Here is a 115949-nt window from a genome sequence, read left to right as displayed (position 1 = left end):
AAACAGCTTTGTTTGTCTGCATTGAGCAAACGCAATGGAGCGGAGAAAAAGCATTTCTTCGCCTCCCCACCACCACAGCGTGGTCCCTAAAATGGGCTCTAGCCCGTGTTCGGTCGGATTTGAGACGACTCTTCCTCCAGCATCGTTCCAGCCGTCACCCGAGTTGCTTCATCGCCCTAAGCTCTGAGGAAAACCAAGGAGCAGATCGGGCTCCACCAAGCCGGAGAGGGCGTTTAGGAGCAACTGTGTCAACAGCCCGGGCCACCTCTCCATTCCAGAGATCAGCCAGGGCCTCGACAGGGCACCAGCTCTGAACTCCAGAAACTCCCTGAGGGCCATCTGAAATCCAAGCGGATCCATAAGCCTCCGGGAGCGGACCATCCTAATTGGCCCACCACCCCTGCAGAGGGCAGATGGAGCAGTCAAACTAAACCCCACCAGATGATGATCTGTCCATGACAAGGGAGTGGTCTCAAATTCCCCCACCTCCAGATCATTTATTTCCCGGTCGGCAAAAACCAGATCCAGAGTGTGTCCCGCCACGTGGGTAGGGCCCAATACCAGTTGAGACAGGCCCATGGTTGCCATGGAGGCCATGAAATCCTGAGCCGCACCCACTAGGGCGGCCTCAGCGTGGACATTGAAATCCCCCAAAACAATAAGCCTGGGGGAACCCAAAGCCACCTCCGAGACCACCCCCGCCAGCTCAGGTAGGGAGACTGAAGTGCAGCGGGGTGGTCGGTACACCAGCAGAATCCCCAGCCTATCTCGGAGGCCCACCCTCAAGGACAAACACTCAAAATTCTGAGATTGCCTGACCGGGCACCTGGAAACGGGGAGAGTCTCTCGAAAGATGACTGCAACGCCTCCTCCCCAACCCTCGCGGTGGGGCTGCTGCACGATCTGGAAACCTGGAGGACAAATCTGAGAGAGACCAACCCCGCCCAGCGCATCCAACCAGGTCTCCGTCACACATACCAGGTCAGCACGCTCATCCACAATCAGATCGTGGATGAGAGATGTTTTTGTGTTAACTGACCTGGCATTCAGCAGCAGCACCCTAATCCTTGAGAGAGCGTCTTCAGAGCTCCCTGGGGTCAGAGGGTTGGGAGAAGGGCCGGAAAAAGGAACAGGCCTCAATTGCCTGGACCGTTTTCCCCTGTAACGGCCTGCCCAACTCCCACTGCCATACCTCCCTCTGCCCGCTGCCTGTGATATTGCTGCCCCCACTCCATGCCCACTTTTTCGCTCTCCCAGACACATGTCCCCAGACTAACCCACCATGGCTTCTTGGCTTAATAAAAACCAGAACCAGACTTGTGCAATCTCTTGCTGACTTCTTGATTTCAGGATGAAGGATCTTCAGGGCAGAAGGAGAAAGATCTTCTGGGCCCCAGGCAGCTCGCCCCACGGCTGAGAGCCACAAGGACGAGAGCCCTTGGGCCATCCTGCCCTAGAAAAGCTCCAGCCACAGCAACAGCCCAAGGAGATGTTACACACCTGAGGAAAGGTGGGGCAGAAGCAAAGCACAGTCAGTGCCCCACCCAAGCTGTTCCTTCTGTCTTCCCCATGAGGTATACATGAAGATACCAGCTGCTACTTTTCAGAAGCTTAACCTAGTTTCTTTTATCAGACTATGCTTATTTATCAGACTATGTTTGCTTTGCTTAATAAAGTTTTGTGAATTTTCTGGGTTTTAAAAAAGCATGGTTTATATAGTGTCTCAACTGAAACAAGAGGAACAACAGAAACTCAAAGTATTTTACACAGTAATAGGAATGAAATGCGGTTCCAGTTGTGGATGAGGAGGAGAGCTGGTCTTGTGGTAGCAAGCATGAATTGTCCCCTTTGGCAAGCAGGGTGTGCCCTGGCTTGCATTTGAATCTTAATATGTGAGCACTGTAAGATATTCCTGTTTGTTTGTATGTTTAACATTTATATCTCTTCATCCAAGGAGCCCAGAGCGGTGTACTACATACTTAAGTTTCTCCTCACAACAACCCTGTGAAGTAGGTTAGGCTGAGAGAGAGGTGACTGGCCCAGAGTGACCCAGCAAGTCTCATGGCTGAATGGGGATTTGAACTTGGGACTCCCCAGTCCTAGTCCAGCACTCTAACCCTTAGGGGGTACTTTGGGAAGAGAATCTTCCTGCTTGCATGCAGAAAGTTCCAAGTTCCCTCCCTGGCATCTCCAGCTGGGCTGAGAGAGATTGTCAGTTCTCTTCCTCAGCTAAAAAGCAAGATGTTTTATTTACCTGTAGATATGCTACACTAAGCAGTAGGTTGTAGTAGGTATCTGAAGGTCTCTTCAAAGACTGTCAGTCTGTGTGGATGATACTAGTTGCCAATTGTGTGTTTGTAATGGTAGCTTTAGTGGCCTAGAATCCCATGTGTCTGTTCCAGTGTACAGACAAATCTTGGACATAGGTTGACCATGCTGCTACTCTGGCCATCTGGCACCACACTCGTGGTCAAGCTGAAACTAACTGTAGAATGGGATGCCACGCTAAATCTATATTGCCCAAATAATACATTTGTTAAGGGTGTGGCTCTTAGCATCCATCATTTTCTGCCATTTTGGAGCTTAGCTGAACATGGCAACGCCATAAGCTGAAAGGCTTTTTGTTAAACAGATTTGAGTACATTTTTGGAAGGCTCTGTCTACAACTCTCAATGGAAATTCAAATTGTGTTACTCAAAGGAGAGAGAAAAAAGAAGAAATATGATGATCCATAATCACTTACTCTAGTCCAGGCCTGCTCAACTTAGGCTCCCCAGCTGTTTTTGGACTACAACTCCCCTAATCCCCAGCTACATTGGCCAATAGCTAGGGCTTATGGGAGTTGTAGGCCAACATCTGCAGTAGGGCCCAAGTTGAGCAGCCTTGCTCTAGTCCTTAGTTAAAAAATGGATCAAATCTGAAAACCAGAATTTAAAAGGCCTGGGTGAACAAAAAGGTCTTTACCTGGTGTCTGAAAGAACAAAGTGATGAAGCCAGGGGAAACTCACTGGGGAGGCTAGTCCATAAACGGGGTGCAACCACTGAAAAGGGCCTCTCCCTGGTAGCCACCCGCTTCACCTCATCTGGCAGGGGCACCAGGAGGAGGGCCTCCGAAGAAGACCTTAAGGTTTGGGTAGGGACATATGGGAAAGGTGCTCTTTCAGGCAACCCAGTCCCAATCCATTTAGGGTTTTAAAGGTTAAAGCTAGCACTTTGAATTGGGCCCAGAAATGGACTGATGAAGCACGGGCATATGATCAAAACGTCCACTCCCAGTTCATACTCTTGCAGCCCTGTTTTTTTTTACCAGCTGCAGTCTCTGGATTGTTTTCAAAGGCAGCCCCACATACAAGACATTGCAGTAATCTAAGCAAGAGGTTACCGGAGCATGAGTAACTGTGGCCAAGCTCTCTCTTGTCGAGGCAAGGTCGCAATTGGTGTAGCAGCCGAAGCTGTTAAAAGGTGCTCCGAGCCACAGAAGCCACACGAGCCTCTAGTGCCAGTGCTGGATCACTGAGCACCCAAAGACTGCGAACCTGGTCCTTCAGCAGGAGTGCAACCTCCTCTAGAACAGGCTGAACATCATTCACCTGGGGAGAGGAACTACCAACGAGCAGTACATCTGTCTTGCCTGGATTGAGTCTCAGGATTGAGTCTCGATTTATTCACCCTCATCCAGTCAGGGGCGTAGCAAGGTTGGAGTGGGCCCAGAGACAAGATTTTAAAATGGGCCACCCCTCAATAGTTTTTATAACACCTATGTGCCACAATAGAACATCATCCTAAATTACTAGAGAAAGACGTGCTGTTCTGGTAGCTCCAGGTCTTAACACTCACATCAGTTTCAGAGGATGAGTACAACGGAAGGAAGCTCAGGCAGGTGCAGGGCTGGGGGAGTCAGTCATGTGACTTGCCTCGGGGGGAGGCAAGGCAGTGGGTCCCCAGACAACGGTCTCCCCTTGCCCTATTATAGTTATGCCCCTGCATCCAGTCCATTTCTGCATCCAAGTGCCGATTCAGGACAGTCACTGCTTCGCCTGCGTCTGATGGCGACTTACTGTTGTGCAAGCCAGCTGGCAAGCGGCAAGAAGACAGTGGGGCAGCAGGAGGCCCAGGCGGGCAGCAGACAGAACAATTGGCCAGTGAGCAACAGGAGTGGCCAGAGCAGTGGCAGTGCGCTGCATGTGAGTAGGGGACATTTGGGGGGAGTGCTTGACGGTGGCAGTGGCAGTCAAACCAACCAGCCACAACCTTACAAACCATTCAGACAGTGACACAGACCCGAGATTGGCTGTTAAATTATTTTGTATTCAGAGAGTAACTGGCCCTCCATGCAGCCATGCTTTCCCTAGTTCTTTGAGGCCCAAATCAAGATGGGGAGCTAATAGACCAAGTCCAAGGCTGGGTACATGGAGCCTCACTTGGGAAGTCTAATTCAGGCATCCATAAACCTTCTGGTTTAAAGGGAGAGTTAAGATGCTTTCAGTTTTCACCCATGTTCTAGAAGTGCAGAAGTTGCAAATTAAGGGGGCCAGCAGAACTGCCACGCCATATAAGCTGTCAAGGTTTTGTAAAGGTAAGGTGTGCCGTCAAGTTGGTGTTGACTCCTGGCGACCGTTTTTCTTTGGTGGAATACAGGAGGGGTTTACCATGGCCACCTCCCGCGCAGTATGAGATGATGCCTTTCAGCACCTTCCTATATCGCTGCTGCCCAATATAGGTGTTTCCCATAGTCTGGGAAACATACCAGCGGGGATTCGAACCGGCAACTTTCTGCTTGTTAGTCAAGCATTTCCCTGCTGCGCCACTTAAGGTGGTCAAGGTTTTGTACCGTCTCCTATATTATGCTGCTTTAAAATTGAGGCTCTATGCAGCCACACCTTGACTCATGAGGAGCTCTCACCCTTACATATTCACCCCATGCCTTTACTTATGAGTAGACCCACAATTTCCCTCCTGAGAAAAACTTGCATTCTTGGTTGTGAGTAGACCTGCCGTTCCTATTCACCAGGGGACTGCCAACCTTACTCATGAGTAGATTCATACTTGTGGGGAAGATTGAGCGTCTACTCATGAATGACGTCAACTGTCTACTCGTGAACAGGGACACACCCTTAAGTGTGACTGAAGCCCCATGTTCACTTATGAGCAGACCACACCCTTATTTGTGAGCAGACTTGCAACTTTATTCAGAATTAAGCCTTGTATTCTGTCTCAAGAGTAGACCTGCTCACAAGAAAGGTGAGGGCTACTCATAAGGCTGAATGACTACTCACAAATTAGGCTGCACTAGGGGTGTGCCCGAACCGGTTCGGAGGCCATTCTGGAGGCCTCCGAAGCGGTCTGGTTCCGAGCCGGTCCGGCGGCTCGGCACGGAGGGGGGTTGTAGCTTTAAGGGTGGGGGGGTAGTACTCCCCCCCCCCCGCCGCTCTTCCCCCTCCAGCGCTGTGATATTTGCAAAAGTTTCTGGGGCGGCAGTGTTCCTCCCTGCCGCCCCTGGCCCCGTCGTTAGCTGGCTAGAGCTCAAATACGCTCCACGCATGCGCCCGTTGTGGCGCGCGTGCGCACTTTTCGCCGCCGTGCGCGCGCTCTGCAGACGTCACACAGACGTCACACAACCCCCCCTCCCCGTGCCCATCCGGACCAGTTCTGGGGCATGCACATCACTAGGCTGCACTGTCTATTTGCAAGCAGGGGTGCAGCTAGGTAATTTTGGACCCTGAACCTAATGTGCTTACAGGGGCCCCCTGCAAAATAAGCATAATCTCCATATAAGAAAAACCCTGCTGGATCAGGCCCAAGGCCTATCTCGTCTGGCATTCTGTTTCACATAGTGGCCCACCAGATGCCTCTGGAAAGCCACAGGCAGGGGTGAGGGCTTTCCCTCTCTCCTGCAACTGGTATTTAGCAGCGTCTTGCCTCTGAGGCTGGAGGTGGCCTATAGCCACCAGACTAGTATCCATTGATAGACCCCGTCTTCCATGACTTTGTCCAAGCCCCTTTTAAAGCCATCCGAGCTAGTGGCCATTATCACATCCTGTGTTAGAGGAGTCCATAGGTTAATTATGCACTGTGTGAAAAAGTACTTCCTTTTGTCAGTCCTGAATTTCCTGACCTTCAGTTTCATGGGATGACTGCTGGTTCTAGTGTTGCGGGAGAGGGTGAAAAAATTATTTCTATTCTTTCTGCTCCATGCATAATCTTATACACTTCTATCAATGTAAATATATAAATATAAAATAAATATTATATGTATGTATGTATGTATGTATATACACACACCCACAGGTCCGCCAGAGTGCATTTGGAGAGGTCGGAGGGAAGACTACACAACACCCAAAGGATCCATACTTTTTAAAAACCATTCACCATAAACCCACAGATCTGGGCAAAAGTGTATCCCCCCCGCCCCCCACTATGCAAGCCACAAACACATTTCAAACTGGCTTTCATGTGGGCTATGGAGTTGAGACTACTTTGGTCGGCCTGATGATCTCCAGCAATCTACCGACAGAGGGAGTGTGACTCTGCTGATCCTTTTGGATCTCTCTGTGGCTTTTGATACCATAGTCCATGGTATCCTTCTGGACCTCCTGTGGGAGTTGGGATTGGGTGGCACTGTTTTAAAATGTACAGTAGTTCCGCTTCTACCTCTCTGGTAAATTCCAGATGGTGTAGCTTGGAGACTGTTGCTCTGCAAAGCGATGACTGAAGTATGGAGTTCCACAAGGTTCCATACTGTCGCCAATGCTCTTTAACATCACATGAAATCGTTGGGAGAGATCATCAGGAGGTTTGGTGCAGGATGTTATTAATATGCTGATGACACCCAGATCTACTTCTCCATGTCACCCTCATCAGGAAATGGCATATCTCCCCTAAATACCTGCTTGGAGGAGGTAATGGGCTGGATGAGGGATAACAAACTGAAGTTGAATCCAAATAAGACAGAGGTACTGACTGTGGGGGGTTGGGACCCGGGAGATGGTTTAGAGCAGGGATTCTAAACATTAGGACTCCAGATGTTATTGGATTTCAACTCCCATAATCCCCAGGCCCAGTGGCCTTTGGCTGGGGATTATGGGAGTTGAAGTCCAATAACATATGGGGACCCAACATTGAGAATCCCTGGTTTAGATCTGCTTGTTCTGAAAGATCAGGTATGTAGCTTGAGAGTGCTCCTAGACCCCAAGCTCTCCCTGGTTTCTCAGGTTGAGGCAGTGGCCAGGAGCGCTTTTTATCCACTTTGGCTGATATGTCAGCTACATCCATTTCTAGAGGTAAATGAGCTTAAAACTGTGGTACATATGCTGGTAACCTCCAGACCTGACCACTGTAATGTGCTCTACATGGGGCTGCCTTTGTACATAGTCCGAAAACTACAATTGATACAGAATGCAGCAGCCAGATTGATCTCTGGGACAATACAAAGGGACCATATAACTCCGATTTTGAAAGAATTGCACTGGCTGCCAATATGTTTCTGGGTGAAATACAAAGTGCTGGTTATCACCTATAAAGCCCTTAACGGCTTGGGTCCAGGCTATTTAAGACAGTGCCTCCTTTGTCATGAACGCTACTGCCTGTTATGATCTTCTGGAGAGGTCCGGTTACGATTGCCACCAGCCTGTTTGGTGGCGACCCAGGACTAGGCTCTCTCTGTGGCTGCCTCAGGGCTTTGGAATATGTTCCCTGCTGAAATAAGAGCATCTCCTTCTCTGTTTTCAGGAAGACCCTCAAGACCCTCCTGTTCTCACAAGCTTTTAATCAGAATTAATTTTAACAATTTTAATTTGTTTTACACTATTGTTTTTATTGTGTTTCATGTATTTTAATCTGTAATTTTTTTAAATATCTTAAATTTTGCACACCACCTAGAGATGTACATATCAGGCAGTATAAAAATATGACAAATAAGAATATATAAACAGATGCACACAGCTTCTTGACCATTCACAAACTAACTGGGATACAACACGTGTCCCAGAGGTATCTCCCAGCTGCCTCTGTGTGCCAGCGGCACACAAGGGCAGCTGGGAGATGCCACAATGGGGTACAATCATAGCTGTGGGGAGCACCATGATAACAGAAGAGGCAGCGAGTGGAGGAGGAGCAGGTATGGACCTGCTCTCCCCCATGTTGAAGGGCTGTGGAAGCCCTCAATTTTAAAGGGATTGTGCTGTGATTCGGACCCCGAATCGTGTTTTGAACACATCCCTCGTCTTTTCCAGCCCTGCTAGCAGATGCCAGGGACTGAACCTAGAACTTTCTTCATGCAAAGCCAATGTTCTACCCTGAGCTATGGCCCCATCCTAATGAGAAACCCAGCAGGCCTAATCTCAGGGCAACTGCAGGCCTTTCCTCATCACCACCCAAATAGCTATTCCACTACTACATAGTCACTCTTATTTTGTAAAACCCTATTTAAAGTGCATCATGTGGAAAGCTTCCCCCCACTTTAGAACATCCCACAGATTCCTAAAAGGGCTCTTTTCTCACCAGAAAGCTGCAAAGACATATAGCAACAACAAGATCTAACTGGATATGGAAGAAATGTTTATTTTAATGTTGTTAGCATAATGTGACTACTCCCAAACAAATCTATGAAAAACAGTCAATTCCATCCCGGCTTACTTTTTAATTGATTTGTAGGGAAACAACAGAAGCTTTCCCCAAGATTTCTTGCACTCCTCAGTAGTTGTTCTGCTCCTCTTCAAATTCTTCAACAGCCCCTGATGAATTCCCCAATGTACAAGTAAGCCAGATTTATAACAAAAGGTTTTACTACAGTCTGGGCACTTATACTGTTTCCCTTCCATGAGAATGTGTGATAAGGTGGCAGCTGTGATTGTTCTGTGTCTGGGAGAAATTTCTTGTCCGTTATTTCTCTCCTGTTTGGATTCTTTGGTGTGAAGTTAGGAGTTGTGTTCTTACTAAAACTCTTTCCACACTCCAAACATCAACAGTATTCCTTTATGCAGCTTTTCCATGATGTGAAGTTTCGATTCTATGCTTTCTCTCCAGTGTGGATTCTCTGATGTGAAATTAGATTTGTGTTTTTACTATAGCTCTTTCCACACTCAGAACACTTGTATGGTTTCTCGCCTGTGTGGATTCTCTTATGTGCAGTAAGACTTGAGCTTTGGCTGAAGCTTTTTCCACACACAAAGCATTTATATGGTTTCTCGCCTGTGTGGATTCTCAAATGCTTAATAAGGGTTGAGTGATTACAAAAGCTCTTGCTGCAATTGGAGCATTTAAAAGGTTTTTCCCCTGTGTGCGTCCTTTGATGTGAAGTAAGGTTTGAATTCCATGTGAAGCTCTTGCCACACTCCAAGCACTGATACGGTTTCTCTCCGGTGTGGATTCTCTGATGCAAAGTAAGGTTTGTGTTCTTACTGAAGCTCTTTCCACATTCCAAGCACTTATATGGTTTCTCTCCAGTGTGGATTCTTTGATGGGAAGTAAGGTGGCCACCTTGACTGAAGTTCTTTCCACACACATAGCACTTGTACGGTTTCTCTCCTCTGTGAATTCTTTTATGCTTAATAAGATCAGACTGGCTGGAAAATCTCTTGGCACAATCTGGGCAACTATATGGTTTCTCCCCTGTGTGGATTCTTTGATGCGAAATAAGGTTTGTGCTCCGTGTGAAGCACTTTCCACACACAAAGCATTTATAAGGTTTCTCCTCTTCATGGAGAGTTTCACAGTCAGTCAGATCTCTGCCCCGACTGAAGCTCTTTCCAAACTTGAAACTTTTATTTGGTTTCCCCACTGTGTGAATTCTCCAGTGAGGATCAAGGTTTCTGTTCCTCCGCTTTCCGGCTTCAATATTTTCCTGGATTGGGGTTTCCAGGATGTCCCCACCCTGACAAATATCAGAGAGATCTCTCCTCTCCTCTGTGTGGTTTCCCTCTTGCCTCAGTGATCCATCTTGACTCCAAAAGTTCTCTTCTAGATCTTTATGTTCAGCTCTTCCTGCCACTATCCCACATGGATTCTCCACATTCTCACTTCCCCACCCATCATCTGCTGGAATAAAGAGAGAAATAAGTGCACAAAGCCTCAAATCCCTCACCCCTAAATGTTCATCTTTCCATTCTTGTGTGTGACCTAGTTTCCGATTACACATTTTTCCTAGGTCCTCTTCAGAATCCAATTGCACAGGTGGAATCCATGACCAAAGTGTTGTGTAAAATCTAAAAACTCATATTGGTAAGCAGGGGACAAACTAGGGCATTAATGAGCAAAAGGGAGGTGAAATCTAGGGATGTGCACAAAGCATTTGGGCGCCTTTAATCTGAGGCGCTGAAAGGCTTTGAGCTGCCCCAGCCAAATTATGTTGGCAGGTGGTGAGTGGGTGCTTTAAAATGAGGAGGGCAGGTCTTACCTGTCTTTCTGCCATGGTACTGTCGGTATTAAATGCCACACTGTGCAGGTGCAGTGCTGCTTCTAGAAGCCCATGGGTGTTGTTTGCACGTAAATGGCATCTGCACATGCGCGGATGCCATTTGCGTGGTCACTGACCATGTGTTGCTGACCACATAAATGGCGTCCGTGCATGCACAGATGCCATTTATGTGCCAACACCACCCACAGGCTGCTGGGAAGAGCACTGCAGCCATGCAGCATGGTGTTCAATACCGATAGCACCACAGTGAAGTGGTAGAGGAGCAACAGAGGCACAGGTAAGACCTGCCTGCTTCCTTTTAAAGGAAGAAGAAGGAGAGTAGATGCTCTCTCTCTCTCTCTCTACACACACACACACACACACACACACACACACACACACACACACACACACACTTTGTGCACATCCCTAGTGAAATGCAAATCTGGGAGAACCAATTTCTTTGTTTTCTTCTTTGGTATAGTTTATTGCTTTCACTATTTCCCCCCTTCCTTTCTTTTTGTTAGGGTTTTCTTTCTTTGCGTTATCAGAAGATCCTCTCTTTGTTTCTGTGCTTAGTATTTTCCTTTTTATAGCTTACATGTATGTAACTCACCAAGCATCAAAATTGTTTGTAAAGAAATAGCATTTGCAGACTAACTGAAAACATGATAAGATTGCTTAATATTGCATAAACTTTCATGGGTGACCGACAATCCATATTGATGGTTTTCCTTGCTCCCTCCCTTCCTCGCCCCATTCTCCCCATTTTTTTCCTCATCCTCTTCCCCCCAAACTCTGCATTTTATTGACTGTGCCCTGTTGATTGACAGGAAAAGAACAACTTCCTTCTGTGGCTGCTAGGCATATGTGCTCTCTGCTTATTACTACTACTACTACTACAACGATAAAGAATAATAAGAATATTTATATACCATTCCTCAACCAAAGTTCTCAAAGCAGTGTACATAAATAAATCAATAATAAATAAAGATGGATCCCTGTCCCCAAAGTGTTCACAATCTAAAAGGAAACATAAGGTAGATTTCAGCCACTGCAGGGATGCTGTGCTGGGGCTGGATAGGGCCAGGTGCTCTTCCCCATAAAAGAATCACCACTTTAAAAGGTGTCCCTTTGCTCCGTTAGCAGGAGTAACTGGGGTTCCTTGGGAGTGGTTTCTGGTTCTGGGGGATTGGGCAGAGGTCCCCGCTTCTCTTACAAAAACTAACATTTGGGGGCATGCCTTATCGTCTCTCCCAGCACCCCCAACTAGTGGTCCCTCTAATTTTTTTCATCTCTGTGTGGAATGCGTTTTGTTCTGGGCGGCAGTATCAAGGCACTGTATGCACAGATGCATTCAGAGTGGGGCCTTCCTCATTCAACCTGAGCGGGATCTAGAATAAACTGAGCGGACATCAAAAAACTTGTGAGCGCGCACATATGCGCACGCCTTAGAGGGAACAGTGCCCCCAACACCCTTAACAGGAACTTGCAGAGGCTCTGTGCCTACCCACATACTGCTGCCGTCAGAGTAGATCATACCAAGATGGACCAATGGTCTGACTTAGTATAAGGCAGCTTCCCATGTACCTATAACCTTAGGATTCTGGTTTTCAAAAGAAGAGAAAAAACCCAAGTAGATCCTCCAGTTCCATACTCTGCCCACATCTGAGTGCCCACAACTCTGCCTACAGCTGTGGTGTTTCTTGTACAATATGTCCATATCCTGGTTTGTTACAGGAATCAACAAACCAGGATATGGACAGCTTTTGCAAGAAACATCACAGAAGAGAGACTGCAACAAATGGCTCTCACCAGAGATGTCCTCAAACACTAAACAGCTTACCAAGATACCTTGAAGATCACCTCCTCCCGTATGAACCTGCCTGGACACAGATTCTTAACTGGGTATCAACTATGTGTCTTCTCCCATACAGATCTGCCTGGTGGGGACCTGGCATGGGGGCCTTTTTGGTGGTGGCCCCTAGCTGTGGAACTCCATCCCATAAGATCTGGCAGGCCTCTTCATTAGCCTCCTTCCACTGCCTGACTAAGACTTTCCCGTTTAGGCAAGATTTGTCTGCTGAGATTTTTAAGACCCTGGAGCCTGGTTGCTTTAAACCTGTAGATTGACCACAACTGTTCTGCCCTCTCAGACTATTGTTACGGTCAATTTTATTAATTTTAAATTGTATTTTTAGCTTGCTTTTTTCTTTTTAAACTACTTTTACAGTGCTTGGAGCACTGCAGTGAAAAATGGTATAAGCGCTGAATAAAATTAATAAATTTATGAATAAACATTTGCTAAGTGATGAAGGGCCAGAGAGTCCTCATGAACATAAGAATATAAGAACAGCCCTGCTGCATCAGGCCCAAGGCCCATCTAGTCTAGCATCCTGTTTCACACAGTGACCCACCAGATACCACTGGGAGCCTACAGGCAGGAGTTGAGGGCATGCCCTCTCTCCTGCCGTTACTCCCCTGCAACTGGTACTCAGAGGCATCCTGCCTTTGAGGCTGGAGGTGGCCTTTAACCCTCCAACTAGTAGCCATTGATAGACGTCTCCTCCATGAAGTTATCGAAACCCCTTTTCAAGCCATCCACATTGTTGGCTGTCACCACATCTTGTTGCAGGGAATTCCACAAGTGGATTATGTGTTGTATGAAAAAGTACTTCTGTTTGCTGGTCCTAAATTTCCTGGCAATCAATTTCATGGGATGACCCCTGGTTCTAGTGTTATGGGAGAGGGAGATGAATTTCTCTCTATCCTTTCCACTCCATGCATGATTTTATAGACCTCTATCATGTCTCCCTGGACAAGGAAAGGGCTTCTCCCAGTGTGGAGGTTTCTGGTGCAGAACAAGATATGAATTGGAAATGAATTTCCTCCCACAGGCATCTATACCAGAGGATAGTCAAGGTAGGGCTCTCCAGCTATTGATGAACTGAAACCCCCATTATGGCCACTGCAGCTGGGGACGATGTGAGTTGTAGTCCAACAAGAACACTGGACAATGGGAACTGTAGTCCAACAACAACCAGAGAGCATCAGGTTGGCCATCTCTGATCTGTACAGCTTCTCCCCCATTTGACTTCTCTGATAGAAAATGAACTTGGTTTATCAATGACAATGCTAGAAATAAAGGACTTCCCACAGATTAAAAGAGATGAGTGATTTTCTTCCTGCACTAGTTCATTTAAGGATTCTGAATGGCCAAAAGGAGTAGTGGCGGGTAAGTACCACTCTGGGGATGGTGATGAGAGCAGAGGAATACAGCTTTAAACGTCAGCAAACCTATCCATCATGTTCTACAGGGGCAGGTCACCCGCCCCAGCAGCTTGCATGGAGGGTGCCATGTCCCCATAGAGCATACAGGAGGACCACATTATCTGCGGGGGTCCCATTCCCACAGCAAAACTGTGGATAATGAGGCATTGAGTCTATGGAACTGCGGGGTTTAGGTTCCCAGACTTCAGAAATATTGCTTAAAACGTCAAAAAAAACCCACTAAAACAGGTCAAATAAAATGCCCTACCAAGCTCAGGAATCCAGTGTTGCCCCTCCTCCCAAGTCACCGAATTTTGAGTAAAATAGCTGAGTTTTTAAAAAAACAAAAATGAGGCACAAAATGTCTCTTCTCTACAAAATGGTGGCCACAAATGACCTCCAAGGTCATTGCTGGTCACCCCCGCCCCACGGATACACAAATTTAACCCCTTATGATTTGGTGTTTTCCTGCATATGCCAAGGTCAGGTGTCTATTACCCAACCACGGATACGCAAAACTGCCAATGGCAAGTCCATGGATAGTGAGGTTCACCTGAATTGGGAAGTGGCAGTGGGTAGGTTCACCACCATTTAAAGCTGTATTTCACACCCACACCCACACCCTGTAGCGGCACTTACCAGCCGCTACTTCCCAGAAGCACAGCTGGTCTTTTGTTTCTTACCAGCATAAATTCCTGCTTGGACTGTAATTTCATAGGGAGCTTTTTGACCTCTCCCACATGTAACGGATTCCTCTGCTTTCTCCGCTGGGTAGGACTCCTTCCAACACACTGTTTTTTCCAGACTCACTGGAGAACTGTCCTGCTCACAGCATGGGGAAAGACTCTCTTCTTCTTTCCACACTGATGCCCTGTAGGGTCCCATCGATTGGGAATCTTCCAGCACATATTTCCCCACATCATCTGTAGTTATCCCCTTTTTATCTGCTGGAGACAATAAAAGAATCCCAAACAATTCAGTCCCTGGACTAGAGACAAATAGGACCTAGAAACAGAGCTAAAGACAATGAAGATGCAGAGCAGAACAGAACATTGCTCTTCTGAAAGACCTTAAGGCAGTCCGCACCATTATAATTAGGATAGGACAAATGTCCTACAGCAAGGATGGAGGGGGAGGAAGTGATCGTCTGGGAGAAAGGAGGTGGGTCAGATGGCAATTCCTCCTACCTCGGTAAAGGGCTGGGTCAGAGAGCTGGGTAGGACAGTGCTGTCCAAGGAGGAGAGGAGAGCTGGTCTTGTGGTAGCAAGCATGATTTGTCCCCTTTGCTAAGCACGTTCCACCTTGGTTTGCATTTGAATGGGAGACTACATGAGTGAGCACTGTAAGATATTCCCCTTAGGGGATGGGGCTGCTCTGAGAAGAGCACCTGCATGCTTGAGTGCTGAAGGTTCCAAGTTCTCCCCCTGGCATTTCCAAGATGGGGCTGAGAGAGACTCCTGCCTGCAACGTTGGAGAAGCTGCTGCCAGTCTGTGTAGACTATACTGAGCTAGATGGGCCAATGCTCTCACTCAGAAGAAGGCAGCTTCCTATGTTCCTAGATGATCATTTCCTCTTCTTCCTCCTCCAACCTTGCTGTTTCCCTCGCACACAATCACAAAGCGGGAGCGTGCACAGTTCCCAAACTAGGGTAGGGCACTTGTCCTGTCCTAATTATGATTGTGCAAACTGCCTTTGTGTAAGAATTTACAAAGGTTACATTTGAAGCTGCCCTATCCAGAGTCAGTAACCCAACAGGAGCCACGTGATAGATAAACAAATAGGTAAATAGCACAACGTGACTAAATGAACTGGAATTGGAATGCTCAAAAAGTCAATCCATCAACCCCAGTTTTATATGGTACACTTATCTGAACAGAAATAACACACCAATTTAATAAAACAAAGTATATACAAATGTTGCAAAGGATCTTCCACAACATATATAGTCCATTTTAACACTTAGGTGTGATCAAAACAGTTCTTATCTTGTAATCCAGATAGTCCACAAGCAGGGTTCTACACCAATTGAGTAGAATAAAGAGAACTCTTCTCATCCTTGTACAGCAATGCATTCCCATTCACAGTTACATAGGAATGGAGGTGATAATTGTAATCCAACCATGTATTTCAAGGAATGACAGATTTTCCAGATAATTTCCTTGTGCTACCAATTTTATACACGGATTTTCTGTTTCATAACAAACTGTTATTTCATCAGATTACAACCACTGTAAATACAAACATAGCATTGTTAGCTTTTTAAGCTGAAATGCCTTGTCCTCCCACGGTTTCTTATGTACAACGCCTGTGGAGACAAGTGCCCTACCCTAGTTTGGGAACTGTGCACGCTCCCGCTTTGTGATTGTGTGCGAGGGAAACAGCAATGGTTGTAATCTGATTTGTGTACCTGCTAGCAGGGCAGGGAGTGGTTCCCTTTAAAAGCAGGTAAGGGGCTCCTTATCTGCTTGTCCCCACCCCACCACCTTTCCACCGCCGGTGCCCGCTTTCCAAACGGCCACACAGGGCTGTGGCGCTGTTCCCTGCAGCCTCCGCACAGCATCAGCATGCACATGGCCGGCTGACCGCGCAAAGGGCCAGCGCACGTGCCGACGCTGCACAGAGGCTGCAGGGAACAGTGCTGCAGCCCCGTGCGGCCGTTTGGAGAGCAGGCGCTGCCGGCAGAAAAGTGGTGGTGCAGGGACGAGCAGGTTAGCAGCAACTTATCTGCTTTTTAAGGGAACTGCTTCCCACCCTGTTGAGCCAGTTCGAACGCCGGTTCGAACGCCGGTTTGAAGGCCGCCCCCTGAGCTGGTTCGGCGCTTCCCAGAGGAGGTGCCAAACTGGCTCGTGCACATCCCTAGCAAGTGCTTTACCGCTGAGCTACAGCTCCTCCCTTTCAGAGCATCCCTGCACTCAGCCTCAAAATGGCACCCCTCCTTACCCAAGAGGCCGGTATCCCCATCCTGCTTGGCTTCCATCTGCAGCTGCCTGTGCTCTCTGGCCAGCGGAGGCTGGCCTGTCTCTGAGAAACTTGCAGCCTCTTCCTCAAATGCCATCTGCAACAGTAGAGAAGAGTTAATTCAGGGTAAAGAGATGGGGCAGGGTGGGGGGCTGCACGGAAAGGCCTGATTCTTCCCCTCCCAGTGCTTCACAGTCCCATTGCCACAAATGCAGGAGAAATCAGGACTGAGATTCTTTAAGAAATACATGAATTTTTGAGGACCTTCCTTTGGGAACCAGAAATCAACAACAACAAATATTTATATACCGCTTTTCAACAAAAGTTCCCAAAGTAGTTTACATATAGAGAAATAACCACAAATAAATAAATAAAGATGGCTCCCTGTCCCCAAAGGGCTCACAATCTAAAAAGAAACATGATAGACCCCAGCAACAGCCACTGGAGGGATGCTGTGCTGGGGATGGAGAGGGCCAGTTGCTCTCCCCCTGCTCAATAAAGAAAATCACCATGTTAAAAAGGTGCCTCTTTGCTCATCAGGGGTGAAATAAAATACATACATACATACTCCTAGCTGTCTCGTTGCATGACTTGCCACCTCATCTAACCCATTTTCAGTCATTAGTATTTATACCAGGCCTAGCCAATCCAGAGGCTTCTTACTGTCTACCAATCAGAAAGGGCCAATCTTGCATAGCGTCATCCTTTTCTGCACCCAAAGAGGGTTCTGAGACCTGAGCACATGCAACCCCAGGCAGCTCCCTGGTCTTAGCCCCACTGTAGAAGGCTCATGGTTCAAGCCATGAAAACAAAGAGTCAGACTTCAAGAGATGCTGAAGAGAGCTGTGTAGTTTTATTTACAAACACATTTTTTAAAAAACGAGCATGCCCAATGTGTTTTGAATTTGACAGTGCTTTGTCAGAGGCAGCAAAAAAAAATTTTTAAGACAATAATGTATAATATATTTAACCCTTATGATTAAATTCAGCCATATAATTAGTCTTTTCTTTTTTAAACACCTCTGAAGTTTGTTCTTAGAAAATTTTACAATGCAGAATTTTCAGTTGATACCCTAAACAGATAGTGATCTGATCTGGCATGTTATTTGACCTATATATTTAGTTAAAAAACAAAAACTCAAAAATAAAAAGCCTACAAACCACCATATTAATTTCCTATGCAGTCACTCAAAAATTTTCAAGTCGCCAAGCAGCTGAACAGAAATATTAGCTAGGAGGCAGGGCAGGAATCAATCCAGATCCTGAATGTGGTTTAAATGTCATACTGAAGTAACTTCAAAGCTTTATTTATTTGATTGATTAATTAATTCATTCATTCCTATACCACCTTTCCAAAATGGCTCAGGGCGGTTTATGTTAAAACAAAACTATTACAATCAATTAGCAGTTAAAAACAGAGAAGCGATTCTCACGATCAGTGGAAAGTAGGCTAAGGGTGCTTCACCCGCTTCCCACTGATCGTGAGACTCACTGGGCTTGCAGCCGAGCCCGGTTTAGTCAAAGCAGGTAACTCGCTTAATTGCCCCTGCCTTAAGCCCAGGTTAGCGGAGCAAGCGCTCCACTAACCTGGGGTTTCCAATTGTGAGTTGCCGTGGCGCGGCTCCGCACCTCGGCAACTTACAAGTAGACCCCTGACCGGGAGGCTGAAAAGCAGCCTCCCAGCTCAGGGGTCTCTCCAGCATGCCCTGCGCGCTCGTGGGAATCGCCTCAGAGGTTGTAAAACACCATAAAACAGTAACAGTTAAAACGTTCAAAACAGTTTTTAAAAACCCTGAAAAACCGGGTTACAACATTAAAACCATTTACAATTTGAAAAACCCTGGAAGGCCAGGCCAAATAGATAGGTTTTGAAGGCTCTCCTGAAGGCCAATAAAGAATTCAGATTACGGATTTCTGCCGGGAGCGCATTCCACAGCCCAGGAGCAGCTACAGAGAAGGCTCGCCTCTGTCTCTCCACCAGAAGTACTGGTGGTAACTGGAGACGGATCTCCTCAGATGACCTTAATGTGAGGTGGGGATCACGCAGAAGAAGGCGCTCTCTAAGGTAACTCGGGCCTAAGCCGTTCAGGGATTTAAAGGTAATAACCAGCACTTTGTATTTTGCCTGGAAACATATCGGCAGCCAGTGCAACTGTTTCAAAACAGGCATAATATGGTCTCTCCGGGTTGCCCCAGAGACCAATCTGGCTGCTGCTTTATGTGGAAAGCCATTTAGAAATGCAAACTTTCCATGGAAAAATGGTCAGCCCCACATCTCTGCATGTGAACCAAGTTGGCCTCCTCTACCAAAAGGATTTGTTTTTGGATTTGTTTGTGCAAAAATGAGGGAGAGCAAGGGGGCCAGGTGCCCCCTCAGAAAAGCAGTTGCCACCCCTCCCCCATTTCTGTTTCAGAAATCTAACATGTGGGTCACAGCTTGCCCATCCCAAAATCCACTTTGCCCTTTCTGTGCTCCCACAGTTTTCTTTTCCGGTGCTGCCACTGCTCAACTGTACAGTTCTACACTGATATTGCACAGGACTTTAAAACAGACCTTTAAAATGTTGATACTTGACACGTATGAAAAATGATGGGTGCAGAGAGCTGCTTTAGGGGACAAAAAGAATGGCTGTGTGATCTGAGAGAGAAATACCCCACCCTATACTGAACACCGACCCCACGTGAAATCGGTCTCACCTGGCTTTCTGTTCTCTCAGGCTCAAGCTGCAGGAACTCCTCCGCCAGGGCCACCGCCTGGGAGCAGGTCTCGGGGCCGTGTTCCCTCACCCAGTTCTGGATCTCCGGGGGCAGGACAGTCAGGAACTGCTCCAGGATCAGCAGCTCCAGAATCTGCTCCTTGGAGTGTCTCTCGACTTTCAGCCACTGAGAGCAAAGTTCCTGGAGTCGGCCGTAAACCCCTCTGGGCCCCTCGGCCTCCTGGTAGCGGAAGTGCCTGAAGTGCTGCCGCCACCTCTCCCTGGCCAGGGCATCCCATCGCAAGATGATGGCCTTCACTTTCCCATAATCCTCTCTGTCTCCGGCCTCCAGGCTGCTAAAGGCCCGCTCGGCCTCTCCGCTGAGGGCCGGCAGGAGTCGGGCCACCCACTCTTCCCTGGGCCAGTGGCAGGCTTCGGCCACCTGCTCGAAGGAAGCCAAGAAGGCCTTCGCATTATCCCACGGTGTGGGTTCCTCCAGCAACTGTGGGGTTCCCCAACCTGAGTGTGGGGACTCTACTGTCTTCAGGAACTCCTGCCATTGGACTTCCCAGCGTTGGGCCAAACCCTCTTCTGGTTCCTCTTTCACCTGGTGCTGAGTTGGCCTTCTGAGTGATCCATCAATACTCCCAGAATGCATTGCTTCAGATGGCCCTCCCTCCAAAATCCTCCTGCTTTTGTGACCTAGCATGTCGAAGAGGACATGAGGAGCTTTCCCGCTTCCTTCTGATGCCTCCCCTTGTATACAGCCTGTGGGCTCTCGTGCTTCCATTTTCATCCTTGAATGAGGTCACAAAGATAGCAGCACACTACAGAAAATTCTAGAATAACCTATTGTGATCTAGGCAGGTATGCTGAACTTCTGCCTGTGGAGGAAAGACGAAAATAAGATTGAGAGAGGAATTAACCCAGATAAACATTCAACCTCTGGTAGATGTGGTCCAGCATCATGTTGGAAATAATGGTCATGCAGTAACTTATGTTCCAAATATATGTACATATCAATAACTCCTGCTAACTGGACAAAGAAGCATCTTTTAATTTTTTAAATTAAAAAAAAAAACATTTTTATCCTGCTTTTCCTCCAAAGAGCCAGAGCAATGTACATGGTTATGTTTATCCTCACAACAACCCTGTGAGGTAGATTAGGCTGAGACATATGTTTATGTTTATCCTTATGTTTATTATGTTTATGACCAAGAGTTGCCCAGTAAGTTCCCTGGCTGAATGGGGATTTGAACTCAGGTCTCCCTGGTCCTAGTCCAACACTCTAACCACTACACCACATATCTTTTAAAGTGATAGCTCTCTTCTATTTAGCAGTTAGCAGCCATTCATATTGATAACTGATCTGGGATGTTGCCATATTAAAAAACAAGAGGAGTCATGCAGACACAAACTTTACTTTTTTGCGTTAAATCTACAGACAGCCTCAATTCTTGGCATGAGCCCTCTGTAAGGACACAGATAAGGAAGCAAGCCATTCCAACACTCCGCTTTCTGTAAACAAACAAAACAGGCATGTTGGAGAAAGGTGCCCTGTTTTTGAAACTCAGAGCAAGCCCCAAAGAAATAGCAACGGAAGGGCCCCGTCTCCCCTCCTCCAAATTAGAGCAACAGTGACCAATATAATATGGAAGGAACAGCCAACCTGCAACTCTTCAGCTGTTGGACTACAACTCCCATCATCCACAGCCACAATGTCCTGCAGTGGGAGTGATGGGAGTTGTAGTCCAACAACGGCTGAAGAGGCTCAGGTTGGCTACCCCTATGATATGGAAAGGGAATATGGCCTCCAGTCTCTGTGGGGCTTATTTTACATCCAGGGAATCTGTTTTGAAATTCTGGTCTCTGTTTTTCATACCTATTCTCAACTCAGGAATACAGGAAATGGGACTGAGGGGGAGGTGCTCCTGAGCAAGTGCAGAACGCAGCTCCTTTACTCCTGAATAAACACAGGGGAGCTGGTCTTGTGGTAGCAAGCATGAATTGTCACCTTTGCTAAGCAGGCTCTGCCCTGGTTTACATTTGAATGGGAGACTGCATATGAGCACTATAAGATATTCCCTGTAGGGGATGGGGCCGCTCTGTGAAGAACATCTGCATGCTTGCAAGCAGGAGGTCCCAAGTCCCCTCCCTGGCATCTCTAGATGGGGGCTGAGAGAGACTCCTGTGCCTGTAACCTTGGAGAAGCTGCTGCCTGTCTGTGTAGACAATGGACCAGTGGTCTGACTCAGTGGAAGGCAGCTTCCTTTGTTCTTATGTTTAAAGGTTAGGGGGAAGGCTTTTCAACTCAGAGGGTGGCATTTCCAGAGAGAGGGAACATAGAGCAATGAAAATCTCCAGATCATCTGAATGGGATCAGGGAAGCCAGTTTCCCTACAATTCTATATATCGCAGATTAACTAAACTTTAGAGCTCTAATCACACATTATGCTATAGGAATGTATAGAGGTCTGTGCACCTTTACATGTTTTTGTGTGTGAATGTAGTGAGTGAAAGGTAAAGTAAAGTAAAGTGTGCTGTTGAGTCGTTGTCGACTACAGAGCCATGTCTGGTTTACCATTGCCATCTCCCATGCAGTATGAGATGATGCCTTTCAGCATCTTCCTATATCGCTGCTGCCCGATATAGGTGTTTCCCATAGTCTGGGAAACATACCAGCAGGGATTCGAACTGGCAACCTCTGGCTTGCTAGTCAAGTCATTTCCCCACTGTGCCATTAGGTGGCTTGTGAGTGAAAGGTACCAGAGACAAATATTCCTGGTCAAACAAACTGAAAAGTTCTGGTTAAACATGCCAAGCACCACAAACAAGGGTAAAACTCATCTGTCACAAATTATTTACCATCCCTAAAAGCTACATTTGGAAAGGCGGTTAAGACACCCTGAGAAAGTTCAACAGCTGACTTATTTAGCAACATTGTAGTGAAGATGATGTGCCCTGCTTTGCAGAGATCTTTATTTCAATCTTTTGTAAATAATAAACTTGCTCTTATTTATTTCTACACTTTAAGCTTTGTTTCTTTTTATGCACTGAACATAAACACCTGTCCTGTGCTCACGAGGCTACATGACCGAGGGGTTAATTACTGAGAGCAGGGTAATAACAACCACATGGTGGCAGCGAAAGAAAGTAATATCTTATTGATTTAAAAACTTCTTATAAAACAAGTCACCTTCCTGGTCATGGGAGGGGCATCAGGGTGGGTTCTTGACAATGACAAAGAGCTTTAAAAATAAAAACTAGCATTTAAAAAAACAAACATTTATATCCCGCACTTCCTCCAAGGAGCCCAGAGTGGTGTACTACATACTTAAGTTTATCCTCACAACAACCCTGTGAAGTAGTTTAGGCTGAGAGATACATGACTGGCCGAGAGTCACCCAGTGAGTTTCATGGCTGAATGGGGGAATTTGAACTCATGTCTCTTCTCCCCGGTTCTTAGTCCAACTCTCTAACCACTACACCACACTACATTGTACCTGGAAACAGGTCAGAAGCCTGGGCAATGCCTTCAAAGCTGGTATAATATGTGCATTTGTGAGCAGCCCCAGATATTAATCTGGGCACCTTATTCTGCATCATCTGAAGTTTCCAAATACTTTTAAAAAGCAGCCCCTTGTAGAGTGCAAAGCAATAATTCAAACACAACCTAAGGCATCGGTGACAGAGGCCGGATCAGTCTTCTTGAGGAAGGGCTGCAGGTTTGAGCCGAAAAGACCACTAGCTCTGGTTGGCTGGGGTGGAAGGGATAGCTACCCATCTACCTGTTTATCTCCTTCTTCCCAGTCAGAGATCTTCCTGTTTCTGCCTCTATTCTGACCTTTCTGAATTGAATGTCCTGTTCAGAGATGCCTGGCTTCAGCATCCTCGTGGTTTCTTCACTAATGGGTCAGGACTCCACCTCCCCATACAATTTCTTTATTAAATAAACCCAGGAGTGTGTGCCACTTGCTTTTTAAAAAAGAAACTACCTAGTGCCACTTTAGCACTGTAGATCAGTCTGTGTGCTTGAGGGGGGTAATCCCTAAAGGGGGCCAATTCTCCAAAGCCCAGCCGATAGCCCTGCAAAGATCCCCCTTCCCCCCTCAACAATCTTTACCTGCAAAAGACCCCCAAGTCTCACCTTTGCTCCCCCTGATCTGTGTGGGCTTGAAAGGAGGTCTCTCTCAGTTTGTCCACGCTTCGTCCGTCCGTCCGTCCTTCCAAGCGGAGAGCGAACCTCTCTCTGCTTCTGTTCTGACGTGCAAAATCTTCCTTGGGGGTCGCCCAGATCCCCTCAAAGCCGCGTGTGCCCCAAAGCAGCCGGCCCCGGGGTGAGCTACCTCCATCCATTCAAAGGAAGCCGGAAAGGGCTTAACCTAAATTTGCAAAGGTGGGTCTCCTCGCGAAGACTCCAGGCTTTCTCTGCCCCCGCCCCTCTTACACTGAAAGCCGCCAGCGCTGTCTGGGCCCAGGTCCCCCCTGCCCACTTCCCCCCACCCCTGCTTTCTGCCTCCCTGGCCCGATCTCTAATGTTTTTTTGGGGGGGTGGGCTCCTTCCGGACTGTGCATTTGCTAAACAGCCTTCCTCCCGTTGCACAGAAGAACTAGGGGGCCGGTCAACCTGAGGGAATCCTGGGAGTTGTATTTTCCTCCTGCTTTGAACTACAGTTCCCAAGAAACCTTTTGCAAGGGCAGGAGAGGAGAGACGTTATTAAGGGCTTTTCTTGGTTCATGCATGCTTTGTTTTGTGATCGTTGCTATCATCACAAAAAGAAATGGCAAGGCGGGGAAGGGAAGGGCGGGCGGGCAGCTAGCTGAAGAGGCAGAATCTCCCTTGCGCAACGATGCAGGTTGATTTGAGAGGCAGCCCCTTTGAATGGAGTGGGGCTAGAGGCACCGGATGGGACGCTGAGTCTGCTTCCTTCGCTGCCTGGGTGTAGAGACCGCTGCTCTCCTCTTGCGGGGAGGAAGAAATCTCTCCCGGGTTAGTAGAAGAAAAGAGTTCCTCAACGGGGGAAGATCAGAGGTGCTCTTACCCCTGGACTTCGGGGCCAAAGTCCAGGGCCGCCACACCCCCTGGGGGCCCACAAATCCTCTTTGGTCTGTCCTGGTTGGTGTGGTTTGTGCCCTCAAGAACCTACATGTTAAAAAAAATGATGTTTAACTTACAACGGGGGGGGGGTGTCAAAAGGCCCTTAGGTTCAGGCTCCAAAATCACCTAGGTGTGCCTCCGCCGGGGAAGATTCCTAACAGGGTTTAGTTGTGCAGGCAGTGGTGCTCTTACCCCTGGACTTTGGGGCCAAAGTCCACGGCCTCCACACCCCCTGTGGGCCCCCAAATCTGCTTTAGTCTGTCCCGGGTAGTGTGGTCGACGCAGCCTGCGCTGGGCAGCCGACTCGAGCGTGACCTCTGCTTTAGAGACAAGCGTGGGGAAAGAAATATGTGGGATGGGGATACGTTAAGTCCTGTTGGAATGTTCCTGCTGCCCGTGCATATTTGCATAAAGATTCCTGTTTTCTATCCTTACATTCTTGTGAGTCCAGTTGCTGTTTGTGCCCTCGAGAACCCGCGTGTTAAAAATACTGCATGTGTCGAGGAGCTTCGCTTGCAAGCTTCCACTTCTTGGGGGAACTGTTGAGTGAAGCCACTTTGAATTCCACTCAGGGCAGCCCCACCCCTCTGCTCTCGGGTTTTCCTTTTTGTGCAGGTTCACATTGCATGCCTCCGTGTTTTCCTTCTAGCCAATGAGGAGAGGGAAAGAGAGAGAGAGAGAGAGAGAGAGAGAAAGTGTTTGGGAGCTCCATAGGGAGGAACACAATGTTGCCTTCAAAACCTCATGTCCTAGACTGGGAGCATTTGTATATACTAACACAGGCGCGGAGCCAGCCAAACAGTGGCCTGGGTCCAGCCCCACCTGGCAGCCCCTCTACCAACGCCCCGTGCGAGTGACATCACGTGCACAGGGCATGGCTCAGGCTCTGGAAGTGCCCTAAGCGAACTCCCGCTGCCCACGCCCAGGTTCCGGAGAGCCCCGAGCAAGCTCTCCCCTGTTCTTTTCACTGCCTGGCAGCCTTTATTTCTCTTTCTCTCCCTGAGAGAGATTCCTGCCTGCAACGAGGAGAAGCCACTGCCGGTCTGTGTAGACAATGCTGAGCTAGATGGACCAAGGGTCTGACTCTTGTCTAAGGCAGCTCCTCTGTTCCTGTCTTCTAGTCCAGCCTCCTGCTCAGAGCAGGGAACTGCTACAGCATCCCTGACAAATGGCCGCCCAGCCTCTGTTCGAAAATCTCCAGCAAAGGACTAGACAGAAGGTCCCAAGATTGATCCCTGGCATCTCCAGGTAAAGCTGGGAAAGTACCATTCTCGGCTGGTGTAGGAGGTCACCCAAGCTTGGGATTACATCCCCCCCACATGCTCCAAAAGGCAGGAAGTAGTCATACTTGAAGAGCCTTAACCCAGTGCATGTGGGCGGATCTCCTTAGTTCTACTTCCTGCCTTTGCTCCAGAAGGCTCTCATTACAGCTCACTGGCTTTGGCCTAGTTAACTAGGCCTCTTCTTTTCTTCTGCTTATATTCCTATTATTTTTGACTGTTTCCAATCTATTCTTCACCTGGTATTCTACTACTATTAGTTTTCTGTAGTTACTAAAGAAAAATAATAATAATAATTCTAAATTAAAAAAAATAAAATTATTTCATGTCTTTTCTTCTACTGTCCGTTCTGTTATTCGTTACCTCTCCTCACCTCTTGCCGACCTTTTGGCCGATGTCCGCTAAGAAGACCTTCGGACTCCTGGCCATTAGGGAGAGATCCGCCCATCAGCGCCTGTTCCCGCCAAAAACTCGGGACTGCGCAAATCCTGTAAGGAAAATGGCGGATGTATCAGATGACCTCGCTGGCGCCTGTAGGCCACAGCGGTCCTCTCTGTTGCCAGATACCGGTGAGGAGACTGGGCGCAATCCATGCCACCAGCAATCCACCGTAGCAGGACGCAGGTGGCGGCACCAGAATCGGAGGCTTCCCTACAAGGAGGCCCCGTTGGTGAGAGAGCTTTCGCCCGGCAGCGCGAGCAAGGTAAGCCTGTGATATTTGGCCTCGCCCCCCCCAACTCCTTTCCCTAGCAGTTGGGCGTGCAGGAGGAGGACTGCCTCAGCGAGTATTGGGGCCGCGCTGAAAGGAACGTCAGCAGGAGTGGCCGCCCCAGAGCCTGTCGGAATCAGGCGGGGAAGACGTGCAGGATGATGAGGCAGGCGGTGCTGAGCCTGTGGACGGAGCGTCGGAGCACCCAGAAGGCCATGAACAGCTCGCCCCGGTAAGATCGGGACTTGCTCATGGGGGGAGGAGGTGAGTGCAGATGCCCCCTATGTGGCCCCTCCCTCAGGGCCTACTCCTACAGGGAATGTGGGGGTTCCCCCTGATGCTGCCACTGTAAAGGGCTGGATTCAGGAGGCCGTTCAGGTCTCACTGGCAGCGGTGCTTAAAGCGCGGAAGCCTGCAAGGTATTGCAAGGCAGGCTGTGATCCATGTGTCGCCCTCAGACTCTCAGGAGGAGATGGTGCCCGCTAAGCAGCCCAGGGTGGCTATACGCCAGGACTCTGTGCCCTTGTGTAGGGGGAGGTCTTCAGACGAGTCAGGAGAGGACTCCCCAGATTTATTGTGACCCAGGGTCAGGGGGTCGGAGACATTGCTGGGCAACCCAGACAAGGGGCCCTCCTCCTCGGAAGAGGGGGAGGTTATTGAGGACTCTGCAGCAAACTTACACAGTCAGAGGCTCTCTCTTATGGTGGATTTTCAGCCACTAATTAACCAGGCTATTGCTGCACTTGATCTGTAGCCAGTTACAGAGGAACAGATCTCTCCTGTGTCCGCAGATTAAATCAGTGATACCTGAGGGCTTTACTAAGACCATCAAGGAGGAATGGGCAGCTATTGCGACTCCCAAAGCGTATGTTGGCATTGGCTAGCAAATTGTACAACTTTGAGGAGGAGACTCTAGACTTGCTGAAGGTGCCACTTACGGTTGCTCACTTCGGGGCCCTACTTAGTAGCACAGTGGTACCCAAGGATGGGGACTCCTCTTCTAAGGAGCCAGGAAACAGAAAAGCAGAATCTGCACTGCGCAAGGCTCACGAGGCTTGAGCAGTGGCCATCAGGGCTGGCACCACTGCGTCCTTGGTGTCTAGAGCATCGGTCTTGTGGATTGGCGAGTTACCCAATGACCCTCCCACTGATCAATCTAAGATGTGGCATAAGCTACTTCGTCTACAGAGGGCGGCTGTCTTTTCAGCGGATGCTACTCTGGACAGTGTTCAGTTCTCGGCACGTGCGGTCAGTGCAGGTGTCCTGGCAAAACGCAACATATGGCTAAAATTTTGGATGTTGATAATACGTCTAGGGCTAAATTAGCTGCTGTTCCCTATGCTGGGGGGGAAGCTAATTGGGAATGAGGCCCTGAAAGAGGTCCTCATTGAAACTAAGGATAACCGCAGGGCTCTGCCATCAGCCCCTAGGAAGAAGGACAAGAGTTTTAATCATAGACCGATGCAAACCTTCAGGGCGTTTAGACCTCAGTTTGTCAGAGGGAGCCTTTTAGGCCTTTTCGATCGCAGTGGAACAGATCCAGAGGCCAAGGCAGGCAAGGGTTCACTCAGCAGAACCATCAGTCTTTCGGAAACCAGCAGCGGGGCTCCAAGCAGCAGTCCTGACTCCCACTCAGACAAAGTGGGGGTCCGCCATTTGGCCTGTTTGGAAAGAATCCATTGACAGGTGGGTTCTTTCCATTATCCTACACGAGTACAAAGTGGAGCTGGCCAGCCCCCCAGGAAACAGATTCCTCCTTACCCCTAGATCCGGGAAACCGGAAAAGCACAAGGGGTTGTCCATGGCCATGGCTATAGGGGCCATAGAGGAGGTCCCACCTCTTCAGAGAGGCAAGGGCATCTATTCTGTGATTTTTACGGTGCCAAAAAAGGACGGATCAGCCAGGGCAGTTCTCAACCTACACCCAGTCAACCGCTTTGTGATAAAAAGGAGGTTCAGGATGGAAACCCTTTGTACCATCTCAGAGGCATTGCAGATGGGGGACTACATGGCTTCAGTGGATCTCCAGGAGGCCTATTTACATATCCCCATTCATCCACTCAGTCGACATATACTCCGCTTCTGCTACATGGGGAGGCATTATCAGTACAGAGCCCTTCCTTTTGGTCTCTCATCAGCCACCCGAGTTTTTACGAAGGTTCTAGTCTGCTAGTGGCCACTTTATGCACTAAGGGGGTCCACCTGTATTGTTACCTCGACAGCTTGCTCAAGAAGGGGCAGTTCAGTCGGCTCTGTCCAGAACAATGTCTGTGTTATGTGCCCATGGGCTTCTGATAAATGTGGGCAAGAGTCACCTGATGCCCACACACAGCCTTCGTCATTTGGGCATGGTAATGGACACCTCAGTATGCAAACTGTTTCTGCCACAGGATCGGATGGAGGTCTTATCATCACTGGCTCGTGTGATTGCTTCGAGACTGTGGGCCAGCCTTCTCAATCTAGCAAGTTGTTGGGTCTCATGGTGGTGGCTATGGACTCAGTGCCTTGGGCGAGGTTTTCATCTACGCCAGTTACAGTGGGCTTTCTTCCCTTACCAGCACAGGATTGCCCTCAAACGTGACAAGAACATTCCTCTCTAGGTGTCTCTTCGCGAGTTGATTCGTTGGATGGCCCAGGGAACCTAGACAAGGGCAAGCTGTTCATAGAACCCGAGAGAGTGATGGTCACGACGGACGCCAGCCTATCGGGCTGGGGGGCTCACTGTTGGAACAGTTCTGCCCAGGGGCTTTGGTCGGTGGAGGAGTCGCTCCATAGCATAAACTGGCTCGAGCTGCGGGCTGTCTTTCTGGCCCTAAGAGCCTTCACGCCCTTGGTGAAGGGAAGGAACATCTTAATGTGTACAGAACAACTTAATATCCATTCTGGGCCATCATGTAAATGGAATTTCCAGTGTTCAGGCAGATTGGCTAAGACGGCAGCAGATCCAGCCGGCAGAATGGGGCCTGCACCCTCAAGTATTTAGGTGGCTGACAGAGCGGCTGGGGTGTCCCCAGTTAGACTTGTCTGCATACCCTCAGAATGCCAAGATTCAGAGGTTTTACTCACGTTTCCCGATGTTGGGGGCAGAAGAGACGGATGCAGTGTCGGTGCCATGGCCTCCGTGTCTGCTGTATGCATTTCCTCCAGTGCCGCTACTCTCCCGTTGCCTCAGGCAGCTGCGGGGTTCCCAGGCATCCCTGATATTGATTGCGTCTTTTTGGCCCAGAGGGCCTTGGTTTTCCGAGATCGTCGACTTGACCGTAGGTCATATACTCAGTTTGCCAGACCATCCAGTTCTGCTGTGTCAAGGTCCGATTTACCATCCTTGTGTCTAGAAAGTGTTCAGCCAACAAGATTTACCAATCGACTTGGCGTAGTTTTCTACGCTGGACAGCAAAGCGCTCCCTGCAGCTGGACAAGTGCAGGTCGAGGGGATTACTAGGTTTTCTTCAGGATGGCCTTGCGCTTGGTCTGAAACCCAACACGCTTAAACGCCGGGCGGCGTGCTTGATCCAGATGTTGTTTCTTCATCAGCGTTTGTTCAGGCGTGGCACCCTCTTCTACGCAAGTTCTTGAGGGGGGCAGCTTTGCTGTCTCCTCTGGTCTGCCATCGTTTTCCATCATGGGATTTGCATATTGTGTTGTGGGGTCTGCAGTTTCCGCCATTTGAACCACTTTGATCTGTATCATTGCAGATTCTGTCCTGGAAGGTGGTCTTTTTAGTAGCTGTAACATCGGCCAGGAGGGTTTCTGAATCTCAGGCTCTGTCAGTTAAGAGTAATTTGTGTATTTTCTCTAAGGACTCTGTGAGACTTATCCCGGATCCTTCGTTTATCCCTAAGGTAAAGTCTCAGTTTAATCGTGAGGCGGACATTTAATTACCTTCTTTTTGTCCGGATGCTCGTCACCCTGCAGAGAAGGAGTGGCACCGGATGCTGGCTTTTCATAAGTCAGATGCTCTTTTTGTGGCCTTTAAGGCTTCTAAGATGGGATGCAAGGTCTCTTCAGCCATTATTGCTCGATGGGTCCGTTCATGCATTACGATGTTGTCTGAAGCCCAGAAACTTTCGGTGCCTGGTCAGATTACGGTGCACTCAACTACATCGGCAGCCACTTCCACTGTGTTATCTTCTCCAGCGTCCCATGAAGAGATTTGCAAGGCGGCTACTTGGTCGTTGCCTTTTACATTTTCAAGGCATTACAAGTTGGATGAACATGAAGCTGCCAGAGCGGCATTTGGTCGGAGGGTCCTGCAACAGGTCCTTCCGGGTCAGTAGCTCCAGCTTGGGTATTTTTCCCTCCCGTGGTTGGTGCTGTGGTATGTCCCAAGCTTGGGTGACCTCCTACACCAGCCGAGAAAGGTACATTGGCACTCACTGTGAAGGTGTCTTCTGGCTGGTGTAGAAGAGGTCACCCAAGGCCCACCTGGGTTGTGTTAGGCTGGAGCTGATGATCTGGTTGTAGGGGGGCAGTTTTTTCTGTCTTTCTCTGCATTATTGTTTGTATATTGTTGTATATTCTCTGTTGTGTTTCTGTGGTTTTCATTCCGTAGCTTGAGCTGTTTTAAGCACTGAGGAGATCCGCCCACATGCACTGGGTTAAGGATCTTCAAGTATTACTTCCTGCCTTTTGGAGCATGTGGGAGGGGATGTAATCCCAAGCTTGGGTGACCTCTTCTACACCAGCCAGAAGACACCTTCACGGTGAGTACCAATGTACCTGTCTGACCTCCTGGAAAGCCTCCGCCAGTCAGTGTAGTTATTCAGTGACATGGTCCAGTGGTGTGATTCTGTATAAAGGAGCTTCATATGTTCATCAAAAGCGTCCTGTGGCAGAGCACTGCTTTGCATGCACAAGGTCATAGGAACATAGGAAGCTGCCATATACTGAGTCAGACCATTGGCCCATCTAGCTCAGTATTGTCTGCACAGACTGGCAGCAGCTTCTCCAAGGTTGCAGGCAGGAGTCTCTCTCAGCCCTTTCTTGGAGATGCCAGGGAAGGAACTTGGAACCTAGATGCTCTTCCCAGAGTGGCTCCATCCCCTGAGGGGAATATCTTACAGTGTTCGCACTTCTAGTCTCTCATGCATATGCAGCCAGAGCAGACCCTGCTTAGCTAAGAGGACTAGTGATGCTTGCTACCATAAGACCAGGTTCATCTCTGGCTCCTCCAGGTATGGCTAGAAAAGACCTTGCCTGAACCCCTGTGAAGCTGCTGCCAGTCAGTGTAGACAGTACTGAGCTAGATGGACAGAAGGTCTGACTAGGCATAAGGCAGCTCCATCTGTCCTTTAGGGATTAGACAAAGCCCCTGCTTTGCATGCAGAAGGTCGCAGGTTCAACCCCTGGCATCTCCAGGCAGGGCTGGGCAAGACCGCGGCCTGAAACTCTGGACAGCTGTTGCAGCCAGTCAGTGTGGGTAACACTGAGTTAGATGAATCAGTAATAGGATGTAAACAGGCCTACTCAATGTAGGCCCCCCCCAACTGTTGTTGGACAACAACTCCCATCATCCCCAGCCACAGTAGCCAATAGCCAGGGATTATGGGAGTTGGAGGCCAACATCTGCAGGAGGGCCAAAGTTGAGCAGGCCTGATAGAAGAACAACATGTACTGTGCATGCCAAAGTTCTAAGAACAGAGTAACAGCCCTGCTGGATTACTCCCAAGGCCCATCCAGTCCAGCCTCCTGTTTTCCACAGTGGCCCACCAGATGCCTCTGAGAAGCCCACAGGTGAGGCATGCCCTCTCTCCTGCTGTTACTCCCCTGCAACTGGGATTTAGAGGCATCTTGCCTCTGAGGCCAGAGGTCCCTGGTATCTCCAGGTCAGGCTGCGAAAGACCACTGCCTGGAACTCAGGAGAGCTGCTAACCAGTCGAAGTAGACAATTCTGAGCTAGATGGACCACTGGTCTGACTCGGTAGAAGGCGGCTTCATATGTGATAAGCCTGGAAAAGATCTTGATGTGCTGCTACCAATCTGAATAGGCTCCACTGATCTGCTTCAGCACAGACAGTGCGCTACATTCACATACGATTACAGAAGGTGTTGCAACTGGACACTGATAGAGGAAAGGGTTATAGTACTTTTCTTTTAAAAAAAAGACTTGTTTGATGGCTGTATGTCTGTATGCAGATGTGCTTTTTATTTGTAAGTGGCTGACCCTTGTGTATAACTACAAGCTTATATATATATATATTTTAAAACAGAGAAAAATACATGTATACATATACACGTACACGTGCAGAAGAAACACAACCACAATCCAATTCTTACCAAACAAAATGTGTCTGAAAAACAGCAAGACTTCCCATCCAAGTTGACATTTCCATTAAACTTTTGCAGTTTTCTCTTTCCTCAGTGTCTCTTCTGCACGGATTCGCTCCACAGGTCACCTGTATGGTTGCCCTCCTATATAATCCAGCCTGATTATCAGGGGCAGCCCTTTCATGAGGCAAGCTGAGGTGGACTCGCCTCAGGCAGCAGATCATTGGATGACCACCAGCAGGGTGGCAACGTACCCCTATCACTGCCATTGGAGCAGCTCTTCGGGACTGATCTGAACAAGGAGAGAGGAGGCGGCTGTTGGCAACCTTCCCTCCTTCCTGCACCACTGTAAAAAATCTGCAGAGCCCCGTTTTGAACGGAGGCTGGTCCCAGTGGCGTAGTAATGTGGAGTGTGGCTCCGGGCAAAATTGGGGGCAGGCTCCATTGTTGTTACCAGCTGTGCCACAGGCCAGCCACTCCCATTCTACCTGACTGCTCGTATTGCTTCCCTTTTTGTTGCATTGCCGTTTAATGTCACTGCACTGGCGTGAGTTGGCACCATCATGTTACTAGACCACATTGCACAGCCAGCAAAGGGAGGCAGACTGGCAGTGAGTGGGTGGGCAGCCAGATGGCCTGCAGGAGTCACAAAGGTAGGCGGACCCCATGCCTCATGGCAGGAGGAGGCAGCAGGTAGCTCAGTGATCTTGGGGGTCCAGTTTCCGGATACCCTAAAAGGCAGAATGGGGGGAGGGCATGGGGGGGCAGGCTATTGGTGTCCCCCAAAGACCAACGGCCCCAGGACATTTGTTCTCTCCCCACCGGCTCAATTATACCTACAGGCCTGGCTGGCCCCGATTTGTTGTGGGGCAAAGCAGCATTTGGGGCCTTGCCTCAGGCACTGGAATACCTGGAGCTGCTCCTGCTTTTCGTCAACCCTTTTGCTCCAGTCTAAGCATTTCTGTCACTTCTCGGTCACAAGAACACCCTTCCGTTTAATAAGGAGGCAGAAGCCTCGTCGGTGGGTAAAGCTTCATTTACTCATACGTGCCCTTGAGCACTTACTGAGCCGAACTGAGAGGTAAAAATAACTAAATCACAATGGCCCTTGCTGAAAACATTCAGGCTTGTACCTACAGACAGCTCTCAGTTGGGGCTACAGCAAGTCCATCACTAATGAAGCCTTTGCATTCCCCTTCAGCTGCATTTTCAGTGGAGGAAATAACTGGCCCACCATCTGGTGGGCCACTGTGTGAAACAGGATGCTGGACTAGATGGGCCTTGGGCCTGATCCAGCAGGGCTGTTCTTATGTAACTGTCCAAACCTCTTCCGTGACTTAGGCCTTGCTAGTGGTTTATTTTCATTTATATGCAAAATCACAAAGGGTCTAACCAACACATGGTTTTTCCTATGCAGAGTCTTCCATGGCAATTTAGCGAGGAGTCAAACTGAACATGAGCTCAGACCCCGCCCAAAGCCCTGCTAACAGGGCAAGAGGCACATTTTATGGTGTCAGCAAATGTATCAGACAGAGCAAAACTGTCCCCATAGTGGCTGTTGCTGGTGTCTGTGGCCCTTGTGTTTCTTTTTACGTTTGTAAGCCTTTTTGGAACCCCTCTTATTCCTTCTTCCATATAAACAGCTTTGAGAACCCTTTTTGTTGAAAAGTGGTATGCAAAACAAAAAGAAGTCAGTTCAGAGAGGGATTTTCTCCCCAGTGAAAATCCCTAAAAACTCTTAGCTGTTTTGAACATGAACCGAATCCCTAAACACAAAAAGGGTTAACCTGTACAAAAGAAGCAGTTCAGTACATCAGACATTCAGCTTGCAACAGTAAGATAAATGAATGTTTTTCAGGTTTTGAGCCTGCTGTATATGTTTTGTTAAATACAATCTTTTAAAAATTTAAAAGTAAACTGCTTGAAAATTAATAATTTTCTCTCACGTTAACTAGTTGCTATTGTATTTGCTTCACAGAATTACTATTGTGCATACTGCAAGTAAGTATCACGTGCATACTTGCAATGCATGATATTATACTGAATGAACTGTGTCTGAACTAGTTGCCAAATCATTATGTAAAGTCTATTTATTTAAAATAGTTACATTCTGCCCCTCTGGCGCAATACTGCTCAAGGCGGCTCACAGCAACCATAAAAATCAGTATAAAATTAAAACCAGAACAGTAAGGCAGAGAAAACCAGTAGCAAATAAATAAATAACCAAATTGCAAATGAAAAGGTTAGTGACTGAACTGGCAAGTCTAAAAATATATATATAGCGATGAACCTGAAGGGCAGGATCTAAAACCAACAGGTTGAACTGGCAAGGAAGCAGATCTAGGCTAGACAGTAGGAAATGCTTCCTAACTGTAAGCCACTGGGACAGTGAAACAGTCTGCCTCGTTTAGGGATGTGCTTGAATCATTTTGGTGCCTCTTTGGAGAGGTACCAAAACAATTCGTCCTCCTGCTACTGAATCGGGGCAAGGGGTACTTTTAAAAAGGAGGTCCCTCCTTTTAAAAAAAGGTTTCCCTCCCCACTAGTGTTCCCTCTAACAGGGATTTCCAGATGTTGTTCACTACAACTCCCAGAACCCCCAGCTCCAATGGCCTTTGGCTGAGCATTATGGGAGTTGTAGTCAATAACATCTGGGAATTCCTGTTAGAGGGAACACTGCTCCCCACCCCCTGGGATATGCACAAAGCATGTTGTGCACATCCCTAGCCTCGTGCAGTGGTGGGCTCTCCTTTGCTGGAGATTTCAAAGAAAGGTTGGGCAGGCATCTGTTAGTAATGCTGTAGCAGTTTCTTCCACTGAGCACAGAGCTGGATTAGGTCCCTTCCAGTTCTAGCATTCAATGAGGTTATGAACTGAGCTTAATGACTGACATTCTGCATAGTGCAAAGCAGGCGGTTCTGAACCACCCATGCAGCTGCAGGCATGTAAACTGCAATGCCCGAGGTGTTGCACAAGAGTGCTCTTTCACCGAAACTTAAAGCTGCACAATTGCACTTGTGCAATCCTTCCATCAGAGAGAATGGTTCAAACTGCCCGTGTTGCATCGCACAGAACATCGACTGTTGGCTTTAAAGGAGGACAGAGAAATTCTCAACAGCTGCTCATCTTGATGGCTTATATGCTATCTCCAGGTTGAGTATGGCTCTGAGGACAAGCTGCAGGGAAGCAGAGGCAGGAGAGGTGGTCTGCCTTCATCTCCTGCTGATGGGCTGCCCAGAGGGATCCTGTGGGCCATTCTGAGAAACAGGATGCTGGACTAGATACATGGGCAAGGCTCTTCTAATGAGAACAAGACACAACATTTGTAATGGTTTCACTCCCTGGAACTTACAGATACTGGAGCACTTGCCACACTCCAGGAATATCTGCAGTTATATGAATTATTTTACATAATTTTCTCCACACGTGTTCCCTCCTGGGCACATGTATTTTATATTTTTTTCTTTTCTTTTGCTTTGGAGTGTGATTTCATGTGTTGTGTGTTTTACTTGATTTTTTAATGTGTTGTGAGCCACCCAGAGAACAATTTGTTATGGGGCAGCTAACAAATAACTATGATGATGATGATGATCAGGGCTGCAGAAATCCACTAGTCTACTAGTCTGTGACGAGTGAAAAATGATGCCTGACGAGTGAAAAAGGTCCTGATGAGTAATCTACCAATATAGCTTGACGAGTAAAATATTTTGTCTGGCTGATCAACTGAGCCAACATTTCTTCACCCCTGATGATGATGATTATTTAACAAGCCCCGATAGATCACAGAAGGTCTTGCTACAGTCCGAGCATTTATACATTCCCGGCCCCATGTGCGATCTCTGATGTGAAGTCAGGTGCGCGCTCTGCCCAAAGGTCTTGCCACACTCTGTGCATTTATAGGGCTTCTCCCCCGTGTGGATCCTCTTGTGCTTAAGAAGGCTCGACTGAGCCCGGAAGCTCTTGCTGCAGTCCGGGCACGTGTACGGTCTCTCCCCTGTGTGGATCCTTATGTGGGCACTCAGGCTTCCCCTGTGACTGAAGCTCTTTCCACATTCCAAGCATTTAAAGGGCTTCTCCCCAGTGTGGACCCGTCGATGCTGGATGAGGCTGGCTTTGTCGTAGAAGCTCTTGCTGCAGTCTGAGCAGCTGTGGGGTTTCTCCCCTGTGTGTATCCTCTGGTGCCTAATGAAGTTGGTGCTTTTGTTGAAGCTCTTTCCGCACACCAGGCATGCATATGGCTTCTCCCCCGTGTGGATCCTCTGGTGCTGGATCAAGCTCGACTTGTCGCACAAGCCCTTGCCACACTGGGAGCAACTGTACGCCTTGTCTCCCGTATGTAGCCGTTGGTGCCTGACAAAATTTGTGCTCTTGTTGAAGCTCCTCCCACAGTCCAGGCACTTGTACGGTTTCTCCCCTGTGTGGATTCTCTGGTGTTGAATAAAGCTCGATTTGTCGCAGAAGCTCTTGCCGCAGTACGAGCAGCTGTGTGCTTTCTCCCCTGAGTGCATTCGCTGGTGCCTAATGAAGTTGGCACTCTGGCTGAAGCTGCTTCCGCACTCCAGGCACTGGTGTGGTTTCTCCCCGGTGTGGATTCTCTGGTGCGACACCAGGGTCGTGCTGCGGTTGAAGCTTTTCCCACACTCCAAGCACTTATAAGGCTTATCCTCTTCCGGGAGAGTTCCACACACTGTAAGGTCTGTGTAGATGTGCCATTGGGCATTGAGATACTCACTCCTCTCCTTTTCTGTTTGTTTTCTTTGTTGGACTGAAAGTTCAGAGAAGTCCCCAGCCTGACAATCAACAGATTTCTCTCTCTTCTCTGCGTTGTTTCCCTCCTGCCTCTTTGGTCCATCTCGACCCTGGAAGTTCTCTTTCAGTTCTGCACATTTGAGTCTTTCTGATGCTATCCCTGGTGGTTCTCGCTTGGTCTCACTTTCCTGAACACCTGATAGAAGGAAGAGAAATCTGTTAAGAACCCAAGGGAGAAACAAAGCTTCTGATCATTATTTTCTATAAGGTGGGGAAGCAGAGCATCTGCTTTGCATGCAGAAGGCCCCAGGGTCAATTCCTGGCAGCATCTTCAGCTACTGCCAGTCAGTATAGACCACCGCTGCTCAACTTCGGACCTCCTGAAGATGTTGGCTTATAGATCCCATAATCCCTGGTTATTGGCCACTGTGGCTGGGGATTATGGGAGTTGTAGTCCGAAAACAGCTGGCGGGGGGGCCTAAGTGGAGCAGGCCTCATATAGACAATATTGAACCAGATGGACCAACAGTCTGACGCAGTGGAGCCCAGTTTTGTATATCCATCAGGCTTATTCATAGCTCAGTGACAGAGTCCCTGTTTTGTATGGAGAAGGTCCCAGGTTCAATCCTTGGCAGCATCTCAGGCAGGGCTGGGAAAGACCCCTGCCTGAAGCCCTGGAGAGCTGCTGCCGATCAGTGCAGACCAGGCCTGCTCAACTTAGGCCCCCCAGCTGCTTTTGAACTACAACTCCCATAATCAGCAGCCACAGTGGCCAATAGCCAGGGATTGTGGGAGTTGTAGGCCAACATCTGCAGGAGGGCTGAAGTTGAGCAGCCCTGGTGTCAGGGCCGGATTAAGGGCAACTGATGCCCTAAGCACAGCCCAACAATGGTGCCCCCACTCCATTGCTTAACTGACAAGACATTAAGACTCAAGCAAATTATTTACTTATACCTTAATATTTATTTAAATTTTAAAAAGTTTTCTTCTAGATTTTTTAAGGTAAAACAAAACAGTTCCACTGCCTATAATTTCTTATAAATAGCCGCAACAGAAGGAATGATTGAGAAAAATATTTCATCTTCAAGGTCAAACATCAGAACATATGACCATCTTTTACATGAAGTTCTATCAATATTTTGTACTGCTCTTTACAGTAATCTTTCGCAAATCAATGACTTTTTACTTCAGTCGCTCACCGAGCCAAAGAAATTTTTTTTTTAACAATGCAGAGTAAAGTCGAACACAGCAGATAAAAACAATTACAAAAAATCGACTAAAGTTGAGTGTGGCAGTGAAATTTAAGGTGGCAAAAGAAATGCAAGGTGACAATAAGGGAGGCAAAAAGAGAGTTTGAGGAACATTTATCTAAAAGTATCAAAGGGAATAACAAGAACTTCTTTAAATACATCAGAAGCAGGAAACCTGCCAGGGAGGCAGCTGGACCATTAGCCAATGAGGGAGTGAAAGAGATTATTAAGGAGGATATGGAGGTGGCAGAAAAGTTCAATGATTCTTTGTGTCAATCTTCATGGCAGAGGATGCAGAACATATACCTGTTCCTGAACCAGACTTCAGGGATGGAGGCCAAAGAACTGAGTCAGATAGAAGTGACAAGAGATGATGTTCAAAACTGTCTGGAAAAACTGAAAACTAACAAATCACCAGGGCTGGATGGCATCCATCCAAGAGTCCTCAAAGAAATCAAATGTGAAATTGCCAACCTCCTTGCCAAAATATATAATTTATCCCTGCAATCAGGCTCTGTACCAGAGGACTGGAAGGTAGCAAATGTAACACCGATTTTCAAAAAGGGATCCAGGGGTGATCCAGGAAATTACAGGCCACTAAGCTTAATGTCCGTTCCAGGCAAATTGATGGAAAGCATCCTCAAGGATAAAATTGTAAAGCACCTAGAAGAACAGGCCCTGCTGGGAGAGAACCAGCATGGCTTCTGCAAAGGTAGATCTTGCCTCACCAACCTTTTGGAGTTCTTTGAGAGTGTCAACAAGTATGTGGATCAAGGTGATCCAGTTGACATAGTATACCTGGACTTCCAAAAAGCTTTTGACAAAGTTCCTCATCAAAGTCTCCTGAGAAAACTTAGCAGTCATGGGATAAGGGGACAAGTACATTTGTGGATTGCAAACTGGTTGAAAGACAGAAAACAGAGGGTAGGTATAAATGGAGAGTTTTCACAATGGAGGGAAGTAAGAAGTGGGGTCCCCCAGGGATCTGTACTGGGACCGGTGCTTATTAATTTATTCATAAATGATCTAGAAGTAGGGGTAAGCAGCGAGGTGGCCAAATTTGCAGATGATACCAAACTCTTTCGGGTAGTGAAATCCAAAATGGATTGTGAGGAGCTCCAAAAGGATCTCTCCAAACTAAGGGTGTGGGTGACAAAATGGCAAATGCAGTTCAATGTTGGCAAGTGTAAAGTGATGCACATGGGACAAAAAACCCCAACTTCAAGTATACGCTGATGGGATCTGAGCTGTCGGTGACTGACCAAGAGAGGGATCATGGGGCCGTGGTGGACAGCTCATTGAAAGTGTTGACTCAATGTGTGGCACCTGTGAAAAAGGCCAATTCTATGCTAGCGATCATTAAGGGGGTTGAAAATAAAACTGCTAATATGATAATGCCCTTATACAAAATGATGATGTGGCCACACCTGGAGTACTGCGTACAATTCTGGTCACCACATCTAAAAAAGGACATTGTAGAACTGGGAAAGGTGCAGATGAGGGCAACCAAGATGATCAGGGGCCTAGAGCACCTTTCTTATGAGGCAAAGCTACAACACCTGGGGATATTTAGTTTAGAAAAAAGATGACTGCGGGGAGACATGATAGAGGTCTATAAAATTATGCATGGAGTGGACAAAGTGGATAGAGAGAAATTCTTCTCCCTCTCACATAACACTAGAAACAGGGGTCATCCCATGAAATTGATTGCCAGGAAATCTAGGACCAACAAACGGAAGTACTTTCTCACACAATGCATAATCAACATAATCAACAAGATGTGGTGACAGCCAACAATGTGGATGGCTTGAAAAGGGGTTTCGATAACTTCATGGAGGAGACGTCTATCAATGGCTACTAGTTGGAGGGTTAAAGGCCACCTCCAGCCTCAAAGCCAGGATGCCTCTGAGTACCAGTTGCAGGGGGATAACAGCAGGAGAGAGGGCATGCCCTCAACTCCTGCCTGTGGCTTCCAGCGGCATCTGGTGGGCCACTGTGTGAAACAGGATGCTGGACTAGATGGGCCTTGGGCCTGATCCAGTTCTTAAATTCACCCCTGGGTTGCACATTTTAAAAAGACCTCCTGAGACCGATGAGCATAGGTTTCTCCTTATTAGGAGGGAGATCTGATTGCACAACTCAAATGCCCTGGTGGGGCACTCATGCCTCTGAGTTCCAGTTGCAGGGGAGTAACAGCAGGAGAGGGGGAATGCCCTCACCTGTAGGCTTCCAGTGGCATCTAGTGGGCCACTGTGTCAAACAGGATGCTGGACTAGATGGGCCTTGGGCCTGATCCAGCAGGGCTGTTGTTATGTTCTTATATTCAGTGAAAGAGTTAAGGGCATGATAGTTAGGGGGGAAACTCTGTGGTGCCCGCCTTCCCTTGATGCCCTAAGCAAGTGCTTGTTTTGCCTTATGGTTAATACAGGGCTGCCTGATGCAGACAATACTGAACCAGACCAAACTTCTGACTCAGTAAAAGGCAGCTTCATGTATATGTGGATTTCATTTCCTTTGTCTGTACCTGTTTCCCACCCACCACTCTTTTCCCTGGACAGACCACCCTAGGGAGAAAGTGGTATATTCTGTCTGTCTATCTGTCCTTCCTGTCTTCACTGAGACTCTCAATTATAAATGTTTATAGTCTTTGTTCCCTGGAGAGGTACTGTTACCCATCTATGGTGTTTTTTTTAGTCTCAAAAATCTTGATTCTCATCACTGATTGGCAGCAAATGGCCAAGAGGTGGCGTTGTGAAACTGTGCGACAGCCAAGGATGTCATCTGGAGGATGCTGAAAGGAAAAGTGGGAAGAACTTCTATTTTAAATCCAAGTATTTCTCCATCTGGAAACACCCATACTCTCAAGACTCTGCTTGGAGTGTGCAGGTCTGATTTACTTATCCTTGAGGGACATTTTAAAGTTAAGAAAAAGAGGTAGGACCAACTGCGGGAGATCTCCCCTGTGGTGTCTTCCATATGGGAGGAGTGCTGGTCTTGTAGTAGCAAGCATGAACTGTCCCCTTTGCGAAGCAGGGTCTGCCCTGGTTTGCATTTGAATGGGAGACATGTGTGAGAACTGTAAGATATTCCCCTCAGGGGATGGGGTCACTCTGGGAAGAGTACCTTCATGCTTGCATGCAGAAGGTTCTAAGTTCCCTCCCTGGCGGCATCTCCAAGGTAGGGCTGAGAGAGATTCCTGCCTGCAACCTTGGAGAAGCCGCTGCCAGTCTGTGTAGACAGTACTGAGCTGGATAGACCAATGGTCTGACTCAGTATATGGCAGTTTCCTATGTTCCTATGAGACATGGGTTTGATGGCATCACCCCAGGACATGCTGTCCAAAAAGAAGAGGCAGCTAGGCAAATCTCCAAAGGGAAAAGGACATCCTTCATGCCAAAACTGAGAAGGTCCCGTCTCTCACGCGCATTCACTCACCTGCTCATGACAAAGAGAGCAGGGCCTCCAAGTCATATTTTAAAGTCCACGCAGGTTGATACAAAAGCAGGGAAGTCTTTGCCATCACCAGGCCTAAGACCATTTAGGGCACAGGTGGGCAAGCTGTGGCTCTGCAGCTGTTGGACTACAGCTCCCATCATCCTCAGCTGCAGTTTATTATGACTGGGGATGATGGATGTTGTAGATCCAACAACAGCTGGAAATCCTCAGCTTGCCCATCCCTAATCTAGGGCTTCAAAGACTAAATTCAGCACTTCAAATGGAACCCGGAAACAACTGAGCAGCCGATGAAGCTGAAATAAGTTCTTACCGAAGGCTTTCCCATAAGCTTGGCAGAAGTTTTGTTTCCTCCTTGCAGAAATTCCTGTCTGCACTGTGGCTTCACTGGGGGTCTTGTAACCTTCCCCACAAAAATGGGATTCGTACGCTTCTGCCACTGGGTGGGTTTCCTGCTGCTGCTCTGCCCTTTCCCGATCCAATGAGGTGGTTTCCTGCCCACAGCACTGGGAAAGGATCTTTGCGGCTTTCCATGTCGGCGCCCCGTGTCTCCCAACCAATTCGGAATCTGCAAGCAGATATGCCTCCCCTTCATCTCCAGTCATCCATCCTCTGCCTGCTGGAGACACAATGAAAGGATCCCAAACAAATGATTCCCTGGCCCCAGAGCAAAAGGGAACTTGGAAAGAGTGGGTAGAGCAAAATGCCTGTTCTCCTCACGCAGCGCTCTGTGGGGAAAGCAGCCCTGATGTTCTGCCAAATATCAGGGCTGTTCTCACAAACATTAATAGGGTGGGAGAGGCATCCTACCCTAGTTTGGGAGCTGTGCACAGTCCCGTGCAGTGTTCCCTCTAACAGAGATTCCCAGATGTTGTTGACTACAACTCCCATAATCTCCAAGTAAAAGCCATTGCAGCTAGGGATTCTGGGAGTTGTCGTCAACAACATCTGGGAATCCCTGTTAGAGGGAACACTGGTTCCATGTTCCAATTGTCTATGAGTAAAAAGCAAGAAGTGGGAGGAAGTGAGCGTCTGCTAAGTAGCGGTGGGATCAGAAGGCTTTCAGGGGCATAGTGAGCCCCATGGCAGCCTGTGTTCCCCCCATTGCCCTCCCCCACTGCTTGTATGTGGAGTGTGTTGCCCCCTGCCCAGAGATGAACCGAGGCAATTTTGGAGCCCCCTGCAGCAAATTAACTGCCCTGAGCCATTTTGGAAGGGTGGTATATCAATCAATCAATCAAATAAATTAAGCATCTTCCCACTACACACACACACACACACACAGAGAATTTTTAACATTCCCCCTGCTGAATAATGAGAATCACCACTTTAAAAAGACGCCTCTTTGCTCAGTTATTTTTATTTTATTTTTATTTAGTTAGCAGGGCACCTAGTCAACAAGACAGAACTCACAAGCATCTGAATGTTCCTTTATATAAATAAGTGTAGCATTGCCCAGTATTGGCTTGTATCCTGGAATGCATCCCTCACCACTGGGTGAGTGACTGTAATGTCACAGAATGTACTCAAACATTCTACCCAAGAAGGAGTGTGCAAATGAAAAACTTACGGGCATGGCCAGAGGACACATGATACAGTTACTCTGTTGAAGCTAAGCAGGTTGAGGTCTGGTCAGTGCCTCGATGACTACCTGGGAACCTCATTTACATTACCTCAGATTGCATGATGGAAGAAAACAGGATATAAGTGCATGATAAAGAAAAACAAAACAAAGAAACAAGCAGAACTAATGGAGCCTACTTTTCTTTTCATTTAACATGGTGCCTTTTACCTAGGACCCCCTCACACATACTGTGAATTTAGTTTGTTTTTGTCAGCACATGGGTTGCGAAGAAGCATTGCCTATACATTGAAGATCCTCCATCTTGAAACAACATGGCAGAGCAGGGAAGAAAAAAAAAAGCCTTCAGGGTCCCCCAGGCCAGGACCCTTCCCACATGCTGTGAATTTGGTTTGTATCACACTGTAAATGCAAAACTATTAACTTTTAATTAGAATTGGTGGCCTTGTTTTGTTTGAATTTCTGCTTTGTTTTACCATATTAAATTTGTCTTACCATATTACCATGAGAACCAGCGTGGTGTAGTGGTTACAGTGCCGGACTAGGACCGGGGAGACCTGAGTTCAAATCCCCATTCAGCCATGATACTAGCTGGGTGACTTTGGGCCAGTCACTTCTCTCTCAGCCTAGCCTACTTCACAGGGTTGTTGTGAAAGAGAAACTCAAGTATGTAGTACACCGCTCTGGGCTCCTTGGAGGAAGAGCGCGATATAAATGTAATAATAATAATAATATTTTACCCGAACACATGGCAATTCTATATTTAAGACAAGTCCCTTCAAAAATAGAAATTAAATACAGTTTATACCTGTATTTACCCAAAAGAAAGAGGACTCTTTAATTTAAGATGGCCCCCTGATTTCTAACGTCGAAGAAGTTGGAAAAAACTTAAGTGTTGGATTCAGGTAAACATAGTATGCTTGTTGTAAACCGTCCAGAGTTTGTTGTAAACCATCCAAGGGTGGTACACAAATATACTTACTTAAAATAAAATAAAAGTTATTAGACACACATACAGGATGATTTCCAGTGTTCCCTGTAAAAGGAATTCCCAGATGTTGTTGACTACAACTCCTATGATGCCTAGCCAAAGGCCATTGCAACTGGGGGTGTTGGGAGTTGTGGTGAACAACATCTGGGAATCCCTGTTAGAGGGAACACTGGTGATTTCCTAAGCTTTTTTAAAACTTAGGCTGCAGTAGGCCAAGAATGCCAAAAGCTATGCCCTCTAGGCTCATCATTTACAGCAGGGGTTCTCAAACAATGGGTGGGACCATTGTGGCTGGGGTTGATGGGAGTTGTAGTCCAACAAGCATCTGGGGACCCAAATTTGAGAACTCCTGGTTTCCAGAACACAAAAATACATCACCCTACTTACTCCAGTGGCTGGTCTTCCCATCATCCTCTTCCTGCTTGGTTTCCACACACAGCTGCCTCTGCTCCATGTCAGATGGAGCTTGGCCTACTTCAGAGGAACACGCAGCTGCCTCTGCAGATGCTGCCTATAAGAGCCGAGAGAGAGAGAGAGAGACTTTCAGGGCGGAACAGTGATCTTCATTCTTTTCCAAGCAGGGGCCACTTTAGCAAAGACGCCTTCAGTGCGAGAGCCATTTCCCACTGTGCCGATCTCCACACAGTTCTGCGCATTTCTCTGTGCTGGGGAGCAGTGTTCCCTCTAAGGCGTGCGCACATGCACGCGCACACAGCCTTTTTGATGTCCACTCAGTTAATTTCAGATCCCCCTCAGGTTGAATCAGGAAGGCCCCACTCTGAATGCACATCTGCACACACATTGTCTTGATACTGTTGCCCAGAACAAAACTCATTCTGCACACAGAGAAAAAAACAGAGAAAACACTGCTGGGGAGGCCTTTTAGGAGAGACGGAGCCCTCTCTAAAGAGCTCTAGGAGAGCACTGGGAAGGGCTACACTTCCCAGAACTCTGTACTAGAGATGAGCACGGAACTGGGCAGGGGAAGTTCAGAGGCGAGGGGGGTTTGACTTTAAGGGCGGGGGAGAGTGCACTTACCCCTCCCTCCGCTCCCCTCCCCACCGCTGGCACTCCGTTTGCAAAGGAACCTTCGGGGCAGCAGTGTACCTCCCTGCTGCCCCATTGCCTCCTTGGTCCCTATGTCAGCGGAAGTACCTGACACGCCTGTGCGCGCTCAAGAGTGTGACATGCGCGCTCATGCGTCGATGCGTCGGGTACTTCCGCTGACTTAGGGACCGAGGAGGCAATGGGGAGGCAGGGAGGGATGCTGTCGCCCCGACGGTCCCTTTGCAAATGGAGCGCCGGTGGGGGGAAGGCATGGGGGGGGTAAGTGCACCCTCCCCCACCCTTAAAGTCAACCCCCCCTCGCCTTTGAACCGGTTCATTGTTCGAACTGGTTCGGAGGCCCATAAAGGGCCTCCAAATCAGTTCCGTGCACATCCCTACCTTGCACACCCCATCTTGAAGGGCAAGATGGTACAGGGGCTCAAGAGGCCTCCATTTCCTTAAAGGAGCCCTTAGCTCTGGGCAAAATGCAGTACTGTACGATGAGAATGTTTATCTCCACAATACACAATTGATCAAGGAGCTACACTTAGGGTTAGGGTCATTGGCCCTCACACAACATAATTTTATTTACTTATTTATTTAACACAGTTATATACCGCCCAAAATGCAAGTCTCTAAATGAAGTACACTGGGGTAAAGCAAGAGGATTAGGAGGAGGAATGTGAGGAGTCATCAATCATCTGCAGTAATGGGAAGGCTCTGAGGAAGGACTACTAGGCCTCACTTAGAGCAACTGCTGGGAGGGTGGGCCTTTCCTAATGAGGGGGAAATCCCTGGGAAATCAAAACAGAAGGACCAATCCAGAGGACTGGGAGGGAACGACACGCTCAGCCACCAGCAGAAAAAGAGAAAGCTTTGTTCTGTTTGTTTGTTCTGTCCCAAGAGTGCTCTGAGGAAGCAGCTGGCTGAGAAGCTGCTGAGGAAATGGGAAAACCAGAGCCTGGAGGCTGGACACAGCAGGAAGACCCCCTACCTGTGGGTAATAAGATAGGGACCAGTTCATTTAGACGTGTGAGGGAAATTGTCTTCCTTTATTGTGCTGCTTGAATCTGAGTTGCCTGGTTAGTGAAAACGTTTCTCTCTCTCTTGCAATCTGCTCTGTGAAAAGACCTATTTCCTTTAATCTGATAATAATCCCTTGTTGATGAAGTGTGCTACTCTTCATTTTGGGTCATATATTTAGTTAGATGCCGCTGGTGGCCCAGTGAATGCTCAGCCCCTTCCAGGGAGGATTTTGCCACACACACACACACACCCCCGAAATATTCTATGGAGAGTGGGCTTTTCCACTTCAAAATCAAGTGGACGGTAGCAGCCTATGTGAATCTCTTACAGACAAGGATTCACCCCAGTGAACTCCCCCATCCTCCTCTGACTCTGGTAGGAGCTATGACATTGTCTGATTCTGTTCCCCAACCCTGAGAATCTTTAGAAATAGAGAAACAAAAGTTCTGACCTTCCTTTGGAGGCCAGATTAAATAACAAACCCAAATCAGTATGACTTGCTTGCAGCAGACCCAGAAGGACCGAGTTTGGCAAGCCAGAATCCCTGACAATGTCTGATTCAGATGTCACACAAAATCATGGTGGTGGTTTTATGTGACGACTGCAAACCTTGGGCTAACGCACCGCCACTCAGCTCCTCTTAGCATGCGAAGTGAAGGCACGTTCAACTTCCATTCATGGATTAAAACAAACTGATTTGCCACAATGCCCAGCAGATCCAAGCTTATTCAAACCACAGTTCCATGGAACTGGGTCCCTGATATGAGGGCACGTGATACAGCTTCTGTGCTAAAGCTAAGCGGGTCTACGTCTGGTCAGCATATGAACGGCTGACTGCCTAGGAATTCCATATACAGTACTGCCCTGAGTTCCGTGGCAAAGGAAAGATGGCACACAACTACATAAATCTCACAACTTTGCTAGCTTGTCTTAAATTCTAAAAGGCTTAGTTTCTTCCAAGTGAGAGTTGAATAAATTTGGTGATGGGGCCATACTTAGTGGTGAAGCACTGGCTTTGCATACAGAAGGTTCAATCCCTGGCATTTCCAGGTAGGACTTGGAACAACCCCTGTCTGAAACCATGGAGAGCTGCTGCCAGACCATACTGAGCTAGATGGATCAAGGGTCTGACTCGGTATACAGTAGCTTCCTATAGTCCTATGTCCACAGTTTGGAACAAGCTGGGATTTCTCAGGTTCAGATGGACCATCACAGAATCACAGGATTGTAGAGATGGAGGGAACCTTGGAGGTCTTCTTCTAGTCCAACCCCATACTCGGTACAGGAATTTGCTGCATTATTTATTGCCACCCAATAAAAACCTCCACTGCATCCCTGGAAGCTGGCCTTTGAGCTGTCAGTCTGAACACCTCCAGCAAAGGAGAGCCCACCACTGCACAAACCAATCTGTTCCACTGTCCAACAGCTATTACAGTTAGGAAATCTGTTTAACATCTAGCAGAAAACTGTTTCCTCGTACCTATTTATACCTATTTATTCTGAAGGGAAACTATTTCCTTCAACCTACTTATTCTAGCCCTGCCCTCAGGAGCAATAGAGAACAAGTCTGCTCCTCCTCCTATATAATAGCCCTTCAAATATTAGAAGTGATATCTTCCATTACACTTCTCTTCCGCAGGCTAGACATCCCCAGTTCCTTTCTCTCCATCCCAGCTTGTTCTAAACCAGGGCTGGGCAATCTTGGCCCTCCAGCTGTTGTTGAACTCCCATCTGTAGTGTTGTTGGTTAATCCATTCCTTGATCCAGGCCAGCTTTTGAATGGGGCTTTAGTTACTTGTATTGCAGTTCTGGAGTAGAGGCAGGGCTAAGAAATAGCCAGCAGCAAGAGCACTGAAAAGCAGTGCCTCTCTGTACATCTATATACAAAAAATTCTCTAAGGTGTACCCATCACTAATCCCATGCATGACAGCTCTTGTGAGAGCTCACGAGCAGCTGCCCGGATAGCGATGGGGGAGGAGGTGGCGGCAGCTGGCCTGCCAGTGGTTGGGCAAAGAAAACAGTAGCGAGTGGTGGTGGGCAACTGGCCGGCCAAAGAAGGCAGTGGATGGGGGGGAAGAAGACGACGGTGGCGGGGAAGAAGACAGCCGGCCGGCGGGGAGGATGGTGGGTGGGTGAGGAAGGATACAGCGAGCAAGTAGGTGGGAGAAGAAGGTGGCAGGCGGGGGGGGGGGGTGGAGAAGCAGCAGTGAGGTGGGTGGTGGAAGAAAGCGGCGGCAGCAAACTAGAGGCACAGATGCTCTGCGCCTGGCCCAGCTAGTAATATTTTTATTTATTTATTTATTTATTCATTCGATTTCTATACTGCCCTTCCAGAAATGGCTCAGAGCGGTTTACACAGAGAAATAATAAATAAATAAGCTGGATCCGTCCCCGAACGGCTCACATTCTAAAAAGAAACATAAGATAGACACCAGCAACAGTCACTAGAGGTCCTGTGCTGGGGCTGGATAGGGCCAGTTACTCTCCCCCTGCTAATGTCGTAAATCTGTTAGCTCGGCTAAGTGAAAGGAAAACACAGAGAAAGGAATGAAAATAGCGAAGGACAACAGAAGCAAGGAATTAACAGAACAAAGCAGGCAAGCATAAACAAGGCAAACTAGAACGCAGACAAAGTTTTTGGAATCTAAATAGCACACTGTCTGCGGCCAGCAAGAGTTGCAAACAGCATCTGAGTAAGAGGAGACTGTTAAATATATATGGCTCAAGAGAACTAGCAGCCAATCAGGCTTCCCTGAGTCAGCACTTTGGCTTCCTCTCTTGTGATGTCCTACGCCTGCGTGATTGCCACTGAGCTTGCCTCTTGAGATGCCTTCTCAAGACAGGTGATATCCCAGGCTCCTCCCCATCAGAAATCATGTCTGGCAGCTGTTGCGAATCCTCAGCTCCAGAGTCTAGTCTCCCTGCCAAGTCCTGTTGCTGTGCCTCTGAACCCTCACGAGCAGGCGAATCCTCCTGCTCTGACTCTTCTGAGTCAGAAGTCTGAGCCATGACAGCTAAATAAAGAGAACCACCATGTTAAAAGGTGCTTCTTTGCCAAGTTAGCAGGGATTATCTAACCATTAATATTGCTGATTCCACTCCACTGCCTTGCCCTTGCATACTACAACTCTCCACCCACCCCCTGGATTTTACACCATCATCCCCAGCCATAATTTATGGTGGGATGGAAGTTGTAGTTCAGCAACAGCTGGATGGCTGAGATGGCGCACCCCTGTTCTAAACCATAGACAGAAGGTGGAAACATCCTCCTCTGCCCATCCCAAATTGAACAATGGTTCTTGAGATGCACACAAGCACCAGAATGGATGGTGCTCACCTGCCTGCCTCGTCTCTCAGCGGCTTGTTGTTTCAAGAGGAAATCCTCAGCCAGGAGCACTGCCTGTGTGCAGGTCTCTGGGCTGCATTCCCTGACCCAGCTCTGGATCTCTGCGGGTAGGACAGTCAGGAACTGTTCCAGGATCAGAAGCTCCAGGATCTGCTCCTTTGTCTGTTTCTTTACTCTTAGCCACCCATGGCAAAGTTCTCGGAGTCGGCTGTAAGTCCCTCTTGGGCCCTCGGCTTCTTGATAGCAGAAATGCCTGAAGTGCTGGCGCTGCTTTTCACTGCTGATGGCATCACTTTGCAAAATGGCTGCCTTCACTTTCCCATAATCCTCTCTGTCGCTGGCCTGCAGGCTGCTGAAGGCGTGCTCTGCCTCGCCACTCAAAGCTGGCAAGAGTCGGGTCACCCACTCTTCCTTAGGCCACTGGCAAGCTTCAGCCACTTGCTCAAAGCAGGCCAAGAAGGCCTTCGTGTCATCCCATGGTGAAGGTTGCTTGGGCAATGGTGAGGTATCCCAGCCTGAATGAGGGGGCGCCACTGTCCTTAGGAACTCCTGCCACTGGACCTCCCAGCGCTGGGCCAATCCTTCTTCAGGTTCCTCTTTCACCTGATGTGGAGTTGTCCTTCTGAGGGATCCACCAGTGCTCCCAGAATGCATTGCTTCAGGAGCTTTACTCCCTTGCTCCATATCCATCCTGGGTTTGTGACTAACAGTGTTGGGGAGGACACGAGGGACTTTTTCTGTACCTTCTGACCTCTCCTCTAAGACAGGGTCTGTACGGACTTGCTGTTCTATTTTCATTCTTGTGCGACCTCACAAAGACAGTGCTGCACCATAAAAAATTCTAGTGTATACCACTATGATCTAAACAGACATGCTGAGCCTGGGAGGGAAGGAAAGAGATGGGGGAAAAATATTATTATTAAAGTGTTTATATACTGCTTTCCAGCAAAATGTTCTCAAAGTGGTATACATAGCAAAGGAATGAAGAAAATGGTTCCCTGTCCCAAAAGGGATCATAGTCTGAACATACACACACGTCACTGAGGAGATACTATGCTGAGGTGAATAGGGCCAGTTCTCCCCCTGATAAATATGAGAGCCACCATTTTGAAAGGTGCCTCTCAGGGGCATAACTATAACAGGGCAAGGGGAGACTGTTGTCTTGGGGCCCCCTGCCTCGCCCCCCCCGAGACATGTCTCCCCCACCCAACGCCAGCCCGAGCTTCCTTGAATATATATATTTTAATTTTTAGAGGAAGGCATTTTAAAATTTTGTCTCTGGGCCCACTCCAACCTTGTTATGCCCCTGGTGCCTCTTTGCCCATTTAGCAGTGTTGTTGCCCAAACTGTGTGCCACAAGATGATCTGATTTTTCCCTGTCCCAGAGAGGCTCACAGTCAAAGAAGAAATCCAAGGGAGACAGCAGCAAAAGCCATGGAGGAATGCTATGCTGGGCACCATAAAAACAGTTGCTCTTCCCCTGCAAGAACACTACCACTTTTAAAGGGCATCTTTCCCCAGTTAGCAGGGAATGAGAGTGTAGTGATCAGCCTCCCCTCCCTCTAAAGAGTTAATCGGAAGTGAATCCTTGTCTTGACTGACAGGCTGGTGAACTCCAGGGATCAGCCAATCAGACCACCAGGTGGCTTAGACCTAGAGAGCTGTTGCCAGAAAGAAGGGAGTTATTTGTTAGAGAAGAAGCTTGGCTGGAGGTGCTGAGGAGGACAGCCCCCATGGTGGTTGGCTGCAGGAGAATAACTCTGCAGATCCTTGAAAGACAGGAGGGCAGGAAGCTTGAATTATCATCAGGCATTTGGTGAGTTCAAGCCAGGGCTTATTATGGCTTCGGGAAGTTTCATCTAGGGAAAAGTTTGTTTAGTCAGACTTTGTGTTAGGGCTGTTATATTTTTCTTTGGTGTGTGCGCTTTTGCATATTCCTGATACTGTTCTATTATTGTTTACCTGTTACATAATTAAAATAAGAAACACTAGCCTATGCCCATCGTACCTAGGGCATTGCAAAAGACTCCATAAACATTTAAGCATGCCTAGGATAACCTATTTTTGTAACCTAAGTACTTGAGTGTATATAAGAAAGCTAGAAGCCTCAGACAGAATCAGTCTGCAGTAGCTGAATAAAACTGTTTTTTCAGTTAGTTGCTTTTTACAAACCTCTCCAAATTGGTTTTTAACTCTGGAAAAAGGGGGGGGGGTGCGAGGGGGAGATTTCTCTGATGCAAGCACATCCTCAAATGTTCAGCAGCTATCAGTTTTCTCACCACATGTAGGCTTGCACGTGGAAGATTGTTGTACTTGTCCAAGAGCCAAATTAAGAGGTTTCCCCCCCTGGGTTATCCCACCCCAAGCCCAGAGAGTTTCTGTAGACAAAAGGAGAGGTGGTGGAAGCATTTTGAACCCACCGCTAATATAGAACAGTTTTAGGAGAAGCCTAGCCAAGCAGCTCAGCAGGGATGATTCAGCATTTCTTTCCCTCACGTGAGCTTGCTCTGAGACAAGGTTAACTGGCTCCCCTGCTAACTTGGCAAAGAGGCACCTTTTTAACATGGTGATTCTCTTTATTTAGCAGGGGGAAAGTAACTGGCCCTATCCACCCCCAGCAAAGTACCTCCAGTGACTGTTTCTGGTGTCTGTCTTATGTTTCTTTTTAGATTGTGAGCCCTTTGGGGACAGGGATCCATCTTATTTATTTATTATTTCTCTGTGTAAACCGCTTTGGAAACTCTTGTTGAGAAGCGGTATATAAATATTTGTTGTTGTTAATCTGCTACAGAGACGCAACTGACCCAGATAAATATTCAACCCCTGTAAGGCTGGTATAATTTATTTTTGACAATACTGGCTATATAGTATGGATAAACAAATAATATGTACATCTGAATGATTATTTATAGTGGACAGCATCCAGACTAGTTAGTCATGTGTAAGTGCCATTGAAACAAGTTAGTCATGATTAACTTCAGTCTCATTAATTTCAATGGGACGTAGTCTGGAAGGACAGCATCCAAACTATCTTAGTCGTGACTAAGTCTCCGGATCATTTAAAATGGGACCAGGGAACCCAGATTCTTTACAGATGCTCTGCCCTCGGCCCAGCTAGTTAATAATAATCCACACCAGTGCGGTAACCACACTTTGGACGCTGTGGGTTCTGAACCTTGGGTCCCCAGTTGTTGTTGGACTACAATTCCCATAATCCCCAGCCACTCCCCCCCCCCCAATATAAACATTACATTGCTTCCTTGCCAGATCTATGATAAGCCTTTGAGTATTTTATATCTATATCTATATGCTTCTGGGGTGCCTCAGAATTTGTTGCAAGGGCCCTCGCCACGCACAACACACACCAGCTCTGAATGGAGAAAGTCTGACTCTCTCATCTGGCTGGGCAAAAAAGGGTACCCGGTTGACTACCGGACTGCAGCGCTTCCTTCTTGCCTACCAGGGCTCCCCACCACTACCCTTCAGACGTGCACAAGCCTCCTTTTCACTCACCGGGATGCTCCAAGACCACGCAATAGCTTCTGCAAGAATTAATTTCCAGCCCCAACGCAGTTGTCAATCCGTGGGGGGTGGAGATTCAAACGGGAGCCAGTTTCCAGGGGGAAGCAGAAGCAAGAATGTGCCAGTGGCAGTGTGGGTCTCTCCTTTTTAGGACTTGTGGTTCTCTTGGGCCCCGTCACTGCCAGTTCTTGTCGGGCCTAGATCCACAAAAAAAATCCTCTAGTTTATCTTGGGTGCTTCATCCCTGGTCCCGTTTCTAACGGGGGAGAACTCGCTCTTGGTTATGTGTTTGCCACACACACAAAAAAACCCACCTCCGCCTCCCCTTTCACAGAAGAGGCGAGATAGGGGGCTGGTCTGCCTGCCAGGGAATTCTGGGAGTTGTAGTTCCTGCTTGAACTACAATTCCCAAATTGCCCCTTGTCAGAGCAAGCCAAGTTTTTAAGAAAGGATGGAAAGCGCAGCCAAAAACCCGAGCCTGGAGACGGGAATCAATTAGGAGGTGCGAAGCAATCGAGCGAATTCTCTTGCGCAATGCAAAGTGCGCTTTCCAGGGAGTCCGTTGTCCTACGGTACTGAGCGGCGATTGCTTCCGAGTAAAGGTGCAGAGGGATTATTGCGGTATTGTTGGAGGGGTGTGTTTTAATCACGGAGGAATGCCAACTGAAAAAGGGCGGGGGGTTGGCAATCTGCCCTGCGGCTGTGCCTTTGACATAAAGGGTATGATATGCAGAAATCGGCCAAGGGAAGCCTTTTTGATAGCATGGAATGATTATCTGCTCAGAACTGCAGATCGAAAGCTATTAAGGCACAGGAGCTGAGGCTGGGAAGGAAGTTGGCATCCTTAGCTGTTGGGAACCCAGATTCGATGGTATGCATGCGCTGTCTTTTAAATTCTGAAAATTCTGACAATTTTAGATGATTCACACAGTAGCATATCAGCCTGCCTGCGTTCCTAGGAAGAGCTCCCGAGTTCCCTCCTTGCTTCTGTCTCTTTCCTACATAAAACTGGCTTTAGTGAATCTACCCTTTCCCCTCGATTGGATGGAAATTTCTGCCCAGTGCACAGGTATTTGGGGGTGGAAATGAAATGAAGTGAAAATGAAGACATATTTTATGGTTCATCCATTCCGATGTGCATTTTTATCCATTCAGACGTGCAAAAAATATATCTTTGCATGTCGAATTGGAGCAAAAATGCATGACTGAATGGATGACCCCCTCTCCCTCAGCAAGAGGCTGAGCCTTGCCTAGAAAGAAGGATGTTGGATAGAAAGACAGTGAAACCACCCTTCAAGCCTACCCAGATCCAGAGTGGGGTGGAATTTGCCTGCTTCTCCATTCAACTGGGGTAGAGGGGTCTTCCTTGAAGCATGTTGTTAGGTAGATGTGGTTGCCAACTTTTTTCTCAGTTCTTGCTCCTGCATCTTTAAGGCAAAGGTTTCCAACTTTTGGTCGCCAGATGTTGTTGGACCACAGCTCCCATTTTCCCTCCATTGTGGCGGGGGAATTGGTAAGAGTTGTGGTCCAACGACATCTACGGACCTAAAGCTGGGAACCCCTAACAGTTTGACACTAGCTGGCGGTGATTTTTCACTGTGTGCTATGAAAAGTTCTGCCTGCTTTTTTCTGGGCATTAGGTTGTGACAAGAAAGGCAGAGGGGAAAGGCCTTAGGTCCCCCCCCCCCGCTCTCTTCCCCCTCCTGGCAAACCTAAAGGCAGGGTGTTTGCAGATATCCCCTGTTGGACATGACCAGGTAAAAGATCTGCAGTGGTTTGAAGGACTACCAGCTTTTGGGCAGCGGGCTGCATAATGCTCTTAGTGCGGGTTGATGGAAGGGTGTTTATTTGGAAGTGACTCCTGCTGTGTGGAGGAAGTAAGGCTCTAGGGCCCAGTTCAGATGTCAGGTTTTTGGCCCTCTTAGGGGTTTTTTTTTTTAATAAAAAAATTATTTATTTATTTCTGCTTCTGATTGTTGTGAAACAGATGTATCTGCAAGTTATCCTGAGTCTGCTGGTACCTCCCTGTCACTTGCAGGTGCGTCCATAAGGATCTAGAGATCTATCACCGGCTACTAGCTGGAGGGCTTAAGGCCACCTCCAGCCTCAAAGGCAGGATGCCTCTGAGAACCAGTTACAGGGGAGTAACAGCAGGAGAGAGGGCTTGCCCCTTTCAACTCCTGCCTGTGGCTTCCAGCTGCATCTGGTGGGCCACTGTGCGAAACGGGATGCTGGACTAGATGGGCCTTGGGCCTGATCCAGCAGGGCTGTTCTTATGTTCTTATGATCATTACATTGCCAGCTCTTTCAGAAATAGATATAGAATATACTGCTCCCTGTGCAACTAAACAGCAGAACAGCACACCAGATGATGGGAGACATACATGCCCACACATTTAGGCTGGTCAGGTCACAGTGCTGTCCAAACCGGCTCTCTGGGGTGTTTGTGTGGCCCCTTCAGCCAAGGAGAAAGGAGCAGTTCAGAGGTTCTTCGCATGCTCTGTGGGTTTGTATGTTTTGGAGAGTTTTTCTGGCTTAATTTCCCAGTTGCTCCTGGGAAGTAAGGGCTCAGTTAGTAGGAATGATATGCATAGTTTGGGTTGTTTTTCTTTTTTAAATGCACTGAATGGCTTGGCATAGGAGAGTTAATGCCATATACTGAGTCGGACCATTGGTCCATCTAGCTCAGTATTGTCTACACAGACTGGCAGCAGCTTCTCCAAGGTGGCAGGCAGGAATCTCTCTCTCAGCCCCATCTTAGAGAAGCCAGAGAGGGAACTTGAAACCTTCTGCCCTTCCCAGGGCGGCTCCATCCCCTGAGGGGAATATCTTGCAGTGCTCACACTTCTAGTCTCCCATTCACATGCAAACCAGGGTGGACCCTGCTTAGCTAAGGGGACAACTCATGCTTGCTACCACAAGACCAGCTCTCCTCCCATGAAGCAGATGACAGTGTACTTTCTGGTGTCTGTTGAGTAAGCCAGGGCTTGACTAATTCCAGGTGCCAGGGAGCCATGGCACCCAGAAATTTAACCATTGTACCTAAACTAAGGATGTTTCGGGCAGCTGTGGGGGGTGGGGGCGGAGTGCGGTAGCTTTAAGAATGAGGTACACAGGTCATTATCTGCTCCACCACCACCCCGCCATTGCTCCAGTCACGGCACTGTCCTCCCCAAAAGGCCACCTGTGGCTGCATTGCAATGGGGGCACATGTGCATGCCGCCACTGTGATGCAGCCGTGTGCGGCCTTTGGGGAAGGACAGCGCCATGACTGGAACTGCAGCGGAGAACCAGTGAAGGACCTGCATGCCTCATTCTTAAAAAGACCACTCTCTCCCTGCCAAAACATTTCAGATGCGGCCGCCCAAATCACTTTGGCACCTCACTAATGAGTAGTGCTGTGCACGGAACTGCAGAGGTGCGGTTCAATGCCGGCAGGGGTGCCTCTTTAAGGGTGGGCGAGGGTGCACTCACCCCTTCCGCTGCCTTCCCCCCACCGGCACTCCATTTTTAGGGAAATCCTCTTCCCCTGTTCTTGGCCAGAAGTATCACCTGTGCGTGTGCACGTCGACGGGCGTGACGAGTGCGCATGCAACGTACGCTGCCGCCCCGTGGATTTCCCTAAAAATGAAGCACCGGCGGGGGGAAGGCGAGGGGAGGGGTAAGTGCACCCTTCCCCACCCTTAAAGAGGCACCCCTCACTGGCATCGAACCTTCGAGACGGTGCTGCCTTCAAACCGGTTCGGAGGCCTTTAGAATGGCCTCCAGACCGGTTTATGCACATCCCTACTAATGACGCGCCAAAACGATTTGGGCATATTCCTAACCTAGACTAGGATATTCAGAGGCAGAGTTAATGGAATAACATCTTTCTTTGTCCCAGGCAACCCAGTTTCGGCTCTTAAGTATTTTTACCTGTAACGGGGAGAAAGATCAGCCCATTTTGTCCTCCTTCCCACCAATAGCCATCACTGAATCTTGTCAAGTGTCCATTGCCTGGCTCCTAAATTTTTGGGCTGGCTCCTAGATCCAAAGAAAACTGGTCAAGGCCTGGTTTACTAAAGCTCTCTGGCCCAAAGCTGGCTTCATCATGAGGCGAACTAAGGTGGCAGATTACGAGGAGGGCGCAGGCAGTAGCCCCCTCCCACCTGCCGCTGCTTGGCTCGGCTCAACAGCATGGTCTGAGAGCACCCACCTGCCTGCGTTGCTGCTGCAAGAGTGAAAGCAAAGGAAAGTGCTGGAGCAGAGCATCTATCCCCTGCCACGTATCCCGTGGCACACAGAGGTGATCTGATGCGCTCAGAGAACAGGGCCAAAGAGCCATTCCTCTCCTGCCATGCTGGATAATTGGTGTAGTGGGTGGAGTGTGGAGCTAGCACTGGGAAGACCTGAGTTCAAATCCTGGTTCAGCCATGAAACTCACTAGGTGACTCTGGGCCTGTGATTTCTCTCTCAGCCCAACCTACCTCCCAGAGTTGTTGTGAGGATAATTTAATTTAATGTTTTAAGTGATTTTAATTGTAAACCGCCCAGAGACACACGTTTTGGGCGGTATAGAAATATGTCAAATAAATAAATAAGATAATCATAACTGTGTACACTGCTCTGGGCTCCCTGAAGGGAGAGTGGGATATAAATGTAAAAAATAAATAAGATAAAATTTTAAAATAGGAAGGGGATGAAGCCGAAGAGGAAGTGGAGGTGAGGAGAACGGTGGGGAGATGCTCTAGCTGAGGGATTCTCAGCTTTGGGTCCCCAGATGTTATTGGACTTCAACTCCCATAATCCCTCACCAAAGGCCACTGGGGCTGGGGATTATTATTATTATTTTTATTTTTACATTTATATCCCGCTCTTCCTCCAAGGAGCCCAGAGCGGTGTACTACATACTTAAGTTTCTCCTCACAACAACCCTGTGAAGTAGGTTAGGCTGAGAGAGAAGTGACTGGCTCAGAGTCACCCAGCTAGTTTCATGGCTGAATGGGGATTTGAACTCGGGTCTCCCCGGTCCTAGTCCAGCACTCTAACCACTACACCACGCTGAAGTCCAATAACTTCTACGCCAACCTCCTCTACCTCCTTTTTCAAGCCCAGCGTGGCAGGAGGAGTGTCTCCTCACAGCTGCTGGCTGACTGCATCAGACCAGAACTGTGTGCCACCAGTAAGGCACCAGCAGGGCAGGCAGCAGCATTTGATGACCGCCCCACCACTTCTGGCACCTGATGCTCTTGAGCTGCCCCAGGCCAGATGTCATTGCTTGGTCCTGCTATCAGTGAGATTCTGTCGAGTTCATTCAGAGTCTTATTTTGCATTTGATACTGTCTTGGTGAGCTGACCTGGGCACGGGGAGGCCCAAGATCTTAGCTGGACATCCCTGCTAACTGGATAAAGAGGCAGCTTTTAAAGTGGCGATTCTCTCATATTTGGTGGCGGGGGGAGGGTGTGGGGATTTCAACTGGCCCTATTCAGCCCCAGGCCAGCATCCTTCCAGTGGCTGTTGCTAGCGTCTACATTGTGTGTCTTTCACATCTTTGAGCCCTTTGGGGACAGATAAAGGTAAAGTGTGCCCTTGAGTCGATTTTGACTCCTGGTGCCCACAGAGCCCTGTGGTTGTCTTTGGTAGAATACAGGAGGGGTTTACCATTGTCATCTCCCACGCAGTATGTGATGATGCCTTTCAGCACCATTCTATATTGCTGCTGCCTGATATAGGTGTTCCCCGTAGTCTGGGTAAGATACCAGCAGGGATTCGAACCAGCAACCTCTGGCTTGCTAGTCAAGTCATTTCCCCGGGACTCTCTTTTTTCTTCTTTTCCCTTTTCTCCCCCTTTCCACCCTCCCCCCCTTTTCCTCCCCCCCTTCCCCCCGCCTTTCCCCTTTTTTTCCTTTTTGTATGCAAACCACGTTAAGAACTTCTTTGGTTGAAAAGTGGTATATACAGTATTTATTTATTTATCATATTTTTGTACCGCCTGATATGTAAATCTCTAGAAATTAGAGATTAATCTCTAATTAGTAGTCGTTGTAGTAATAATTCCTTACTGGTGGTGCACAGTACTGATCCGGTGCACTCGGCCAGCAGAAGTTCTCTCCTTCTATTCTAGATTTTAAAACCGAGAAGGGGAAGAGTGGAGGTGTGGAAAACACCAATCCAGACCCTAGAATACAGAGTTTGCGTTTTGAAGATATAGGGAATGCTGGCTTCAGATTGTGTAAAATTGTCACTCTTTCACCAGGAAGAAGACAGTTGTGCCATTCTCGTGTGCCATACCTACCCAAGGATCAGCCTGTTGCTTTGACGGGAATGAAATAATAAATACGGATACGGAGCAATCACCTACTCGCTGTTGCTTTGCGGCCACCATTTGGGCAGTATTGTTTCCAAGCTGGGATAAGGCTGTAGTGAGTGGCCGACAGACAGGCCATGGCTGCAGAACAGGCCACAAAGTCGGAATCTGGCCTCCCATTGACTCTAGGACAACCCAGGGGCAAAATTGAAGATGGAGATGAACCAGGCGGCAAAGGAGGGAGAGAACTGGAAGGAGCCAGAAAAGCTCCTCATGTCCTCCAGGCTGGGAGTATCGGCGAATTTCTCCAAAGGATACCAGAGGAGAATTTGAAACAGGAACCAGGTGAAAGTTCACCTCAGCAGTGGGAAGCCCAGTGGCAGGAGTTCCTGAAGAGAGTGGAATCCCCCCACTCAGGCTGGCGAGTCTCCCAGCTGCCAGAAGAGCCCACACCGTGGAATGATGCTAAGGCCTTTCTGGCCTCCTTCGAGCAAGTGGCCAAAGCCTGCCAGTGGCCCAAGGAAGAGTGGGTGGCCCGGCTCCTGCCAGCCCTCAGTGGAGAAGCTGAGCTGGCCTTCAGCAGACTCGAGGCCGGAGACAGAGAGGATTATGGGAAAGTGAAGGAAACCATCTTGAGAGGGGACACCATCAGCCGGGAGAAGAAGCGCCAGCATTTCAGAGGCTTCTGCTACCAGGAGGCTGAGGGTCCAAGAAGGACTTACAACCAACTCTGGGAACTTTGTTGTGGGTGGCTGCGAGTCGAGAAAGACACCAAGGAGCAGATCTTGGAGCTGTTGGTCCTGGAGCAGTTCCTGACCATCCTGCCACCAGAGATCCAGAGCTGGGTCAAGGAACGTGGCCCAGAAACCTGTTCCCAGGCAGTAGGGCTGGCTGAAGATTTCCTGCAGATACAGCAAATGGCTGCCGAGCTACAGGACCAGCAGGTGAGGGAGATTCATTCTGGCAAGTCTCAGTGACCCAGCATTGGTGATGGGGCATGGACGGTGATCTTTGCAGATGTAGAAAGTGCTGAACTAGATGGACCAAGGGGTCTCACTCAGAAGATGGGTGCTTTCTATGTTCCTATGTTGTTGATGTTTCAGGCGCTGGCAGCAGCGGCCACCCCTCTCCTGGAGGTGAAGCAGGCTGTATCTGGTGCTGAGAAGAGGCGGCTGTGTGGGGAGGCCAAGCAGGAGGCTGACACTGGAGATCCTGTTTTTTTGGGTGAGCGAGATGCTAGCTGCCAGGGTAAGAATTCCTTGCTTGTTCTGGAGGGCCTGCTGTGCCTGAAGAATGCAGTTGACCCTATTTTTACACACACACACACGTATGTATAGAGTGAGTTAGTACATGCATGCGGTTGGGTATATATACTGAGTCATAGCTCAGTAGAAGAACATCTGCTTTGCATGCAGAAGGTCCCAGATTCAATCCCTCGTATTTCCAGGTAGGACTCCTGTTTGACACCAGGCCCAAGGCCTCTCTAGTCCAGCAGCCTGTTTCCCAGGAAGTCCAAAATCAGGTGTCAAAGGCATGCCCCCTTTCCTGTTGTTGTTCCCCTGCAATTGGTACTCAAAGGCATCCTGCTTTCAAACCTGGAGGTAGCCTATAGCCATCAAGACTAGTAGCCACTAGAGCTGTTCACAGGACATAGGAACATAAGAAGCTGTCATATACTGAGTCAGACCATTGGTCTATCTAGCTCAGTATTGTCTTCACAGACTGGCAGAGGCTTCTCCAAGGTTGCAAGCAGGAATCTCTCTCAGAGCTCTATCTTGGAGAAGCCAGGGAGGGAACTTGGAACCTTCTGCTCTTCCCAGAGTGGCTCCATCCCCTGAGGGGAATATCTTGCAGTGTTCACGCATCAAGTCTCCCACTCATATGCAACCAGGGCAGACCCTGCTTAGCTAAGGGGACAAGTTATGCTTGCTACCACAAGACCAGCTCTCCTCTCCAAGAGCATCTTGGACCATTAATGGGCTAGGACAAGTGTCTTACCCAGCACACTCCTGATTTTTGATTGTGTGTTGGCCAACTAGGTAGGAGGAGGGGGACGTGATCATGTGAGAGAGAGGCTCTGGGTAGGCTTTTCCTCCTATGGTGTCATCCTGCCCACTTCCTCTCTCTCACACGCAATTGCTCCTCCTTCCTCCTACCTATTTGTTTGCTCACACACAATCTAAAATCAGGAGCACTCACATCTCCTGAACATGGGTAGGATGCTTGTCCCACATCATTAATGGTCATGCGAACAGCCCTTTTGATTGATGGGGAATTGCTGCCAGTCAGAGTAGACAAGCCTGAGCTAGGTGGACCAGAGTCTAAATCAGTAAAACCAGCTTCCTATGTTCAACACAAGCATCCATAGCTCAGTGGTAGAGCTCTTGCTTTGCATTCCCAGATAGGGACGTGCATGAATCTCACTTGAATTGATTCAAATTTGAATTGGTTCGAGTTTCAAACCATTGAATAGAGTAGAGATTCATTTGAATCAAATTTGATCGACTTCGATTCAACTTTGGGCAAATTCGAATTTATTTGAGCACATCTCCACTCTATTCAATGGTTTCAAACTCAAATCAATTCAAATTTGATTGATTCGAGTGAGATTAGTGCACATCCCCAATCCCAGATTCAGTTCCTGGCATCTCCAGGTAGGACTAGGAAAGTCCCCTGTCTGAAACCCCGAAGCGCTGCTGCCAATCAAGGTGAACCATGCAGAACTAAATGAACCAAGAAACTGACCAAGTCTGGCCATTGCATAAGCCCTGGTGACGCAGTTATCTGAGGTGTCAGATTGGAGGCAGTAGCAGTGAGGGTATCTCTGGGGTGCCCTTGCAATCACGGTCTCAGATGTTCTGTTTCAGACCTCAATTAAACCATTTCTTGTTCTCTCCTCTCTCCTCCCATCCTGCAAAGATGTTTTCCTGAAACCAGGTGCAAGATGGACTAACTATTTTGACTAATTGGGCCTAGTAAAGGCCACCAGCTCTCTGCCCAGCAACACAGATAGAGTGGACTGTGTCAGCACAATCCCGATCATTTATATAACAAGATACAAAGTGTCTTCCTTCTGGTCCATTTAGTCAAATTCAGGCCAAACTGCATCCAAAAATAGAGTCCATTCCTTACAAAAGCTGAAATAGGTACATCTTTCTCTGCAGCAGTTTGGATTCAGAGCCCCTGGTGGCGGAGTGGTAAAACTGCCGCCCTGTAACCAGAAGGTTACAAGTTTGATCCTGACCGGGGCTCAAGGTTGACTCAGCCTTCCATCCTTCTGAGGTCGGTAAAATGAGTACCCAGAATGCTGGGGGCAATATGCTAAATCATTGTAAACCGCTTAGAGAGCTCCGGCTATAAAGCGGTATATAAATGTAAGTGCTATTGCTATTCTGGACTTTTAATTATCCTAACCCGCAAGTTATTTTCTCAGTTTCTCATTCTTCTCTATGGGATGTTCCAGTCTTGCTGAATGTTAGGATTTTCTTCCTTTTTCTCCTAAAGATCACAGATCTGCAAGACCGTGCTGTGCAGAGAATTATGAACAGGATGGCTCTGGATTGGAAGAAATGTTTGGAAACTCACCTGGAAGATCCCAAGAGAGTGTTTCTTTCCCAGGTAAGGATGGTAAAAGAGTAGAGTATTTCAGGCAGATCTGAAGAATAGCTAAGAACATATATTCAGTGTTATGGTGACAAAAAGAAGAGAGAGAAAAACTATGGACTGGTTCACACAATAATAAGAACATAAGAACAGCCCTGCTGGATCAGGCCCAGGGCCCATCTAGCCCAGCATCCTGATTCACACAGTGGCCCACCAGATGCTGCTGGAAGCCACAGGCAGGAGTTGAGGGCGTGCCCTCTCTCCTGCTGTCACTCCCCTGCCAACTGATACTCGGAGGCATCCTGCCTCTGAAGCTGGAGGTGGCCTGTAGCCCTCAGACTAGTAGCCGTTGATATACCTCTCCTCCATGAAGTCCATTTAACAGGAATTTGAACATTCCCACACCATGCACATTGCTAATTGAGCAAAGAAGCACCTTTTTAAAAGTGGTGATTCTCTTATATTTTGTAGAATGGGAGCAACTGGCCCTATCCACCCTCAGCACAGCATCCCTCTAGTGGCTGTTGCTGGTGTGTGTCTTTTTTTTAAAGACTGTGAGCCCTTTGGGGAGGGAGAGCCAGTGTTCCCTCTAAGGCGTGCTCACGCTCAAATGTTTTTTGATGTCTACTCAGTTAATTTTAGATCCCACTCAGGTTGAATCAGGAAGGCCCCACTCTGAATGCAAAAGCACACACACTGCCTTGATACTGCCACCCAGAACAAAACTCATCCTGTACACAGATGAAAAAAAATAGAGAGAACACTGAAGGGGAGGTTCTAGTTTTGTTAGGGAATGTCTTCTAAAGTCCTGGGGCAACCCTAGAAAAGCCCTGGTTTAAATTGGATTTCTGCCTGATTTGAGGCTTCATTTTCCTTCTTGCTCTTTGAACTGCTTTCTTTTGATTTGATTTCTTTTCTGTATAATTATTGGTTTTTAATACGTTGCTACCCTGCTTAAAAAAAAAAAAAAAATCCCGAAGGGACATTATGAATACAGAAAGTAAAACAGAAGTGTCTCCCTTTATGCCAGCAGATGATGAATGGGAGAGGGAAAGTGAGGAGGCACCCAGTAAGGTATTGGCAGAAGAGGCTGAGCTTCCGCAAATGGATGCAGAGAATAACCGTGAACTACAGAGGAAGGAGGGAAACTTCCCAACAAAGAAGTGGAAGAAGAAGCTTGTTCCCTCTCAGGGAAGTGAGTTGCATGGTGTCCCAGTCCAACAAAAAATATGCAGAGCGAAGGGAAGGGATAAGCATCTTGCTCGTGGCAAAAGTCACAAATCAGTATTTAAGGCGCATCAGAGAGTTCATGTAGCTGAGAAGCCATATACATGCTTGGAGTGTGGCAAGAGCTTCAGCCGGAGCTCAGGACTGACTACCCACCGAAGAATCCACACAGGGGAGAAACCATATAAATGCTTGGAGTGTGGTGAAAACTTCCGCCACAGGGCAAGCCTGAGGGTCCATCAAAGTACTCACACAGGAGAGAAACCGTATAAATGTTTGGAGTGCGGGAAGAGCTTTACTCAGAGCACAAACCTGATTTCACACCAGAGAATTCACACCGGGGAGAAGCCGTACACCTGCTTGGAGTGTGGGAAGAGCTTCAGTCGGAACAACATCCTTATTTCACACCAAGTAACTCACACGGGAGAGAAACCATATAAATGCTCAGAGTGTGGAAAGAGCTTCAAGTGGCGCACTTACCTGGCTTCCCATCAAAGAACCCACACAGGGGAGAAACCACATAGTTGCTCAGATTGTAGCAAAAGCTTTAGTGAAAAATCAGCACTTATTCAACACCAGAGAGTCCACACAGGGGAGAAACCATATAAATGCTTCGAGTGTGGAAAGAGTTTCAGCCGGAACAATATTCTTGTTTCACATCAAGTAACTCACACAGGGGAGAAACCATATAAATGCTCAGAGTGTGGAAAGAGCTTCAAGTGGCGCACTTATCTTACTTCCCACCAAAGAAGCCATATGGAAGAAACTACATAGTTGCTCAGATTGTACAAGCTCTCAAAGCAAGAGCTTTGGCAAAAAATGAGTTGTGCCCTTACTTGACACCACAGAGTCCAGACACAGAAGAAATCATATACATATTTGGAATGTGGAAAGAGTTTTAGAAAATGTAGTTCACTTCTCATTGAAAGGATCCACAGAGGACAGTAGCTGTATAAATGCTCAGAGTATGGAAAAGCCACCTGCAAGAGCATAAATCTTACTCCAAAATATTCACACAGGGCTGGTACTCACCATCGATGTAATGTCAGTTTAACAGGAACCTATGGATTCCTGCTGCGTGCACACTTCTGCAGAGCATTTCGTCAGAACTCAGAAAATGTCATGAATCATGACAAACTGACATCAATCTTAGCTCAGTAATCTTCAATTTGAACTTGGCTTGCCAATCTTGGTTTGATGTCAGTTTGTAGCAGTGGCAATTTGAGATTCCTGACATTTTACGAGTTCTCATTACACACTCAACAGGAATGAACACATAGTGGGAATCTATAGATTCAAGTTAAACTAACGTTACATCAATCATGAGATGTGTATAATCAGTGTAAATATTTGGGGCATGAAATAACTTCAAAGAATGCACTTTACTTCTCATCAAAGAACCTACACGGGAAAAACTGTATAAATCTCTGGTACTCCCAAAAGTAGTGGGAGGTTCTTCTCAGATTGCAAGAGCCTACCAGCAGGTGGAACTGCCAAAATCACGCACCTCCCCTATTGTGTGTGGGGTCAGAGGAAAAAATTATAGAGGGAAGGAGGGCGCAAACCTGTGTGAGTGTCTGTGGATAGGGTGGTGTGTGTTTGTTCTCTGGAAGAGCTCTCTGTCTCAGCCACCAACTTTAAGGCATCAGAAAAGCCACAGGAGAGGAAAAAATCTCCTAGATGGTCAGCATAGATATGGTCATTCTGCTAGAAAGCTTCAGTCTTGTTGGAGCTCCATAAAAACACAGATGTCTGCTCAGTTTATTCTATATCCAGCTCAGGTTGAATCAGGAAGGTCTCATTCTGAATGCAAGTATGCACACACTGCCTTGATACTGCCGCCCAGAACAAAACTCATTCCACACACAGATGAAAAAAATTAGAGAGAACACTGTGCTGGAGAGTTGTGAGCATGCTGTAGAGTTGTGATTCCCACCACAAGTTCCTAGGGATTGCCCAGAAGTGCTTAAAAAGCACAAATTCAAAGTGTGGGCTTCCCTACCAAAGCAACTGCTAACTGAACCAAGGGTCACTCATCAGTGTCATGGCTTTTTATATTTAGCAGGGGGAGAGCAACTGGCCCTATCCAGCCCCAGCACAGCATCCCTCCAGTGGCTATTGCTGGTGTCTATCCTATGTTTCTTTTTAGATTGTGAGCCCTTTGGGGACAGGATTCCATCTTTCTTTATTTTTTACTTCTCTATATAAACCGTTTGGGGAACTTTTGTTGAAAAGTGGTATATAAATATTCTTTTTCATCATTGAGAGACTATACCGCCTGTTGAACTTCTGCCTGGTCACACCTTTAAAAGCCCAGTGCTTCTGTCAAGGGATCTTTCCTGAAGGCAAAAAGTTGCAAGATGTTCAGAGCTATCATACAAATTGTTTATCTATTCTTTCTTTCTTTTTCACACTTCTATCCCGCTCTTCCTCCAAGGAGCTCAGAGCAGTGTACATGGTTATTTTTATCCTCACAACAACCCTGTGAGGTAGGTTAGGCTGAGAGCTACATGACTGGCACAGAGTCACCCAGTGAGTTTCATGGTCGAATGGGGATTCAAACTCAGGTCTTCCCGGTCCTAGTCTAACACTCCAGCCACTACGCTGTGCTGGTTCTCAAGGATGATCTTGCTCCCATACACACACACACACACTGCATGTTTCCACACTACTTCCTGGCACAATCTTGTTTGTATCACACTGAGCAAGGACTTCCTGTCATTTTTGAAGCATCACCTGCTGGACAGCTCCTGCATTCTGATCCCACCCTTTCCACCAGTTGTCACGGAAATAATAATGAAAAGGGGCAGGTTCTTCTCTGAATGCAAAAGCTGGTCAGCCAGTTGTGCTGCAAAAATTGTACAAGGTTTCTGATTGATGAGAGTAAGATAGCGGCAGGAAGTAGCACAGAAGCCTGCAGCTATATGTGTATGGGGAATAAGATCACAGACGGAACTTGCATGAAAGTTGGAACATTTTTCAGTTTATTGCTGTCTGAAAAACAAACAAACAAGGGAAAAGGGACCAATCTGGTTTGCATTCAGCATTTTGTAACTCAGCAGTTTGACCACTTTCTCTTTTAAAAGACTTTCCCCTCAGCATATGTAACTATGAATCAATTTTGATTAAAGTTCCCTTACATTTTCAGCAAAAAATTTCCCATATCTGTGACTGCTGAAGTCACATAAGAAGCTGTCATATACTGAGTCAGACCATAGGTCCATCTAGCTCAGTATTGTCTTCACAGACTGGCAGCGGCTTCTCCAAGGTTGCAGGCAGGAATCCCTCTCAGCCCTGTCTTGGAGATGCTGCCAGGGAGGGAACTTGGAACCTTCTGCTCTTCCCAAAGCGGCTCCATCCCCTGAGGGGAATATCTTACAGTGCTCGCACTTCTAGTCTCCCATTCATATGCAACCAGGGTGGACCCTGCTTAGCTAAGGGGACAAGTCATGCTTGCAGCCACAAGACCAGCTCTCCTCTCCTCATTGTCACATTGTGTTATGTATCGGTTTTTAGAGAATGGTCCCAACTTTGGCCTTTGAAATTCTGTTACTAAAAAACCTACTTTAAATTAAGATTGTTGGAAAGTCTGGTGTAGAAAATGTTTTTGTTCTCAGTCTTAAATTAAACCTGGCCTTGAGCATGAAATTCTTAGGTTGACATTATAACAATAACCTTAAAAAATTATTTCATGAGATCTTGATCAATATGAAGGATATTACTGATCAATATTGTGGACTATATGAAGAACAATATTGATTGTCCTCCATATTGATCGCTACGGAGGACAACTGTCCTCAGTACCTTGAGGACATTTTAAGGAAGACACTCTACCATAGTGGACTGATGAAAGCACTACACAACCAGGAATACAATGGTTTTGCTAAAAGTTTATTTTCTATTGGATGTTTCCCCAATACTGTTCACTTCTGAAGATTAATATGCTCCAACATTCATGATGTAATGCTGATAGGATTTACTTTCCATGCTGTGTTGGTGTTTTGGTAAAATAAAGGTAGATAAGATAAACCTGTAAAAGGTTTGGAGGAATATTTTCCACTAGTTGTTATTGCAGTAGCCCAATATGGAATACTAGTTTCATATTAACTCTGGAGTTGGGCATGTGACTTTTGCAATTCCAGAGCAGATTTCTTGAACTGTGTCCTCCATGAAAGTGTGCAATGGAAGCTTGCCTGGAATCAAAAGAAAACTGACCTGTCAGGTTGGTAAAAGAGATTTTTCCAAAGATCTATTTGAGTCACTTAGACTTATGTTCTCAATCTATGGGATTAGTAACGTGTGCTGTCAAGTCGGTGTCTACTCCTGGTGACCACAGAGCCCTGTGGTTGTCTTTGGTAGAATACAGGAGGGGTTGACCATTGCCATCTCCCGCGCAGTATGAGATGATGCCTTTCAGCACCTTCCTATATCGCTGCTGCCCGATATAGGTGTATCCATGGGATTGCTCCAGGATTATTCTTCATAAATGGTTAATGGTTCTGCACATGTTCCAAGCACAGTGCGACATAGAATGCAAATACACTCTGTGCCCAGCGCATGCATGCTCTCCATTTAACGCAAATAAATAGAAACCCTGAATAAAGCACACATATTTTATTCTGTTTTTGTAACTTGATTTGCCAGTGGTTTTTGTGCAATAGGAGACCTGTCTATGTAATTCTTTGTTTCAGGATATAGCACACAGCACAGGTATTTAGAAATTAACCAGGCCTGATTTCAGTGGGTGCCAGATCTTTGGGAGGAGAGCTGGTCTTGTGGTCGCAAGCATGACTTGTCCCCTTAGCTAAGTAGGATCTGACCTGGTTGCATTTGAATGGGAGACTCCATGTGAGCTCTATGAGATCTTCCTCTTAGGGGATGGAGCTGCTCTGGGAAGAGCAGAAGGTTTCAAATTCCCTCCCTGGCTTCTCCAAGATAGGGCTGAGAGAGATTCCTGCCTGCAACCTTGGAGAAGCCACTGCCAGTCAGTGTGGACAATACTGAGCTAGATAGAGCAATGGTCTGATTCAGTATATGGCAGCTTCCTATGTTCCTATGTTTGCAGCAGCATGGGATGAAGCCATGGAAAAGTGGCCCCTACCCCTGCAACTGTGTACAAAAGGATGCGGATATATATTTAAAATATATGTGCGTGCACTTATGTTTATGTGTATGTTGAGTGGCTCAACACAGTGGCAGAACACATGTATAGTGATAGGCTTTAGGGGAGGACTAGGCATAGTCAGGTTTTAGGGGAGGAAAGGGTGGGTCTTTCCTAATAAGGGGGAAAGCCCAGGAAAATCAAAACAGAAGGACCAATCCAGTGGACTGGGTGGGAACTACACACACAGCCGCCTACAGAAGAAGAGAAAGCTTTTTTCTTAGTTCTGTCCCAAGAGTGCCCTGAGGAAGCATCTGGCTGACAGCTGCTGGGGAAATAGGAAGGCTGCAGTCTGTGAATAACAACTTAGGACCACTTCAGTTCGATGTGTGAGGAAAGTTATTTTCCTTTCCTGTATTGCTGGAAATCTGAGTTGCCTAGTTAATTAAAACTTTCTCTCTTACAATCTGCTTTATGAAGAGAAAATTATTGTTACTGCATACTGTTGTTCTTCTCTTAATCAAATAATAAACCTTTGTTGGTGAAGTGTGCTACTCTTCATTTGGGGTCTGCCTTAGTCTCACACCTTTGGAGGCCTAGGACAACTCAGCCCTTCTAGGGAGGGTTTTGCCACTTTGACCTGCTCCAGGAATCTTCTGTGGAAAGAGTTTTATTTAAATAAGTTTTTATTTAAGAGTTTTAATGTCCCACATAAAAATAAAGTGGATGATGGCAGCCTACTGTGACTCTCTTACGGTCAAGGATTCACCCCAGTGAACTCCCCCTAGGAGCTATGACAACATGCTTTGCATGCAGAAAGCCCTAGGCCCACTCCCTGGCAGCATCTCCAAAAGACCCCTCTTTGAAACCCTGGAGAGATGCTGCCAGTCAGTGTAGACAATACTGGGCTAGATGGACCAAGGGTATGACTCACTACAAGGCAACATCATATATGCCTCAGAAGCATCCATAGTTCAGTGGTAGAGCACATGTTTTGCATTCCAAAGGACCCAGGTTGAATTCCTGGCTCTCTCAAGGAGGCCTAGAAAAGATCCCCATCTAAAACGTTTGAGAGCTGTTGCCAGTTACAGCATGTGATAACTGAGTAAGAATGGCTCCATCTAGAAAATGAGAGGAGGTGACCGCAACCAGGCTTCTCTATGCTGCAGAAGAGCAGTTTTTAAAATATGGGTTGGGACTGGATCTCAGGATATTAGGTATAGGGTCACTTGCTAATTAACATGATGTTGATGGTCTCTTCAATGTGTCAGTTAAAGGCTAAGTCGCTTAAGAAGCATGTCTTGCTTGCCCTACTGTGATTTTGTGAAAACCATTCTGAGAATCAAGTGATCTTTGGGGTGGTGGTGGGAATCAGAGATTTCCTTCATTGTCTACTTGGTGAGGAAAAAGGTAAAGGTCAAGTGTGCCATCAAGTCAACTCCTGGCACCCACAGAGCCCTGTGGTTTTCTTTGGTAGAATACAGGAGGGGTTTACCATTGCCATCTCTCAAGCAGTATGAGATGATGCCTTTCAGCATCTTCCCATATTGCTGCTGCCCAATATAGATGTTTCCCATAGTCTGAGAAACATACCAGTGGGGATTCAAACCAGCGAGGATTTGAACCGGCAACCTTAAGCAGCTTGAAAATGGCTACTGCAGAGCCTTCCTGCCAGGACCAGCCAATGGAAAAGAGGGGTAGAAAAAACTTGGTTCTTTGGAGGAGGGAACAACAGTTGATCCAAGGAGAAGGGTGTCCTTCTCTGTCTTGTTTCCTCGTGTCCAGAGATCAACTCTCACCAGTCATCCAACCTGATCCTGTCAGAGAAGGAACTGTACCCTCTGATCCAGCTTGCGTTTGATCTTCACACTGAAGACGAGGAGGAATCCTGAATTTAATTTAACAGCCCCCTTCATGCCTACAAGAAAAGGCCTTAACCAGTTGCCTAGCTGGTCTCTGTGGTAAGGTGGGTCCTGGGGGGGAAGGGGCGGTGTTGCCTGCAGCAGGCCCTAAAAACCACCCCTCTTGAGGAAGGTCAGCTGTCTTGTCTAGATCATGGCTTTAAAGTGGGATGCACATCTGGGAGGAAAAGATTGCCAGCTCCAAGTGAAACTATTCCTGGAGGGGTCCCCCCACCTCAATATTTTTCACATAGGCAAGCCATTTGGATCTCCAGGACTGCTTCAATAGATGGATGCTGATTCCTGGAGCCTGCTGCAGGCCAGTCCTGGAGGATTGGCAAGTAGCCTTGCCATGTCCTCCAGAATTTAGGGTAGCCCCCGGATTTTGGCTGCTCCACCCGACTGCTAAATTCCACCTGGATTTACATGGATTTCAAATGCACTGCCCGGATTGTACTCTGGATCCAATCACATGGGAGGTCAGAGAAGGAGGGAAAAAGTATACAAATCTGTCAAATAAATAAAATGCAACTTAGATGCTGCACAATTTGCATAATATGCAAATTCGGCCACCTGAATTTGGGAAGCTTGAATATGGCAACCCTAGGTAGTAGAATATGGCAAGCCTAGGACCTCATGGCTCTTGGGATCATGGAGCTCCCCACTGCACTCAGTCAGCACATCAGAGGGACTCTGAGCCTGGTTTCCATGCCATTCTGGCTCTACAGGGACATGATAGAGAGCCGAGCAGAAGATTGAGAGGGAAGAGATCCCCACCCTGTTGTTACAGACCAGGCCTGATTTATACACCAAATATGCTCATTAGCTAGTATACAAAATCAGGTCTGGCCCGCAATGTCATCAAGTTCTTTATAAGGTGACCCGTGTGTGATCTGGGCACAAGAGGAAAGGAGATCAAACCACTCCTGAAAGGGTTCAATGGGCTTTATTGAACATAAAAGGCTTAACAACAACCTAGCAAAGCAGAATTGCTAACAGTATTAAAACAGAACATCTAGCCAGTACCAATATTTTCCACCCAGTGTGCCTAATTAGCTTATGTGCATGCAATTAAATCTTCCTAGGTCTAATACCTTCAAATATAGGCAGAAAAGAAAAGGGGGGGGGGGAGGCTACGGGCTGATAAGGTTTTTGGGGGAGATCAGAGATTAGTAGAAGGGGAAAAGGGGGGGAGCGGAGAAGGGAGCAATAAAAAAGGAAGGGATAAGGGGGTTCCGAGCAGCATATTACCAGGATCAGAGGCTGGAGAGAGACGAATCACTTCAGCTGAAGCAGTGCGGCGCTGGCGGAGACAGGAGTTGTGCAATTGTTTCAGATCATTGCTGAGAGCTCCATGGCTGGGGAGCCTTGACTTCTCACTGCGCAGTGAGAGTCATAGCCTCTGAGCACGGGCAGAGTTCCTGCTTAGCCCCTGCAGCTGTGCAGCAAACTCTGGGAAAGCGTGTGAGCAGATCTTGTTGTAGGCACAAGAATGCTAGCGTGTGAGCAGAATGCCCGTAGGCACAGAACTGCTAAACTCTCTGTCTCAAAAGCCTCATTCTTATAGTCATTTCCTCTTTGATCCTTGAATAGGATCTATTCAAAAATCTCCTCTTTTCCTGTATGTCCAAAAAAAGGTGTCAACTTCCTGCCACCTTCTCAACAAAATCTTAATTATTCAGGATATCAGCTATTCCAGAGATATCTTTGGATTTCATCTCTGTAAACTGCGTACGCTCAGGAAGGGAGGGGTGGGGAAATCTGCATCTTAAGATGCTGCAGATTACATCTTGGCAGTCTGGTCCCCAGAAGGTGTGAAAATTCAGAGTTTAGTAATGGAATTGTGGAATTGGTCCCATTTGGTGTGAGACGATTATTCCACTATTTCTTATGTACCTTTATCCAGTGTTTTGCTTGTAATTGAAAACGAGAATATTTAGAGGAACATACATGTGTGTGAGACTTGTAGCATTAGTGAGGTGAGAATTAAAGTCTACAAGCATTATCTCTGTATACATTTGGCTATATTGAATTTCTATAGACAGCAATTGAGCTTAATCACTTGGGCCTTGCAGGGCCATCACTGACAATGGAAGGAGGAACTCAATAGGTCTGGCAAACCCGTCCACAGACACCTTGGTAGCCAGTGGTATTAGCATATGGATTGCAGCATTCAGCATCCAGACCTGGCTCCATTGTTCCCTTGCATATCCCATTTTAACAACACAATGCCAGGTTCCTCCTCTCTTCGCAGAGCAGGGAACAGTATGCCAGAGTTCAGGTTTGATTTCATTTCTTGATATAAAACGAAATCAGATACAGGCCTGTATTCTGGGCCTATATTTCACATACTTCTGAGTTGGTACCTCTGGTTATGATATGTTATAGACTGTTCATAACACTATTGAGATCCCATCATGCCCACCCCTGTTCATGTGCAGCAACTCAAAAGGAGAGACCGAATGGCAGGCAGCTGGGAGAGGCAGATGTGTCCTCCCCTTTATACCCGGGCTAGGGCCTCTGCTAACTGGGCCAAGAGGCACCTTTGGATGGCTCCTCTGTTTAGCAGGGAAAGAGCAACCACCCCTCTTCAACCCAGCATAGTGTCCCTCCCAATGGCTGTGGCTGGTCTCTTTCTTTGTGTATCTGTTTAGATTGTGAGCGCTTTTAGGGCAGGAAATCTTCTCCTCCTCCTCCTCCTCCTCCTCCTCCTCTGTCTTCTTGTAAAGTAGTATGGGAACTTTTTTCTTCAAAAGCAGTGTCATCATCATCATCCCCCTCCCTGCCACACCCACTTAATATTAATTCCAGTCATGGAACAGAGTGTTATCACATCTAAGGAATTTAACAGCTGGGGAAGAGAGCAGGCTTTCATCTGTGCCTAGGGTTTTTTTGGGGGGGGCAATGCCATTTTGTTGAGATTTGAAAACTTTAAACAAAATACCAAGAATTCTGCTGAACCACGTGTCAGGGCTGGGGTAGAGAGTAACGGTATACATTAGAACTGAAGTGGGCCTCCTTGCTTTGTGGGGGGCCTGGGGCAAATTGCCCCTGCCCCCGCCCCTTTCTGGGCTGCCTTGCCATTGGCTGCTGCCTGTTTGTGATGTCACAAAGGAGTATGAAGCCTTCATGGTAAGAGGCAGCTAAGAGTGCCAAGAAGGGATGGAGACAAGAGGAATCCCAGGAGAAGAAGGAGGGACAGAAGGAGCAGGGAACAAAGGAAAGGCAAGGTGTGGCAGGGCCACCTGGACATATAGAAGGGAAAGGCGGCAGTTACGGGGTTTGATCCCAAGTGTGATAGTAACCACCCTTCGAGACTATACTTGGCTCAAAGTGGGGGGAAATTCACTCCGATTGGCTCAAACAGAATGAGAAAAGAGGGTAGTTAAAGCAGAGATCAGCACTCAGCAGCCTTGCTGATGATGGTCTTTCTGTAAGGCATTTGCAGACTCTGTGGAAATGGCTTAGGTTGCCCCTAATACAAAATTACTGTTTCATAGCGCTAAGAATCAGGGTTTGAGGCTTTAGAGAAAGAGACAGAACAAGAACACATGCATAGCTACCTGAGATCTAGGTAGGGTCATTCTCTCCAGGGGTGCATGAGAAGCTTGGTGGGACCAAGAGGGTCAGCATGCGAGAGGCCAACCAAGGGACCTTCATGGGAGAGGATTTTGTAGTCCAAACACAACTTGGGGGCATGATTTGGGGACTTAAGTGGGAAAGCAGAGTTTTTTTCCAACACGAGGACATGGGAGCTTAGGGAATAAAAATATTTTGAATACCTGCTCCATATAAAGTATGATGATGATGATGATGTACATTTATATCCCGCTCTTCCTCCAAGGAGCCCAGAGCGGTGTACTACATACTTAAGTTTCTCCTCACAACAACCTTGTGAAGTAGGTTAGGCTGAGAGAGAAGTGACTGGCCCAGAGTCACCCAGCAAGTCTCATGGCTGAATGGGGATTTGAACTTGGGTCTCCCCAGTCCTAGTCTGGCACTCTAACCACTACACCACGCTGGCTCTCATATTGATCCTCTAGCCTGTGCTATCAATCAGATGCTTCTCTTAAACAAAGGTCTTTCTCAACAGGTACTTTGCTAAGAGTAGAAGTCTGAATAGAAATGGGGGGTGGGGGTGGGGCGGGGTGGAGATCTCTCTTTGGTATACCTCACCAAAACTGTTAACGGAAAGGAAGGAGTGTGTCCTATATGAAGATTAATCAAGGGGGAAGGAAGACTGTGTTCCTTTTGTGCTCTGGGCTGGTCTGCCCTCACTCTCTGCATATGCTCAGATGCAGTCAAAGTGGCATGTCCTAGTCCAGGGGTGGGGAACCTTGGCACCCCACCCCTGTCCATTTGCAGTCAACTAACGATCTGGGGGCACCAGGAAATGCCTAATCAGAACAACCTGTAATCTCAGAAAAGCAGCAGGCTAAAATCTCCCTTCCAAATAGCTAAGAAAATGGCCAAGCTTCTGCTCTGGGGGTGCAATGAAGCACACACAAACATGGAGAACAAAACGAGCCCATCCCTTGGGGTTCTCAATCCAAAGTAGTGAGAAGATTATAGGAAGGTGAAGAAAATTATCCGATTCCTTAAAAGCACTTTTCTCTCCCAGACAGGCAAGGACAAGCACATAGGCTAAGGCTGACAGGAGGCGGAGGAGATGATTTGGCAGAAATAGAAGCAGGCAGTCCTCCCTAGGCAGAGTGAAGCAGGCCACGCCATGGATGCAGAGACAAGGCAAGTTTTCTTTCTGGAAGTGTGAAAGCGAGTCTGTGCGTGAAGCCTGCTGATGCCCAAGGCTTATGGCTTGTGGTCACTGGCTGATCAGACCCGGTGGAAGCCAGTGGATGTCGGGGGTACAGAAACCTGGTGGCTATCTGTATTTGGAAGCCGCTGGATTCTGTTGCACGGCAGAAAACGTTGGCAGATGTTTGCAGATGATGAACGCTGGTGGAAGTCCCCCTTTGGATGCCCGTCTTCAGAAGCTAGCAGATACTTGTGGATTGAAGCTGGGGAGTGTATGTGAATGGATGGTGACTGAAAGGGAGTGAATGGATGTCAGTGGTTGTCCTCATGGGCACCCTGGCATGCGAATGTGTGCGTGCATGCAAGGTTGTGAATGTGCTGAGCTAAAGGGAGTGAATGGATGTCAGTGGTTGTCCCCAACGGGTGCCCTGGCATGAAAATGTATGTGTGTGCATAGCAGTTGTGAATGTGGTTGGTGGTTGTCCCTCACAGGGGCCCTGGCGTGCAAATGTGTGTGTGTGCATGCAAGGATGTGAATGTGCTGATCAAGAGTGAGTGAATGGATGTTGGTGATTATCCTGCATGGGTGCCCTAGTGTGCAAATGTGTGCATGCATGTGAGGAGGTGAGTGTGGTCAGGGTGGGTGCTGGTGAATGTTTTGGCAAGCATTCAGAAGGTGACGGTAGTCCCCTTCCAGATGCTGCCTGAAAGGCCAACCAGTGGATTGAAGCGGTTGGAGCTATGTGGAAGTTGACAGGCGGAAGTTGGTGGATGATCCCGGCTGGCCCAAACTGGCAGATATGCCTGGGCAATGCTCGCGGATGGTGCAAATAAGCCAACCCACTTCCATGACTGCTTTTCTTTATTTTGCAGGAACGTCTGAGGCTGTTTCAGTTTTCACTTGAGAAAGACCCCAGAATGCGATCTGAGACTCCAGAAAGCAATATAGGGAATTGGTGGATGTCCGTGGCCTCATGGGACTTGGTTTCCAGGATCCTTAAAATCTTTGTTGTCCTGTGAACCTATTGTGTGATGTGGACCAAACTTGAGGAGGATATGTCCCCCCCCGCCAGATGTATGATTCGCCACAGATTTCCTTAATTGTTATATTTTCTAAGCAATAAAGTCCTTTCCTCCCAATCAGTCTCTCTCCATTCAACGGTTAAATGTCTGCCTGCTTTATTCCTGGTCAGGCCAGTATGCAGCTATTAGTAGTAGTAGCAGCGGAAGAAAAGACACAGAGAGCATGCATCTACCCATAAAGAAGGGGGAGAGGGACCTACAGATATCCAGATAGAGCAAGGATCATTTCCCCTTCAAAGCACCATCCAGAGGGATGCTTGGAGCCAAAAGCAACACACGGCATTTTGCATGATGTCAGAAGTGGAAGCTCAAAGAGGACACAAAGACAGACCAGGAAGGGGCCCCTCCTAGGACCAGCTGTTATCTGCCTAGAGACAGCAAAGCTCTCCCCTGCCCTGGAAGAAGACACAGTGGTGCCCATCTGCCTAGGTTGTGGGGCGGGGTGGAGAGAAAGACTTGCAGATATATCCCAGCTCTAGGAGGAGTTGTTGTTTTTGTTGTTGTTGTTGTTGTTGTTGTTGTTGTTGTTGTTATTATAATAAACCGGCCCATCCAGAGGCTCGGTGGTATACAACTAGTTTAAAAAACATAAAAATAAACATCATTTAAAACACATTAAAAACAATCTAAAAACAATTTTAACACCAATTAAAACCAATTAAAATACTTTAAAACAATGTAGCATGGCAAGGGATCCTCTTGGCCAGTGGCAGCACCAGAGAGGGGGCACAGAAGGGGCAAAGTGTATTTCTGGGTGGGTGAGCTGGGTCCCACCGGAGAGGAGAGCTGGTCTTGTGGTAGCAAGCATGACTTGTCCCTTTAGCTAAGCAGGGTCCACCCTGGTTGCATATGAATGGGAGACTAGAAGTGTGAACACTGTCAGATATTCCCTTCAGGGGATGGAGCTGCTCTGGGTAGAGCAGAAGGTTCCAAGTTCCCTCCCTGGCTTCTCTAAGATAGGGCTGAGAGAGATTTCTGCCTGAGAGAGATTCCTGCCAGTCTGTGAAGACAATACTGACTCAGTATATGGTACCTTCCTATGCCCCTATGTCCCACATGTAAGATTTTTGAAGCATAAATAATAACAGTATGTTTCACATTAACATTCTCATACTGAACATATTTTCACTGAAACATACCCTATTGAGTTCATAAATGGGGCAGGGGGGAGGCAAACTGCTTGCCAGGGAGGTACTTGCCCCCCTCCCCCATGCCCCACCTCTGGAGCCATCCCTGCTCTTGGGACCAGGCTTGGTGGATGCTCGGGGTCTCTCCCAGAGAGGTGCTCCAAATATGGTCCTCTGTTTCTTCTCTGCTCCCAACCACCTTGGAATAATTGATGGAGAACGTGTGTGTGTGTGTGTGTGTCTTTCAACAACTGTTAGCTATGAAAGTTGAGTGAAAAGTCCACCTGCAGAGATAGGGCGAGCTTTATCCAGCAAACCAATTTTTATGTTTTCAGTTTTTAAAGAAACATAAGAACAGCCCTGCCGGATCAGGCCCAAGGCCTATCCTGTTTCACAGAGTGGCCCACCAGATGCCTCTGGGAAGCCCACAGGCAAAGGGCATGCCCTCTCTCCTGCTGTTGCTCCCCTGCAACTGGTATTTGGAGGCATCTTGCTTCTGAGCCTGGACGTGGCAAACCTCAGCACGCAAACAACAGTGCCCAAACCTCCTATATTTAAAACATTAAAAAGCAGAGAAACTGAATGCCTCAAAGGCAAATCAAGAAGGTTATTGATCTAAGCGGAAGATTAGAAACCAAGCCCTTTTGAGTTCCCTTTTCAGATCAGGTCTCCATCCTTTGCAGATTTATTCTTGATGTGAACTACTGTTCTGCAGGTCTTTCAAAACCAGGAGAAATCCCCAACACCTGAGGCCTTGCAAATCCAGTAGCAATGACCCACAGCTGAGTGGGAGCTGACTTATTTTAATCTGTACAAAGAAGTGGAAGTCTTTGAGCAAAGACCACTAGTGAATCTCGGAGAGAGGTGAGGACTGAAAGACAGGCATGCTTCTCTCCTAGGACTGAACTTGAGCCAGCTGAACTGAAGGAGTGTGAGAATACACATTCCCAGAAGGTGATCTGAGTCTTTCTTCCCAATCTCAACTACCTTCCTGCTCCTTTGGAGATGGATTCTGATTGTGGCTGTTGCTCTTTCTTTGCCTCTGTATCTTTGCACATCCAGAGAAAAGAGAAAGGAAATCTCTTGGGAGGGATGAATGCAATTTGTGAAGGATAGCGGGGAGAAAGAAGCTCCCTATGGCAGAGAAAAAGATGGGGTGGGGCTATTTTCTGTATTCAAAGTATTGGGGGCCCCCATTTTGGCCACATCTTCCAAAGCAAGACTTTAGGGGACCCCCCAAAGAGGGAGAAAACCCCACTGGTAATGATTTCTATTAAGAATGGATCTTTTAACCCTAACTGAAAACATAACTTTTAAAGGAGGCTTTTTAATGTTTCAGCTCTGTTTATATGTGGTAGGTTCTTTAATGTTTATAGTCCTCGGGTTTTAGCATTTAAAATAATTTTTAATTTTAAACTTTTTTAAAAAATTGTAATTTTAAATGTGGTTTTAGTCTAGTTCTTAATTTTAGCTTCAATTTGGTTAACTTTGAGTCTTATTTTACATTGTATCTCTTTATTAACATTGTGAGCTGCCCCAAGCAGTCGTGTACTGGAGGGGTGGGGTATAATTATTTTAAATAAATAACCCCTTTTAAAAAAACTAACCACAAACTAATTCCTAGTTATTTAGGTCACAGACTTCTAAACAAAGATTAATTTTGTCTCTAACACATTTATAAAAATTGCTGGTAAATACCATTTTGGAAAATGCAATCTTCCTTCCCTTTCACTCGGGAGGGAATGCCTCTTCTAAGATAGTGTCTACTGATGCATGTTGATTGCTTGTGTGTCTCACTGCTTGGTTGCTCTCTTTCTCCTGGCAGAATCTCTTCACACCAGTCCAGACCACTCTAGCTGAATCCATTCTTTATAGTGCAATATTCCTCTGTGAGGTCTACCAACAGGAAGGAGAGACACTTCAGAGGCCTTCCCTTAGAGGTAGGGTTGGAAGGAGTAGGAAAAGCCCTTGGATCGTCCATCCTGGACAATATCACGGAACTGTTACCAAGAAGAGCAGGAAAAGAGGATAAACAAGAACCAGGTTCACTTCAGCACCCAGAAGAGCAATTGGAGGAGTTCCTGAGGAGAATGGAGTACCTTTACTTAGGCTTAGGAAACCCACTGTTTCCAGAGCAGCCTCTGTGGTGTGTGGATACAAAGGCCTTTCTGGTCTCCTTTGAGCAAGAGGCTGAAGCTCAACACTGGCCCAAGGAAGAGTGGGTGACCCAACTACTGCCAGCCCTTGGAAAAGAAGCCAAGCTGGCCTTCAGCAGGCTGAGGGCCAGAGACAAAAAAGACTATGGGAAAGTCAAGGCAGCCATCTTGGGATGGGATGCCATGTGGCGGGAGAAGCAGCGCCAGCAATTCCGGTCTTTCTCCTACCCGGAGCGTGAGGGACCAAGAGCAGCCTACCACAGACTCAAAGACCTCTGCTGTCGGTGGCTGAAGATGGAGACATGCACCAAGGAGCAAATCCTGGACTTGCTGGTCCTAGAGCAGTTCATTAACATCCTGCCACTGAATATCCATCGCTGGATTGCAAAATTTGCACCAGGCAGCTGTTCTGATGCAGTGGCCTTGGCAGAGGATTTCCTGCTGAAACAAGAGGTCTGTAGGCAGAAAAAACAGGTGAGGCCATTTCACTTTAGTGTTCCTGAGGGGGGTCACGGCATCTCTGATGGGCAGGGGATTTCAGAAAGGGGGCTGGACTGAGTGGCTTCTTCTGTGTTAGCCTAGCCATGCCTAAGGGAGTTGGTAGACTTCTTAATGGCCTGGAGGACCTGACAACTATGTACCATGAACTAGGGAAGATTCTGGGTTGCCTCTCCAAGTTTTGGGTGTTTTTTGGTGTGTGTGTGTGTGTTTACAAGGATGTGTATAACTTTAAAGTTGCATCAGGGTATTACAAGGAGGGTTTTCAGATAGCAGGCTTTACTGCAAGTTCGCAGTAGTCCCCCCAAAAGATGCAAAAAGTGGTTTGTTTTTCGGATATAAATCAGGCTACACCCTGGATATAAATCAGGCTACACTCTAACATGCAATGAAAAGCCCGAATCATGTGTGAAGTGCTCCCCGATAGCTTTCAGGGACTTTGAGGTAAATCTGGCTATATGACCTCACACCCTCCATTCCGGAGGAAATGCGAGCTAAAAGTCTTGTGTGAAAACCGCCAAGGTGCCTTTGCTATCCTGCCCTTTCTCAAGGATTTCCAGGAGTGTACACGTGAAAGGAATTGAAATGCAATCCAGTTTGGGTAAGGCTTTGTTGGTATTGTGGTACTGTCACTCTGAAAAGGAAAGCCTAGTGGAACTCTGGGCAAAGGGAGGGGGGAAACCCCAGAATAGCTCTATTGTTGGCCTAGACAGAGCAACAAGCTTATAAAAGCATCTGCTGAGCTGTAAAGCAATAGTTCCCTACCCCTTGCAATGTGGTGTAACATACAGCATTGTTTAAAAACAATATTGGCAATAAAAACACATGCAGAAATTCAGAATTAAAACACTTGAGGCAGCTGAAAACTAGAATATAGTTGCAACAGAAAGATAAGTGCAGATGAGACAAGACCTGCTCAAATAGTGCTTGAGCGGTGGTGGCTGGATGTTAAGAGAGAGAGGTCCAGTTAAATCTCCAGTGGGAGAGAGTTCCAGAGGATATGCACCACAACTGAGAAGCCTCTTTGCCATGTGTCTACCAACTGGGCTCTATTTGCCCTTTCATTGCATATGCCCTAAACCTCAGGTTCTGGTTGTCCAACAGTCTAAAATACTGTATTGTTGCGGTATTAAGAATGAAAACTCCCCTCCTTACATTCGGTTCCTCTCTGGCCTAGAAAGCACTAGTGACCGCAAACTTCATTTTTTTGGTGAATTGGTTGCCTTTGTAGATGTTGTCTGTTCCTCATACCTAAGGATTAATGAAGAAATATAGGCTGGTTCAGATGTCCTGCAGAACCTCGGTTAGAGCTGAGATCCACATGATCTCCTTGCGCCTCAGGAAGGTCCCCTTTCCCTCCCACCTCCACTCCCCATGCAAGGATCTATTTCCTAACAAGCTTAAAATAAGGTGAGATTGGTTATGTTATCCTAACCCACCAATCTTGGTTTATTCTAGCTGTCTTGCTTTAAATAACCCAAGATCTGATCCCAAGGTTTGAAGCGAGTTATGACTTCAGCTTATGTACAGCAAGTAGGTTAGAATAAGCCAGCATTCGCTGTGTTGTCCAAACTCGCCAATCTCACCTTGTTTTAACCTAGATAGGATGTAGACACTTGTTTGGGGAGAGTGCATTCCCAAGACTCAAGGACATCATGTGGAGCCCCACTCTAACTGAGATTCTGCATGATGTCTGAACCATCCCATTATCCCATCCCATGATGTCTGAACCATCCCATTATGAGATTCTGCATGATGTCTGAACCATCCCATTATCATTAACCTCTTTCATGCAGATAATAGCTATGTTAGCTATACATAGATCGTATAGCATACATTAGAATACATTAGATCAAAAGGAAGAGGTAAACAAGGTTATTTGTGAGGCTTCTTTTTGACTGAAATGAGAAGAGTTTGATTGAAATGCTGACCTATTTTTCTGGCTATGACTGGAATTCTAAATAGTCTGAAAACTTAAATGAAAAGTAAGGATAGGGATGTGCACGGAACTGATTCGACCGACAGATGGTTCTGCCGGTTTGATGGCGTGTGTGTGTGTGTGTACATCTTTAAGGGCGGGGGAGGGTGCACTTACCCCTCCCTCCGCATTTTCCCCACCAGCGCTCCATTTTGGCAAAGCCTCTCGGGGCAGCAGCGTACCTCCCTGCTGCCCTGTTGCCGCGTCTCCTGGAAGTGACCGGAAGTATCGAGTGTGCCTGCGTGCGCCAGGTACGGGCTCACACACATTGCGGGTGCGTGTGCACACAGCAGGCACATGCATGTGACGGGCATGACGTGCGCGTGCCTGATAGTTCTGGGAGGTGCGGCAACGGGGCGGCACGGTGGTATGGCCCTGCCCCGAGGGGCTTTACCAAAACAGAGTGCCGGCGGGGGAAATGTGGCGGGAGGGGTAAGTGCACCCTCCCCTGCCCTTAGGAACATAGGAAACTGCCATGTACTGAGTCAGACCATTGGTCTATCTAGCTCAGTATTGTCTTCACAGACTGGCAGTGGCTTCTCCAAGGTTGCAGGCAGGAGTCTCTCTCAGCCCTATCTTGGAGATGCTGCCAGGGAGGGAACTTGGAACCTTCTGCTCTTCCCAGAGCGGCTTCATCCCCTGAGGGGAATATCTTGCAGTGCTCACACATCAAGTCTCCCATTCATATGCAACCAGGGCAGACCCTGCTTAGCTATGGGGACAAGTCATGCTTGCTACCACAAGACCAGCTCTCTTCCGCCCTTAAAGATGCACGCACACACACACCCCACTGTCAAACCACCCCCACCTGGTTCCATGCACATCCCTAAGTAAGGATATATTTAAGCATTTGATCTGTCTCTGGGCAGCCTGGGGAGAGCTGTGGGTAAGACTCTGAATTAAGCTCTTTTTTAATCATTTCTATGTTGATGCTTCATGCTTTGACTCTGCAATCCATATTTGGTATATGCTTTCCTAGACATGATGCAAGTAAACAAGTGTTTTAGTAAAAACTTGCATTCTCAAGTTCCTGTCTTTAAAAAAAAATTGCCTGTACAATACCCTATTAGTGAACTTGGACTTACAACACAGTGTATTATCTGACTGGAAGTGTTCACACTCTTCAGTTAGTTGAAGAAGCATAAGGCTCATCCGAATGCTGCTAGTGTGCAAAACCATCCCAATAGAGGCACAAGGGACGCATGGAACTTTCTACATCTGTCTGTCTAGGCAGGGATTCTCAACATTGGGTTCCCAGATGTTATTGGACTTCAACTCCCATAATTCCTAACCAAAGGCCACTGGGCTGGGGATTATGGGAGTTGAAGTCCAATAACATCTGGGGACCCAACGTTGAGAATACTGGTCTAGGCAATTGTTCTTCAAGCTTCTGGACTCAATCTAGCTAATTGTCTGCAAGAGGCATTATGAGACTGTCGGGTCTACCAGTTCCCCACCCCTGTCCCAAATAAACCCCTTCTTTTGCTTCATGTGTGCCAGGGTGATTCTGGGTTTCTTATCTGAGCCCAAACAGAGCTTCTAAAAGGTGGAGAAACTGTCCTCCAGAAGTGGCAATGGGGCTGCTGTATGCCTATTTCTGGAATTAAATGACCTTGAAACAGTGGTACATATGCTAGTAACCTCCAGACTTGACTACTGTAGTGCACTCTATGTGGAGCTGCCTTTGCACATAGTCCAGAAACTACAATTGGTACAGAATGAAGCAGTCAGATTGGTCTCTGGGACAACCTGAAGGGACCATCACATCAATTTTAAAAGAACTGCACTGGTTGCCAATATGTTTCCAGGCAGAATACAAAGTGCTGTTTATTACCTATAAAGCCCTTAACGGCTTGGGTCAAGGGTACCTAAAAGAGTGTCATGATCCTTTGCCGCTGGGACTATGACCGTCTCTGTGGTTGCCCCAGGGGCTTTGGAATACACTCCCTTTAAAAATGAGTTTATCAATCTCTGATTGCTTTTAAAAAGACCCTCAAGACACATCTGTTTTCTCAAGCTTTTAGTTAAAATTAATTTTAAATTGTTGTTTGTTTTTATTCTGTGAAATGGTTTTAACTGTTTTTATCCTGGCTTATATTGTGTGGGTTGTGTACACTGCCTAGAGATATGCATATCAGGCTGTATAAAAATATGACAAACAAAGTGGGGAGACAGCAAGGACATCACTGTAATTGAACCAGGGGAGACAAATATCCCTGGGCTGGGCCCCTGAAGGAGAGGGGACCTGCTGGCTGGTTGAGGGCTCACTCATCACTCTTGCTGTTGTGTGACTATCTGAGATGATATTGTGGAGCAGGGCTGCTCAACTTTGACCCTTTGACTGATGCTTTATTTATGTGTCTATTACATTTTATATCCCGCTCTTCATCCAAGGAGCCCAGAGCTGTGTACTACATACTGAAGTTTCTCCTCACAACAACCCTGTGAAGTAGGTTAAGCTGAGAGAGAAGTGACTGGCCCAGAGTCACCCAGCAAGTCTCATGGCCTACAACTCCCATAATCCCTGTCTATTGACCCACTGTGGCTGGGGATTATGGGAGTTGTAGTCCAAAAAGAGCTTGGGGGCCCCCAAAGTGAAGCAGTCCTGTTGTAGAGTGTGATATTTGCACAGGAGCAAGAGAAACTTGGGTGGCTTTCACCATGTCCTTTCAGTTCTTCTGCAGCAAAGACACAGGGGTGGGGAGAGGAAAGTGGTGGAGGGGAGGCTAGGGGCCAGTTTTGCTCCTCATCCCAGGGCCCACCCCAGTTCTGCTACACTCCTGGAAGACAGGGTCAGACTCAGCCCTGAAAAAGTCCCTCTTGATTCTTTCAGGTGGCTGTGGAGGGAGCTGCAATTTCCTCCCAGGCAGCACAGGTACCTTCTGACCTCCAGCAACAGCAGCTGTGGGCAGAAACCAAGCAGAAGGATGACAACCAGGAAGCCAGCCTCCTAGGTAAGCAGGGGGATGCCTTTTTGCACCCGAGTTCAGGGGTGCTCTGTAGTTCTTTCCTGAGTTGACCTTGGCTATGGTGCTCTCTTCCCCCATCTGGAAGTCCAATGGCTGCTCAGGATCCCTCTAGTTCATAAACTGTCACCAGCGCAATGGCAAGATATTCTAGGCAGTGTTAAATGTAGCACAGTGGATGTTAAATTGTGCCTTATCCAACAGATTATTATTTTTCGGGCATATTGGACCCCTCTACACCTTAAGCGATTAAAAAGGGCCTCAAATCATAATTGCTGGAGATGCAATAATCCTCACGCCAGCTTAACGCATATGTTCTGGGACTGTCCCATAGGGCGAGGATTCTGGAGGGAGCTTCTTACTATTAATTTAGTGATGGATTCATCCCTTGCACTGAAGGATCTGAATGCAGTACTGGGGTATCTCCCAACGGAGTGGGGACTAGAATCAGGTCCTAAACAATGGCTATGGAGAAGCTTACTGGTAACCATGGAAATCTCCCACTCCCTCTAGGAGTGAGGAATGGCTGCATGACCTTCTTGAGTTAGAGGCACATGAAAAATGGGCCCTCCTAAAAGTAAATAAACTGGATAAATGGTCAGACAACTGGGATAACTTTATTGAACTATTCTTAGAATAATAATTTTAAAAACCCTTTCTGATTCACCCACATCTGTTGGTGCAATGGTATGTATCCCCTTCTCTTCTTCTCTCCCTCCCCTTCTGCCCGCCCTCTCCTTCTCTCACTTTCCCTCTAACTCTCCTTTCTTTTCCTACCTCCCCATAGCCAGCGCAGTGTGCAAAATCTGGCTAGGGGAGGGAAGGTCAGGTTCGGGGTTGGGGTGGAGGGAAGAGATGGGGTTGGATAAGGAAAGTTGTATGTAAAATACAAAATGTTAAACATTACATTTAAAAAATTGCACAGAGTGCTGAATGAATTGAGGGGGGAAGAACTGTAGAAGTATACATACATTTGCTACATAGTTATGTCGTGAACCCTGTAAGTGGTTGCTTTTGATAACTTGTTTCTTGTTGGACTCTAGGTGCCGCGGGGACGCACACTCCTTTTACATACAGAATATAAAGGAGTCAATTCTATTAAATTTTAATGTTTTTATTCATTGAGATTTTTTTCATCTGTGTTATGAATTGTAACTGTTCTATATTTTATATTTATGTTACACCACCAGTAGATTTCTATATCAGGTGGTATAGAAATACAATAAATAAATAAATAAATAAAATATATGTTTCTATGCCAGTACTGTAGCTCACCCAGGGACTGGTGTTGACACAGAGTCCAATTCAAAGTGCTGGTTTTGAACTTTATTTATTTGATTTCTATACTGCTCTTCTGAAAAGGACTCAGGGCAGTTTCAAGTCCTTAATGGTTTGGACCGTGGATACCTGAAGGACTGCCTGCTCTTGTTTCTGCCTACCTGACAAGATTGTCAGAGAGGGCTCTGTTCCATGTTCCGATGCTGAGGGAACCTCAATTGTCATGCGCATGGGGAAGGGCCTTCTTGGTCATTGCCCCCAAACTTTGGAATGTTCTTCCAGTGGACATCTGCTCCTTGGTCTCCCTCACTGCCTTTTGGAGGCAAGTGAAGACCTTGCTTTTTATTCAGGCCTTTGAATAACGGGTGCTGTGTTTCTGCTGGTGGTGCTGCTTCTGTGTGGTGGTGTGTTACGGTTTTATTGGTGGTTGTTTTTTAATTTAATACTTGTAATTAGTTGGGAAGGTGAGAGTGAATCAATGTATTACTGACATTTTCTTCTCCATTGTATTTTAAATATTAAATTATGGAAACACATGGTTAATTGTTAGTAAAACGGCACCCAGAGCATGGCCTCCCTAAACCCCTCTTGGAGTCCAGTAATTTCAGGCTCTGGACCTGGGAAGCAAAGATGATCCACATCTTAACATATTGGGTCAGACTTTCCTAGGGAGCAAGTATGACCAGCCACTTGCTGCATGTTGGATGGGGTACAGGGGGTGGGGGGTGGGGGTGAAGAGGCAGCCCAGGTTTGGGCAAAGGAAGTGAAACCACTCCTGCCATTGAGGAGGAAGTGATCTGAACTCTTTATTTCTTACTTGGACTCATCTGGTTTCTCTGTTTCAGCAGTTAATGACTGGAAAAGTGAGAATAAGGAGCCTCTGACTGGGATATTTTTGGCACAAGCACCATTTGAGGGCACACAAGAGAAACCTTTGTGTCCTTATAAAGTGTCCACATGGCAGGAAGGATACCGCACAGAGGAGGAGTGGGATGCAGCCATCCCTCCAGAGTATAGAGTCTTCCTTGAATACCCAATCCAACAAGAAATACAAAGAAAAGATGGCCAAAACAAGGGCCTTAATGTTCACTGGCAAAACCCCGCAGAGAAGAAACCAAAAGCACCCCACAGAAAGACCCCACAGAGCAGAAACCTAGAGCTAGGGAAGAGTTTCAGTCAGAATACCGCTTCTGGCTCGGTCCAGAGAACTTACTCAAGGGAGAAACACTATGAATGTCTCGTATGTAGAAAAAGCTTCCATTGTCAACGCAGCCTTTCTAATCACCGAAGAGTTCACACAGTGGGGAAACCTTATGAATGCTCTGTATGTAGGAGGAGATTATGTCAAGCATGTTACCTTATTAAACATCAGAGAACACATACAGGGGACAAACCGCATGGAACCTCCTGTGGTGGGGAGAGCACCTGTTTGACGTCGAGCACTGGAGACCCTCAAAGCTCCCAAACAGGGGATGGGCTGGACAAATGCTTGGAGTGTGGCAAGAGCCTTGGTGACAGATCAAGCAGTGAGGCACACAAGAGGAGGAATGCAGCAGAAGATGCCAAATAGCTACTCAGAGGGTGGAAAGAGCTTCAGTCGGAGCATGTGTGCGCACACACACACTTAATTTTACATCAAATTTCATGCGAGGACCAAATTCCCATTTCAACTTTTGAATGCAATTTGACCACCTTAGTTATAGTCGCACGTTCAGTTGCACCTTGAGAATAAGAATTGCTTCAAGTGTAGAGTGGAACAGTAGCTGTGGCTGCTTTTTAGATACACAATTCCTTTGGTAACTTTGATCATGTAAGTTCTGGAATGTGTCGTGTCCCTCCCCCCACCCCCCACTGCTGAATCACTAATAAAGTTGTATGTTTTTATTTGCATGTACTGATAGAAGCGAGGATATACATGGTATACCAACTAAATTTGGTTATCCCAGCCCTCTCTAAGAACTCTGCCTGAATGGTAGGTGTAGAACAAGTAATGTTCCAGGCATTTTAGTTCAAGGTATTGGTAGCACTGTTCCTCTAAGGTGTGCGCGTGCTCACAAGTTTTCTGATGTCCACTCAGTTAATATTAGATCCGCTCAGGTCGAATTAGGAAGGCCCCACTCTGAATGCAGGTGTGCACACAGTGCCTTGATACTGCCGCCCAAAACAAAACTAATTCCACACAGAGATGAAAAAAATTAGAGGCATTTTTTGGTGGTTACCAAGGAGAGAGCCTTCTCAGTAGTGGCCCCTAGGCTATGGAATACCTTCCTAGAGAGATCCACCTGATGACTTCTCTGTATACATTTAGGCACCTGACTAAAACTTTCCTTTCCAGCAGTCTTGTAATCTGTTGCTGGCTCTCCTGACTTCTGCTGGCTCTGTATCAGTTTGATTGTTTTAATTGCTTTTAGAGTTTTTATTTATTTATTTATTTATTTATTTATTTATATCAAACTTGTACACCGCCCCAAACTTTCATCTCTGGGCAGTTTTAGATTTTGGTTTTAATTTTTAAAAATATAAATATAACACCAGTATTGAAATTAAGTAGTCCTTTAGTGTAACTTCTGAGTGCTACTATTGAGTCTGGATGTTAGTCACTATTAATAACTGCTGATGGATATCTTTGCCATTACTTTAGCAAACGTAAGGTCCCTCAAACCCACTATACGGGTTCCAGGATTGGCTTTTGTGGCCTGCTTGTACACCCTTTTGTTTTCCCCTGCAGCATCAGTACTGAGAGGTATAGTGCTTCTTTATATAGAGGTTCCATTCTTAGCCATCGTCACGGTTAATAGCTGCTGATTGGTGGCCATGCAATAAATACCTCTAGTCCTCAGTGAGAACAGAACACTTGCCTTGCTGCAAAAGAGCAGCTACATCCAGCCAGGGACCCTTTTCCAACCCCTGCTAACCCACCAGAATAATAGAATTTTAGAGTTGGGATCTTTCTAGTCCCACCCCCTGCTCCAGCTCCCCACTTCCACCATCCAACAGCTCCCACTTAGGAAATGTTTCCTAATGTCTCACTTAGACCTGCTTCCTTGCAACTTCAGCCCACCGGTTCTAGCCCTGCCCTCAGGAGCAACAGAGAACAAGTCAGCTTCTCCTTCTCTGTGACCAGTGTTCCCTGTAACCGGGAATTCCAGATGATGATGACTACAACTCCCAGCCAAAAGCCATTGCAGCTAGGGATGCTGGGAGCTGTAGTCAACATCATCTGGAATTCCCGGTTACAGGGAACCCTGTATGTGACAGCCCTTCAGATACTGGAAGGCAGCTATCATATCTCCCCTTGGCCTTCTCTTCTGCAAGCTAAATGCATCCAGCTCATTCAACCATTCCTCATAGGCCTTGGTTTCCAGTTCCCTCGCCACCTTGGTGACCCCTCACCTCTGAACCCATTCCAGTTGATCAACAGCCTTCTCAAAATGTGGGGCCCAAAAGTGGACACAGTATTCCAAGTGAGGTCTGGCCAAGGCAGAATAGAGTAGAACGATGGCTTCTTCTCATAATCTGAACACTTTGCTTCTGTCAATGCAGCCTATGACTGCATTCGCTTTTTTAGCTGCTGCATTACACTGCCGGCTCATGTTCAACTTGTTGTCCACTAAAGCACCTAGATCTTTCTTACATGTGCTGCAGCCAAGCCCCATCCTGTACCTGTAAGTTTGATGTTTCTTGCCCAAATGCGGGACTTTACATACTTCCACAAAATCCATAAGCAGGGAAACAGGCAACTCCCACATTGCTGGCTTCCCCCTCACCCAAGCAACTGGTATCTAGAGGTACATTGCCTCTGAATGTGGAGGTTCTTTTAGCTATCATGGCTAAGAGCCATTGGTATTCTCCATGAATTCATCTCTTTTCTTCTTAATGCCATCACCCCAGAGTAAATTCCAGATATTTATTATGCACTGTGTGGACAAGGACTTTTGTTTGTCCAATTTCATTGGATGATTCTATGCTCTAGTATTAAAAGAGGGGGAAGGGGCAAATCTTTTTGCTTTATTGAAATTTTTTTGGGGGAAACACATGCAACACATACCACACCATATTTAGTTCTCTGGCATATATGTTTCTTTCCTCTGGTGTTACATTAACTTTCCTTCCCCTAAAACAATATCCCCACCCTGTCTATATTATTATGCTGCTGTCTGACCATCTCTTTGTAAAGCTAATTGCTAGCCAATATTTCGGGATGATTGGCTGGTGTTTCCCCAATGGAAACTAAGGATAGGAGAAGAACTCCTGATAGCTGGGAATCTCTCTGCAGCTCTTGAATTGCAATATGCATCAGAGCTTAGAAAAAGTAAGACCCACTCTGCAGCTCAGAGGAGGGAGGGACAGAAGAGCCACTAAAAGCAGTTCTGAATATGGACAGAAGGAAAAAGTGACAGGAGTTATGAGTTAGTTACAACTGAAGCACCACAGAGGGCAGCAGCTCTCTAGGGATATTCCCCCTGCTATCATGAGTATTTCTGTGTGCACACCGTACCAATCTACCTAGCCCTCCTTGCCATATATACCGCCCACCCCTTGTAACGACTGGCATTTTATTAGTCAATAAATAAAACAAGAAAAGCAAAATGAGAACAATGTCATCTGTTAAGTCCTTAGCAATTCTTCCCTTCTGCTTCTTTCTTACAAACGTACCAGGTTTCTTGCTGAATAAGGCCATCTAGGCCAGCATCCATAAATCCGCAAATAGGCCAGACAGGTGCTTCAGAGAGGGAACATGTCCTAGGATGGATCAGACTTGGTCTAATCCTAGGATCCACCCACCCACCTAAAGATATTCCATCCTAAAATGGAATAGGTTTGATCGTATTTGGCCTATGCATAAGGAAGGGACTTAAACATTCAGAAGCGTATGTGCTTCCATTAATGCTTTCTCAGATCAGTTCTGCCCTGACAGATATGCTCATCTTTTAAACTCAGCGCTCCCACTGTGTAACCACTGACAAGGATGGAGGCACCTCCTGTTCAATGCATCTCTTGGGTCACCACTGGCCTTATGGGGGTTCTCTGTTGTTTTGTGAGGTCTGACCCGGGCAGAATAGAGTGGGGCAATGACTTCCAACAATCTGGACACTATGCTTCTGTTAATGCAGCCTAAGACTGCATTCGCTTTTTTAGCTGCTGCATCACACTGCTGGCTCACGTTCAACTTGTTGTCCACTAAAGCATCTTGCTTACATGTGCTGCTGCCAAGCCAGATCTCCCCCATCCTGTACTCATGCATTTTATGTTCCTTGCCCAAATGCAGAACTTTACATACTTCTACAAAGTCCATTAGCAGGGAATAAAGGCAACCCCCGCAGTGCTGGCTCCCCCCATCCCACCCTCCCCATGATAGGAACAGAATAGGGCTTCTTTCTACCCCATTTTCCCAAGTGCTGAACACAACCGGGACATCTTTCTCTTTGCGCTGAAAACTTCCAGAAAGGAGAGGGCAATGTCCAGCAAACTCTTGCATAAGGCAGAGCCCAGACCAGAAACAATGGTGAAGGCCACAATACAAGCAATATTTTGCAGCATACCCTGGATAAATGTCAGAGAGCAGCATCCTAATCAGGTCAGTCAACTGGAGAGATCAAATGCCACCCTTGTGAGATCAAGATATGTCGTGAACTTTGAGTGTGTTTCTAACCCCACAGGCTGTGGGGTTGGAAGGCTATTCCTAACATAGGAATGCAGAAAGAGGCCTTCTATCGAGTCAGTGCTCCATCTAGCTCAGTACTGTATACCCCGACTGGCAGCAGCTTCTCCAAGATTTCAGGCAGGGATTTTCCCCAGCCCTACCTGGAGATGCCAGAGATTGAATCTGGGACCTTCTGCAATAAAGATAGATGCGCTACCACTAAGCTATGGCCTCGTCCCAAAACCCCACCCTGACCCCTGTGAAATAGGGGTCATTTGGACAGAGGCTGTGGCCAATTTCTCCTCTGGATTCTCGGCTATCTCAGGAGTTCTTGAGAGCAGCTTTCTCCAGAGAGTCAGATCAAGTGCTCATCTTGTCGTCACTGTGAACACTCTGATGCCGAATGAGGTGCGCTTTGCGGATAAAATCCCTCCCACACTCGGCGCATTTGTACGGCTTCACTCCTGCGTGGATCCTCTTGTGGTTAATGAGGCCGGAGCCCGAATGAAACCTGCTCCCGCACTGGGAACACTTGTACGGCTTCTCCCCGGTGTGGGTTCTTTCGTGGATGGTGAGCAGCGAGTTGCGGCTGAAGCACTTCCCACAGGCGGGACACTTGAACGGCTTCTCTCCCGTGTGGCTCCTCTTGTGGACGAGCAGGTGCGAGCTCTGGCTGAACGTCTTCCCGCAGAAAGAGCACTTGTAGGGCTTCTCTCCTGCATGGCTTCTCTGGTGGTAAATAAGGCCCTGGCGCGAGTGGAAGCTGCTCCCACACTGGGTACACTTGTAGGGCTTCTCCAGGTCATGGGTTCTCTGGTGGAAAATGAGGTGTGAGCTCTGGCTGAACGTTTTCCCGCAGATGGGGCATCTATTATAGGGCCTCTCCTGAAGGTGGATGCCTTCCCCTGAGCTCTGTCTGAAACCCTCCCCAGAAACACTGCTGGTCTTCTGCACCTGCAGCAACGGAGTCTCACTGAGGATTTTTTGGTTCACTACAGAAGATCCTGAAACGACCAATCTGGGCCTTGCATGGTCTTCTGGTACCTTTGGTCTGTGCTGATTTGGAGGAGCTTTCCCCTGTCCAGGGCTCTGCGATCTGCTCTCAGTGGCTCTTTTGGGGGATGTCCAATCTGGCTCCACTTGTTCTGGTCTGTCCTGAGGGTGACTCCTCTCTTCATGCTCATTCTCTCGCCTGTGATCTGTTGGAACAAGCCAAACCAAACAGAATCTTCTTGAAATATGATACGGCAATAAAGGGAGGAGATCTGGTCTTGTGCTAGCAAGCACGAATGGCCCCCTCTGCTAAGCAGGGTCCACCATGGTTTGCATGTGAATGGGTGACTACACGTGAGCACTGTAAGACGTTGCCCTCAGGGGCTGAGGCTGCTGTGGGAACCGCATCTGCACAATTGCAAGGTCCCAGATTCACTCCCTGGCAGCATCTCCAAGATAGGGCTGAGAGAGATTCCTGCCTGTAACCTTGGAGAAGCTGCTGCCAATCTGTGTAGACAATACTGAGCTAGATGGACCAATGGTCTGACTCAGTAGAAGGCAGCTTCCTATGTCTGCGCCCATCGTTCTTCTTCACTCTCCTGGTTGAGAGATAAATTCATCCAGAAATATGGCTGCTGTCTACAGCCCTCTTCAGATGTTAAAATAATAATTTAAAAAGGGAACCCTGCACCTGCGTACAGTGTCCTGAGAGCATGCCTGGAAACCAGTCACAGAATCAGCATCAGGGTGGAGCTTCCAGACACACATTCCTGACACTGCAGGTAAGTACAGCTTCCCTGTTTCTGCACATCTGATAAGGGCTTAGGTCTGCATATTTTAAATTAATCCCTCAGATTAATCCATTTTAAAACTTTGGACTGACTAGAAGGCTGCCCTCAGTGAAACAGGCAGATTTATTTTTTTTTAAATGTTCATTTCTCCCCTATAAGAATTTCTAAAAATGAGTGTTGAGTGGTGGGCAGTATTCCCTGTCACAAGGAATCCCAAATGCTTTTGACTACAAATCCCAGCATCCCCAATTTCAATGGCCTTTGGGGATGCTGGGAATTGTAGTCAACAACATCTGGGATCTCCTGTTACATGGAACATTAGTGGCAGGCTCTTTCTTAGAAGAAGCATTCCCCTTCTCTATCACACACACACACACACACACACACACACACACACACACACACACAGAGGAATGCCTCTTCTAAAGTCATGCTTGTGGCAACAGGGGCATGCATCAGAGAGCCAGCGTGATCTATTGGTTAGAGTGTTAGATTAGGGCCAGGGAGACCCAAGTTCAAATCTTCATTCAGCCATGAAACTCACTGGTAAACTCTGGGCCAATCACATATCTCTCAGCCTAGTCTACCTCACAGGGCTATTGGGGGAGAAACATCACCACTCTAGGATCTTTGGAGGAAGGACAGGATATACATGCAAAAATGAATAAATAAATTGTGCTTCTGTATTGCCTGTTTTACAGAGATATCTGCTCTACACTTATTGCTCCAATTCTATTAAAAGTGCCATGGAGATCAGATAATTCTTATGTCTCTCTCCTTCTCTCTGATTACGATAATGATATTACTATTAACGTTGCAAAGTTTTGTATCTTTGTTTGTATTACTAGAAAAATGTTGTTCAGATGACCTAACTCGTTTTTAGGATTGTTGAGTTTTAGGTTTTTAGAATATTTGTATATATTATTACAGCTGTATCTTCAGATGTTTCACTTATTTTTGTTTTTCTGTGCTAGTCTATGACTAACAATAAACTAAACTAAACTAAACTAAAAGATAAATGAATTTAAAACTAAGGGTGGGTCTTCCTTCCTTCAGTATTATTAATATGCAAATCTACTGCTTCCAAAAAAGCATGCGCCATTCCCTGGACAAGGAAGAAAATGGAACTTGTAATTAAGGCAATGCAATTACAAAGACATTGACAGAAAAGGGGAAGATTTCCATAAGATGAACTTTCCCCTTGAGGCAGGGGTGGGCAAACTTGGCCTTCCAGCTGTTGTTGAATCACAAGTGGCTGGGAATGATGGGAATTGTAGTTCAACAACAGCTGGAGGGCCAAGTTTGCCTACACCTGCCTTAAGGCGGGGGGGGGGGGGCAAAGAAAGTTGGGATCCCTGATGTTGGCTGAAGGCCATGGTAGCTGAGAATGATGGGAGCTGTAGTCCAACACTGGGGGACCAATATTTGAGAACCCCTGCTATAGGGACAGACATTTGAAGCTACCCTATACCGAGCCAGACCACTGGGCCATGCAGCCCAATGCAGTCGACTGAGTGGCAAGGGCTGTCTTGGCTGGTGCTGCAGCTGCCACCTTGGAGATGGACTTCTGAAACTTATGACCGAAACCAGAAGCGGACCGCCGTACTCCTGCTGAGCAAAGAGGCACCTTTTAAAGTGGCGACTCTCTTTTACACAGCAGAGGGAAAACAACTCCGCCACTGAGCTGCAGCCCCATCCTCAGTGCCAGCTGAAGGCACTTGTAATGCCACCCAGATGGAGGGAAGCTTTGGTTTATTAGTAGTGCATCTCAGCTCAGCTCTCTAAATTAAAGCACGTCAAAAAGGGATCTCTCTGAACAGGGGAGAGACCCCCAGCCCAAACAAATCATTGCTGCTAGAAGATTATTCATTTATTATTAAATTTCTACACTGTCTAAATGCTGGTAGCCACCTAATGGTGCAGCAGGGAAGTAACCTGCCTAGGGAACAAGAGGTTGCCGGTTCAAATCCACATTGGTGTGTTTCCCAGACTATTGGAAACGCTTATATCGGGCAGCAGCGATATAGGAAGATGCTGAAAGGCATCATCTCATACTGTGCGGGAGGAGGCAATGGTAAACCCCTCCTGTATTCTACCAAAGGCAACCACAGGGCTCTGGGTTCGCCAGGACCTGACACCGACTCGAGGGCACAACTTTACTTTACTAAATGCTTACACTCCAGGCAGTGTAAAAACAAACAGCAACTGCCATAAACAAAAATAAGGGTTCCTGCGAACTAGAAAGCCCATATGCATAATTACCAGGGATAATTCATTTTTATTTATCTATCCATCCATCCATCTCTCAAATGTGTACACCACCACAAACATTCATTTCTGGGTGGTACTTTACAACAACATAAAACAAGCTAAAACAGCAAAAATAAAAACTAGCTTTTAGAACTAGCTTTCAGGTGCTGCTTCAGAGCATAATTAACTGTGGGGGGAAATTGTGGAGTGTCATGTCTGCCTGCAGTTGCCACCAGTTCATCTGTCGGCTACTCAGGGATGGGGCCTCTCTGTGGCCACACCAAGACTCTGGAATGCGCTCCCTGCTGAGCCTCCACATCTTGGACAGCTTTTAAAAAGTCTTTAAAGATGCATTTATTCACCCAAGCATTGTCACTTAATTCTTTTTTTAAATTCAACTTATTTGTATACCGCCCACTACCAAAGTCTCTAGGCAGTCTACAGCAATAAAAACAAACCACAACTAAAATTGTGATTTTAAATAGTTTTAATGTTGTAATTTTTGTTTCAGTTTGTTTTATGTTGTTGCAAACCACCCATAGATGTAAGTTTCAGGCAGTGTACAAATATAATATATATATAGATTGATTGATCAAATTTGTACACTGCCCCAAACTTTCATCTCTGGGCGGTTAACAATAGCATAAAACCAGTTTAAAATATATACAAAAAACTTAAAACAATTTAAAAATAAACCAGAGATTAAAACCCCCAAAATTTAGGAAGCTGAGAAAGCTTGGGCAAAAAAATGGAAGCTAAGAAAGCTTGGGCGAAAGAAATAGATTATTATTGTTAATCATATTTTTATACCAACTGATATATAAATTTCTAGGCAGTATACAAATTTAAACACAATATAAGAGTCACAGATTAAAATCCACAAACACAATAAATCCACAAACACAATAAAAACGATAGCATAAAACAGTTATTAAAACAAATTATTAAAATTAATTCTAATTAAAAGCCTGCAAGAACAGGTGAGTCTTAAGGGGAGATAGATTAATAAAACGTCCAGCACATATATCAGATTCCTAATAAATACCCCACAACATTTAATCATGGTGTAGTGTAGAGGCTAAGAGACTGGGCTACAAATCAGGACTTTCCTGGTTTCACGCTCACCTTTGACACGAACTCAGTAAGTGGCCTTAGTGAGGAGAGCTGGTCTTGCAGTAACAAGCAAGAATTTGGACAAATTGGTGAGGTCTGCCTTGGTTTGCATTTGGATAGGTGACTAGATGTGAGCCCTGCCTACTGTAAGGTATTCCCTTTAGGGCAGGGCTGCTCAACTTCTGCCCTCCTGCAGATGTTGGCCTACAGCTTCCATAATCCCTGGCTATTGGCCACTATGGCTGGGGATTTCTTTATTATTTCTTTATTATTATTTATTATTTAAAATATTTACACCCCGCCCCTCCAGTACACTACTGCTTGGGGCAGCTCACAACAATAAGACACAATATACAATCCCTGTGTGACTGCACAATATACCATGTACTGACTGACTTCCCAGGGGCATGTGTCACCCTTTGAACACTCAAAAGTGTTCACTCACTTGAACGCCCCAAAGCGCTATACAAGTGCTAAGCACTGTGCATTATATTAATATGAGTGAAAGAGTCACAGAACTCCCTGCAGGGATGAGGAGGACCCAGAACTCAACCTGGGAGCATCCAGGAGCTTAGGCTCAAATTATCATTACCTAACAGGCTGGCATCAGTGTCACTCTCCTTCTTGGCTTCTCTGCGCAGCTGGGTCTGGTCAGGAGGTGTGGGAGCCTGCTCTGGTTTCAGGAAACTCATAGCTCCCTCTTCAAGTGACATCAGCTCCTGAAATGGCAGCAAAGGCCCATTTTAAGTGGGGGGCAGGGGGAGAGAGATCTGAAATGAATTCCTTGCTGGATTAGAACAAACACTCAGTTAGCCCAGCATCCTGTTTCCAACAGTGGACAGCCAGATGCCTCCAGGATGCCCATCTGGAAAGCAGTAGCCTTCCCCTGCTGTTTACTGAGAAGCATACTGAGGTTCTCTTCTTAGCACTAACGTTTAAGAGACACTGTTAATTAAATCAAGAGCACAATGTCTAGCATGTAACATATAAAATCTCCCTCGATGGATCAAGCTAAATGTCCCTCAAGTCAAATATTTTGTCTCTAGCAGTGGACAAAAAGGGCATGAAAACAAAAGCCCTCCCTGTTGTTTGTCTCTGTCCCCACCCCAGCAAATTGCTATTCAGAGATATACTGCCTCAGCATATGGAGGTTCTATATAGTTATCGTGGCTAATAGCTACTGACAGGCCTAGCTTTCATGAATGTGTCTAATCCCCTCAATTTCTCCAAGCATTGCAGTCCCCTGGTGACAGAGAGGACACCACCAATTAAAAGGGTTTAAGGTAGGGATTCTCAAACTTAGGTCCCAGAATGTTGTTGAACTACAACTCCCATCATCCCAATGGCCTTGAGAAGGAGAAAAAGCTGGGCTGAACACTAAGCCTGGTCCACAGACACCACACAGAACCATGGTTCAATTTAGTTTAGGTTTATTTAACAAACCTGGATTGGCGCCACAGATCACCAAAACCTGGTTTATTTCACCATACTGTGGTTTGTATGGGCCCTACCCCTTCTCCTTACCTCCAATGGTCTAGGCTAGCGCCTCATAATATGACAGCCATGTGAGGGGAGAGATACTGAAACAAACCGAGATGTCCGGGAGGCAAAGTTAGAACAAACCAATCAACTTAAAACCTAGAGTTCAGATGGAATGCTTGAAATCAAACATGGTGTTGGTTTTTTTACTGGTGTGGGTTCAGACATACAACCTAACTGCCGTTAGTAAAAAAAAACCATGGTTCCATGCAATGCCTGAATTCACCAAATTCATACCAAGATTGTTTGCAATTTCTCTCCCCTAAAAAGCATGGGTAGAGATCTTAGAGGCTCTTCATGTGATCGATCTAATGTCAGCTCTGCAGGAATCTAGAGATTCTGCTAGAAATCTAGAGATTCCTGCAGTGCCCGCACTGCCAAAGAGCCCAGACATTTCCCCCAACCTTTGGTTGGCAATGCGTCAACTGGAGATCAGGGGGAAATTCTGTGTTTCACAATCACTCTACGAGCCATGGAAATCTCTAGATTACCCCAGAACTGACATAATGAATGTAACATAAAAATTACACAATACGTTGTGCAAACCCACCCTTACTCTGTCTCCCACCACTGGCCTTGTGCCTCTCAGCATGAGGCTTTCTCACCTGCTGTTCCCATCTCACAGCTTCCTGCTGCCTCTGCAGGAAAGCTTCAGCCAGGGCTACCGCCTGAGAGCAGCTGTCTGGCCCACATTCCCTCACCCAGCTCTGGATCTCTGATGGCAGGATGGTCAGGAACTGCTCCAAGATCAGCAGCTCCAGGATCTGCTCCTTGGAGCACCTCTCTGCTTTCAGCCACCGGTGGCAGAGTTCCTGGAGTCGGCTGTAAGCCCCGCGTGGTCCATCGGCCTCCTGGTAGCAGAAGCGCCGGAAGTGTTGACGCTGCTTCTCCCTGCTGATGGTGTCCCCACGCAGGATGGCTGCCTTCACCTTGACATAATCTCCCTTGTCTTTGACATCCAGGCTGCTAAATGCCCATTCAGCCTGTCCACTGAGAGCAGGTAGGAGCCGGGCCACCCACTCTTCCTCGGGCCACCGGCAGGCTTCGGCCACTTGCTCAAAGGAGGCCAGGAAGGCCTTTGCGTCGTCCCACGGGGTGGGCTCCTCTGGCAACTGTGGGATTCCCCATCCAGAATGAGGAGACTCGACTTCCTTCAGGAACTGCTGCCATTGGGCTTCCCAACACTGAAGGATCCCTTCGCCCGGTTCTTGTTTAACCTTTTGCTGCCCTGGTGTCTTCTTGGGGCATTTCCCAATACTCCCACTCTGAACAACATGGGGGACCTTTTCTGTTCCTTCTGGCTCTTCCACTAATTTGAGGCCTAGTGGGTCTTCCATCATCAAGCCTTGGCAAGTCACTCCAAAGATCAGAGTCTTTCAGCAAATGAAAGAAGAGATCCAGGTGATTACAGGGGTTGAGGTTGGCATAAGTGACTTTTGTTCTAGGAGGAAAAAGAGAGGAAAAACTGAGGAAAAACTTAACTATCAAGCTCTGAGGCCATTTCAAAATGGTCAACAAGCATAAGAAACTATCTTATACCAAGTCACAGACTTTTAGAGTTGGAAGGGACCTTGGAGGTCTTTTAGTCAAGCCCTCTGGCTCTGTGCAGGAAACTGCTATAGCATCCCCTGTACAGAGATGCTACTGGGGCAGACGGCCGGCTGATAAAAAGCACTCCTGGCCACTGCCTCAACCTGAGAAACCAGGGAGAGCTTGGTTTCCTGGTATTCCAGGGGTCCAGGAATACTCCCAAGCTATGTACCTGATCTTTCAGGGGGAGTGTAACCCCGTCCAGAACAGGCAGATCTAAACCATCTCCCGGGTCCCAACCCCTCACAGTCAGCACCTCCATCTTATTTGGATTGAACTTTAGTTTGTTATCCCTCATCCAGCCCATTACTGCCTCCAGGCAGGCATTTAGAGAAGATATGCCATTTCCTGAGATGTATATGTTCAGCAGTTTATAAATGTGACAAACAAACATGGTTTTCTCAGACTGAACCCTTTAGGGACAGAGAACCATTTTATCTTTCCTTTTCCTACATAAACTACTTTGAGGATTGTTTTTGTCAAAAAGCAGTATACAAATTAATAACAACAACAACAACTGGGACAAGAAGCACCTTTTAAAACTGGTAGCTCTTTTATATTTAGCAGTATATAAGTATTATTATTAATAATAATAATAAACTGGGCCAAAATACACCTTTTGGAAGTTCTTTCTGTTTAGCAGGGAGAGAGCAAATATCCTTATTCAGTACCACATAGCAGCTCTCACAATATCTCTCTCTTGAGTGTAACAACAGTTGTGCCAACTCTACCTTCTGCTAACCCTCTTAACTGAGCAAAGAAGCACCTTTGAAAGTGGTGGCTCTTTTATATTTAGCAGGGGGAGAGCAACTGTCCCTATGCAACCCAAGCAAAGTGTCTACCTTGTGTTTCTTTTTCAATTGTCCACGAGCCCTTTGGGGACAGGGAACATCTCCCCCTCCCCCTCCCGGGTAAACCTGTGGTATCTAATGGATTGACTACAAGAAAGCCTTCGACTCATTGCCTCACACATGGATACTAAAATGTTTAGAAACAACCGGTGTAAGCAAAAACATTCAGATATTTATTTAAAAAGCAATGAGCATGTGGAGTACACAGTTAACAATCAATGGCGAGACACTTGGACAGGTTAGCATTAGAAGAGGTATTTTCCAAGGGGACTCACTATCCCCTCTGTTGTTTGTAATCGCCATGACTCCACTTTCACAAATACTAAACAAAACAGGCCTTGGATACCAAACATCTAAAACATCAAATAAAATAAACCATCTGCTGTACATGGACGATCTGAAGCTATATGGAAAGTCCCAGTCAGAAATTGAATCACTGCTAAACACTGTCCGTATATTCAGTAGCGATATAGCAATGGAGTTTGGACTAGACAAGTGTGCTACATTAATAATGAACAGAGGAAAAATAAGAAAAACAGAAGGAATAGAACTGCCTAATGGAAGCAACATCAAGAACTTGGAAGAGAAAGAACATTACAAATACTTGGGCATTCTCCAGGCTGATAACATTGCACACACTGAAGTTAAAAGAAAAATGGGAAGTGAATACATCAGGAGAGTTAGAAAAATCCTAAAGTCCAAACTCAATGGCAGGAACACCATACAAGCCGTAAACACCTGGGCTATACCTGTTATCAGATACACTGCAGGAATAATAAACTGGACCCAGGCAGAGCTAGAGACGCTGGATCGTAAGACCAGGAAAATCATGACCATCAATCATGCTCTGCACCCCCGCAGTGATGTAGATAGGCTATACCTCCCTCGCAGCTCAGGTGGAAGAGGAATGCTGCAAGTCCATCAAACAGTAGAGGAGGAGAAAAGAAGCCTTGCAGAATATATAAAGGACAGTGAAGAAGATGCACTTCATATGGTCAATAATGAGAAACTATTAAACACCAATGAAACAAAGCAGGCCTACAAGAAACAACAAGTCAAGAACCGAGCAGAAAAATAGAAAAATAAGCCACTACATGGTCAATATTTGCACAATATAAGTGGAAAATCAGACATCACCAAGACCTGGCAATGTCTTAAGAATGGCAACTTGAAGAAAGAAACAGAGGGTTTAATACTGGCTGCACAAGAACAGGCACTAAGAACAAATGCAATAAGAGGAAAAGTTGAAAAGTCAACAACAAACAGCAAGTTCCGCCTTTGTAAAGAAGCAGATGAAACAGTGGACCACCTAATCAGCTGTTGTAAAAAGATCACACAGTCTGACTACAAACAAATGCATGACAAGGTAGCAGGGATGATACACTGGAACATCTGCAAAAAATACAAGCTACCTGTAGCCAAAAATTGGTGGGACCATAAAAAATTGAAAAAGTTGAAGAAAATGAAGATGTAAAAATCTAAAAATTTGTAGTTGGGACTTCTGACTACAAATAGACAAACATCTGCCACACAATACACCAGATATAACTGTAGTCGAGAAGAAAGAAAAACAAGTCAAAATAATCGACATAGCAATACCAGGGGATAGCAGAACAGAAGAAAAAGAAATAGAAAAAATCGCAAAATACAAAGATCTACAAATTGAAATTGAAAGGCTGTGGCAGAAAAAGACCAAAATAATCCCAGTAGTCATTGGCGCCCTGGGTGCAGTTCCAAAAGACCTTGAAGAGCACCTCAACACCATAAGGGCCACAGAAATCACCATCAGCCAATTACAAAAAGCAGCTTTACTGGGAATAGCCTATATTCTGCGACAATATCTATAACAACAGCAACAACATTGACAATAAAATTCTGGCATCCCAGGTCCTTGGGAAGGACTCGATGTCTGGATAAAACAAACCAGTCAATAGCACCTGTCTGACTGTGTAAACAAGAAAATAATAATAATAATAATAATAATAATATAATTTATTGTTTCTTGTTTACACAGTCAGACAGGTGTTATTGACTGGTTTGTTTTATCCAGACATCGAGTCCTTCCCAAGGACCTGGGATGCCAGAATTTTATTGTCAATTGTTATAGATATCATCGCAGAATTTATTTATTTATTTATTTATTATTATTAGTTAGTTAGTTATCCTAGACCCTTAGAAAGGGCCCAATAACTAAAGTACCAAATCTAGTAAATAACATTTGGTAGACTGTGTGTCAATAGAATTAATAATAATAATAATAATAATAATAATAATAATAATAATAGAATTCACCATCAGCCAATTACAAAAAGCAACTTTACTGGGAACAGCCTATATTTTGCGACAATATCTATAATAATAATAACAATATTGATAATAAAATTCAATAAAATTCAATGGGAAGGACTTGATGTCTGGATAAAACAAGCCAGTCAATAGCACCTGTCTGACTGTGTAAACAACAACAACAACAACAACAATAATAGTGTTACTCTGGTTGCAAGACAATCATAATGTGTGATTTTTTTGGTGTGAAAAAGCATTCCCTTTTATTGAGTCCCCACCTTCACTCTGAAGGTGGTGTAGCCCAGACGCAAGTTTAATACCATCTGAAAATTAGACCTGTAGTGGGGGGCTCACATGACTGAATGCTCCCCCATTTGGGGGGTGGGGGTGGGCTGCACAGAGAAGACTAGCATGACTGGGAAAGGACAAGGTCTGAATCCTTCTCTCTAATCAAGTTTTGGAGGACACCCCCCCTCCATCCCCAGCCCACCTTCAGTCAGAAACAGTGCAGTCCCCTCCAGTCACAAGGCGACCACCTCATCTGCTGTTTGTGAGAAATGCAACCCCTCCTTGGAGATGCAAACTTCCTCCTGTGACCAATCGCCTCCCACTTTTAACTCACTCAGTTTGCCAGAATCTGGCTTCTCACCTAGGACTTCCAGCCCCAACACAAAAAATAACATGCAATTTGAAAAAAAAAATAAGAAAAATAATACCCCCCAATGCATTCCCCTTGTTTTTTAAAAAGTCAGTTTCCGGAGGGAGGGGGAGAGAGGACGGAACAGGGAGAAGAACTTTTCCGTTTACAACCGAGGTCAGCTCTTACCACTTCCACATCTGTCACTCTAGGAATTAGGTCCTCCAAAAGCTCCCTGCGTTTAACCACTAGAGCACCCTGACCGTCCAATTCTATTCATTGCGCACTGGGTGAGTAATACCTTCACTAGGCAGAGGCGTATCTAGGGAAAATAGCACCTAGGGCAAGCACTGAAATGGCGCCCCCTGTCCAAACATCTGACACTCATCTTTCAGATAACTTTACCTTAATGTCAGCTGAAAAATACAAGCTTGTTAATCTTTTAATATTTCAAAAACTATTTCGCCGTGGACGTAGCTAGACCAAGAAAATGCTGGAAAACTACAAATTTCAGTATGCTGGGGATCATGTAATACCCCAATATTATGCGGAGGTGTACTTGGAAAAACTAAATAGAAGTGCCTGTCTAATTCTCTGCTATGCATTGTAGCATCACTATTACATCAGTTTTAAAAATAAATGGAGAATTTGACTTTTCCCAGATACTCTGAAAATAATTAAAGGATATGCAAAGTAAACTGTGTCACTGCTTGGAATATCTATATATATAATTCTCCTGGGTGTGCCTTTAGAACGTGCGTCCCGGCAGCCCATCTGATTGGCTGGGCTGCGGGGGCGCCTGATTGGTCCTGGTGCACCCAGGAGAATTGCCTGGCTGGGCGGCTGCGGAGGCAAGGCGGCGGGCCAGGCCGTGGTGGAGGTAAGGCGGCGGGCCAGGCCGTGGCGCAGGCCAGGCAGCGGCGGCGGAGGCAAGGCGGCAGGCTCCAGCCCGGCCGCAGATGTGAGGTGGGGGCGGCCCGGCCTGACAGCGTGGTGGTGGTGAGGCGGCAGTGGTGGGGCGGGGGCGGCCCGGCCCGGCAGCACGGTGGTGGTGGTGGTGGCGGGCCCGGGCCGGCCACGGGTCGTGGACAACAGGTCCGGCCGCGGACTGGCCGGACAACAGGTCCGGCTGCGGCGGCAGGACACGGACCGGCTGTGGCACTCGGCGCGGCAGCGGCACTTGGCCCGGCCACGATGGCAGCACAACTAGAGACACAGATGTTCTGCGCCCGGGCCCACTAGTATTCTAGTATTTCAGAAAGACAGTTAAAATGAGAGAAAGAGCAAGAAACTCCCAGTGGGCCTTAATACTAAGGATTTCACATTGATTCAAAGACAAACTCACCATTAATAGCCATATTATTAAGACATCACATTTAACTCACTTATCACAAGAAGCAAAGTAAGAGCAAATGGATACAATCTTGGCTCATAAACTTCAGCTCAGTATTCAAAAGCCCTGGTTCTCTGTACATAGTGCCAAACTGAATATGTGTACAGTGACTTATATTACATTAATTTTTTAAAAAAAATTACCTGTAGCCCCTTCGGGGGACATCTTAAAGGCTGTGGGGGGTCTGCAAAGTTTTCCCCTCCTCCCACTGGCCTCTAGGGCCTCACAGGCACCATTTGAGCAAGTGCTGTGGTCATTTTTTAAAATAATTTTTTTAAAAAAAATGGCCGCTGAAAACAAAATGGCCACTTTGCATGCTCAAATGGCCTCTGCGAGGCGTGGCATGCCCTAGGGCCTCACAGAGGCCATTTGAGCATGCCCAGTGGCCATTTTGTTTTTGGTGGCCATTTTTTTTTTTTTTAATAATTTTAAGAAATTGCGCCCCCCCTTCAAGTGGCGCCCGGGGCACATGCCCTGCCTGCCCCACCCTAAATACACCCCTGTCACTAGGAGAAATATAGGAAGCTGCCTTATATCAGACCATTGGTCCATTGGTTTATCTAGCTCAGTATTGTCTTCACAGACTGGCAGCGGCTTCTCCAAGGTAGCAGGCAGGTGTCTTTCTCAGCCCTATCTTGGAGAAGCCAGGGAGGGAACTTGGGACCTTCTGCATGCAGATGCTCTTCCCAGAGTGGCCCCACATGCTAAGGGGAATATCTTACAGTCCTCACATGTAGTCATACATTCAAAATGCAAACCAGGGCAGACCCTGCTTAGCAAAGGAGACTGTGCACACTTGCTACCACGAGACCAGCTCTCCTTCCATGATCCCATTGGACCAACTTAAAAAATAAATAAATCACAAAGTAATGCACAAACTTTACAGTTTCATATAACTCTTCTTCAGGCTGGATGTTAAACAAAAAATGTAGGAGGGGGAAAGTCGTTACCGGGGCAGAAGTCTTCTGAAGATAGCGGAAACCCCACTCTGCAAAATGTGAACGCCTTATGGTTTCTGGGAGTTTCCTGCCGATAGGATTAGCAGTCCTGCCACTGGCCTAGTTGATCTCTGAAAGACAGAGGTGACCCGTGAACTAGCATGATTACTCCAAAATGTCCTCTCTGACCCAGCTGTGTATTGGTTGGCCCTCTGTGTAGGGATGTGTGAACTGGCTCGACTTTGAGATGGTTCAACATGGAACTGGTCCGGCTCGAGGGCTCACCCTCAAGCCAGACTGGAATTTTTTTTTTTAAACGCCTCCATGGGGTGCTGCCACTGCCATGGGGTGTGTGTGTGTATCTCCGGCAGTTCCCCCTGCCACTGCTGCCCAGTTCGGGTGGTTTTCGGCCTATTCTGGGCCTATGTGTACTGGTGGCGGCCATTGTGGAGGCTACTGAGCATGCACAATGGCCATCTATGTAATGAATGACCATCTGTGTGACTCAAACCGAACCAGGAAAACTGGTATTGTGCACAAACCTACCTCTCTGACCCAACAGTTCCTTGGGTTATCAAGGACCTAAGGGCAGCAACATGGTTAAGTTACATATATAGGTGGAATACAGCCAATCTGAGGTAGAGCTCATTCTGAACCCCTGTCTAAACATCAAGGCTCACATGATGATGGAACAAAACAATTTCCTGCACTTGGAAAGCTAGCACCAATGGGCAAAGCTTTCTTTGCTACGTGCTAGTTTTCTAGGTCTACGTGCTCGTTTTCTAGGTGCAGGGAATAATGGAGCATTCCATTGTGTGAGACCCCACCTCCTTCCCAAACCAAAGTGGTACACAGGCTTGCCACCCCATTAAGATCATATCTCTGCTAACTGGACTAAGAGTCACCTTTTAAAACAGTGGCTCGTATTCATCAGGAGGAGAGCTACTTTCTCTATTCAGTCCCACCTGGCATCTCTCCCAAAGGATGCTGCTGGTTTCTCCCTCCTGTTTGTTTTTAGATTGTGAGCCTTTATGAGACAAGGAGCCATTTTCTTATTTTTATTCCTTTTGTTGTAAACCTTTGAGAACTTGTTTGCTGAAAAGCTGAAAGAATAATAAAAATTATGTATTCTGAAATAATAATAAAATATAATAAATTAATATTATAATAACTAGTAGCTGGCCCGGGCGCAGAGCATCTGAGCCTGTAGTTCTCCCACGTTCTTGTCCCCCCTCCCTTGTTCTCGGCCCCTCATTCTCAGCTTTCCCCCCTCCTCTTTTTTCTTTTCCCCTCCAATTTTTTCTCTCTCTGACCTGCCGCCTGGCCAGCCACTTTTTCCAGCTGCCTGTCACTTTCTCCCCCTTTCTCCTGCCGCCGCTTTCTCTCCTCATTCCACCCCCATAGCCCACAATTCCTTTCTGTGTTGAATAAAATGAAGGACTGATTGATATTCTTTAGCTTCTTTTAGTTTATGTATGTATATATGTAAATTTTGTATATGTTATGTGTTGGTTTTTATGTCCATATTTATCACAACAATCCTGCAAGGGAGGCTAGGCTGAGAGATAAGTGACTGGTACAGGGTCACCCACTGAGTTTCATGGCTGATGGGGATTTGAACTCGGGTCTCCCCAGTCCTAGTCAAACACTCTAATCACTACACCATGCCATTGTATAAACTCAAGAAGCTCTCAAGGTCATTTATATAAGCTTCTCAAAATAAAATTGCATTTGTCCTATCCTGGGGTTTTTCCAGACAGTAAAATATCCCGACATCAGCACAGATTACCACAGACGGAGGTGGTGGTGGGGGTGTATACAGGAAATTCACACTGAGAAGCAAGCAGTGTTATCTTCTTAGCACCATCTACTCACAACTTGTGGCAATCCACAAAACAACCGTGAAAGAACTTTCTTCGTCAGAATAAAAGGAGTACGAAATAAGGCAGTTCTTTTGAAATTGTTCAAACCATTGCCGCAGATGGCACTAGGAATATGACACAAACTCCTCCTCTTCCTCCTCAGCATGTGTCCTCTGTGTTTTCTCTCATGGTGATTTGCATGGATGCTGTTGAAAGATATCCGCTTCCCTAGTTTCCACCAAGGCGAGTCTGCAGGACCTTGGAGAGCTCCAAGAGAGCATGTTGATCCAATGGAGTCCCAGCTCCCACAGAGCCCTTTTATGTCTCTTGGTCCTGACTTCTTCCCTCTGACTCCCCTGCCCTCTATTGCAAAGTAGTGCTCCTTAAAGGGGCAGCCCACAGATCTGGAGCCAAATACTCCATCATTGCTCAGTCCCCTCTTACCTGATGTATTCCCCATGTTGGTGAGTGGGCACCGAAGGGCAAGAGGTCCCATAGAATTGCCATGCCCCCAGAAAGTGCACCTAGGTAATTTTGGAGCCCAGACTTTGGAGGCAACCTCTCCCCCCCCCCCGCCACTGCAACTTAAGCATTATTTTAAACGTATAGATTCTTGAAAGCACAAAGCACACCACCCAGGACAGATTAAAGAATATTAATCTGTACAAGTAATACAGTACTTGTAATGAGTACTGTATGGGGTTGTGGTTATGATGTTATGTATGTTGTATTTTATAGAACTGTGTTGCTTTGTATGTTATTGCTTGTAAGCCGCCCTGAGTCCTATCGGAGTAGGGTGACATATAAATCTAACTAACTAACTAAATATTTGGGGGCCCCCGGGGAGCATGGAGGCCCTGGACTTTGGCCTTGAAGTCCAGGGGTAAGAGCGCCTCTGTGGACTTCACCCAGATTTCAAGCATCTCACCCGGATTGCTTAGCCCACACGGATTCGCCAGGATTTCAGCTTTCTTTTCTTCTCTTTTCAAAGCAAAGCTCTAGCCCTTGTGGAAGTGGAGTTAGGGAGCAAAACGTGCAGTCACTATTCTTCGCAACCACTGGACTTGGATTAAGAGAGGAAGAGCACAGGAAGCTAGCTGGGAGGGTTTCAATTTCACAAGTACAGTAATCTCCTGAGGAATGTTGCCTTTGTGTTTGTTTTTAACAGCAGGGGATCTCTATTGGGCAGTTGAGAGGATAGTTTGCTTTTGATGTAAATCACTGCCTGCCTACCAGGCAGTGTATTGTAACATTTAAGGACTTTTTTGGCTTTATGTTCAATGCATGCCTACTTAGAAGTAAGCACCGTTGGTTTCAATCAGATCTTCTCTCAAATAAGTGTGTGCAGAATTGCAGCCTTAATTAAAAAGCTGTGCATTTTAGCCTACTTTCCAGTAGGCTTATGAGATCAGTTAGCAGTCTGTGTGTGTGTCCGTGTGTATATGTCCCCCGGCTATCAACTTCGCAATGCCTGGACCAGTATGAACCAAATCAGGTACAGTTGTAGGGACACACAGGGACACCTCAACGGTGTAGTTTGTAATGATGTCATCCACCTCAATCCAAGATGGTGGACGTGTAAACTTTTGAGGTGCAAGTGAGCTAACTTGTGAACTGCCTAACCGATTTGAACCAAATTTGCTACATCTGTTGGGGCACATGGGGGGGAAAAAGGAAAGATTGTGCCATCGAGCCAGTGTTGATTCCTGGCAACCACAGAGCCATGTGGTTTTCTCAATAGAATACAGGAGGGGTTTACCATTGCCTTCTCCTGCACAGTATGAGATGATGCCTTTCAGCATCTTCCTATATTGCTACTGCTCGATATAGGCATTCTCCATATTTGGGGAAACACACCAACAAGGATTTGAACCAACAGCCTTCTGCTCCCTAGGCAGGTTGCCTCCCCACTGCACCATTAGGGGCACATAAAGGTAAAGGTAAAGTGTGAAGTCAAATTGATTCGACTACTGGTGCCCACAGAGCCCTGTGGTTTTCTTTGGTAGAATACAGGAGGAAGTTACCATTGCCTCCTCCCGCGCAGTCTGAGATGATGCCTTTCAGCATCTTCCTATATCGCAGCTGCCCAATATAGTACCAGTGGGGATTCAAATTGGCAACCTTCTGCTTGTTAGTCAAGCATTTCCCTGCTGCACCACATAAGGTGACATAGGGGCACATAGGGATGCCCAAATGGCATGGTGTGTGATGATGTCATCCACTCCAATTCAAAATGGGGGCCATGTGAACATCTGAGGCATAATCTGTGGACTGCCGGCTAATCTGTGGACTGCCAAATCCATTTGAACCAAATTTGGTACAGTTGCAGTGAGTGACATACAGGGACACCTCAATGGTGCGGTTTGTAATGATGACATCCACCCCGATCCAAGATGGCGGACACATGAACATTTGAGACGCAAGAGATCTAACTTGTGAACCTCGGATTGCACCAAATTTAGTCCAGATGTAGTGACAGTGAAAGGAAAGTAGGCTGATTTTGTTCTATTGCTGCTGTTAATATGTCAAGGGAAATGGTCAGGCAAAGATATCTTCCCTAACTATTGTTGGTGGATATCCAGAGCAAATACAAATCAACTGGAAAGTGCAGCTGCTAATTTGCATATGCAGAATTATTTCCAAGCAAATTTACATAATATGCAAATCAGGCATCCACATTTGGAAAGCCAGAATATGGCAACCCTAAACTCCCATAATCCCCAGTCACAACGGAGATTATGGGAGTTGAAGTCCATCATCATCTGGGGACCAGCAACTGAGAACCCCTGCCCTATTGAGTAAAAAAGACATCACACAGCCTGTTTCCTCTCCCCCACTAGTCCCAGGTAAAGGAGGAGGTGAAGAGGGTAGGATACATTAAGGGGTTTGACAGACACATAGCATTTCTGAGCAGCCCTAACACAAGACACACAATATGATGGTTGGGAGGGGCGAACATGGTCCTTCCCACCAGTCTCACTGTCAGGTCATAGCTGGTTCGAATCCCCAGTGGTGTTTCCCAGACTATGTGAAACACCTATATTGGGCAGCAGCGATATAGGAAGATGCTGAAAGGCATCATCTCAGACTGCGTGGGAGGAGGCAATGGTAAACCCCTCCTGTATTGTACCAAAGACAACCACAGGTCTCTGTGGGCGCCAGGAATCGAAATCGGCTTGATGGCACACTTCACCTTTATGGGCCTAGTATCTGTGGGAGATGTGGCTCATTGACTCTTAATACCTATACTCCTGTTGACCACTAGGGGCATTTGGAATGGAGGCAGAGGGTATAGGACTGCCCCCCCCCCGCCTTGTTCTCTCTTGTATCTCTGCTCTCCCTCTTGTGATTGGTAGGCTGATATTCTTAGAACACTCCCTTCTACAGTGCTCTCTCTGTTCTTCCTTCTACCATGAGGTAGTGAGTACAGGACACAAGCTTTCTATTCTAGTTTGTAACTTCTTAAAATATACTTCTACTTGTTTTAGGCTTTAAGCAATTGTCTCCAGATCTCCTCTGTGAGCTCTGTTCTTATCAAACTGGGTTCCTCTGCTAAATAGGGGTCGACTCAAATTCTCCCCTACAGTATCTACATTACTAAAAGCATCATACATTTCTTATATGAGTAAATACTGTGACGTGAACTTTTCCAGAGGGGCAGCCCTGATGCTCTTTTGCAACAAAAATAGCAAGGAGTCCTTTGGCACTTTAAAGACTAACACATTTATTGTACCCAAAACTTCCATGGCCTAGAGAGTCTGTCACTTCATAACACCTTTTTCGGTGCTCTCACAGTTCCATATCTCTGCACGTTGGTCGTGATGTGTTGTTGTGACCTACTGTTTTTGCGATTTTTGTATATATAAATACATTAACATTAAAATAATTTTAAAAACAACCTGCTAGCTAGTCACAACAACAATGGAAAACTTGGTCTCCTTTGCACTTGAGGCTGCAAACATGCAGGCATTTTTCTGCAGTGTGACTATGATTGACTGTTGTCATTATAAAAGTCTATTTCAGTTCACTGTTAAACCTGCTTTGTTCTCAATTCATTATAACTAATGGTTTCAAGGAATAAACAGTATTCTGAGAGGAACACGTTCACACGTGGCTGAACTCCAGGGTTCTCAAACTTGGGTCTCCAGATGTGGTTGGACTACAATTCCCAAGGGCCATTATGGATGGGGATGATGGGAGATGTATTCCAACCACAGCTGTAGAGAACCCCTGGCTTAACCACATCAGAAGCAAGGCTTGAATGTCACCTGAGAATAAAGTACTTAATGCAAGCCTAGACTCCTCCCAGGTTTTTTGATATTAGAAATCAAGCGGTCACCCTAAATTCAAAGTCCTGTCCCTTTCAAGTAAATGCAGCTACAACTTGTATTGAACCTCTGGTTTTTAAGGGGATTGTCTTAAATTCAGAGTTGTCTTCTATCCAGGTACATATGGTAAGGACCCCACCCAGATTCTGCCAAAGTTTGGATCTGGAATCTGTTGAATTTCAGGACACCTACACAGGGCTCCAAAGAGCCTGATACGGATACTATGCCCTCAGTGCATTATGCATCTCCATGATGTGTGGGATGGGGCCATAGCTCACTGGCAGAGGAGCATAGGAAGCTGCCATATACTGAGTCAGACCATTGGTCCATCTAGCTCAGTAGTGTCTTCACAGACTGGCAGCGGCTTCTCCAAGGTTGCAGGCAGGAATCTCTCTCAGCCCTATCTTGGAGATGCTGCCAGGGAGGGAACTTGCAACCTTCTGCTCTTCCCAGAGCGGCTCCATCCCCTGAGGGCAATCTCTTACAGAGCTCACACATCAAGTCTCCCATTCATATGCAACCAGGGTGGACCCTGCTTAGCTAAGGGGACAAGTCATGCTTGCTACAAGACCAGCTCTCTTCTTGTGTGTAAAGCAGAGCATCTGCTTTAAAAACAGAGATCCGCTTTACACAGAGACAATACTGAGCTAAACAGACCAAATGTCTGACTCCGTAGAAGGCAGCTTTCTATGTTCTTCAGATACCATTGACTCACATTGCTCTGGAATGCACATAAGAAACAGTGCAGCTCAGGGATACAGAGACATTCCAGACCTGCTAATACAATGAGGAGAGGAGAGCTGGTCTTGTGGTAGCAAGCATGGCTTGTCCACTTCCCTAAGCAGGGTCCACCCTGGTTGCATATGAATGAGTGACTTGATGTGTGAGCTCTGTAAGAGATTCCCCTTAGGGGATGGAGCTGCTCTGGGAAGAGCAGAAGGTTCCAAGATCCCTCCCTGGCTTCTCCAAGATAGGGCTGAGAGAGATCCCTGCCTGCAACCTTGGAGAAGCCACTGCCCATCTGTGTAGACAATACCGAGCTAGATGGACCAAGGGACGGACTCAGTATATGGCAGGTTCCTGTGTTCCTTCCAATTGATAATTAATCTATGGAATTCCTTGCCATGGGATGTGGTGATGGCCACCAGCTTGGATGGCTTTAAAAGGGGCTTAGACAGATTCATGGAGGACAGGTCTATCAATGGCTACTAGTCTGATGGCCGTGGGCCATCTCCAGCCTCAGAAGCATGATACCTCTCAATACCAGCTGCAGGGGAGCAACAGCAGGAGACAGTGCATGCATGTATCTCTTGCCTGTAGGCTCCCCAGAGGCATCTGGTGGGCCACTGAGTGAAAAAGGATGCCGGACTAGATGGGCCTTTGGCCTGATCCACCAGGGCTGTTCTTATGTTAGGTTCTTATGATACTGGGTCTGATTTGCCAGGGATTCCAAAGTTTGTTTGTTTTTAATTTAAAAAAAACCCCAAACCTGTGCTTCGGCTGCTCCAAATCCAAATAAAGCAACCACTGGCAGCGTTGCCATCTCCATGTAGTACTGAGCACTTTGGAGGTGAGGTGAGGTGAGGTGAAGTGGGGTGGGGTGGGGTGGGGGCTCCTTTATAGGAAGCCAAGCCCTGCACTGCCTCAGCAGCAGTGGTGACAGCATGAAGGGTGAAGGAGCTTGGGCAGCAATGTGACAGGAGGAGAGCTGGTCTTGTGGTAGCAGGCATGAATTGTCCCCTTTGCTAAGCAGGGTCCACCCTGGTTGCATCTGAATGGGAGACTTGTGTGAGCACTGTAAGGTATTCTCCTTAGAGGATGGGGCCGCTCCGGAAAGAGGATCTGAGGTTCCAAGTTCCCTCCCTGGCATCTCTAATATAGGGTGGAGAGAGAGTCCTGCCTGTAACCTTGGAGAAGCCGCTGCCAATCTGTGTAGACATTACTGAGCTAGATGGATCAATGGTCTGACTCAGTAGAAGGCAGCTTCCTCTGCTCCTACAGAATGTAAGAGCTGGAAGGGACCTTGGAGGTCTTCTAGTCCAACCCCTGACTTAGGGCAGGAAACGGCTATAGCATCCCTGACTGATGGTTGCCCAACCTCTGTTTGAAAAGCCCACCACTGCATGGGGCACTG

General features: G+C 46.9%; 5 protein-coding genes across 16 annotated transcripts; 2 read left to right on the top strand and 3 right to left on the bottom strand.

Moving 5' to 3' along the window:
• Positions 1–8535: 8535 nt before the first annotated feature.
• LOC128342604 (zinc finger protein 397-like) lies at positions 8536–24384 on the bottom strand. 3 transcript variants are annotated; one of them, XM_053290096.1, is made up of 5 exons: positions 23467–24384; positions 19321–20203; positions 16606–16720; positions 14347–14610; positions 8536–10032 (listed from the first exon to the last, which is right to left on the bottom strand). In XM_053290096.1, exons 2-5 carry the CDS (start codon positions 20113–20115, stop codon positions 9008–9010), a joined length of 2199 nt encoding a protein of 732 aa, XP_053146071.1. In that variant the 5' UTR covers positions 20116–20203; positions 23467–24384; the 3' UTR covers positions 8536–9007. The 3 variants fall into 3 exon arrangements, with proteins under 3 accessions (XP_053146071.1, XP_053146072.1, XP_053146070.1); XM_053290097.1 differs by having other exon boundaries at positions 8536–10035; positions 14347–14607; positions 23467–24383; XM_053290095.1 differs by having other exon boundaries at positions 8536–10035; positions 23467–24380.
• Positions 24385–32530: 8146 nt separating this feature from the next.
• Positions 32531–53963, bottom strand: LOC128342592 (zinc finger protein 436-like). Of its 2 annotated transcripts, XM_053290042.1 has the most exons (5): positions 53632–53963; positions 50110–50998; positions 45086–45209; positions 42439–42744; positions 32531–37618 (listed from the first exon to the last, which is right to left on the bottom strand). In XM_053290042.1, exons 2-5 carry the CDS (start codon positions 50914–50916, stop codon positions 36432–36434), a joined length of 2424 nt encoding a protein of 807 aa, XP_053146017.1. In that variant the 5' UTR covers positions 50917–50998; positions 53632–53963; the 3' UTR covers positions 32531–36431. The 2 variants fall into 2 exon arrangements, with proteins under 2 accessions (XP_053146017.1, XP_053146018.1); XM_053290043.1 differs by lacking the exon at positions 42439–42744.
• A 114-nt stretch (positions 53964–54077) lies between these two features.
• LOC128342616 (zinc finger protein with KRAB and SCAN domains 8-like) lies at positions 54078–70404 on the top strand. 5 transcript variants are annotated; one of them, XM_053290135.1, is made up of 5 exons: positions 54078–54212; positions 59877–60871; positions 61031–61175; positions 63432–63545; positions 64561–70404. In XM_053290135.1, exons 2-5 carry the CDS (start codon positions 60065–60067, stop codon positions 65529–65531), a joined length of 2037 nt encoding a protein of 678 aa, XP_053146110.1. In that variant the 5' UTR covers positions 54078–54212; positions 59877–60064; the 3' UTR covers positions 65532–70404. The 5 variants fall into 5 exon arrangements, with proteins under 5 accessions (XP_053146110.1, XP_053146113.1, XP_053146112.1 ...); XM_053290138.1 differs by having other exon boundaries at positions 54086–54242; positions 61031–61151; positions 64564–70404; XM_053290137.1 differs by having other exon boundaries at positions 54086–54242; positions 61031–61151.
• Positions 70405–79505: 9101 nt separating this feature from the next.
• Positions 79506–89494, top strand: LOC128342671 (zinc finger and SCAN domain-containing protein 30-like). Of its 3 annotated transcripts, none has more exons than XM_053290342.1 (4): positions 79506–79588; positions 80550–81354; positions 86190–86310; positions 88446–89494. In XM_053290342.1, exons 2-4 carry the CDS (start codon positions 80815–80817, stop codon positions 89168–89170), a joined length of 1386 nt encoding a protein of 461 aa, XP_053146317.1. In that variant the 5' UTR covers positions 79506–79588; positions 80550–80814; the 3' UTR covers positions 89171–89494. The 3 variants fall into 3 exon arrangements, with proteins under 3 accessions (XP_053146317.1, XP_053146319.1, XP_053146316.1); XM_053290344.1 differs by having other exon boundaries at positions 79527–79678; positions 88449–89494; XM_053290341.1 differs by having other exon boundaries at positions 79527–79678.
• Positions 89495–92964: 3470 nt separating this feature from the next.
• On the bottom strand, positions 92965–105451 carry LOC128342647 (zinc finger protein 3-like). Of its 3 annotated transcripts, none has more exons than XM_053290262.1 (4): positions 105148–105451; positions 100536–101371; positions 98984–99110; positions 92965–94443 (listed from the first exon to the last, which is right to left on the bottom strand). In XM_053290262.1, the coding sequence occupies exons 2-4, from the start codon at positions 101268–101270 to the stop codon at positions 93605–93607; spliced, it is 1701 nt and encodes a 566-aa protein (XP_053146237.1). In that variant the 5' UTR covers positions 101271–101371; positions 105148–105451; the 3' UTR covers positions 92965–93604. The 3 variants fall into 3 exon arrangements, with proteins under 3 accessions (XP_053146237.1, XP_053146240.1, XP_053146239.1); XM_053290265.1 differs by having other exon boundaries at positions 105280–105451; XM_053290264.1 differs by having other exon boundaries at positions 105307–105451.
• Between the last annotated feature and the right edge of the window lie 10498 nt (positions 105452–115949).

The sequence above is a fragment of the Hemicordylus capensis genome, chromosome 2 (genome assembly GCF_027244095.1).
Source record: "Hemicordylus capensis ecotype Gifberg chromosome 2, rHemCap1.1.pri, whole genome shotgun sequence".
In the NCBI taxonomy this organism is placed as follows: domain Eukaryota; kingdom Metazoa; phylum Chordata; class Lepidosauria; order Squamata; family Cordylidae; genus Hemicordylus; species Hemicordylus capensis.
Note: the sequence above shows the minus strand (reverse complement) of the source record. Positions and strands in the feature narration are given on the sequence as shown.

Excerpts from the sequence above, each read along its gene's own strand:
- LOC128342604 (XM_053290095.1), bottom strand. The coding sequence starts at position 20,115 with ATGAAAATGGAAGCACGAGAGCCCACAGGCTGTATACAAGGGGAGGCA. Across the intron at positions 14,611-16,605 it reads TGGGGATACCGGCCTCTTGG|CAGATAAAAAGGGGATAACT; the intron begins GTAAGGAGGGGT and ends TATTGTCTCCAG. Across the intron at positions 10,036-14,346 it reads CCAAGCAGGAATTTATGCTG|CAGATGATGGGTGGGGAAGT; the intron begins GTAAGAAACAAA and ends TCTTTATTCCAG.
- LOC128342592 (XM_053290042.1), bottom strand. The coding sequence starts at position 50,916 with ATGAAAATAGAACAGCAAGTCCGTACAGACCCTGTCTTAGAGGAGAGG. Across the intron at positions 45,210-50,109 it reads CTGAGAGACGAGGCAGGCAG|GCAGCATCTGCAGAGGCAGC; the intron begins GTGAGCACCATC and ends CGGCTCTTATAG. Across the intron at positions 42,745-45,085 it reads TGGGAAGACCAGCCACTGGA|CAGGCAGAGGATGGATGACT; the intron begins GTAAGTAGGGTG and ends TTGTGTCTCCAG.
- LOC128342616 (XM_053290135.1), top strand. The coding sequence starts at position 60,065 with ATGGCTGCAGAACAGGCCACAAAGTCGGAATCTGGCCTCCCATTGACT. Across the intron at positions 61,176-63,431 it reads GCGAGATGCTAGCTGCCAGG|ATCACAGATCTGCAAGACCG; the intron begins GTAAGAATTCCT and ends TTTCTCCTAAAG. Across the intron at positions 63,546-64,560 it reads AGAGAGTGTTTCTTTCCCAG|CAGATGATGAATGGGAGAGG; the intron begins GTAAGGATGGTA and ends CCTTTATGCCAG.
- LOC128342671 (XM_053290342.1), top strand. The coding sequence starts at position 80,815 with ATGGAGTACCTTTACTTAGGCTTAGGAAACCCACTGTTTCCAGAGCAG. Across the intron at positions 81,355-86,189 it reads TCTGTAGGCAGAAAAAACAG|GTGGCTGTGGAGGGAGCTGC; the intron begins GTGAGGCCATTT and ends TGATTCTTTCAG. Across the intron at positions 86,311-88,445 it reads CCAGGAAGCCAGCCTCCTAG|CAGTTAATGACTGGAAAAGT; the intron begins GTAAGCAGGGGG and ends TCTCTGTTTCAG.
- LOC128342647 (XM_053290262.1), bottom strand. The coding sequence starts at position 101,270 with ATGATGGAAGACCCACTAGGCCTCAAATTAGTGGAAGAGCCAGAAGGA. Across the intron at positions 99,111-100,535 it reads CTGTGAGATGGGAACAGCAG|GAGCTGATGTCACTTGAAGA; the intron begins GTGAGAAAGCCT and ends CTGCCATTTCAG. Across the intron at positions 94,444-98,983 it reads CACTGATGCCAGCCTGTTAG|ATCACAGGCGAGAGAATGAG; the intron begins GTAATGATAATT and ends TTGTTCCAACAG.